This window comes from Lepus europaeus, chromosome 6, assembly GCF_033115175.1.
Source record: "Lepus europaeus isolate LE1 chromosome 6, mLepTim1.pri, whole genome shotgun sequence".
Taxonomy (NCBI): Eukaryota; Metazoa; Chordata; class Mammalia; order Lagomorpha; family Leporidae; genus Lepus; species Lepus europaeus.
In genome coordinates, this window is record NC_084832.1 from 102,140,765 (window position 1) to 102,282,369 (window position 141,605).

Consider the following 141,605-nt stretch of genomic DNA (forward strand, 5'->3'; position numbering starts at 1 on the left):
ACCCTCCACCTAACCCTAGCGCCTGCCCACTTCCTGCCCGGCACTTGCCACAACCTGCAAGTGTCTCATTCGCTGGCACACTCCCCCAAGGCCCAGTCTGTCCTGCTGGCGAACATACTCCCAGCTCTAACTCAAAGCAGAAGTTGGACAAAATATTGACTAAGTGAACGAGCAGACGTGTTCACCAGCCGGGAAAGTGAGCAGACCTCTCTGCACATCTCTAAAACAGGGCTGGCGGGGGACCTGTGTGTTGAGGCCCCTGGAACGCGGCTGACACACAGCTGGGCATGCCTAACCATTCTGCACTCCTCATTGGCTCTGGAAGAACACGTCACAGATAGCCCAGCCCACAGGAGAGGTGGGGGAGTTCACTCCCGCCCAGGGATCCTGCAGGGAGGAGGTGCCAGAGGCAGAGGGTCACGACAGGAGGGAGGGGCTGGGGCTCAGCTCCCAAGGCCCCAAGGCTCAGGTCCACACTGTCCTACTGTGGCTGACCTCTTGCGGGGTCAGGCTGCTGAGGTGGGCTCTTCATTCACAGCCAACACCTGTGCTGCCCTCCGCCCACGCAGAGAACCAAAGGGACATCTGCTCACTGGGTGCACCTGTCCCTGGCCAACAGGCTCCCTGGAGATCAGGGTGCTGACTGCTGCTGCCAGTCAAGGGTGAGGGGGTGGGTGCTGTGGGTTTCCCTACTCCAAACAGCCCACAGGAATAGGCGTGCACATCTCATTAGAGATGTGCAGAGAGGCCAGGGAGGGGTGGGGATCCTTACGCAAACACCAGCCCACCTGTGGACGTGAGAGAACTTGTTGCTTGCCCAGACACTCAGCCCAGGCTCCCTGGGGCCCATGGCCCATCTTTAAAAAATACTTTTATTTATTAATTTTTTATTATTTATTTAAAAGGCAGATAGGCAAGGAAGATCTCCCATCCACTGGTTCATTTTGCAAAAACCCTGAACAGCAGGGCTGGGCCTGGCCAAAGCCAGGAGGCTGGAACTCCATCTGGGTCTCCCATGTAGGTGTCAGGGATCCGGGTACTTGAGCCATCCTCCGCTGCTTTTACCATGAGCAGGGAGCTGGGCGGGGAGTGGAGCAGCTGCCTCCCAGGGTGCACGTTAGCAAGGAGCTGGATCGGGAGCAGAGCTTGGACTGGCCCCAGGCACCCTGACACAGGATGTGAGCATTCCATGCCCCCCTCAGCCTGTTTGGACAGAAGCTGGGCCTCCATCTACCGTGCACTGGTGCTGTCTGCCACGGGGCTGAACGGCAGTGCTGGGCTGTGAGGCTTCTTTCCCCATCCGGGAGGCCGACGGCCTGCCTTCCTCCCGCCTCCATGCCCCCACCTCTCCCATCTCTGCACACGAGCTGCTTCGAGGATCGGCTCACCCTACTCAATGGTTTTCCACTCTGACTCCTTAGTTAGACTGCAAGCTCCCACTAGCCAGAACAAGGCACATGTTATGCATCGAACACGAATATGTGCTCGGTGTTTTGCTAGGCACTGAACACACACGAGGTAGGTTATTGTGATGATGCCCATTTTACAGATGGGGAAACTGAGGCAGAAAGAAAGTAAGTTAGCTTGTCCCAAGATCACACACAGGTTTAGTCAGTGGCTGTTCTGATCTCAAGAGCCCTTACTCCTAATCACCACTCAGGAATACCTCCCCAGTGCTGTCTTATTTAAAAAAAAAAAAAAAAACAAAAAACTCTAATTTTCATATTCCCGTTGAACATCCGGAGCGCCAGACACCCTTGTAGGTCTGTTGTTTCAAACCTCTGCCCTTGACCCAGCAGAGGATACCAGCGTCAGCAGGTGGCAGCAGCGAGCTGAGGGCGGGGAGGGTGCCCATCAGACCAGCTCTCAGCCTGTGTGCACCGGGCAGGTCTCAGCCTCTCTCTCCCCTCCTTCCACTTTACAGGGAAGAAAAGGCACCAAGGCTAGCAGGAGCCCCCAGGCCATGGCGGCCTAACCTAAGGCCCCACCGGCTCTCCCAGCAGCAGCCAACCAAGTGAGGCCCAGGCGGGGTGCACTCCCTGCTCCTCATGCCCAGGCAGCAGAGAAACTGCCCGGTGTGCAGGCGCCAGATGGCCTAGGGCCGGCTCCAAGCAGGGCCCCAGGTGCACCACCCTGTGGGCCGACCTCCTGATCCTCTCTGCCTTCAGATTGCCTGGGCTGCCTCTGCAGAGCCTGCTGGGGCTCCTGGGGATCTGGAACCATGACCCCCAGCTGTGGCCATGGAGACGGCGATGGTGGAGACGGACGAGAACTCCTGGGAGAGCTCTGAGCTTGTCCCCTTCCAACACCTGTCACCTCCACACCTAAAACCCTAGGCCTGGTGGTGTGGGCTGGCCAGAGGGGAGCAGCAGGGTGGCCAGGTAGCACAAATGCAGTCACGCACACGAGGCCATGGGCGCCAGGGTCCACGCATGGATCTATCCTCAGGCCTCCCGGTGCGGCCGGCACCACAGCGCAGGGGCCATCCCAGCGGAGCTTCGGCGTTGGGCCAGGTTCCTGGCTGAGTCCGCCTGGAGCGCTGGCTTCAGACCTGCCCAGGGCCAGGGCGTCTCTGGGCACCACTTCCGGTCTGCCCACAGGCGGCCCTCAGCCCCTCCCGAGGCTCACACAGCCAGACCAGGTCCTCCGAAAATACACAACACCGTGGGTTTATTGGGGGTTGGGCACTGCAGGCTCAGGCACAGTCTGTTGCTGGGTAGGAAGAAGAGTCACGGCCACACGGCATGGCTCCCCCGTGGCACCTCCGGAGGCTGCCCCTGCAGGCCCCCTCCCCGCTCCCTGCTCCCCGCGTCTCACTCCTTCACCAGCCGGTAGATGTGGTGCTGAGCCCCGTGCTCACTGGCCGACACCTCGAAGACGTAGGCGATACACAGCAAGGTCTCCTGTGTGTCCCTGTTGGTGACCACCTGCAGGTGAGACAGAGGTGAGGCACGCCATCGCGGACGACCCCGCCGGGCCCCGTGGCACCCACGCACCTGCAGGATGGTGAAGTTCTCCAGCACGCTGTTCATCATGTGTTTCTCGGGCAGGTGCTTCAGCTTGTGGATGAAGTTGATCATGTACTCGCAGAGCGGCGAGCGGTGGATGCGGTACGAGTAGTGGCCGTTCTCATAGCGAGCATACTCTGTCTGCAGGGGCCAGGGCGACAGCAGGGCCTCAGGACCCCTTCCCCTCCCACCCAGCTCTGCTGGCAAGCTCCACAACCTGGTCACTGCTGAGTGGGAAGAAAGGGCAGGAGGCCTGGAGGCCCTCGAGCGCACAGCCGCCTCCTCAGGTTGGCGTGCGCTAACCCAGGCTCCTCTCCTCTGCAGTGACAGGCAGACACCTGGGCCTGGAGGAGGCCTGAGAGGGACCCGGACTGGCAGCGGTAGACCGGATGGGACAGACGCCTTGCAGTCCTGGCTGCACGCTAGGGTAACACGTGGGATTCTCGTGGCCTCTGGTGGGAATCACACAAAGCCACACACACACACGTGCACTGGTGACATCTGAGCCTGACTGGAGGACCGTATGACTGTCAACTTCCTGGCTGCCAATATTAGACTCCAGTGACAGGAGCTGGGTCAAGAGGACGCACAAGGATCTCAAAGATTTGGGGGCCGGCATTGTGGTATAGCAGGCTGCTGTCTGCAACAAGGGCATCCCATGTGGGTGCCAGGTAGAGTCCTAGCAGTTCCTCTTCTGATCCAGCTCCCTGCTAATGCTTCTGGGAAAGCAATGGAAGATGGTCCAACTGCTTGGGCCACTGCACCTACATGGGAGACCTGGATGAAGCTTCTGGCTTTGGATCAGCCCAGCCCCGGCTGATGTAGCCATTTGGGGAGTGAACCAGCAGATCGAAGAACTCTCTAGCCTACCCTCTCTCTCTGTAACTCTGCTTTTCAAATAAAGAAAAGAAATCTTAAATAAAAATGTAAAAGTTTAAGGGAACTTCAAAACATGTGTGAAAAAAATGAATTAATAGTTTATGTTGTGGGGTCAGCATTGTGGTGTAGCAGGTTAAGCTGCTGGCTACAGTGCTGACACCAGCATCCTATACTGGCACTGGTGCATGTCCTGGCTACTCCTGACTCCGTGTCCTGCTAATGGCTTGGGGAAAGCAAAGGAAGATGGACCAAGTATTTGGGCTCCTGGCTTCGGCCTGGCCCAGCACCAGCTGTTGCAGCCATCTGGGGAGTGAACCAGTGAATGGAAGATCAATCTCTCTCTGCCTCTCTGTAACTCTTTCAAAATAAGTAAGAAAATTATTATTTTAATGTTCATATTGTAATATATACATAGGTTTTTCAAAATATGCAATTTCCATGAATTTTTTGAAGTGTTCTTCTAAGTTGAGGTTTTTTAAAATTGCTATTGTCGGGGCCGGCGCTGTGGCATAGCAGGTAAAGCTGCCACCTGCAGTGCCGGCATATCATATGGGCACTGGCTTGAATCCCCGCTGCTCCACTTCCGATCCAGCTCTCTGCTATGGTGTGGGAAAGCAGTAGAAGATGGCCTAAGTCTTTGGGCCCCTGCACCCACATGGGAGACCTGGAGGAAACTCCTGGCTCCTGACTTCGGATTGGCCCAGTTCCAGGTGTTGCGGTCAACTGGGGAGTGAACCAACAGATGGAAGACCTCTCTCTCTCTCTCTCTCTTTCAAATAAATAAAATCTTAAAAAAATTGCTATCATCAGCTTCTACCGACAATATGGAGAAGCCGTATAGAATGGAGGTAAGTGGGGTTTGGGCACTGGTGGGGAGACTAAGGCATGGCCAGGGTCAGGTCCTTGAGGAAAGGGGGTATTTCTTTCTAGAACCCATCCCAGAACTAGGCTCGCATCTGGTTGTGTCTGACGGAGGGCAGGTTAACAGTAACTGACAGTCTATACCAGCAAGAAAGCTTCCCTCCACTCAGCGGAGAAGCAGGGGCCAAGGTGAAGAGCGGCATGAAACAGGGACAAGGTAGGGTGCGCAGGGTCCCAGGTGACACAGGAGGCCTGTGCCAGCAAGTGTCAGCAAGGATGACCTGCCCCTAGCTTAGAGCTAGAAGGAGGATTTAATCCCGCCTCTCCCCACCCCAGCCCCCAATGTAAACCAGGAAGCAAGGGCTGGGATTCAAACCCAGGGCCACCTGAGCTCACACATTTACCACTCCCCTGCACTGCCCGAGGTCAGGGGACGGGGGAGAGAGGGAACCATTGGCCTGAATCTCCCATCACTTTACTGGAACAGTGGCAACTCATAGATCTGGGATGTGAACGGTTCCCAGCATCCACGGGGTAAAAAGTGAGCCGGGAAAAGATGCCCTGGAGACCCCCTCCACGCCTGACTCTCCCCGGCTAGCAGTGACAGTGGGGAAGGCCTCTCTTCTTTCGGGGTGTACAACCCCAGTGCAACAAGGAACCTGTGAGATGCTCCTGAACCCACAGAGGGATGCCACAGCGGGGTCACCTGGGGTGGGGCCATTCCAAGGAGGGCTCCAGCCAAGGTGGCCGCAGGGGCCTGCTGCACTGCCCACCCCCGCCCCTCCCCCCAGGCTGGGCGGGCGGTCTCCTACCTCAACCTTCTCCACCACCTGCTTGCCGAAGGAGCAGACCTTGGTGGAGCAGGTAATGATCATGTTCTCGGGACTCTCGTATTGGCTGGAGACTCCATAGAAGGAGCTGCCTTCATCCTCGATGTTGGTGTTGAGGTCTGCCTGGAAGACGACACGGGGAAGCCAAGGAAGAGGTCAGACAGGACAGCAGGGACCCTGGCAAGAGGGACTGGGGTCTGGGAGACCTCTGGGTGCAAGTTCTTGGGCTGTGAAGAAATCAGGAGTGCTTTGAAAGGACCTAGAAAACCAGTAGGGGCCAGCTCTGTGGCATACTGGGTAAAGCAGCTGCCTGCAGTGCCGGCATCCCACATAGGCGCTGGTTCTAGTTCCGGCTGCTTCACTTCCAATCCAGCTCTCTGCTATGGCCTGGGAAAGCAGTGGAAGATGGCCCAAGTCCTTGGGCTCCTGCACCCACATGGGAGACCCAGAAGAAGCTCCTGGTTCCTGGTTTCAGATTGGTGCAGCTCTAGCCATTGCGGCCATCTGGGGAGTGAATCAGTGAATTGAAGACCTCTCTTTCTCTCTCTGCAACTCTGCCTTTCAAGTAAATAAATAAGTAGATCTTAAAAAAAAAAAAAAAAAAAAGCAAAGCAGTAGGCATTAGAAAGTATCTTCCCTAAATCAACAACAGGAGTCACTGTGCACTTACTCCCCATGGAGGATCTCTGTCCTTAATGTGTTGTACTATGAGAATAAACGGTAAAACTAGTCTTCAAACACTACTTTAAACTTTGTGTGTGTTAGGTGCAAACTGTTGAAATCTTTACTTAATATAGAGATGCTCTTCTGTATATAAAGTCAATTAAAAACAAATCTTAATGAAGAATGGGATGGGAGAGGGAGTAGAAGGTGGGACGGGAATGGGGGTGGGAGGGCAGGTATGAGGGGAAGAACAGCTATATTCCAAAAGCTGTACCTATGAAATTTATATTTATTAAATAAAAACTTTCTAAAAATTAAAAAAAAAGAGAAAGCATCCTCTCTTCCCCACATGGAGGCCTGGCATAAAACCATATGGATGGGCCGGCACTGCAGCTCACTTGGCTAATCCTCTGCCTGCAGTGCCAGCACCCCGGGTTCTAGTCCCGGTTGAGGCGCTGGATTCTGTTCCGGTTGCTCCTCTTCCAGTCCAGCTCTCTGCTGTGGCCCAGGAAGGCAGTGGAGGATGGCCCAAGTGCTTGGGCCCTTGCACCCACATGGGAGACCAGAAGGAGGCACCTGGCTCCTGGCTTTGGATCAGCGCAGTGCGTGGCAGCCATTTGGGGAGTGAACCAATGGAAAAAGGAAGATCTTTCTCTCTGTCTCTCTCTCTCTCACTGTCTAACTCTACCTGTCAAAAAAAACAAACAACATGTGGAGGCTTGGTAGTGTTGCCTAAACCACACAAAAAGGGAACCCTGCTGGGCTGGCGCTCTGGTGTAGCGGGTAAAGCTGCTGCCTGCAGTGCCAGCATCCCATATGGGTGCCGGTTCAAGTCCCAGCTGCTCCACTTCCAATCCAGCTCTCTGCTATGGCCTGGGAAAGCAGTAGAAGATGGCCCAAGTCCTTGGGCCCCTGCACCCGCATGACAGACCCGGAAGAAGCTCGTGGCTCCTGGCTTTGGATCGGCGCAGCTCCAGCCATTGCGGTCATCTGGAGAATGAACTAGCAGATGGAAGACCTCTCTCTCTCTCTGCCTCTCCTTCACTCTATGTGTAACTCTTGATTTTCAAATAAAATAAATCTAAAAAAAAAAAAAAAAGAGAGAGAATCCTGCTGCCTGCTCAGACACCAACCCACCAGCAGGTGGGATACTCTGTCTTTAGGATTTCATGTTTTACATTCCATGAGTCTCTTGTTAAACTGGGAGTATTTAAGTCTAGGTCAGTCATTTCTATTTTAGTATGAATGAGTTTCAGAATCACTTTTGGTGGTAAAGAAAAAAGCCAGAACAGGGGACTGGCACTCTCCAGAAGTTAAGGACATGGAGAAGCGGTATTCTCTGGTCAGCCGGTCACAGACCCTGCCAATGCTCCGTCAGAAATGGCTCTGGGCTGCCTCTCACCATTCTCTATGGCAGTACCAACTCTAGCCACCCTTGATCTCTTAAAAAAAAAAAAAAAGATTTATTTATTTATTCAAAAGGCAGAACGAACAAGCAAGTGATAGAGAGCTTCCACCTGCTGGTTTGCTCCCCAAGTGGCCACAGCAGTCAGGACTGGGTCAGACAGAATCAGGAGCCAGGAACTCTATCTGGGTCCCTCCTATGTGGGCAGCAGGGACCCTAGACTTGGGCCATCATCCGCTGCTTTCCCAGCACATTAGCTAGAAGGCCGTTTGGAAGTGGAGCACCTGGGACTCAAGCTAACAGTCGTAACCCAAGCAGCTGTTAACCTGCTGTGCAGCAATGCTGGCACCTTGGGAATATTTTTTACAGTAATTTATTTGAGAGAAACACAGAGAGCCCCCATCCACTGGTTCACTCTCCAAATGCCTGTGAGGGAGGGCTGAGAACTGAATCCAAGTCTCTCAGGTAGGCAGCAGGGACCCAAGTACTTGAGCCATCACCACTGCCTCCCAGAGTCCACACGGGCAAGACATCTAAGTCAGCGGCTGGAGATGGAAATCAAAACCAGGCACTCCAGTGTGGGGTGCGGGTGTGGTAACTGCCAGGCTAGCCCGCTCTCACCCTGATCTTTTATTTCTGTCTCAGCCCCTAGATCGATAGCTCCCACTGCAGCTTTCACGCTAACTGCCGACCAGCCACATACTCCAAGTCCGCGGCTCCAACCCCGACGTCTGTCTCAACCCAGCAGAGGGAAGATGAGCCAGCCTGGTGCCCTGGGAACTCGGAGGCGGAGGTTGTATTCCTGAAGCCCCAGGTCACTTAGGGATCCCCAGAAGTCAGGCCCCACATGGAATCATCCCTTCTGAGCCAGGAAAACGCCCCGGCCTGTTACAAAAAGGCTTATTCTTAGGAGAAGGAGGCCTCTCCCCAGCACAGACAAGTGCAGCCCACACCCAGGATCTCCAGCCCCTGAGACTGGTTCTGACACCACACTTGTGCTCAGAGATACTGCGATCCCAGAACTCCAGGACAGACAGGCACCGGGCAGTTCTAGTACTGGGCACAAGGGGGCGCTCAGCTTCTTTCTCTGTAGGAAAGCTTTCCAAGAGCCGGACCTGTGTTTACTACTGTGGATGACTAGACATACCGGGTTTGTCACTACAGCAAGTTACGCCACAGAATGGCTTATGGCGCGGTGAGCTCTGCTCTGGCTTTGAGGTGGCCGCCAGGGAGACAGAAGGAAAAGAATGACAGCTGCATTCACAGCATCGCTCAGCCTCTGATATATGCAGCGTTGTGTATGAAACACCCTCTGCTCCCCCCTCCTCCGCGCAGGCCCCAGGGCCCCGACTCTAACCCCACTTGTGACAGGGCGCCCCTGGGGCCCGGCTGAGTGGGTCAGAACCAACCGTAGCTGCGACTGGCCCCAGGCCTTACAGACCCTTCAGAAAGTCTGCGGGGGCTGGGCATTTGGCTTGGTGGCCAAGATGCTGGTTAGGATGCTCATGTCCCTGGGTCCGACTCCCACATCCTGATGCCAGCTTCCTCCTAACTCTGGGAGGCAGAGCAGATGGCTCAGCTACGTGGGTCCCGGCCATCCGTGTGGGAGACCTGGACTGCGTCCCCAGTGCCACGCTTTGGCCTGGCTCAGCCCTAGTTGTTGCTGGGTAGAACCCGCAGATGGGAATTCTCTAATGAATTTTAAAATTTCTCTAAAGAAATTTTTAAAAGATTTATTTATTTACAAGGCCGAGTGTGACAGGGAGAGATCTTCCATCTGCTTGACCACTCTCCAAATGGCCGCAACTGCTAGGGCTGGGCCAGGCTGCAGCCAGGAGCCTGGAACACGGTCGTGGTCTCAGGTGGGTGGCAGGAGCCCAAGCACTGGGCCCATCCTTCACTGCCTTCCCAGACGTATGAGCAGGGAGCTGGATGGGAGGCAGAGCAGCCGGGACTTGAACTGGCACTCCGATACAGGAAGCCGGTGTCACAAGCATGGCAGCTTGTGGCACCAAGTCACAACACCATCCCTTAATAAATTTTTAAAAAATTTAAAGTTTCTGGAGTGGCCAGCGTTGTGGTATAATGGGTTATGGCAGCACCTGCAACATCTACATCCCATATGGGCACGGATTCGAGTTCTAACTACTTCCAATCCAGCTCCCTGCTAATGACCTGGGAAAAGCAGCAGAAGAAGATGCCCCAAGTGCATGGGTCCCTGCACCCATGTGAGACCGGGAAGAAGCACCTGGCTCCTGGCTTCGGATCGGTGCAGCTCCAGCTGTTGTGGCCATCTGGGGAGTGAACCAGTGGATGGAAGTCCTCTCTCTCTGTCTCTACCTCTCCCTGTAACTCTGTCTTTCAAATAAATAAAATAAATCTTTTTTTAAAAAAAAAGACAAATACTACTGAAAAAAAGAATAAAAACAAGAATTAAGCTCTCGGCACTGCCACATACTGGGACCACGTAACATTCAATAAATGCTACATGAGGCTTTTCAACCTCTTGCCTCTGGGTGGCGCCAGGTGAGCGGAGCAAGCACCCTTGGTCACAACAGAGGAACCTACTCACCCAGGCAGTCTTCACATCTCAGCTCCGCCCCCAGCTCCAATAACACTCAGGGACTTCGTCATCACCTCCCAGTCACTGGGCCCTTCCAGTCACTGAGTCTCTGTTTATCCAACCCCAGCCCAGCCCTGCTAGGGGCAGTGGGGGCCCAAAGAGGTTGAGGCTGACACTGTTTCTGCTCTCAAGGAATTTATAAATGGGAGCGCAAGTACCAAGGAGCTGGTGGCCCAGTGGGGAAGCGGGGGAGGGGGAGGCAGGAAATGGGGAATGAGAGAGGGAGAGGGAGGAGAGAGGGTCAAAGCGGGCCCCAGAACCTACCCCAGGCAGTGCTCCATCTATCTAGGCGTGGCTGGCCTGACACCCACCCAGAGCACCTCACCCTGGGGCTGGACCCTACTTACAACCCCATCACGTCTCTGGTGCCACCCTTCAGGCCTCTCCTGTCCACCCTGTGTCCCCCGCCCCCTCCAAGCACCTCCTCCAAACAGGCTTAGCTCTGACTTTCCCAGCCCAGGGAAAGAGGAAGCCCATGCCCCCCACTGCCTGCCCTCTGAATGCCCCTTGCTCCCCCCTCCACCCTATTCATAGCTGTGCATGCGGGTGGGCAGCTCACAGGCTGTGCCTAGAACAGGTGTGGGGGATCTGGTGACTGACAGCTGAGCCGAGACAGCCGCAGCCCGGCTGTGGGGACCCGGAGGGGCTCAGATTCATTGTCATGTGCTGGTATGTGCCTGGGAGAAATGTCAGGGCCCAAAAGGGAATAGCAGGCCGGGATGGGAGGAGGGCCTGGGCACGACCCCGCCCGGCGGCTCAGCTCAGGCTCTGCTCGGCGTGGTCAGCACGCAGGCTGGGGCTGGTGTCCGACGGTTCCCTTCCCACGGGGACAGAGGTGGCCTCTGCCTCGCAGGCCAAGGCACTTGTCCAGGCAGGGCCCTTCCTGCCTGGAGTCGTCATTCCCAGCGGAAAACTTGTCGCGGCAGCCCTGAGTCAACCCCCCCCCCCCCCAGCAAGAAGAGTAGGAGGGAGGCACGGAGGGTGGGCCGGTGACAACGACAACGTCACCATCGTCACCATCATCGTCCTCCTCCTCTGCCCTCGGATCAGCCCTCCAGCGCCGGGGGAGGTGGGGGGGGGGCTGGGGCTGAGAAAACAGCCAGGCAGGAAAAGCACCATTTCCTGGCCCAAACAGTTTTCCTTCCTAGTTGTGTGTGGCCAAGTTCACACCAGCTAATGGCAGGGAAAGGAGGGACCGGCCTGGGAGCAGATGCCTGCTGAGCCACCCAGTCTCACGGCTGGCACAGGTGCATATTTGATCCCGTCACATCTGTCCGCCTCAGGAGCCTCTGCTCTTCCTCCAGATGCAGGAGGATGGACGGGATGGCTGCCAACACGTCCTGGGCTCTGATCTTCACCTGTCCTCAGCCTGCCCAAATTGCCGGCTCTCAGGGCTCACGCAAGGGGCGGAGTTTCCCCTGCACTGCCAGGCCAGAGCCACGGCCCCTTGCTCGCTCGCAAGACCAAGCTGCTGACGTTTCAGACAGAAACAGAGACGCCGAGCAGGTGTTCGTGCTCGAGACCAGCTCTCAGGGGGCAGAACCGAGACCGGAGCTTGCACGTCCTGGCTGCGACAGCGCAGGCTGACTGCGGCCCGCCTCGCCCTGCCTTGCCGCACTTGCTGATGGCTGGCCATACTCCCCTGCAGATGGCCATACTCCCCTGTGGACGGTTCTCGCTCCAGGATCCTGAGATCTGCTGTGGATTCTGACCTCAAGATGCAAGCTCTGGGGAGGGCCAGGTGGGCTGTGTGCACAGGTACACGGCTGAACACAAAGTCCATTCGTGGAAGCTGGCCCCACACGCCTGTTCCTTCTCTTCCCCCTTTCCTCCTCTCTTCCAGGCTCCCCTAAGCATCAGAGGGGAGAGGACTGGAGGAGAAGACCAAGCCCCTTCCTCCTTTCCACCTGCCAACCTCATCCCAAGGTTGGACAATGCCCCCATTTTCTAGAAGGAAACGCTGGGGTCCAGGAAATGCAAGAAGCCCAGCTATGCCATCTGACTCATCTGAGCTGTTCACACACATGAGCCCACACAGAGCTTCCTCCAACAGGACCCAGGAGCCCGCAGGGCGGCACCCAGGCCCTCTGTGAGGAGGAGCGGTTCTGAGCACACGCTCTGGGCCCAGGTGCTGGCTCTGGTACTGCTCACCTTCGGCAGTGTTGTTCAATCTGCCTGTGCCTTGGCTTCCCCTCTGCAGATGCCCTGATCCAACCCCCAGCAGGCACCTTACAGGGATGACCGCAGGAAAGAGGCTCACGCAAGCCAGGTCCTTGCTTACGCCACGCCTCAGAGGGCCGGAGGCTAGGCTGGTTCTTATTTGGAAGGTGTCTAAGAGAATACAGAATTTTCCTAACAACCAAAATAAGGCAGGAGCACTGAAAAGAGCCCCAGATATGTCAGCTCCCCCTCCAGGGTGTTCTTACACAAACACTGCCTGCCTCTGCCAACTGGTCCTCCTTCTGACCAAGGTGGCTGGGCCAGAGCTAGGAACAGCTGCCAATCACCTCTCCCAGGTGCTTGTGCTGAGTGCAGGTAAAGGCTGGGCAGGTGGGGGAGGGATACTCCAAAGAGGCACGGCCTTCTCCAAAGGAGAGCTCCAGAGCCTCCATAGATGCAGAACAGGAACGGGGAGCTGCCACTGCCACTGTCACTGTCCCCAGCAGAACCTTGGTTCCAGCCCCCATGTCCAGGGCGGGTAGGGAGAGGGGAGAAGAAAAGCGGAAGTCAGACAGCTTAAGTGCTTCCTGGAAAAACGCAGGCCAGCATCCTGTCTCATCCATCGCATCCTGACGCCGAGCGCCTGGCTGGGGTCCGAAGGAGGCCACCCTCTCTGCTGGCCTGGTCCCCAGTACAGGGGGCTTCCCTTGTGTCCAGGCTGGAAGCCTGATGCACCCAGCCCAGCACAACGCTGGCCAAGCCGGCCCTGCCCGAAACCCTCCAGTGACTTCTCATCACCTAAAGGGAAGGTCTGACAGATGTGGCATAAATGCGCTAGCTACTCCACAGCAGACGCTACCAGAAAATCTAGATCCTTCCATAAACCCAATATGCCCAACAATGAATTCCAATCCATTGGAGGGGACTCAAGTTAAGCATGTTTTTCCTGGACTTTGGGTTAAAGATGAGGGGTAGTGTGAACCATACAAGTTTATGTTTTCCCCTTGCAGAGATCCAAAAGAGTAACAGCCAAGAACTTTTTAAAATGTGCAGCTCCATGGGGCTGGCGCCGTGGCACACTAGGTTAATCCTCCACCTGTGGTGCCAGCATGCCATATGGGCGCCGGTTCTAGTCCCAGCTGCTCCTCTTCCAATCCAGCTCTCTGCTATGGCCTGGGAAAGCAGTGGAAGATGGCCCAAGTCCTAGGACCCTTGTACCCGCATGGGAGACCTGGAAGAAGCTCCTGGCTCCTGGCTCTGGATCAGCGCAGCTCCGATCTTTGTAGCCATCTGGAGAGTGAACCAACGGAAGGAAGACCTCTCTCTCTCTCTCTCTCTCTCTCTCTCTCTCAAGTAAATGAATAAAAATCTTTAAAAAAAAAAAAAAAAAAAAGACATGGTAGAAGACTGAAGGCAAATTAAGCCTAGGACGGATTCTGCAGGGCAAAAGAGGCAAAGAAATGACAGCTAAAGGTGCCTGGAGGACATTTCTGGGAAGAGAGGCTGGGGGCACAGGAGGGACCACCACAGCGGGCAGCAAAGATGTGGGCTCTGACACAGGGAACAGCAGAAGTCCATGCATGGGACGGTCAGGCCACCAGCGCTGCCTCCACACCCCAGGAGCTCTGGATGTGCTAGGCAGAGGGGTGAGGACAGAGGGTTAGGGAGAACCACCATCAGAGACCATCAGGCGTGGGGCACTGCTGTGGAGCAGCAGGCAAAGCTGCCACTTGGGACGCCCGCACCCACATCAGAGCACGGGTGCAAGTCCCAACTACACAATGCTCCCACACCAGGTCCCTGCCAATGAGCCTGGGAGGCAGTGGATGACGGCCAAAGTACTTGGGTTCTTGACACCTACGTGGGAGACACCGAAGGTTCCTTCCTGGCTTTGGTCTGGCCCAACTCTGGCTGGTGCAGACATTTTAGGGAGCAAGCCAGGGGATGGAAAATCTCTGTCTCTCTACCTTTCAGACAAGTAAATACATATATATACAAATCTACTTTAAAAAATGGAGGACATGGTCAGACTCCCAAGCCCTTCCCCCATCCCATTCCCAGAATGCTGGTGGCCAAGTATACTCCTGTCAGGGAATTTAACGGAGTATCTTCAGAAACTCTGGACCTCCAAAGGGCTAGGAAACAGACTGACAGTGGGTGCTTCCCCAGTAGCACAGCGGGGTCCGCATCCCCAGCGCTGCTGGACAGAGCCCGACGAGATGAGAAGTCCCACCTGGCACCCAGAGCTCTCAGCCAACATCACACAAGGACAATGGCACAAAGAACAGGAGACAAGGATTCATCAAAATGAGGGGCTGGTGGGGCATACCACCGCCTGTGATGCCAGCATCCCATATGAGAGCCATTTTCAGTACCATCTGGGAAGGCAGTGGAAGATAGTCCAAGTGCTTGGGCCCCTGCTGCCCATGTGGGAGACCTGGATGGAGTTCCAGGCTCCTGGCTTCCACTTGCCCCAGCCCTGGCTGTAGCAGTGACTGAGGAGTGAGCCAGTGGATGGAAGATCTCTCTCTCTCTCTCCCCTCCCCCCTCTTTCTGTAACTCTGTCTTCCAAATGAAAACTCTCCAACTTAGAAGAGACCAAAACACAAGAAAAATGATTACAAGGAAACAGGCCAGTGTTATGGCACAGTGGGTTAAGCCCCCACTGGAGATGCCAGCATCCCATATTGAAATGCCAGTTGGAGTCTAGGCTACTCTGTTTCCAATCCAGCTTCCTGCTAATGCACTGGGAAGGTGGTGATGGCCTAAGTGCTTAGGACCCTGCTACCCAAGTGAGAGACCCAGATGGAATTCCTGGCTCTTGGCTTTGGCCTGGCCCAGACCTGGTTATTGTGTCTATTTGTGGAGTGAACCAGCAGATCAAAGATCTTTTTCTCTCTCTCTCTGCCTCTGCCTTTCTGTAACTCTGGATTTCAAATAAATAAATATATATATATATCTTTTAAAAAATCAAATACAAAAAAAAAAAGGGAAAAAAAATCCTTATCAAAATTAAATTTTCAACAGAAGGTAAGCCAGAGATGCTGCCATACTCCATTAATCTAACCACTTATTTATTTAATTACTCATCTGAAAGGCATAGCAACATAGAGAGAGAGATAAAGAGAAGTCTTCCATCTATTAGTTCAACTCCCCAGATAGCTATAATAACCAATTCTGGGCCTGATTGAAGTCATGAGCCAGGAACCCCAGTTGGGTCTGCCATCTGGATGGTTGGGACCCAAATAGCCAAGTCATCATCTGCTGCCTCCTAGGGTGCAAATTAGTAGGAAGCTGCATTAGAAGCAGGCTCGGGGCCGGCGCCGTGGCTTAACAGGCTAATCCTCCGCCTTGCGGCGCCAGCACACCGGGTTCTAGTCCCAGTTGGGGGCGCCGGATTCTATCCCGGTTGCCCCTCTTCCAGGCCAGCTCTCTGTTGTGGCCCGGGAAGGCAGTGGAGGATAGCCCAGGTCCTTGGGCCCTGCACCCGCATGGGAGACCAGGAGAAGCACCTGGCTCCTGGCTTCGGATCAGTGCGATGCGCTGGCCGCAGCAGCCATTGGAGGGTGAACCAATGGCAAAAAGGAAGACCTTTCTCTCTGTCTCTCTCACTATCCACTCTGCCTGTCAAAAATAAATAAATAAATAAATAAATAAAATAAAATAAAATAAAATCTTAAAAAAAGAAGAAGAAGAAGAAGCAGGCTCGGATCCAGACACTCTGATAGAGGATATGAGCATCCCATGTGGTGGCTTCACCTACTGCAACACAATGCCCACCCCTTTAATCTAATCTTAGTTAAATATGAGAAGCACCATTTTACTGTTAAGAAAGAAAAAACATGCCATTAACTGGACTGATGTGCTTACAGTAGAAAGACTCATCCAGTTTCTTCTACAGTATTAGAACCCTGACTTTATTCAGTGATAACGTCATTTCCCAGGCTCCTTTGCTAAATGCAACCATACAACAGGTCAAGTGTTCGGTGGGTCCTTCCACAGCCCCGTGGAGGAGAGTTAAGCTGGTTCTTTTTTTGGGTTTTTTTGTTTGTTTGTTTGTTTGTTTTTTTGATGTTTGCAATATGGACGTGGTGGCTGCCATGCCAGTAGCCCCAGCCTAAGGACAGAAACCATACACTAGGATGGCAGGTGGAGGAGTCAGGTCCCTGGTGATTTCGTGGAGACACTGGCCCAGCCCATTCTACCTCCAGACCTCCTTTACACTGACTGGCAACTTGGGTTTTATGTTAACAGGCACTCAGATACCTTAGCTAATCCAGAAGGGTTAGAAGATACAGTTAAGGAAATCTCTAAGACAATAGGTCATGCAAATGAACTGGAAAATAAAGGCAGGTGGCAGGAACCTAAGCATTTGGGCCATTATCTGCTGCCTCCCAGGCACATTAACAGGAAGTTGGATGGGAAGTAGAGTAGTCAGGATTCCAATATGAGATGCAGAGGTCTGGCAGCTTAACCTGCTGTGCCCCAGTGACTGCCCAATCACGGTGATTCCTTTTTTTTTCAATTTATCTGACAGGCAGGCAAAGAGAGAGAGAGAGAAACTGCTCTAGTTCCCTGGGTCACTACCCAAATGGCACCTGATGGGGTGTCAAAAGCTGGGAGCCAGGAAGTCAGCCCAGTTTTCCCACGTGGGAGGCAAGAATCCAGCTACCTGAGCCATCACCGCTGCCTCCCAGGGTCTGCATTAGCAGGGAGCTGGAGTCAGTAGTGCAGTCGGGAATGAAACATGGGGTAGAGGCACCTTAACCAACTCAACTGCTGAGCTAAACCCTGCCTTCCACATGGTGATACTGATGGAGAAAATCTGTACGTTTTAAAGAATAGGTGTGTTTTTTCTAGAAGTTTAAGAATAGCTTTTTATTCAAACACCAGCAAGGTAAAACAGCCTTTATTTGCAGGAAAAAAAAAAGCTGTACAAGTAACGACATGGAATCATCAAAACTTCCTGGGTTTTTGGTGATCAAACTACATTAGCAGGGCTGGTGCTGTGGCACAGCAGGCTAAGCCTCCACCTGCAGTGCCAGCATCCCACATGGGCTCCAGTTCATGTCCAGGTTGCTTCTTTTCCAATCCAGCTCTCTGCTTACAGCCTGGGAAAGCAGTGGGGAACGGCTCAAGTGCTTGGGCTCCTGTACCCATGTGGGAAACCCAGAAGAAGCTCTGGATTCCTGGCTTTGGGTCAGCCCAGCTCCAGCTGTGTGGCTATTAAGGGATTGAACCAGCACTCTCTGTCTGTGACTCCACCTCTCAAATAAATAAATAAAATCTTTAAAAAAAAACACAAACCTACATTGACAAAAAAGGCAAACAGGGGTGGGTGCCCAGAGCAGCAGTTAGGACACCAGTATCCTACACTGGAGTGTTTGGAGTTCAAGTCCTGGCTCCACTCCCAATTCTAGCTTCCTCCCAATGCATACCCTGGGAAGCAGCAAATGATGGCTCAAACTGTCGGATGTGCAAGTTCTTTTTTTTATTTTTTGACAGGCAGAGTGGACAGTGAGAGAGAGAGACAGAAAGAAAGGTCTTCCTTTGCCGTTGGTTCACCCTCCAATGGCCGCGGCGGCGGCGCGCTGCGGCCGGCGCACTGCGCTAATCCGAAGACAGGAGCCAGGTGCTTCTCCTGGTCTCCCATGGGGCGCAGGACCCAAGCACTTGGGCCATCCTCACTGCCCTCCTGGGCCACAGCAGAGAGCTGGCCTGGAAGAGGGGCAACCGGGACAGAATCCGGCGCCCAGACCGGGACTAGAACCCAGTGTGCCGGCGCCGCTAGACGGAGGATTAGCCTGTTGAGCCACAGCGCCGGCCTGGAAGTTCTGCATTGAGTTCCCAGCTTCTAGCTTCAGCCTGGCCCACCGCCAGCTGTTAAGGACATCTGGTAAGTAAATCAGGGATTAGAAGACCTCTCTTTCTCTCTGCTTTTCAAATAAATCAATATATAATTTTAAAATTTAGACATTATATTGCTTTTCCTAAACTATACAACTTATTGGCTAGGATTATACTGATAAGTGATGTAACACAGCTTACTTTTTTCTACCATAATGAAATAAAAGTCTTATGTCCCAGTCACGACACCAAGATACAACCAAATAAGCATATTATTTAGAACTAAGCTAACACTTACTGCCTCGGGGCTTGGGGCTGGGGACTTGGGCACGAGGAGGAACAGCACAAGAATCTGATACTTCCCCTTATGAGCCCCTTGGTATTCATTAACAATACAGATATGAGCTTGCATTGATTTAAACGGAAGCTTAAGTAAAAGGAAATATTCCCTACTTTGCATCCCAGCTTAGATTAAAACCCAGGCTGTAACTCACCTTTGCAGCTTTGTTTTCTCCGGTTCCCTCTCCTACACCTTTTCCTACAAGGTTCCCACCCTCCGGAGCCCACTCCCCTCCGCCTTCACCATCACTCACGTTCCCGCAGGCTGTGTAACAGCCTGCCTGACCTCAAGACCCATGAGCATCTTGACCCTGCTCAAACAAGCTGTCTTGCAGAGTGCAAAAACCAAGCACCTTCAAGACGGGGCCCTGGGTCTCAGCCCCAACAGTCGTCTCTTCCCAAGACAGTGACCCTGGGTTTAGCTGCACGAGAGCCGGGCTGGGCTTCCTGGGCAGGGGCCGGCAAGCCGCCTGGAATTAGGTGTCAACTTGTGTGTCAGTATCTTTCTAGAAAAGCCAAGCCTTCAGATTATCCAGGTGGCCTGGGAACAAACAAGGCTAAGAATCTCCTAGCAAGGCGCATTAGAAGGAGTCATTGGCTCCCCTGGGTGTCAACAGAACCAAGAAAGGGAGCAGGAAGAGGAATGTGGGCGGGGCCCCAGCCTGGCTTGAAAGCACTTAGGATATTCAAAGCCTCAATCACACAGCCTGAAGGATTTCCTGCCTTCCTTGCTGCTGGCCTGGTTTGCACTGGTCTGACCCTGTCCCCGGCAGTTACTATGTCTCATGGTCTCAGAGGAGAGTTTATTTTTATTTGATTTTATTTACTTATTTATTTCAGAGGCAGAGACAAAAAAAGAGAGAGCCCATATTGACTGCTTCATTCCCCAACTGCCCGCAACACCTGGGGTTCAGCTAAGACGGAAGCTGGTGGCCTGGAAACTCAAACCAAACGTCTCACGAGGGTAGCAGGGATCTAATTACATCAGCCTTCACTGTCGCCTTCCCGGTCTGCATTAGCAGGAAGCTGGAGCCAGGTGTCCAGCCCTGATGTAAAACTCCAGTGTCTTAACTCAGTTTGTCATGGTGGGGCTCTAACCACATGGCAGCTGTCCAGGGTTCAGATGGGGAGAGCGGCAGAGACCAGGACTACAGGCTAAGCAGGTTGAGAAGCGGCTTGGTGTTTCTTTGGGGATGCCTGGCCCTGCAGTAGTGTTAGCCAGGCAACCTGTCCTAACCTCATACTTCCCTTGTCCAGGTTCTGTCCAGCCCAACATGCCTTGGAGATGAGCTTTCCAGGACCAGCTGCGTAGCTGCAGGCCTTGGAACCAACACAGGGCGGCTCAGCGGCAGGTGCCACAAGTTGTTCTTCACCTATCTGCTTGGTATCTCCTGCAAGTCTTTTCCTTAAGGCTCCACTCCTGCCTACGCTTGATGACATCACTCTCTGGCAGAAAAGGGCCTCCTCCCAGGAGCCCAGCGGTTTCCACCACCGAGGGCCATCGTGTGCTTGTTCCTCCCCCTGCTCCTGCCCTGCCTGCCCTCCTGGTCACGGGTGAAGGAAGGAAGAGGCTATCCAGGGGCTTACCCAGAACTTCACAAGGAAGAAGGCATTGGAGGGTCCCCGTTCAAAGAGCTCCTTGAGGCCTCCCTTCTTCTCTGGGAATTTGTCATAGATCTGGCGGATGTCCACGGCTTCGAGGTAGGGGTCACTGTAGCTCGGGCTTGACTGGCCGATGTGTACGAACAGGTGCTTGTTGTACTGTGGAGAGGAGAGAGGACTAAGGGAGACGAGGGAAGCCGCGGGCGGACACAGAAGGGCCGCTGGCTCTGGTGCTCACCCGCCACACGGCTGCACCAAGTTCCTCTGCCTCCCGGGCCTCGGTTTCCCCACTAATGAAACACAGACAGTAAAGGTCTTGGTTTTGTTTTGCTGAGTCAGAGCCAGTTTAGTGAATGGGCTCCTCAGCTGAAATACACGTTTGAAGATGGGCATTTAGCGTGGGCGTTAAGCTACCACTTGGGACCCCCACATGCCACACTGGACTGCCTGGGCTCACGGCCCAACTCTGCTTCTAATCCAGCTTCCTTCTGAAGCGCACCCTAGAAGACAGCAAGAGATTATGTTCCTGTAACCCATGTGGGGAGATCCAGATCAAGTTCCTGGCTCTTAGCTGCAGTCTGGCCCAGCCTTGGCTGTTGGGGCATTTGGGAAGTGAATCAGCAGGTGGAAGATTTCTCTCTCTCTCTCCCTTTCAAAAAATAAACCAACAGTTCAAAAACAAATTTTTTTTAAGGCCCAAGTGCATTGGTCTCTGCCCACCAGCATCCTCCTGGTGCTACCCTAACCTTGGCGGGTGATGCTGGTCACCCAGGTCAGAAGACACTGAGGGGACACGCTGGGAGACAGGGCTGCCCCCTGCTGCTGGCACAGAAGATGCAGACCAGACGCAGGAGGCTCCTTGGCTTTCTGTCTGCCCCTCAAGAGTAGAGAAAGGACGGGCCAGGCTGCAGGGGCTGAGACGGTGGCCCTGCGCTGAGAGCAGGCTGGGCTGGGAGGGGGGAAGGGCACATGAGCAGAGCAGAGGGAGAGGGAAGTGGAGAAGGAAGGGTCCATAGGTTTGGGACAGAGCAGGGCACCAAAGCCCCGAAGTGGACTGGGGCAGAAGAACAGACGAGAGAGCTGAGGAGGAGGTGCAGGAGCAGGGGTCTCCAGGGATGAGAGGGAGTGGGGACCTACCGTGTCCGGGTCTTGCTGCTGCTCCAGGAAGGCTGAGAATTCCAACATCCACAGCTTGGAGCTGGCCACACTGCGGCCCTGCCATGGGGGTGCTGGAGGCGCTGAGGGCGATGGGGTGGGTCCTGCAGGTGACTCAAACCCTGAATACAGAGGGAGGGGCACATGGTCTCCAGGCACCCTCCCTGCTGTCCTGCTCTGTGCTGACCCAGGTCTCCCCTGCCCCCGGCAGAGCCGTGCTGGCTGGGGGACTTCCTGTCCTGGGCAGGGTGGTAGAAGGGATGCCAGGCAGGGAGGGGCTGGGCGGATGCAACTCAGGCCTCTGCACAGAACCACACTCCAGGGAGACTGGATCTGGGCATGGGGAGAGCAACTTGGTCAGGTCTTGCCCTTCTCAGCTGCTTGTGGTCCAAACAGGGAAAGAACCAGAGGAGCCAGCTATGGAAATAAGGCATCAACCCCAGGACAGTAGCAGGTGTCCTGTATGGTTGACAGCCGTGTCTCCAGCACCAAAACAGACTCTGGCACAGAACAGCCTTTCACACAGGGTTGCGATCAGATGAATGGATGGGTGATGAGTGTGACACAGACCGGTAAGGTATGCACTCAGCACCAAAGGAGCTCCCAGTCCACCGGGAGGGCAGGCGCAGGTGCTCAGGACAGGCTCTCTGAAGGGCTTGTGAGAAGCTGTGACAGGTGGGAAGCATTGGATGAAGACTGGGAAAGGGCACTGCAAGCGGAGGAAAGAGCAGAGGCAAGCTTGTGGGGAACAGCTGGGAACCCAGTACCTCGCAGGGCTGGAGAGAAGGGCAGATTTGGGCCAATGGCAGGAAGCAAGGCTGAAGCGACGGCCATGGGTGGTGGCCAGCGGGGCGGAGAAAGGATCAGCTCTGCACCCAGGTTTAGGCAGCTCAGGAGCGAGGTCCTTGTGGGTTTCCAAAAGTGAAGCAGTGCCGAGGAGTGATAGGAGAGGACGAGGGAAAGACATGAAGGGAAGTGACAGTGGCCTGTGAGAGATCGCAGTTTTCCCCCAGGAGTCGGGTGAACAGCAGTGCCCTGGGCAGAGGCAGAGAGCTCAAGAGCTTGTGGGGGACACAGAGAAGGGCTGGGTAGACGGCCTTGGGTCACAGCAGCTGGTGCTTAGTGCATCTGCTGAGTCATTCAGCCATACATTGGTTCAGCCACTGCTTACCGAGGAATCGCTGTGTACCACGCGTGACAGGTGAGGCACAGAGACAAGCAGCCACATACATGAGCAGAAGAAAGTGATGATGAGAAGCCTGTAGGGGGGTGTGCACAGGGTGCAGCTGGACAGGTGGCAGGCAGCCAACAAGAACTGCAGCCCAGAGGCAGGGCAGGGAGTGGCATACAGATCGGAGGGAGAGAGAGAAAGCTGGTGCAACTGGACAAGTCCTACTGCAGAGTTTAGATTGAACCCTGAAGGTACCACAAAAGCATCCTCAGTAGGGAAGCGACAAGGTGAGACGGACACTTTGGAGAATCACATGATGATGAGAGAATCAGGGAGCCAGGAAGAGGCTGCTGCCACCACCCAGGCAAGAACTAGGAGGGCCTGGTGCAGGAGTGCACAGGAAGAGGTCAAGAGGGACGAGGCAGTGGGGTGGACTGGACCCGACCTAGTGACTTGCTTCCACGAAAGGAAGTGGCAACCAGGGACCTAGGCAACCTAGGGACCTAGAAGGGCTATGGGGGCCAGGGTTGGAATGTCAGCAAATCCAAAAAAGGGCCTGGTCACCCGAGCAACGGGATGAGGGGCCCTGCAACTGTCCAGCTGGTCCACTCTGCAGAGCTCCACTCAGCTCATTGGCCTCAGTCATGCTCCAGCCCCCTCCTCCCACTCCTCCCTGCCAAGGGTTCCCTCAGTTAGGAAGGGGCCCCAGGTCAGGAAGCTGGGCACTCTGGGGGCCACCCATTTCAGAAGAGAGAGTGACAGCATCACTACGAGGGAGGCCACCCCAGGAGCCGAGGTACGTAGGCAGACTACAGGTCAGCAGTCAAGGGGGAGCACTGCCCCAGGACACAGGCACTGCCCACCCCTGAGCACCACCAGGAGGACAGCACTCTGGGGAAGTGTGCATACTAGGGGCAAGGAATGGGGCGTCCTGGAGACTGAAAGATCTGGCCTGAGCACATGACAAGGCGACATCTAAGAGGGACACGCAGGTGTCCAGCTGTTGCAGTCTGGGACTCAGGGACAGGAGCCACAGCGGTACAATTCACGCACTGCCAACCCACCTGGCAGAGGCAGCGGAGGCTGGACAGAGTAGGGCTGTTGAGAGAAAGGTTTCACACTGCAAGAGAGAGGAGGGAGGAAGTGTCAGTCTTGGCCAGCCCGCCACCCAGAGTCTCGGGCAGGCCCTGGTGGTCTGGCCATCAGTGGCCTTGCTGGGCTTTGGCCTCCCACGCCCTCCTGGCCAATGTCCTGATCCGCAGAAGTAGTGCATCTGTTGGGAAAGCCGCCCCTCCTGCTTTCCCTCCCTCTGGGGCCAGCCACAGGCCTGATTCCTGACCTCCTTCCCTGCCTACACCCTGGACAGCCTGAGGTTTTAGCAAATGCCACGCTGGGGTGTGGGCCTTGCAGCTCAGCCACATGGTGCCCAAACGCAGGAGGGCCAGTGTCTGCGCTCTTTGCTCTCTGGAAAGGCTGACCCCAGACAGTGGCCCCACCCCACCCAGGGGGCCCAAGCTCCATTTCACAAGTTCCTGGGTTCAAGTTCAGTTCAGGGAGCAACTGCTAGCAGACAGCAGGCAATACTCACTCATGGGACGTTCCGGCTTGGCCTGGCAAAGCTCCCTGCCAAAACTGGAGGGATAAAAAGCACAGAGTCAGCACAGGCCTGTATGCACACGGGGGCCATGGCAGAGACACAGAGCAGGGACCTGGGCTGGGAGTGAGGCTGTGTATCTGAACCAGCGGGGGTTAGGGAGGGAAGTAGATGCTGTTGGTCTAGCTGGTTAATACTAACAGGCTCGAGCAGACATCCCAAACATGTTTTGGGGGACTCCAGGCTCTGGAAGGCTCCCTGGGAAGAACAGCAGGGCTGGGAACACTGCATGCTATGTCACTAGGTTTACAGTACACAGCAGCACTCAAGGCTGTGTCAACTCCCAGTATCAAGGCTCCCAAACTCACTCATCTGCAGAACCACCGCGCACTCATCCATTTAAATGTGCAGGTGGACTGGTGCTCCCTGGGGAGCACCTGCAGCAGTGTGGGAACAGAAGCCCAAGGAGCACAGGGTCTGCTCCCCACAGACCTGGACCAGTGCCGCTGGCACAGCTCATTTGAAGACCCACTTAGCCCCTGTGGCCAAGGCAGCACTGTGAGGATACAGCCCTGGGAAGGAGGCACGATTCTGGGCCACTCAAAGCATGGCGTCGGGTACCTGCTTCCCATATCAAAGTGCCTGGGCCCCAGCTCTCTACTTCCCTCCTGCTTCCTGCTAATGCACACACTGGAAGGCAGCAGGCAACGGCTCAAGTACTTAGATCCCTGCCACCATGCAGGAGGTCTGGATTGAGTTTCAAGACTCCTGGCTTCAGCCTGGTTCAGCCCTGGCTGTTGTGAGCATCTGGGGAATGAACCAGCAGATGGAAAACCTCTCTGGCCTGTTTCTCTCCTGTTCTGTGCCTTTCGAATAAAATGAAAATTTTTTTAAAAATGCGTTTTTCAGAAAAAGAAAAATAATGCTACTTTAAAAAAAAAAAAAAAAAGAAAGAAAGAAAGTTCAGTTAACATGGTTATGGCAAAGAGGCCAGTCCTTAGACCGAGAAATTTAAAATCTCAGCCAGCCTGGACATTAGCTCTCCACCTCGAAGGAGAGCAGGGTGAGTCCCTGATTGGGGGGGTGGGGACACAGCCATGTGGCAGTATGCTACTCAGGGACGCACTGGCACTATGCTGACTCCTGACTCCAGCCCCTGGACTTCGGCTTTGTCTTCTGTAAATTGGGCTGACTCTCCAGAGCTACTGATTGGTTGGTCAGCTAATGGAGGCGGCTCCTTAGCCCTGCTATGTCACTGCTAAGACCCCAAGAAGACCGTTCCAAGATTGGTGACTCAGGATGGCCCCCTGGGTCCTCGTGCCCTCCTCCTCAGGCTCTCCTGGCCCAAGAGGACTCAATCGAGAGAAATGAGGCGGCCGACACTCCCAGCTCCGCAAAGAAGGAGGAGGGAGAAGGACCGGTCTGGTTTGGCCCCTGGCTCTGAGCAGCACCACTTACCCCTGAGACTGCTGGGTAGCCCGGGCCCCGGGCGAGGGCCACTTTACTGTGGAAGGCCGTGGCCGAGATGATCTGGGCGGATGACATGGCAGCCATGCTCTGCAGGGCCTTGTCCTTAGCTGCCTGATCCTGGGAAGACATTGGAAGGGAGGACCTCAGCAGGGGTCGCTCGTCAGGCCAAGGTGGGGCAGGGCCCGGCCTTGGGGGTCCGGGGCTCAAGTCTGGGCAGTGCCATCCCGTTGCTTTGACACTGAGCAAGTCACTTGGTGTCTCTGATCAGTTTTCTCGTTTGCCAAAGAGGTCTAGTACTTGCCCTGCCTATTTCGCCAGACCTTAAAGAAACTCTGAAGACGAGACCTAATCTTTCATGTAGACCGCTGGGGCCCCCAAGGAACAGGGGTCTTTGCCTGCTCACCCCTGTGCCACAGGTGCCTAGCTCAGCACCCGGCCCATGACAGACGGTGCAGGTGAGGTATCGAGGGTACAAGAGGAACCACCCTGACCACATGGGTGGCCTGGAGGGAAAGAACTTTCTCCTGCAGCCATGCCGGCCCCAGTACTGACCTACAGGTGTCCCCTGCAATGTGGGCAGCATGTGACTTGCTCACCTTTCAAGTGTCAGAATGGAAACATCCACTGTCTGCCTTCCTTGGGTGCCCAGGCCCTGAACTAACAAGGCCCTGGGAAGGTCATTTACATGGCACTGGGTAACAACAGGTGTTTTGTTTCCTGGAGGGAGCCAGGGGTTCCCACCTTGTGCTGGCCAGCCCCAAAAGTCTTCACAACTCAGGAGACAACATTCTCCATTTCAAAAAGCCTAATGGGAATTACAGCTCTATCCAAAATAAAACCACACAGACTGGAACAGCAAGTATGTATGTACAGCTTTAAGGGGACTAAATGGTTTGATTATGTCAACTTAGAAGCTCTGGTTAGAAATCCTCTATGATGAGTTTTTTTTAATGGGGAAAAGAATGAATCATCATTTAATACTTAACAATAGAGGCAAGCATATGGTCCAGTGGTTAAAATGTCACGTCCCATATCAGAGTGCCTGATGCCACTCCCTGCTGGTGCAGACCCTGGAAGGCAGTGGTGATGGGTCAAGTAGATGGGTCTCTTGTCACCCATGTGGGAGACACACATGGAGTTCCTGACTCCTGGCTTTGGCCCTGGCTCAGATGAGGTTTATTTGGGGAATAAACCAGTAGATGAGTGCATATGTTCTCTGTCTTTCTCTATATGACCCTGCCTCTCAAATAATAAAACAGAGGGAGAGGGGTGGGTATTTTATGCAATAGTTAAAACGTGACTTGGGACACCCACAGCATATATCTGAGGGCCCAGGTCCGAGTCCTGGCTCTACTCCTAACTCCAGCTTCCTGCTAATGTGCAGTGTGGGAGGTAGCAGGTGATGGCTCAAGTACTTGAGTCCCTGCCACTCACATGGGAGACATGCATTGAGGTTCCAGCTCCTGTGCATTAGGGAAGTGAGCCAGCATATGGAAGCTCTGTCTCTCTGCCTCTCAAATGAAGTAATAAGTAGTATTTTTAGACACTGTGGCAAAAATGCCCTACATGAGTGAGACCCCAGTGGAAAGAAGGGGCCATCAAAGAAGGATGGAGGAGAGAACTTTCACTTTGCTATGGCCTTCTCAAATACTGACAGAGTTTGTGGTCACAAAAGGCTTCCATAGCCTTGGCAGCTCATGGCAAGAGCCTTGGGTGATCACTGAGGTCATAAATAAGAGTGCTAATTGTTAAATCAACAACAGAAGTCACTGTGCACTTACTCCCCACTAGGACCTCTGTCTTTAATGAGTTGTACTATGAGAATTAACTGCAAAACTTGTTCTCAAACAGTACTTTTTAACATTGTGTTTGTGTGTGTGTATGTGCGTGCACACACTGTTGAAAACTTTACTTAGTATAGAGTTGGTCTTCTGTATATAAAGTTGATTAAAAATGAATCTAAAGAAGAATGGGACAGGAGTGGGAGGACAGTGGGTATGGGGGGGAGGGAATCACTATATTCCCAAAGTCCTACCTATGAAAATTGAATTCATTAAATAAAAGCTTTAAAAAAAAAAATAGGGTGACTCAGTGATGAGGGCCAGCAGTGATGGCCCTGCCAGCCTGTCCAGATATGGGGTTGGAACCTTAACCCCAGCCCTGTGTTGATGGTACTTGGAGGGGGCCTGTGCGGGGGTGGTTAGGGTCAGACAAGGAGGTCACGATGGGACCCCACAGACAAGGAGCTCATGTTGGGACCCCATGATGGCACCAGCAAGCCTGCTCTGTCTCACCATGTGGTGCCCTCCACTATGCTACACAGCAGGAAGATGCTACCAGAAGCCAGGGCCGTTCTCCCAGCCTTCCTAGCCCCAGAACCACCAGGCTAATAAACCCTTTTTTTATAATTTACCCAGTCTCCGGTATTCTGTCATAGTGACAGGCAACAGACGGAGACGTCCAGACTGGCCAGAGGAGCCTCACACACCAAGAGAGGGGGGAGAGGTGAGGGGGTCTGACAGCACCTGCTTACACAACAGGGTCAGCCCCGTTTAGACAAAGCAGGGAAGTAGATGTGGTGTGTCCCTGGCCCCTCCCCACCGCCCCCCGGGCCTGGCTCTGACAGGCAGAGGGAGCTAGTACGGAGGTGCGCTCCTCCCCAGACCAAGGACAGCCTGCCGACCTCTGTGACCAACAACCTCCCCACGAGGCCCAAGAGCTCCATCCGCTCGGTGCCAGCAGCCCGCGGCCCTTCCCGGACTCCCAATCTAAACAAACGACTGTGGCTCAGGAAGCCACGGCCTTGGCGGGTGGGGCCAGAGTCAGGAGGAAGTGGCAGTGACATCAGGGGCAGTGGAGCCAGGGAGTCGCCAAATTCTGGAGCTGGGCTGCCGTGGGGGAGGGGCCACGGACGGGACCTCGCCAAGCCCTGCCACTTTACAGATGAGGAAACCGACCGGAGCTCAAGGAGCGCCCAGGGTCAGTCACCAGGCAGGGCCAGGGCTGGATCCCGGCCGCGGCAGGCAAAGATTTCCACCTGACCTTGCTGAACAGGCCCCAGCTTAGTTATTTTGGGTCCCAGAGCCCTTGCGAGTTGGACACAGTCCTCAGACCAATCAATCTCTCCAGGAAAGCACACATATTCACGACCGTTTGTATTATTTTAAGGTCCCCTGGTGCCTGCTGAACAATCCACTGGGGCTGTCCTGGGGCCCCAGGGAAGAACCTGTGGACAAGAACAGGTGCAACTCCCTGGAGAGAATCCGGGCAGTACAGCCAGGCCCCCAAGGGAATTAAATGTTCCTTTGGCCACAACACTGGGAAGTCTGTTCCGTCACCTGCTGGGGTCCCAGGGAGACAGAAGCACACCAGAGAGGGACATGAGGAGCAAGCTGGGCTCCAGGGGTCCATGTGGCAGCTTGATAGGGAGGGAGCAACAGCTGCGACCCAGCCAGCTGTCGCAGGGACAAAGCAGTGAGGTGTGGGCCACAGCTGTGGTGAGGAAGGGGACAGCTGGGCTGAACGGAACTGAGCGGGCACTGGGTGTGGCTTCCCAGGAGGCTCGAAGGTCTGTTCCCACCCACTCATGCTGAGTGTCAGGATCACAGATTACCAGAGTATCTTAGGGTTCAAATGTCTTGAGGTACAAGAGGCCCCATGAAAGGAGGGAGTCTTAGGTTTGCTTCTTGCCAAGCCAGCTTTGACTAAACTGCTGCCCCCGGAGCAAACTGTGGATTCTGTTTGGGAAAGAAAGCCAAAGGGGCCTCCATCGCTTTAAAAAGAAAGTCCAGGGGCTGGTGCCGGGGCATAACGGGTAAAGCCACCACCTGCGGTGCTGGCTTCCCATATGGGCACCAGTTCTAGCCTGGCTGTTCCACTTCCAATCCCGCTTTCTGCTATGGCGTGGGAAAGCAACAGGAAATGGTCTAAGTCCTTGGGCTCCTGAACTCGCATAGGAAACCCGGAGGAAGCTCTAGGCTCCTGGCTTTGGATCAGCACAGCTCCAGCCGTTGCGGCCATCTGGGGAGTGAATCAGCAGATGGAAGACCTCCCTCTCTCTCTCTCTCTCCCTCTCTCTCTGTAACTCTGCCTTTCAAATAAACGAATAAATCTTTAAAAAAAAAAAAAAAAAAGTCTGCCAGCTACTGGTCTGGGCAGGTCTAAGGCTAGGGGCTGTGCGGGCTCTCTCGTTAACAGCCGGAGATGGATGGAGAGCTCACCCTCTCCTAGTGTTCATCACAAGGGCCCCTGGCTCCAGGTCCTCAAGGCCTGACTGTTGGTGGGAGCAGGGCTGTACTGCAGGGGATCCTGTACAGAGAGAGGCCCCGCGATCCGGGAAGAAGGAACTGCCAATCCCAGGATGGAATTCCACCAGCTCCCTGCCCCAATACATAAAACCCACCCTCTACACTGTGCCTCCTGTCCCTGCCACCCTCGCAGGCTCTGCTCAGTGGCACCTAGAGGCCAGCAAGGCTCCTGAGGTCTTCCAACAACGGGGCTGGGAGGGTGATGTGGCTGATCTGAGCTGTGTGGACCCCCTGGAGCAGGAGCCAGGAGCAGGAAGTTGGGCCTGGAGCTCTGCGGTCACACACATAAAGTCCAGACGTCAAGTGGCAGAGAGCAGCAAGGTCACAGACTGAACACGACCTTCCTCAATAGCAAGCAGCACACTGGCTCAGCACACAAGCAGCCAGCCCCTTCCTGCTGCACAAACAGCACCAACATCAGGGAAGCCGGCCCCACCTGTGCTCAGCGGCCCCTCCCTCCCTCCCACCACTGCAGCGGGCCTTACCTTGAGCTTGGCCTGGATCTCGCGGGCTTTGCGACGAGCTAGCACCTGGATGTGGCTGGAGACCTGTGGCAGGGAGAGAGGGCTCCTATCCCGACCTCCCAGACAGCCTCTGCTTCCACTCTGGCTGCCCTGACGCTCAGCCCTCAAACCACATTTGTGGAAGGACTGAACAAAATCAGTGAACGAACCAATGGGTCCGTCGGTGGGGCTGTCCTGGAGAAGGGGGTCAGCTGATTCCCCAGAGAAGCAAGGGGCTTCTTCCTAGGTGATGGCAGCAGGGACACCTACCAGAGACCACCATCATCGCTGTCCAGCTGAGAGCCCATGCTTGGCCTTGGTACAGGGACAGTGTGGCCCTTTGGGAGCTAGGGATGGGACACTTGTCCCTGGGACCCACGCCTATCTCCCCAGGCCCACCTGCTTCCTGGTGCGGGTCTTCCCTGTCCGAAGCTTGATGTAGCGGGCAATCAGCTCATTCCGACCTGCAGAGACACCACAGCTTCTCAGTGGGAGGGGTGGGACTAGGGAGGTCTTACAAGATGTCCTGTCCTGTCTGGGAGAGGCGGGCATGGGAGCAAAGTACTGAGACAGAGTGTGAGAGGAGGCCTAGGCTAGTAGCAGGAAACCCAGCCAGTCCCCATCTGCAGCCTGGGCTCAGACTCAAACCAGCTGATGGGTAGTACTGAGCGCTCCCCACACCAGCTGATGGGTAGTACTAAACACTCCCTATACCAGCTGACGGGTAGTACTGAGCACTCCCCACACCAGCCGATGGGTAGCACTGAGCACTCCCTACACCAGCTGATAGGTAGTACTGAGTGCTCCTCATACCAGCTGACTGGTAGTACTGAACACTCCCTACACCAGCTGATAGGTAGTACTGAGCACTCCCTACACCAGCTGATGGGTAGTACTGAACACTCCCTACACCAGCTGATAGGTAGTACTGAGTGCTCCTCATACCAGCTGATGGGTAGTACTGAGCACTCCCTACACCAGCTGACGGGTAGTACTGAGCGCTCCCCATACCAGCTGACTGGTAGTACTGAACACTCCCTACACCAGCTGATAGGTAGTACTGAGCACTCCCTATACCAGCTGACAGGTAGTACTGAGCACTCCCTATACCAGCTGATGGGTAGTACTGAGCACTCCCCACACCAGCTGACGGGTAGTACTGAGCACTCCCCACACCAGCTGACCGGTAGAACTGAGCACTCCCCACACCAGCTGACGGGTAGTACTGAGCACTCCCCACACCAGCTGACCGGTAGTACTGAACACTCCCTACACCAGCTGATGGGTAGTACTGAGCACTCCCCACACCAGCTGACAGGCAGTATTAAGCACTCCCCACACCAGCTGACGGGTAGCAGTGAGCGCTCCCCAGGGACCCAGGCTCCTGGAGGCCGATGCTGTGTCTGCAAGACCCTGGAAAACTGCAAGGAGCCGTCCCTATTTTCTGTTATCACAAACCAGACAAGAAGTTCCCAGCGTTCGGATCTAAGTGGCAATGTGTGCCTGCAGGACGGGTCCAGCGCATGCTAGACAGGTTTAAGTCGTCAGTTCAGGTGCAGAGGTGGCGTGGGCATTCACTTAGGCCCTACAGAAGAGCACTGGACAGGGGAGAAGCAGGCCCGGCAGATTTGAATGAGGATTTATCACCCCTGACTCCACCCCTGCAGCCAGAGGGTACAGCAGCCAGCCTGCCCTGTCCCGCTGGGCCTGCAACTGTTATCTACAGAAGGAAGCTGCTGATGCAGGGGGCAGGTGAGACGAGTGGGCTGCTGGCCACCTGGGCAGTAACCAGAGAGCTCGGCGAGGCCAAGCCGGCCCCCCAGCTGACCTTTCTCCACTGCCAAGGCTGAATGAAGAGGCCACGCTGAAGAGGTCCTGCTTGCCAAGAAGACTGCTGGCCTGGAACAGCAACCGAACTGTGTCAGAGGAGGCAGGACGGAGGGAAGGAGCAGACCTGGGGGACACTGCCTGTGAGCTGACTGACACTTAGTACCGTAAGCCCAGCAAGATGTCTCTTCCCAAAGCTTCCCAGGGAGTCTGTTTGTTTTTTGTTTGTTGATTGGTTTTTTTTGTTTTGTTTTGTTTTGTTTTTATTGACAGGCAGAGTGGACAGTGAGAGAGAGAGACAGAGAGAAAGGTCTTCCTTTTGCCGTTGGTTCACCCTCCAATGGCAGCCGCGGCTGGCGCACCACGCTGATCTGAAGCCAGGTGCTGCTCCTGGTCTCCCATGGGGTGCAGGGCCCAAGCACTTGGGCCATCCTCCACTGCCTTCCCGGGCCATAGCAGAGAGCTGGCCTGGAAGAGGGGCAACCGGGACAGAATCCGGCGCCCCGACCGGGACTAGAACCCGGTGTGCCGGCGCCGCAAGGCAGAGGATTAGCCTATTGAGCCGCAGTACTGGCGGGAAAGACTCTGAACAGGCTCCTTCAGCAGCCCAGCGAATGAATGTTCAACAGTTCCACTCCACGTCTAACCAGAGGCACTCAGGCCGCAGCCATGACATGCAAGAGGGCTGAAGGCATCCCCCGCTGCGAATGAGCCATGGGGCCCCAGCCATTTCTTCCCAAATCTGGTTCCTTCAAGGCTTTTCCTCCAGATTTTTCTAACTAAATTGTCACAGACTTAGGAGACAGGTCTTAACTTTGGCTCAGTGAGAACATTTTGTGGCTCAGTTTCCTTATAATCGGAGCAAGTTCTAGGCCCAGGTACACAGTCTAGTTCAGAGACTAGTGTAAGGGCAAGGGTGGAGAGAAGTTCTGCAGTCAGGGAATGCATGTTGAGAGGGAGAGTTGCAGGTCTGGGGTCGTGGGCGGGATGACCGCAGGGAAGGAGAAGGCAGGGAGTGCTGTAGTCCGGGGGAGCTCAGAAACCATGCAGCTCTGACGCAGCTCCTTGGCCACGCCCTGTACACAGGGAGCAGCGTGGTCAGTGATCTGTCCCAGTCAGCTTCTCAACATTCAAGTGTGGACCATTGAGACCTGGATGCCGATGCATTGAATGAATGGGTGAACGGGTCTGCAATGGCTCCACCTTCAGAACCTATCCAAGATCCAGCTGCCTCACCCACCATGGTCAAGCTGCCCTGGATGCGGACATTCCCTCCCACCTACTCCCAGTCCACTCTCAACACAGCAGCTGCAGTGATCCTATTAGAACTCAGAAGCCGTCCAAAGGCTTATGTCTCCCGCAGACCAAAGGGTCCAAGTCCCTGTGATTTCTGGAAGCTGCCGTGGGATCCATTCACCCCTCCACGCTCAGCCACCTCCCTGATCCCTTCCACTCCACCCTCTTCGCCCCCTGGCTGCCCCTGGAACCAGCTGGACCCACTCTCGCTCAGGGCCTTTCTGGATCTGGTTTCTCCACCAGCGGAGCTCTCTGCCCTGGGAGATGCGCGGCCGCATCCCTGACGGTCTCAAGGTTCAGCCGCTGTAGTCGCAGGGAGGCCCACACTGACCACCTCGCTGAGAACTGAAATCACTGCCCGCCCCACCCCGGCCCAGACCGCCCTGGCACTTCGTGCTGCCTGTCTTTTCTTCACAACACCTTTCACATACCATACAGGAAGGCGGGGAGACAGAGACAGACAAATCCTAGAGAGAGCTCTGCTAGATCCTCCATCCGCTGGGTCACTCCTCTAATGCCCGCAACAGTTAGGGCTGGGCTCCAGGTCTCCAACTTCTTGAGCTGTCACTACTGGCCCCCCAGGGTGTGCACAGGAAGGAAGCTGGACTAGGGAGTAGAGCTGCCCACGAGCACAACAAAATGGGGCACAGGTGTCTCAACTGCTTTACTAAATGCTTGCCTGAGCACTGTTGGCTTCCCTGGGCCTCATCAGAAGGAAAGTTCCGGGGCCGGTGCCATGGTGCAGTAGGTTAATCCTCCACCTGCAGTGCCAGCATCCCATATGGGCACCAGTTCTAGTCTCGGCTGCTCCACTTCCGATCCAGCTCTCTGCTGTGGCCTGGGAAAGCAGTGGAAGATGGCCCAAGTCCTTGGACCCCTGCACCTGCATGGGAGACCAGGAAAAAGCTCCTGGCTCTGGAACGGCGCAGCTCTGACCATTGCAGCCATCTGGGGAGTGAACCAGCGGAAGGAAGACCTTGCTCTCTGTCTCCCTCTCACTGTCTGTAATTCTAACTCTCAAATAAAATAAATAAAATAGGCCGGCGCCGTGGCTTAACAGGCTAATCCTCCGCCTTGTGGTGCCGGCACACTGGGTTCTAGTCCCGGTTGGGGCGCCGGATTCTATCCCGCTTGCCCCTCTTCCAGGCCAGCTCTCTGCTATGGCCCGGGAAGGCAGTGGAGGATGGCCCAAGTCCTTGGGCCCTGCACCCGCATGGGAGACCAGGAGAAGCACCTGGCTCCTGGCTTCGGATCAGTACGATGCGCCGGCCGCAGTGGCCATTGGAGGGTGAACCAACGGCAAAAAGGAAGACCTTTCTCTCTGTCTCTCTCTCACTATCCACTCTGCCTGTCATAAAAAAAAAAAAAAAAAAAAAAGTAGAGAAATCTGGGCATGGTTTATTAATTGTGACAAATATACTAATATATATAAAATAAAATAAATAAAATCTTTAAAAAATAAAAATAAAAAAGGAAAGTTCCATGAGAACAGGAACTTCTTTTTGTCTGCTTACTCACTTATTTATACCAAACACCACAGAAACTGCCTGAACATTATAGGCCCTGGATAACTATTAAATGAATGGCAAGATGCCGGTGTGGGGGAGGGGAGCAATGTGACACAGCAAATGACACTGACATCCCATATCAGAGCACTGGTTCAAGTCCTTGCTGTTCCACTTCCGATCCAACTTCTTGCTAATGTGAAGGCAGTGGAAAATGGCCCAGGTGGTTGGGTCCCCGCCACCCACACAGGAAACCCAGATGGAATTGCTGGCTCCTGGCCAAGCCCCAGCCATTCGGAGAATCAACCAGTGGAGGGAGGATCCAAAGCATGCATGTGTGCTCTCTGTCACTCTGCCTTTCAAATAAATCTTTTAAAAAAGATGCTGACCAGAGGTTCCAAAAACTCTTTTAGCTTTCTAAGACAGGTGTGAGTTAAATCAGTGCAAATAACCTTTTACTTCTAATCTTCAAAGTATTTACTTTGAATAACCTTTTACAACCTAATTTTCAAAGTATTTACTTATTCTGGTTCCATTTGAGCCTTTCTGTAGAAGAGCAAATCCAGAATTTTGTGAACCTAGGGTATTTAAAAATGGGGAGGCTCTCTCTGAGAAAAACAAAGATCAGAAAAAAATAAAATAAAATTAGGTTAACAATTTTTGGCAGTGATGGCTTCATTCACTATATCGATGGTGCTTATGTCTTCACCATTATACACATCTGTGAAAATTTACCAAATTGTCCACCTGAAGTATACAGCTTATTGTATGCAAATTGCATTTCAAAAAAGTTGCCTTAAAAATTAATTTTATGTGGGGCCAGCGCTGTGGCACTGGCCTGAAGCACTGGCATCCCATGTGGGCGCCAGTTCAAGACCTGGCTGCTCCACTTCCGATCCAGCTCTCTGCTATGGCCTGGGAAAGCAGTAGAAGATGGCCCAAGTCTTGGGCCCCTGCACCCATGTGGGAGACCTGGAAGAAGCTCCTGGCTCCTGGCTTCAGATCGGCACAGCTCCAGCCGTTGAGGCCAATGGGGAGTGAATCAGTGGATGGAAGATCTCTCTCCCTCCCTCCCTCCTTCCTTCCTTCCCTCTCTCTCTCTCCGTCTCTCCTGTGTAACTCTGACTTTCAAATAAATAAATTTTTTTTTTGACAGGCAGAGTGGACAGTGAGAGAGAGAGACAGAGAGAAAGGTCTTCCTTTTGCCGTTGGTTCACCCTCCAATGGCCACTGCGGCCAGCGCACCGCACTGATCCGAAGCCAGGAGCCAGGTGCTTCTCCTGGTCTCCCATGGGGTGCAGGGCCCAAGCACTTGGGCCATCCTCCACTGCCTTCCCAGGCCATAGCAGAGAGCTGGCCTGGAAGAGGGGCAACCGGGACAGAATCCGGTGCCCCGACCGGGACTAGAACCCGGTGTGCCGGTGCCGCTAGGCGGAGGATTAGCCTATTGAGCCACGGCGCCGGCCTAAATAAATAAATCTTTAAAAAATTAATTTTATGAGAACCCAGGTAAAGAGGCAGAATATTACCAGTTGTGGACCATTGCCCTTCCAAGGGTTGGCATTTGGCCCAGCAGTTAAGATGCCACTGGGGACACCCTCACCCCCTACTAAAGTGCCTGGGTTCAAGTCCTGGCTCCACTTCAGATTCCAGCCTCCTGGGAATGAGCAGCTGATGACCCAAGTACTTGGGTCCCTGCCACCCATGTGGGAGACCCAGATTGAGTGCCAGGCTCCTGACTTCAGCCTGACCCAGCCACAGCTGTTTCAGGCTTTGGGGAGTGAACCAATGGAGGGGAGATCTACGTCTGTCTCTCTGCCTTTCAAAATAAACAAACACAATTCCAGTTGTCTTTGTCCTAGTCAGATCATGTTAGCAGAGGGCTGGGGAAGGCTCTAAAAAAGGGGCTCCCTGTGATCACTGAACCATCAGCACCCGGATTCCAAGTACTGAGTACTCTGTGGGGGAGGGGGAAGCGTGACAGCTCTGTCCAGTCTGGGGCATGTGTAGGACCCAAGTTATATTTATTTAAAGCAAAAATCACGTTTTCCATTTGTACTTCAGCACCAGCTCCTCTTTTTCACAGCCAGATACTTGCAATTATGCTCTTTGGGCTGCAAAACAATAGGACACTGAGGTGGGGCGGGGGATTAGGTTTATCGACTTGGAAGGGGCCCATGTAAGTCGGGGTCCTGATGTGTGAATCTCATTAGCTTCATAGCAAATCCACTTCCCCTTTACAAGAGGCAGTCATTATTTGCCCAACAGGGAAACTGAGGCCATGAAAGTGCACCCAGCTCACTCACCATCAGATCTGGGACAAATTGTCCAGGTTTGGCTCCTGTCCAGGACATTTGCCTGTAGCCCAGGGCCTGGCCCTGAGAGGAGGCTGGGTTAACGGAAACTCGTCTCACAGGCCAGGCAGGTGCACCCTGTGCAGCTCCTGCACACAGCAGCCGGGAAGGCCCTGCTCCCCACCTGGCTCCAGGCAGCACAGGTCCCTCGGCCTCCTGTGCCAAGAGCCCCAGCCCAGCCCACGGCTATCCCTGCCACAGGGCACAGGGGCTCTGATGCCAGACAGGCAATTTTACCCCCCTCAGGGGAGGGGCTTGTGGCGGGGGCAGCACAGAGTCAATCCCAAGGCAGCTAAAGCTGGCTCAGAGCCCTGTGACTTTTGACTTTTTCTTTCTTTAATTGTATGTATTTATGGTTATAAAATCATGCTATTACACAGCATGGAATGATTACACCAAGCTATTAACACATCTGCCACCATTAATACTCTTCATTCTTTATGGCGAGAACATCGAAATTTACTTAGCAATTCTGAAATTGCTCACTTCAGTCAGCACGCTGTGCAACAGGTGCCCCCAAGCCTCACTCCTCCTGTCTGAGAGACACTTGGTGCTCTCTGGCCAACATCTCCCAGTGCTGCCCACGCCAGCCTGGTAAGCACCATGCTTCTGTGGGCTCCAGCATCCCGGAGTCCACCTGTAAGTGAGGCCAGGCTGCCTCTGTCCTTCTGCGCCTGGCTCACTCCACTCATCCTCCTTCCCGGCTCCTCCCACACCACAACTCCGTCCAGTCTCACTCCGCTCACCAGAGGCGGTGCCTGCAGGTGAGATGCCCAAGAGTGGGAGGAAGTGCTGGGTCTCCGTGGGTGTTGCTGAGCCAGCTTCCTTCCTGGCACCAGGGGTCCTCCAGAGGTCAGCCTGGCCATTCCACTGCCTCCAAGACAGCTGGCATCTAATCCAGGCTTCTCCCACGCAGAGGGAACGCAGTAGTCTCCTTCACTCTTGTGCTAACATTAACCACCATGAGCACTCACATGTGCCACACACTGCACACCTCATCTGACAAGGCCCCGTACACACACAGACACGTACACAGTCCCAGCTCTACGTGCATCCCCTTTCACGTCTCTCAACAGCCTCTGCACCTGGTATTCTCACCTCCATGTTCAGACAGGGAAACTAAGGCACAAAGAGGTTTAGAACCTTGTGCAGGGGGGCTGGCATCCAAAACCAGGGTGCTGGATCGAGTCCCAGCTGTTCTTTGCTAACTCACCTGGCAAGGTAGTAGTGGAACCCGGCCATGTGGCCATCTGGGAGTGAACTAGCGAATGCAAGATCTCTCTCTCTCTGCTTTTTTTTTTTCTTTTGACAGGCAGAGTGGACAGTGAGAGAGAGAGAGACAGAGAAAGGTCTTCCTTTTTGCCGTTGGTTCATCCTCCAATGGCCGCTGCGGCTGGCGCACCGTGCTGATCCGAAGCCAGGAGCCAGGTGCTTCTCCTGGTCTCCCATGCGGGTGCAGGGCCCAAGCACTTGGGCCATCCTCCACTGCCTTCCTGGGCCATAGCAGAGAGCTGGCCTGGAAGAGGGGCAACTGGGATAGAATCCGGCGCCCCGACCGGGACTAGAACCCGGTGTGCCAGCGCTGCAAGGCGGAGGATTAGCCTGTTAAGCCACGGCGCCGGCCTCTCTCTGCTTTTCAAATAAATACATAAGTCTTTAAAAAAAACACAGAAACTCGTTGGGGGTCACAGGCCAGCAAGTGGTGGAAATGCAATCCACGCAGTCCAGTCCCAGAGCCTTGCTCTTAATAATTATTTTAAGTATATGACATCAGAGGCCAACACTCAGAAGCAGAGACTGGACCAGGGGACCCCAGAGGTCCCATCTGGCCTGAGGAAGAAGAAGCTTTAGCCCAGAGGAGAGGGAAATAATTTGTTCCCAGTCCCTTGGCTTGTTTGTGCCCTAGGCACCAAGAGAATGTAAGTCTTCTTTCTTTAACAAAAAAGAAAAAAGAAAGAAAAAGAAAAATTGATTGATTGATTTGAAAGGCAGAATAACAGAGAAGGACAGAGAGAGGGGGAGAATATATCTTCCATTTGCTGATTCCCTCTCCAAATGGCCATAATGGCTAAGGCTGGGCCAGGCTGAAGCCAGGAGTCTGAAGCTTCATCTGGGTCCTCCATGTGGATGGCAAGGGCCCAAGCACTTGGGCCTTATTTCAGTGCTTTCCCAGGCACGTTAGCAGGGAGGTGGACTGGAAGTAGAGCAACTGGGACTTGACCAGTGTTGTCACATGGGGCTGCTGGTGTCACTGCGCCACAATGGCCTCAAGAACAGACATTTTCTAAGGCTGTCCCCCATACTTCACCTCTCCCAGGGAAATACCCCGCGGCTGAGCAGTGGGCCACCCTTGCAGAGAGACCATTCAGCTTGTGCTCTTTGGCTCCATCCCCTCGGTTCTCAGGGTCTTTGCGTGAAGAGCCTGGCCGCTCACCCTGACCCGGGTCCTGGAGACAGACTACCTTCTTGGACCTAGTAGACTGCCCACGTTTCTCTCTCCTGGGCAGTGGCACCCAGAGCTGGCAGAAGCCAGAGTGCCCTGGAGGATGCACACACTGGGAGACACAGTGTTAGGGGCAGAAAAGACAGGAACTAGGGGGTATGGGCCCAGAGATAAGAGCCCTGAAGCTATGGTGAAGGCTGGCAAAGAGCCACGGCAGAGAGAAACTTGTAGAAAATCCAGGTGAGTCAGTGGGGAGGAAAGGGACCTGTTCCCAAATCACAGCTCTGCCGATGGACACCTAACCACAGCCTTCTCTGCAGTCACAGGCTGGGAGAGCAGGGGTCTGGCCTGGGCCTTGGGGGAGGCCAACGGGGGCAGCTGGGCATTGCAATGTGGCAGGTGGCCTTGGGCAGCCCCAGAGAGGGCCTGGGGAGAGCTGGGAAGAACACTGGGCCCATCTGTCAGAGGACAAGTGTCCCACCGCCCCTGGCACACAGAGCTCATATCTACGACCCCACCCTGCAGGGGCGAGGCTGCTGAGAGCAGTGCAAGGGGAGTCTTGGCCTGACCACAAGCTGAAGGGGAGCATGGCTGGTGCAGGGCCTATCAGAAGACAGTACCGCTGTCTCCAAACGCCACGGCCAGCCTCACACCCCTGACCAGCCAGCTGGGCCTTTTCTCAGTCACCCATCCCCACAGGAACCAATCCCATCCACTAACTCACCTGAGTACTGATTCTCTCTCCACACAGCCCTCCCTCGGGGCCATGAAGGTATGAAACAGCACCGAGTTAACAAAGCCCCTGCCACTTAGCAGAAGGCCAGTGAAGTCAGCCAGCGCCGTTCCTGTGGTTCACAGAACCTGCTGTAGGCAATGCTGGGTTAGCTCTCGATACTGAAAAGGACTGGGTATGGGGGGCCAGGAGCCTTCCCACCCAAGGAGAGACAGCCTCCCTAGGAGGAAGAGCCCTTTCTGGGAGTCCTGCAGGTTGGGGCCCAAGGATCCATCCTACTCCTGATGGCCTGGGGGCCTCTCTGTGCAGGGAAGTACTGAAGCCACATACACCTGGGGTTGGAGGAGGCTGTTTGTGGAGGAGAAACTTTAGAGGGAAGCCCCAGGAGACAGTCGCTGGGCCTGACACCTGAGCTGTGACGACCGCTGTCCCTGGAGCTCTGAGGCTTCAAGACCACCGCCCCAAGGAGCTTACCCTGGTCCCCTCCAACGTGGAAGTGGGGCACCTGTGCCTTCTCGTGGTTCTTGGCTAGTCAGCTAAGCCTTTGTCACACTGCCTCACCAAATTAGCTCCCGGAGGGCAAGAATGTGAAGCAATTGGAACTCTTGTGTATTGCTGGTGGGAATGGAGAATAAGGCAGCAGGAGCAGGCACTTGGCTCAGCAGTTAAGATGACGTTTCAGGGGCCGGTATCGTGGTTCAATGGATTAAGCCACCACCCATGAGGCCACCATCCACCGAGGGTGCCAGTTTGAGTCCTGACTGCTCCACTTCTGATTCAGCTCCCTGCTAATGTGCCTGGGCAAGCAGCAGAAGATGGTCAATTGATGGGGGGCCTGCCACCCATGTGAGAGACCCAGATGGAGTTCTAGGCTCCTGGCTTTGGCCTGGCCCAGCTCCAGCAGTTGTGGTCATTTAGGGAGTGAACCTACGGATAGAAAATCTCTCTGTCTTCCCTCTCTCTCTGTAACTCTGCTTGCCAAATAAATAAATAAATCTAAAAAATAAATTAAAATGATGATATTTGGGATGCCCACATCCCATATCAGAGTGCCTGGGTTTGAATCCCGGCTCTGCTCCTGATTCTAGCTTTCCGCTGACACACACTTAGGACACAGTGGTGACACACACCCTAGGACGCACCTGCTGACACACACCTTAGGACACAGTCCCTGCCACCATGTGGGAAGGCTGCATAGAGTTCCTGGCTTCTAGTCTCCGGCTGGTACAGCCCTAACTGTTGTGAGACTGAATCAGCCGTTGTATAATCTGTCTCTCTGCCTTTCAAATAAAATGAAAACAAATAAAGAAAGAAAAATTTTAAATGAGGAAAGTGAGGCTGAGAAAGGTTAAAGAACTTGCCCCAGGTCACAGCAGCCACCAGGGCAAAGTGTAGACTGAACCAGGAGCAGGAAGTCAGGTGCAGGCCACAGGGGAGCGTGTAGGGAGCTGGAAACCCATGGCATGGCAAAGCAAAGGGAAGTGGAGAATCCAGGAACAAGGCCTTGCTGAGGACGCAGGGGCGGGAGTCCCAGTGAGCTCACTGACCTCTGTCCCTTCCCCTGAGTGGGAAGAGCCCTACCTGCCTCTAGTCCCTGACACTGCTGGAGTCTCGTCCCAGCTCTGCTCCTTACTTGTGTGCGATTCATTCACAGGACGTCCCTTCACCTTTGGACAATAGACGCTGTGGTTTGGATATCAGTTTCAGTGTCTCCCAAAGAACCATGTGTCAAAGGCTTGGTACCCAAAGTCCCATATTGATGGTGGTAGCAGACTGGAAAAGTAACTGTTTACAGCGTTTAGAGGTGGGGGGGGGGGGGGTTAGATTGGATTAGATTGGCAGGGTGGAGCCTGGTGGCTTTTATTTATTATCAAGGTTAGAGAGAGAGAGAAACTTCCATCTACTGGTTCACTCCCCAGATGGGCCACCAACAAGCTGGGACTGAAGGTAGGAGCCTGGAACTCCATCCAGGTCTCCAATAAGGCTGGCAAGGGCCCAGAACTTGAGCCATCATCTGCTGCTTTTCCCAGGCACACTGGCAGGGAGCTGGATTGGAAGCAGAGCAGCTGGGACTCCAACCAGTGCTCCGACATGAGATCCGGTGTCAATGCCTCCCCACCCCAGTGGCTTCAGAGAGACAGACGTGGCTCCCTCTTGCCACATGATGCTCTCTGCACCACCGGGGGACTCTGCCAGCAGGACCATCCTCACCAGGGGCTCACTGAGTGCCTGGTCTTGGACTATAAACCTTCAAAACCGTGATCTGGAAGAAGCCTGTTTCCTTCACAAGCGGCTCGTTTCAAGTATTTTGCTACAAAGCAACCCTCCACGATGACAGCACTCTGACCCGATCGGCTGCAACGTCTCCAGCCTGAGCTCACACACTGCCTTCCCCCTTGCCAAAGCGCCCACCCTCCTACATCCACTGCAAGCTCTGCCCCCTTCCAGACAGCTCCTGAGACAGCCTGGCCCTCGGGGCAGGGCTGCATTTAACACCACGGCCTGCCCAGCCGCTCCACCTCCCTCCAGCCTGTCCCCTTATTTAGACCATGAAGTTGCACAGAACAGGGACCACATAGCCCTCGGCCTCAGCCTGGCTCAGAGAGGGGGAGCATTTAATAAGAAGTGGCTGTCTGCTAGCAGGACAGCAAGCCTGGGACACAGAGAGGAAGAAAGACTCAAAGTCCCAGAGCAACCCACAGGAAGGTGCTGAGCTGTGGGGAAAGGGGAACGCAAATGGGAAGTGAGGTCACTGGCTGTCACCACCCTACCACCTGCACATGGTGCTGGCTTGAGCTTGGCCCAAGGAAACCAGAGTGACCACTGCTGGCAGTGCCAGGGAGAGGGACACACAGTGACAGGGCAGAAAATGAAGGCAGTTGTGAGCAGAAGGCCAGCACGCTGGGCCCAGAAAAGTGAGACGTGCTGGAGGCGGGGCCATGGCCAACAAGGGCGGGAGACTCGGCTCAGAAATAACAGGTGTTAATCTGCCATGCTGCTCTGCATGTCATCTGCATGTCTGCCTGGCCCTGGTCAGCGTGTCCTACTCTGCTGTGCCGCGGCCTGGGCTGGGAGCAGGCCTAATCCTTGCCCTCAAGGAGCTACAGCCAGGTCCCCAGGTCCGGAAGGCTGCTCTGAGCCCCAGCCTGGGCCCACCAGACTGGCCCACTTGGCCTCTTGGGGCAGTGGGGAGACCTGGGCTCCTGAGGATGCTGGCAGCTGGCTGGATTTCCAGAGAGGCAGGGAAGAAAGGCAGCCAGAAGCAATGAGGACTGAGTCAGCTGGGCAGCCTATCCCTACTGCCTTCCTCTGAGGGCCCAACACATGCTGGGAGTGAGCTCAGAGCTATCTATACCTCCCAGCTGGATGGTCAGCTCTGCAGACAGCCCCTCCATCCACTGCCTGCAAAGCGCGGCCCTGGCTCCCCAGGGCCACTGGTAAGCGGAGACGTGGAGGAGGAGAAGTCAGTCTTGGATCCTGGCAGGGCCTCGCCTCCCACGGGCCAGGGCCAGGTGCTGCCGGGGCCGCGTGAGTCATCAGACACTGCGGTGCAGCCCCCAGTGCCCTGACCCCCCCGGTTGCACTGAGCCTGACTTACCTGAGCCAGGGCCAGGCAGAGGCAGGGGAGAAGAACAAGGCCGTTCAGGGTGGGTAATGTGTGGCACCAGGCTCAGGGGCTGGACAGCTGGGGCCTGGAGCTGCCCACTCCCCATCTCCTGCCCCAGAGACCCAGGGATGAACTCATGGCTTCTCTGAAAGTCTTTTGCTGCATCTGCAAGCACAGATCCTAATTCTTCCCTCCCTGGAAGGGTCTTTTTACAAAAGATTTACTTATCTACTTGAAAGGCAGAATCAAAGGGAAGCAAGCACGGAAACACAGAGGAAGTCTCCTATCTGCTGTTTCATTCTCCACATGGTGGAAACGGCCCGGGCTGGCCAGAGCTGGGCCAGGCTGAAGCCAGGAGTGAGTAACTCCATCCAGGTTTCCCAAGCAGGTAGCAGGGTTCGAAGTGGAGTAGCTGGGACTCCAACTGGTATTCATATAGGATCCTGGCATCGCAGGCAGTGGCTCAACCTGCTATGCCACAACCACAGCCACCACCACCCCGCCCCAAGATCTTTGACAGGACTGAGGAGGAAGGCCAAGGTCAGGAGCCAGGAGCTTCTTCCAGATCTCCCAGGCAGGTGCAGAGGCCCAAGGACTAAGCCATCCTCCACTACTCTCCCAGGCATATTAGCAGGGAGCTGGATCAGAAGTGGAGCAGCTAGGACTTGAATTGGTACCAATATGGGCATCTCAAGAGGCAGCTTAACCCGTTACACTGCAACACCAGGCCCTGCGCTACTTCTGATCCAGCTCCCTGTTAACGCACCTAGGAGAGCAATGGAAGATGGCCCAAGGCCTTGGGCCCCTGACACCCATGTGGGAAACTTGGATGGAGTTCCTGACTCCTAGCTTCAGGCAGGCCCAGCACCAACTGTTGCAGCCAATTGGGGAATGAATCAGCAGATAGAAGATTTCTCTGTGTTCTCCCTCTCAGTAATTCTGCCTTTAAAATAAATAAATAAATCTTAAAAAAAAAAAATATATATATATATATTCACCTACAACAACTAAATGAAATTCAAATGCCCATCAACAGAAGAATGGGTGAACAAAACACAAAACATAGTACACACACACACACACACGATAGAACATCAACCTGAGAAAGGCTGGGAATTCTGACACAACATGGTGTTTCAATCTGGCAGGATGAACATGCCCTGGAGATGGACAGTGGTAATGGCTGGACAACAGTGTGAATGGATGAAGGTACTTTAGAAAGATCACAAGGGGCCTGTAGTGCCAGCATCCCATATGGATGCTGGTTTGAGTCTGGGCTGCTCCACTTCTGATCCAGCTCCCTGCTAATGTGTCTGAGAAAGTAGTGGAGGATGGCCCAAGTGCTTGAACCCCTGTACCCATGTGGGAGACCCAGAAGACGCTCCTCACTCCTGGCTTCAGCCTGGCTCAATCCTGGCAGATCCAGCCATGTGGGGAATTAACCAGTGGATGGAAGATTCTCATTCATTCTCTCTCTCTCTCTCCCCCTCTCTCTCCCTCTCTCTCTTTCCACTTCTCTAACTCTGCTTTTCAAATAAATAAATAAATCTTTTAAAAAAATCATGAGACAATAGGATTAAGAGATAAATCTACTTCAATGCAAAAAATTGGAAATCCATGCATAAGAGGATCTTCAAAAAGTTTGTGAAAAGACTGCCCAGATTTCAAAATTGGGCACCAAAACAAACTTTTTTAAGATTTATTTATCTGAAAGGCAGAGGGACAGAGGGACAAGGAGGAAAAAAGAGATCTTCCATCCATTGACTGACTCCCAAAATGGCCACAATTGCCAGGGCTGGGCCAGGCCAAAGCCAGGAGCCCAGACTCCATCTGGATCTTCTCCGTGGGTGGCAGGGACCCAGGTTCTTGGGCCATCTTCCTGCCTTCCCAGGCACATTAGCAAGGAGCTGGATCAGAGCAGAGTAGCTGGGACATGAATCGGTGCTCTGATATGGGATGCTGGCATCACAGGCAGCGGCTTAACCCAGTGTGCCACAAGCCCAGCCCAATTAACTTATTTTGTATTCCATTTTCAATAAACTTTTTTAAGCAAATACTTAAAGCCATTAAACTGTAAACTTAAAAAAATTACTGGTTAAGGGGCTGGTGCTGTGGCATAGCACGTGAAAGCCACTGCCTGCAGTTCCAGCATCCCACATGGGCACCGGTTTGAGCCTCAGCAGCTCCATTTCCAATCCAGCTCTCTGCTATGTTGGGAAAGCAGCAGAAGATGGCCCAAGTCCTGGGGCCTCTGCATCCATGTGGGAGCCCAGTCAGGAAGAAGTTCCTGGCTCCTGGCTTCGGATTGGCACAGCTCTGGCCATTGCGGCCATCTGGGGAGCGAATCATCAGGTGGAAGACTTCTCTCTGTCTCTCTCCACCTGTGCCTCTTTGTAATTCTGCCTTCCAAGTAAGTAAATAAAATCTTTTTAAAAAAATTATGGTTAAAACAGTACATTTTATGTTCTAGACGTTTTACCCCTCCTCCAAAAAAACCCCAACAAGCAAACAGCCAGAGCCGCCGACTCACAGTGGTGCTCCATCAAATGACACGTGCTGATCCCACCACACTCCGCATTTCCACAAGGCCTTCCACACACCTGCAGCGCCTTCAGTGTGCGGCCTTCCCTGACTGCCTCTTAAACGTGTGTGTTGAGATGATCTGGCCCCTAAGTGTCCAGCAAGCATGTGATAGCTTCCCAACCAGGGACCAGAGACCCCAAGACAGCGGTGCAGCCAAAACACCTGCCTCCCCCGCCACATCTCACTCTCATGCCTCCGCTCACCATCAGTATCCACCCTTTCTCCACCAGAGGACTGGAAAGAGCCTCGAGTTCCGAGGCGGCTTCCTCACCAGCTAAGTGGGGTCGACCACCCGGTCCGGCTTAGTGCAGTCTGCCCCAGCTAACTGTGGGCTCCCCAACCCCTCGCCATGGCACACCTGATACACAGAGGGCTTGATGCAAGAACGAGTGAGTGAGTGAACGAAGGAGGGAATGAGTCCAGTCCAGAAGGAGCCCCCATTTCCTCATCACCTTCCACAACCAAGGTGTGACTCCTGAAGATCAAACCCTTGCCTGCAGGACAGCTCGTGGGATTTTCCCAGCCTGCTCTAGGGAGCTGTTCTACTCCCCTTTCCAAGTTTTCCACCACCACAGCTTCTTACTCCGGGGACCCCACTCACCTAGATGCCCCCGTCCCTGGGAGCCCTGTGGAGTTGGGGGAGGACAAGGCCTACCTGGTGGACGTTCCAAGAGGCCATGCCTCCCCAAGGTTCCCGTGCCCAGCCCACCCTGACCCCGGGCCTCAGCTTTGCTTCCAGGGCTGGAACACCAGGCTCCTTACCGTACATCTTGCCTTCGTCCGACAGGATGATTTTGCGCCGGCCACAGGGCGGGTAGATGGCCAGAGCCTCCTGGAAGCTCTGCTCGATGTCCGGGCTCCACACACCCTCAGCATCGTTGTCGATGGGCTTGTCCAGTGCCTGACTGCCCCCAGAGACGTTGCTCCCCTCAGGGGAGTTAGGAGAGCTCCACTCGTTGGAGGTAATGGTGCCGGCCTTGCCCTCCAAGGCTCCGCTTGGAGGAGCGCCCGTTGGACCTGCTGGGACAGGAAGCATTGGTGAGGGGTCAGAGCCATGTGGACCTGGGACACCCACAGCCCCAACCGGTTGCTGTGAGGATCAGGAGGCCTGGGCTCGCACAGTCATTTCCCTTCTGCGGGCCTCGGCGTCCCTCCTGTCCACCAATTACAATATCTGAGGTTCTCTCCTAACGTGGCTCCAGGAACTCACACCAATAGCTCCAATTGTTGCTGCCAACTGGGGTGTGAACCAGTGGATGGAAGACCTCTCTCTCTCTCTCTCTCTCTCTCTCTCTGCCTCTCCTTCTCTCTCTGGTAACTCTGACTTTCAAATAAATAAGTAAATCTTTTTTTAAAAGATTTTATTTATTTATTTATTTATTTGAGAGAAAGAGTTACAGACAGCAAGAGGGAAAGACAGAGAAAAAGGTCTTCCATCTGCTGGTTCACTCCCCAAATGGCTGCAATGGCCAGAACTGCGCTGACCCGAAGCCAGGAGCCAGGAGCTTCTTCTGGGTCTCCCACATGGGTACAGGGGCCCAAGGACTTGGGTTATCTTCTACTGCTTTCCTGGGCCACAGCAGAGAGCTGGATTGAAGAGGAGCAGCCAGGACTAGAACCGGCACCCTTATGGGATGCCGGTGCTGCAGGCAGAGAATTAACCTACTGCACCACAGCACCAGCTCCAATCTTTTAAAAAAAAAAAAAAAGGGTAAATCTAGGGGTCGTGCCGTGTTTGCAGCACTGGCATACCATTTGGGCAGCAGTTTGGGTTCTGGCTGCTCTACTTCCAATCCAGCTGTCTGCTAATGTACCTGGGAAAGCAGCAAAAGATGGCCCCAAAGTCCTTGGGCCCTGCATCCATGTGGGTGACCTGGATGAAGCTCCTGGCTCTTGGGTTCAGCCTGGCCCAGCACCAGCTGCTGCAGCCACTGGGGAGTGAACAAGCGGATGGAAGATCTCTTCTCTCTCTCTGTAACTCTGCCTTTCAAATAAATAAATAAAAGCACACGAGAGAGAGCAAAACTAAACAACGCTAACTATTAACAACAGACATACTTTTGGGCGATGTGGCACAGTGGTTAAGCCACCGGATGACCACGTCCTGTACCAGAGTGTCTAAGTTTGAGTCCTGCCTCCACTTCTGACTCAGCTTCCTGCCAATGTGCAACCTGGAAGGCAACAAGTGGTGATGCAAGTACTTGGGTCCCTGTCATCTCTGTGGGAGACCAGGATGGAGCTCCTGGCTCCTGGGTTCAGCTCAGCCCAGTCCCAGCTGTTGCAAGCATTTGGGGAGTAAACCAGCGGATGGAAGAACTCTCTGCAACTTGACCTTCAAATAAATAAAAAAAAAAAAGCTTTAAAAAAGTGACACTAGTGACTAATTTAATTTGGCAAAGTGAATCTTTCACACACACATGAAGAGAGAATGTGTTTCTGAACCATAAACTCAGAAGGTACATTTCATAAAACTCAAGGCCTACTCATAACAAAAACTCTTAGAAAACTGCTAGAAACAAAAGGATATTTCCTTAACCTAAGGAAAGATACCTCCCCAAAACCTGCACAAGTATCACACTAGATGAAACACTAGAAGCATTATATTAAATTCAAGAATAAGATAAAGAATGCTCACTCTTTAAAAAAAAAAAAAAAAAGATTTATCTGTTTACTTGAGAGGCAGAGTTACAGAGAGGGAGAGACAAAAAGAAAGGTCTTCCATCAGCTGGTTCTCTCCCCAAATGACCTCAATGGCCAGAACTAGGCTGATCCAAAGCCAGGAGCCAGGAACTTCTTCCTGGTCTCTCATGTGGGTGCAGAGGCCCAAGCACTTGGGCCACCTTCTACAGCTTTCCCAGGCCATTAGCAGGGAGCTAGATTGGATATGGGATACTAGCACTGTAGGCAGAGGCTTAACATATTATGCCACAGCACTGGACCCAAGAATCCTTTATTTCTTTTTAAAGATTACTATTTACTTAATTGAGAGGGAGAAGAAGAGATAGAAAGGTCTTCCATCCACTGGTTCACTCCCCAAATGGCCACAACAGCCAGATCCAAATGGATCCAAAGTCAGGAGCCAAGAGCTTCCCCAGGTCTCCCTCACGGGTGCAGGGGCCAAAGCACTTGGGCCATCCTCCACTGCTTTCCCAGGCCATACACAGAGAGCCGGATAGAAAGAGGAGGAGGAGGAGAAGGAGGAGGAGGAGGAGCTGGGCCACGAACCAGTGCCTCTGCAGGCAGAGGCTTAGCCTACTACATCACAGCACTGGCTTCAAGAATGCTCATTTTCAACACGTAAACTCAAGATATAACAGAAATCCTGGCCAACACAATATGACAATAAAAAAGGTGGGGCGCCGGATTCTATCCCTGTTGCCCCTCTTCCAGGCCAGCTCTCTGCTGTGGCCCGGGAGTGCAACAGAAGATGGCTCAAGTCCTTGGGCCCTGCACCCGCATGGGAGACCAGAAGAAGCACCTGGCTCCTGGCTTCGGATCAGCACGGTGCGCCGGCTGCAGCGGCCATTGGAGGGTGAACCAATGGCAAAAAGGAAGACCTTTCTCTCTGTCTCTCTCTCTCTCACTGTCCACTCTGCCTGTCATAAAAAAAAAAAAAAAAAAAACTAAAGGAGGAAAAGTAGTAAAACTCAAAAATCATTATTTGCAGAAAAGAAGACAGAAGCTAGAAAAGATACTCAAATCAGGAAAGCTTCTAAAGGACTTTCTAGCAATATCACCGTCAAAATACCAATTACATACTTTAGATCAGAAATAAGGTATTAGATAATACACTTCTAAAAAACATTTCACTAAGGAACCAAAGTATCCATCTAACAAAGCCTAAAGATCTTTGCAGAGAACACTGAAACTGCCTGCAAAGACATGAAACACCTAAATAAACATGGGGCAACTGTGGACAGGAAAACAGTATCACAGTATTCAACAGATGCTGAATGTGAATTTCTTCAGAGAAGTCTCCAATTCAATGCCTGTGTGATAGACATCTCACAAGGTTTTCCACAACACGTAAGCTGATTCTAAAAACAAATGGAACACCTAACGACTGCAAGTTCCCTCTCCTTCCTGTCTTCCTATTTTATCCAAACTCCCACCAAGGCACTCCTGGGCCACTGTAGGAGTGCTGCTCAGATTCCCATAATCTCTATTCACTGCAGCCAGAGGGATTCCTCCAAAATAAAAATCTGACCACATGATTCCTCTACTTACACTCTTCCCATGGCCGTTCCATGCTCATTAAGATAAATCACACAAGGGCTAGCGCTATGGCCCAGTGGGCTAAGCCACCTGCCAGTTTTGAGTCCCAGCTCTTCTGCTTCCCATCCAGCTCCCTAATATCGCACCAAGGAAAGCAACAGAACATGGCCCAAGCACTTGGGGCCCCGTCTTACATGCAGGAGACCCAGATAGAATTCCAGGCTCCTGGCTTCAGCCTGGTCCAGCCCCAGACATTGCAGCCACTTGGGGAGTGAACTAGCAGATAGAATATCTCTCTCTGCCTACCAAATAATAAATAATTATCCCACAACGGGATTTTTTTTTAAAGATTTACTTATTTGAAAGGCGGAGTTACAGAGAGGCAGGTGCAGGGAGGCTGGGTCATTCCCCAAATGGCTGCAACTGTCAGGGCTGTGCTGATTGAAAGCCAGGAGCTAGGAGCTTCTTTTGGCTCTCCCACGCAGGTGCAGGGGCCCAGGCACTTGGGCCATCTTCTACTGCTTTCTCAGGCCATAGTAAAGAGCTGGATCAGAAGTGGTGCAGCCAGGACTCGAACCAGCGCCCATATGGGATGCGGGCACTGCAGGCGGCTTTACCTGCTACACCACAGTGTCAGCTCACAGTAGAATTTGATAGGGCCCTTCATTAGCTGACTGCTGCTGTCCTGCCATACCTTCTACCCATCTGCCCCACTCTCTATCTCCCAAACCATTCCACCAACATACCAAGCTCTCTCTCCAATCCTGGCAGAAGTGCTCGCTGGCTGTAACGCCCCCCCCCCCCCCCCCCGCCATACCTTTTTCACCTGACCAACTCCTAAATCCTAAGGTTGAGGCACTTGCTCTGGGACACACCCTATTCCTACCTCTGCATTAGGAGCCCTCTTGTGAGTTAACAGAATCATGCCTTTCCTTATTCCAGCCCATCTCCCAGGCATCAAGTCTCCTCCACACTTCAGATACCACGAGGCCAGGGATGGTTCTTCCTCTAAGTCCTTGGCACCCAGCAAGGTGCAGGTAAACAAAGCAATGGATATTTGGTAAATGTTCTCTGTGGAATGATGATCTCTCTGCTCAGAGCTCAGTTTTCATAAATATTTAGATTGTGGCACACCAGAGACAGAGCTTAAGTTATATGTAAATCCTTTGGGAATTTTACTTTGGGAGCTTATAAAATAAAAGTGGGATGTATGGTAATCATACAGTAGAACCGGTATTGGTTCCAGTTCTACCATCTACCACGTGGCCACAGACAAATCACTTTGCTTCCCTAAGCCTCCCTTTGCTCATCTGTAGAACTAAGGGGCTATTCTCATTGGCATCTACGGTCCTCCCTATGCCAGCAGCATCAGCACTCAAACTTCCTACCTGGCCCCTCCATTTCTCCAGTGGCCTCTAAACACCCTATGGTGTGGTCTTGGTCCACAGAAGGCTGGGGAACTGATCCGACAGAGATATGTCCCCCATGGTCACTGAGACCAGATGTTACCTAGTACAGGATCTGACAGCTCACTGAGAGCTGTCTATTTATACTAATTTTTACTTTATTTGAAAGTTAGAGACATGGAGAGGCAGGTCTGCCATACATTGTTTCACTCCCTAAATGGCTGCAATGGCTGGGGCTGGGCCAGGCTCAAGCCAGGAGCCAAGAACTCCATTTGTTCTCCCACGTTGGTGGCAGGGGTTCAGGTACTTGGGCCATAACCTCCCAGGGTGTGCATCAGCAGGAGGCTGAAATCGGAAGCAGAGGCAGGATTTGAACCTGAGCCGGCACTCCAACATGGAATGCAGGTGTTCCAAGTGGTACCTTCACTGCTGCACCCAATGTCCGCCCCACTAACAGCTGTTTATTGTCCTCATCATAATTATTAAGCTACAAATAATGCCTCAAATAGAAGTTGTAAAGTCCCCAACAGACCTGAGAGATACACACACCTGAAGCCCTAATACCTAATATTAACTAACACTGACATCAGTCTCTCTGGCCTCCTGGGACTTGACACTAAGCACAGGCACAGGGTGATGGAGGCCAGGGTGTTAGCAGAGACACAGAGGAGGGCAGCCCAACCTCCCTGAGCCCACCAGCTGCCCCTGAGCACAGCTAGACCGGCCTGGTAAGATGAGCCTAGCCAGTCCCTACAGAAGTCAGGCCCAGGGCTGCCCAGCAGATCACTGGACCTGGGGAGAAGCAGAGGCTCCTCATGCCAGTCTCCCCGCGAGTGAGGTTTTCTGAGGACCTGCACTCCATGTCCCCAAGATTGGGTCTGTCCCAGGGAAAGCAGGGCAGCAGGTCACCCAAGGCCCTGGGCCACGGGTTTCGTTACTGAAATGGAGCTGCCCTGAGTGGCCCGGCTGATCTCATCCACGGTGAGTGGAATGGGGAATGCCAACGTGGCCTAGAGCAGGACCCCACTCCTCCTCCCCCAAGTGCAGAGTGCTCCCCAGGGACCCCTGAGGGCCAGCTGAGGGGCGTACTGGAAGGGGCGGGCACAGATGGCCTCGGTGAGCTCAGGCCATGTGCCCTAAGCAGAGGGACAAAAATAATCCTGACTTGGCTCTCAGGGCCTGGCCCAGATACCTCCAGCTCTGTCCCAAGTCCTACCCAAAAGCCATCAGATGGCCTCTGCAGGGCAACCCTGGGCAGGACACCACACAGACCCATCCCAAGCCCACGGTCTGGTTACTGGGCATTTTCAGAAGAATCAGGAATTCAGAAGCATTTAGTTAGGCCATTCTGGCAACATCAGCTTATCCAAAACACTTTCAGGGCAAGAAGGTGATCCCAGCCCCCGGGGTACAGATGGAGGAGCCACGGCTCAGGGAGTGAAAGCAGCCTGCCCTGAGAAGGTGGCAAAACCACACCTCACACCCCAAAGTCCTCTCCCTGACCCGGGCAACCTCACACTCACCAAGCCCTCCTGTGGGAGGCCTTCCACGACCCTGGGTGGTCTGTGCCTGGCCTTGAAGCTCACAACAACTGAGTCACATGTCCCCAGCTGTGCTCACCTGTCTGTCTTCTCAACCAGAGCACAAGGTTATGAGCCAGTCCCCATCACTCCTGACCCCATGTTGGGATTCACGGAGCAGACAGTATCCCTGCAGAGTCACCTCCTCCGCAGATTCCCTTTCCTTAGCGGAGGACAATCTATTTTATTTATTTGAAAGGCAGAGTCAGAGAGAGACATCTTCCATCTGCCGGTTCACTCCTCAAATGGCCCCAACAGCCAGGACTGCACCAGGCCAAAGCCAGGAACGAGGAACTTTCTCCAGGTCTCCCATGTGGGTTCAGGGGCCCGAGCACTTGCACCATCTTTCGCTGTTGTCCCAGGCGCATTAGCAGGGAGCTGGATCAGAAGTGGAGCAGCCAGGATGCAAACAGCAGGCTGCGGCTTCACCCACGGGGCCACAGCACCAGCCCCACACTCGTTTCCTTTCACCACAGCATCTCCAATGTAACCCACTCCCCAGGCTCCACGACCCCAAAGTGGAAGTGATGGATACAGGCTCACCGAGTCTGTGAGGCTCGCCTGGTGTCACCAGAGCTGGGTAACCAGGAGAGGGCCAGGGCCTCCCGATGGCAAGGAGAAAAACTGTTCCTTCTGCTCTTGTTCTCCTCCCACCTCCAACCCCAGGAGTGCCAGGGGCTTAGGATGAAGGGGCCATAACCTTTGGGCTCGGACAAGCTCTCCACCAGTGCCTCCCTGGGACCCTCGGGAACAGCAACCTCCTGCATTCCAGTGACTGGCCAGTAACTGAGAAGCCTGCAGGAAGAGGAAAACCAGAGTTTCCTTCCAAAAGGCCCATCCTCATGTTCCAGATACTTGAGTCCCAGGGGTGTAAAGATACAGGAGGCAGGGTGGGAGAGGGTTAAAAACAGAAACCCTGGGGTGGGCACTGTGGCAAAGGGGGGCTGCTCAGGACACCTGCATCCCATATCAAAGTGCCTGCTAATGTGCCTCCCAGGCAGCAGATGATGTCCCAAGCACTTGGGTCCCTGCCACCCAGGTGGGAGAGCTGGTGATCGAAGGTCCTGGCTCCTGGCTTCACCCTGGACCTGTGGTGGGTATCTGGGGAATAAACCAGCAGATGAAAGATCTCTCTCTCGGTCTCTCCCTCTGTCACTCTGCCTTTCAAATAAATTGTATGCATGCATAAGTAAATCTTTAAAAAAAAAAAAAAAGTAGAAACCCGGTCCCCTCTGCCTCCATCCCAGACAGGAATTGCCTACTTCAGGCTGGTGGATGTATGTGTGAGGCTGTTACCAAGGCCTGGAGTCCCATCTCTGAATCCCAGATGCTTGGTCCCAGTCTAGCATGGTTGAGGCTACAGAACACCTACACTGGGGGGAATGTGGATCTGCGCCATCCAACACACTCCAGAGCAGAGAAACGGCTCCACCACCACTATCTCTGGCCACTCCCACTGGATGAGACTGGAGACTGGACCCAACTGTGCAAGAGACAAGAAGCAGAATTCAGTACGAAGAGGCCTCTGCAGCCACCCTCATTACGGGAGGCGGGGATGACAGTGGGGGTGGAGGTGTGTCTCTGAACCCTCGATGCCCTGACCTCATTTCCTAAAATAAGAGAAGGGAGGGACCAGCATTGTGGTGCAGCAGGTTGGGCAGCCACCTGAATCTGATATGGGTGCTGCTTCCAGTGTCGGCTGCTCCACTTCAGTTCCAGCTCCCCGCTAATGCCCTGGGAAAGCAGAGGAAGATGGTTCCAAAGTGCTTGGGTCCCTGCCACCCACATGGGAGACCCAGATGGAATTCCAGGCTCCTAGCTTTGGCCTAGCCCAGCCCTGGCCGTTATAACCATTTGGGGAATAAACCAGCGGACAGAAAAGATTGATTGATCTCTCTCCCTCACTCTCTCTAACTGCCTTTCAAATAAATAAAATAAGTCTTTTGTGTAGACCCTGCCTTCTTCCAGACTCATCTCCATCTGCCCTGGTCTTCTTATCACCTTGTGATTCCCCAAGTTTATTCTTTTTTTTTTTTTTTTTTTTTTGACAGGCAGAATGGATAGTGAGAGAGAGAGAGAGAGACAGAGAAAGGTCTTCCTTTTTTTTGCCGTTGGTTCACCCTCCAATGGCAGCTGCGGCCAGCGCATCGCGCTGATATGAAGCCAGGAGCCAGGTGCTTCTCCTGGTCTCCCACGCGGGTGCAGGGCCCAAGCACTTGGGCCATCCTCCACTGCCTTCCCGGGCCACAGCAGAGAGCTGGCCTGGAAGAGGGGCAACTGGGATAGAATCCGGCACCCCAACCGGGACTAGAACCTGGTGTGCCGGCGCCGCAAGGCGGAGGATTAGCCTGTTGAGCCACGGTACCAGCCTCCAAGTTTATTCACAGTGTCTCCCTACTCAAGGTGGTCTCTGTCATCATTTCATTCTGCAGAGTCCACAGACAAACCCCCCCCCCCCCCCCCGAGCACTGATCTGTTCTTGGATAAACTCCAGAGAAACCAGTCCAACCCCCAAGGGGCTTAGCCTTGACAGGGGAGCAGGAGGCAGGCAGAGATGTATAAATCCATCAGTGCTACAAAGTGTTCCAGGCTCGGGTGAAGGAAGGTAGAGGGCACACCGCGGGGCACAAAGGCTCCACTTGGGGGTTCCCGGGCCCCTGTAGCACCCAGGCCTCTTTACCCTGTGACACTTCTTCCTGAACTCACGCAGCGCTGCAAGTGCCGCTTCAACCTGTCGCTTGGTTTTGGTCTTCCATGCTTAGCTCTAACTCTGTTGCTGGGAGGGAAGGAGAGAAGGACCTGCCCTTCAGGCACAGCCAGGTACAGTGGGAAGTGCACCTGCCTGGCACACAGTGCTGCCTCCTCCCCTGGTGAACACCCCTGTGTGCTGGGCAGGTAGGGTCCGGGCAGCCCAACACTCATGGGATGCTAGAGGTTGGCGAGGTCCCCAGGACACTGAGGATAAGGCCATGAGCGACTGTGATGCTAATGCTGCAAGGTTCCAGCTTGGAACACAAACTCTGTGCCCAGCACTGGGCCAGACGTTTGGCTATGTCTTCTGTGAGGAAGCTATTTCCACACCATTTTACAGGTAAAGACACAGCGGCTCCTCAGGGCAAAGTGTGTGCTGAAGCCCCAAAGCTAGTAAACGATAAGGCTCAATGTGTGGGCTCTGAAGTCTCTAAGACCCCAGCAAGCTGCCTCTTGCCCACCACAATGCTCCCTTTTGCAAACGAGGAAGGGCAGTGCTCTGACTCCAGCAGAAGGGATATAAATTAGACATGCAGAGGAATGGGTGGGGTACCAGACTCTGGCTTGGTCAGCTAAGGGAAGCTGCAGAAGCTTCTCTGTGGATGCAGGAGAAATCCTCTGGTCTCTTTCTCAGCAGGGGCTCTCCACTGCTCCTCAGCCTCTGGAGAGGAACCCAGAGGGCGATGCAGGGTACCAGGTCTGTGTGAACCACAGATGGGAAAGCTGCCCTCCTATCTGGGGGAAGAGATCAGGACTGGGAGAGATGCTGTGATGTACCCAAATGTCACACAGCTGGCTACGGCTGAGGCTGGAACTGAATCTCAACCCTGTGCTTTTCTTTGCTTTTCTCTTTTAAATTTGTTTATTTGAGAGACAGAGAGCTCCCATATGTTGGTTCACTCCCCAAACGCCCTTAATGGCCAGGGTTATGCTGGTGCTGAAGCCAGGGGCTTGGAGCTTAATCTGGGTCTCCCAGGTAGGTGGCAGGAATCCAGTACCTTGGCCATCACTGCTGCCTCCCAATGTCTGGATGAGCAGGCAGCCAGAGTCAGGAACTAGAGGCAGATATCAAACCCAAGCACCCCAGTGTGGGACGTAGGCATCTTACCACTCGGCTTAACATCAGCCCCAGTCCTGGGCTTTTCTGCTACACACTCACAGCTGGTAGGATCATCACCTGATGCCCCACACAGAGGGGAAGAGGGTTTGCTCTCAGGAAGCAGAGGAGCAGGTGACCCACACGTGTCGGGGATCAGGTTCTCAGCCCAACAGATCTTCTCCCTGCTAGTGCTCATGCCTAGCTCCTCCCCATTAGTGCTGCAGCCCTGTGATCTTCATTCATCCCAAAACTGTGTACTGAGCCCACACCATACATACCAGGCACTGGATACAAAGTCAAATGAGCCATAGTCCTGCCCTCACTGTGTGTGTGTGTATGTGTGTGTGTTGGGGGGTGGTGTTCAGAGTTGCATATGGTGATGCAAGTACAGTCAGTCAATTCTCATCACAGATTCTATACCCACAAATTCACCTAACTGCTAAAATGTGTAACCTCAAAACCAGCACCATCATCCCTCAGTATCCAGGGAGATCGGTACTAGGATGCCTGCTGAGTACCACAATGTGCAATGGTCAAGTCCCTTACATAAAATGGCACAGTTCTTGTGTATGGCCAATTGCAGGGTCTTAGTTCACCCGTACAGGAAATGTGCACCTTATGTCTCTAGACTCGTGATCCCTAATACAAAGGCTACCTAATTAGGTGTTGTGCTGTGTTGTTTAGGTATCAGGACCCCAAAAGGTCTGTACATGTTCAATAGAGAGCAACATTTTTTTTCTAGATGTTTTCTACCCACCACTGTTGAGTCTGTGGACACAGAACTCGCACAGAGGCTGACTGTACTCTCAGTCTCATTGTTCTCTGCAGATGCACACACGCATGTGAGTAGCCAAAAGAAAATCAACTTGCCCAGACGCACCCCTTCCCAGCCAAGGTTGAACAAGGCTGCATTCTGCCTTCCTGTTTGGACTCTAGTGCTATAAGCAACTCTCCTTTCTGTGGTCTATGTAAGTGCCACATTTTTCAAATGTATGCTTTCCATTGGTGATTGTACCATTCATAATGGCCCCCAAGTGCAAGAAGATGGTGATGTGCCTTAGGTAGAAAATATGCCTGTTGGGACACACGTTGTGGCATAGCAAGTAAAGCCACCGTCTGCAGCACCAGTATCCCATATGGGCACTAGTTCAAGTCCCAGCTGGTCCATTTCCCTTCCAGCTCCCTGCTAAGGGCCTGGGAAACCAGCGGAAAATGGCCCAAGTGCTTGGGCCCTGCACCCACATAAGAGACCCAGAAGAAGCTCCCGTCTGCTGGCTTCAGCCTGGCCATTGTGGCCATTTTGGGAGTGAACCAGCAGATGGAAGCTCTCTCTCTGCGTTTCCCTCTCTCTTTGTGATTCTGCCTTTTGAATGAATACATAAATCTTTAAAAAAGAAAATATGCCATTTAGGGAAGCTTCCTCCAGGTGTGAGTTAGGGGTCCAGTGCTAACACATCAGCAATATGTACTAAATAATGTGTCTCTGAACAGAAGCACATATAAAACAAGGTCATAAATGAATCATTTAACAAAAATCTTGAGAGCAGGTATTTGCAGGAACCTAACCCTGTATTTCTCCTAGGAGCAATGGTTTCCTATTTGCTAAATTAGTGTTCACATCAACTTTATAAGGCTTAACGACCTCGAAAAACAAGAAATCAACTGCACCTCGGGAGGATCATATGTCAGACCATTATAGGTACCCATCCTGGAGTGAGGGGGTGGAGTTCAAGTCCATGGGAAGACCACACTTGGTGGAGAGAAGTATCAGAAGGCACCAGTGTGCATCGACAGGTGAGCAGACAGCCAACACATGGTCTTTACCTACCTACCTACCATGAAATGTCATTCAGCCTTACAAACGGAAGGAAATTCTGCCACATGCTACCCTGTGGATGAACCTTGAGGATAGGATTTTTTTTTTTTTTTTTTTTTTTGACAGGCAGAGTGGACAGTGAGAGAGAGACAGAGAGAAAGGTCTTCCTTTTGCCGTTGGTTCACCCTCCAATGGCCGCCGCGGTAGCGCACTGCGGCTGGCGCACCGCGCTGATCCGATGGCAGGAGCCAGGTGCTTCTCCTGGTCTCCCATGGGGTGCAGGGCCCAAGGACTTGGGCCATCCTCCACTGCACTCCCTGGCCACAGCAGAGAGCTGGCCTGGAAGAGGGGCAACCGGGACAGGATCGGTGCCCCGACCGGGACTAGAACCCGGTGTGCCGGCGCCGCAAGGCGGAGGATTAGCCTAGTGAGCCGCGGCGCCAGCTTGAGGATAGGATTTTAAGTGAAAGAAGCCAGACACTCACACCAAGCACCTAGGAGAGGCAGACTCACAGAACGCAGAATAATGCTTCCTGGGAAGAAGGCAGCTGGGGAGTTACTGTTTGATGAGCCGTTTGGGATGATGAAAAGACGGAGGGCAGTGAGGCTTTACAACATGGTAAATGTACACGATTACTTCAAAAAATTCGGAGGGGCTGGCATTGTAGGTTAAGCTGCCAATTGTGTCTGCATTCCATATGAAGAGTGTTAGTTCAAGTCCCAGCTGCTCTGCTTCTAATTCAGCTCCCTGCTAATGTACCTGGGAAGGCAGCAGAACGTGGCCCCAGTACTTGGGCCCCTGCTCCTAGGTGGGAGACCTGGAAGTTCCTGTCTCCTAGCTTCAGCCTGGCCCAGACTGGGCTGTTGCAGCCATCTGGGGAATGAACCAGCAGATGGAAGACCTCTCTCTCTTTCCACATCTCTCCCTCCCTCTTATCTGTTGCTCTGCCTTTCAAATAAATAAATAAATCTTTTTAAAATTCCATGGGTAAGTGGAACTAAGAGATAAGTTTATTTTAGAGCAAAAATGTTTTTTTTAGAGATAAGTTTATTTTAGAGCAAAAATAGTTTTTTTGTAAATTGTATTTTCTATGAATGTTGAGGACCTCTTGAATGCATGGATTTCAAAATATTTTTTTTAAAGATTTAGTTAGGGGCCGGTGCTGTAGTATAATGGGTAAAGCCGCTGTCTGCAGTGCCGGCATCCCATATGGGTACCGGTTCGAGTCCCAGATGGTCCACTTCCAATCCAGCTCTCTGCTATGGCCTGGGAAAGCAATAGAAGATGGCCCAAGTCCTTAAGGCCCCTGCATTCATGTGGGAGACCCAAAAGAAGCTCTTGGCTCCTGGCTTTGGATTGGCGCAGCTCCGGCTGTTGCGACCAGTCGGGGAGTGAACCCGCAGATGGAAGACCTCTCTCTCTCTCTCTCTCTGCCTCTCCTTCTTTCTCTGTGTAACTCTTTTTTTTTTTTTTTTTTTTTTTTTTGACAGGCAGAGTGGATAGTGAGAGAGACAGAGACAGAAAGAAAGGTCTTCCTTTTTGCCGTTGGTTCACCCTCCAATGACCGCTGCGGCCGGCGCATCGCACTGATCCTAAGCCAGGAGCCAGGTGCTTCTCCTGGTCTCCCATGCGGGTGCAGGGCCCAAGCACTTGGGCCATCCTCCACTGCCTTCCCGGGCCATAGCAGAGAGCTGGCCTGGAAGAGGGGCAACCGGGATAGAATCCGGCACCCCAACCGGGACTAGAACCCGGTGTGCCGGTGCCGCAAGGTGGAGGATTAGCCTGTTGAGCCACGGCGCCGGCCTAACTCTGACTTTCAATAAGTAAATCTTTAAAAACACACACACACAAAAATGTGCTATGTTCAAGCACATAAAAGACTGTAATTTAAAAAAATAAATAAATAAAGATTTATTTATTTACTTGAGAGGCAGAGTTACAGAGAGGGAGAGATGGAGAGGTCTTCCATCTGCTGGCTCACGCCCCAGACAGCCGCAACGGGCGGAGCTGGACCAGTACCGCAGTGCCCAGGTGCAAGGCCCAGTTCTGTTCTGGAGTCCAGCTTCCTGTTCATGAATACCCTGGGAGGCAGCAGGTGACGGCTCAAGTGGTTGGGCCCCCACCTACATGGGAGACTTGGATTGGGTTTCTGGTTCCTGGTTTCAGTCAAGTCCAGCCCAGGCTGTGGAGGGCATTTGGAGAGCAAGGAACAGATGGGAGCACCCTCTGTCTCTCTCTACATTTCAAAATAAGTAAACAAAAACAAAATCCACTAACAATAACAAAACCAAGAAAAACCTAGTGTCCCAATGGCAGGGTCACTCCCGTCCTGGCGCCCTCCCTCTCCAGGGAGGCACAGCATCACCCACGGTATACTTCAGAGAAGCTCCCAAGTTGGAGCACCTGAGAGCCACGTGAAGCTACGTGGCTTCAGCAACTTGAACTGCCCCAGAGCTTCTGCTCCCTCGCCTCTCGAACAGTGGGGAGACCTGTCCCACAGTGCCCTTGCTCAGCTTCAGTGGGAAGACATCCTTCTCCCTGTGCTTGACGGGAGAAGGGGGAGCAGGGGGGTGGGGAGGGCAGTGAGAGGGAGACGGTAAGGGGATGGAAGATCCTTCTCGATCCTCCCCAGGGTAAGGATATGCTGGAACAAAAGTCAGCGGGGCCAGCTCTGGCATAGCAGATAAAGCCTCTGCCTGTAGTGCCGGCATCCCATATGGACACCGGTTTGAGTCCTGGCTGCTCCATTTCCAATCCAGCTCTCTACTATGGCCTGGGAAAGCAGTAGAAGATGGTCCAAGTCCTTGGGCCCCTGCACTGACATGAGAGACCCGGGGGAAACTCCTGGCTCCTGGCTACAGTTCAGCCCAGCTCCGGCCATTGTGGCCATTTGGGGAGTGGACCAGCAGATGGAAGACCTCTCTCTGCTTCTGCCTCTCTGTAATGCTGCCTTTCAAATAAATAAATAAATATAAAAGAGAGAGAGAGCGAGCGCCAGAATCTTTCAGCATTGCTTGCTCAAAAGAAACAGGGAAGGAAGGGGAGAGGTGCCATGTCATAGCGACTCAGTCGTTGGCCCTGCAGTCAGGGCCTGGGCCTCTCTAAGCCTCAGGGTTCTCCCAGATAAATCCAAGCGGAGAAAGATTATCTCCTTGTGGAGTGAGGATCTGACTCAGTCCTAAGTCGTGGGCTGGGCTGGCACGCACAAGGGCTCCTTGCACACTCAGATCCTTGCTGTGTGGGGACAATGGCTGGCAAGCAACTAGGGCTGCAGGAGGCAATGGAAAACAGTGGGGCAGGAGGAACAAAAGGCAACAGAGGGCAGAGGAGCAAACAGTGGAGAGCCCACTGCGGGCGGCCAGGCGGGCAGTCAAGTGGGCAAGGCAGCTGGAGAAGAGACCGGAAGGGAGGTAAGATTCCTAAGGGGCTACAGGCCCCAGGCTCCAGCGTGCCAGCGTCGGGGAGGGCATTCCCAGGTTCCAGCAGCAGGGGTGTGGGTGTCTGCAGGCCCAGCCCCACACATCCAGGAAGCAGGTCACAGCAAGCGGGTGTCAGTGCCCCTCCATCCCCTGCTGCCCCTCAGCTGCCTGTCCTGGGGCCCAGAAAGGGAGTGACAAAGCTGTGATGGAACAGGCACTAGGCCTCAGCCTGGCACACAGGCCCCTCGGAACAGAGCTGCAGAAGGCAGGCAAACCAGGTTTCCAGCTCAGCCTTACCATAGACTCACAACATCCCTCGAGCCAGTTACTTACAATCTCTGGACCTCAGTGCTCACATTTGCAAAACAGAGAAGGTGGGGGCGGGTACCGTGCCGTGCTGTGGTAGGTTAAGCTTCTGCCTGCGGTGCCCACATCCCTTATGGCCGCTATGAGTCCCGACTGGTCCACTTCCAATCCAACACTCTGCTTATGACCTGGGAAAGCAGTGGAAGATGGCCCAAGTGCTTGAGCTCCTGCCACCCATGTGGGAGACTAGGAAGAAGTTCCTGGCTCCTGGCTTAGGATTGGCCCAGCTCAGGCTGTTGCAGCCATTTGGGGAACAAACCAGTAAATGGAAGACCTCTCTCTGTGTGTCTCTCCCTCTCTGTCTGTAACTCTGCCTCTCAAATAAATAAGTCTTTAAAAAAGCTGAGCATACATGATATTCTGGAAAAGGCAAAACTATAGAGAAGGGGGCCAGCGTTGTGGTGCCGCAGGGTAAGCTGCCTCAAAAAGAAATAAAGGGCAGGTGTTTGGCTTAGTGGTTAAGACACCCACATCCCACATCAAAGTGCCTGGGTCCGACAACACCCAACTCTGGCTCCAGACTCCAGCATTTTTATAAATGCAGACCCTGGGAGGAAGTGCTGATGCCTAAACTGAGTTCCTGCCACCACGAGGAGACCTGGATTGAATTCCTGGCTCCCAGCATTGGTCCCAGTGCAGTCTTGGCCATTACAGGCATTTGGGCAGTGAACCAGACGATGGCAGTTCTCTCTCTCTCTCTGTCTCTTGAATATATAAACAGAAATTAAATAAAGCCTTCCCTCTGGCCCAATGTAGGGAGAATAAGTCTTCTATTCTTTTCCTCTTGGGGTTTTCCTTCAGGGTTGTAAAATAAAGCAAAATTCACGAAAGCACTTTGACAGCAGAAGAACTGAACCAAACCAGCTGGCTTCACTTTAAGTAGGCCTGTCCCAGGACAAGTCATATCTCAAAGCAGATGATTTACCTAAGGAGTCTTTGCCATGGAATCCCATCAAGTGGCAACCCCCTCCCCCGCCGCCCCAGGGCACTGACAGAACACACCTGCCTGGGGCACCCATCAGACGCTCAGCCAGGGGGAGGGGCTTGCCCTGAACCACCAGAGGTAAAGCTCAAACCAGGTGCCCCCCCGCAGCTAAGGCACCAGGGGACTGGCTCAGATGCACCTTTTGCTCAGGAAAAAGGAGATGGTGAGGGGCACTGAGCACTGGGGAACGACCCTATGGGAGCACACAGGGCTCAGCTATAGCTCCAGGGAACCAGGACTCTTTGGCTCGGCCCCACTCTCCAGCTCCGGGCCATCACCACCTCCCTGGGAAGAACCAAGACTCCAGCATCTGGACAAGACCCCAGCTCTCGGCACACAGGAGTGGGCCAGGCTGCACTGAGCTTGGACACGAGGCAGAGGGCCCAGCCTGCCTGGACAGGGATCGGGATGAGAACTGAAATGCTCAAAGTTCTGCTCATGCCCCCAAAGCTCTTAGGCCCTAGGCTGAGGTCACCATCACAGAGGACCCACCCTGACCCAGAAGACTCACCCCCATGGACTTCTTGCACCAGCCACACACCCAGTGGCCTACCCCTGCAGGTCCAACAACCACTCCACTCCCATTCCAGAACGCGTGGTCATCCAGTTTGAAAACAAGGCCATGTAAATGGCTGAAACCCAGGCTGCAGCACCAGCATTTGTTTTCCAGGTTGGGCTGGCCCAGCCTGGCCCAGGAGACCTTGAGGAGTGGGCCAGTGTAGCTGATCAGTAGGGGAAGATGTCCAGCTCTGCCTCTAATTCTGAACTGTGATCTAGGGCAAGTGCCAAGCCGGGAACTGAACTTCACAGCTCCTCCCCTTTTTCATAGCCCCTTCCATTCCTCCCCATAGCCCTTTCTCCAGGTCTACCCACTCCCCATCACTCATCCCACCTTTGCCCTTGAAGGCAGGCCAAGGCTCAAACACAAAACTCCTTCCTTGCTCTCCGAATCCCTCCCACCCATCTTCTTCTTTGGCAGGTCTCCTCCTTCAGTGAATGCTCTCCCCAGATTTGTGCATCACACATCCAACACAGGACTTCTACCCAGAATATTAAAGAACTCTCCAAACAATCAAAAGGGAAAACAAAAATGGGTAAAAACCTTGGACAGGCGTTTCTCTAAAGAAGTTAGCCAACATGAGCTTACGAGAGCATACTTAACATCACTAGTCATTAGGGAAATGCAAATTAAAAATCACAATGAGATTCCACTGCACACCTATTAGTTAGGCAGGAAAATAACCCTGACAACATCACCAGGCACTGGTGAGGATGTGGGAGTGGGGGAACCTCATACTTTGCTCATGGGAATGCAAAATAGTACCTTTTAGAAATCAGGCAAACAATTTGGCCATTTCTTAAGACACTAAACACGCAGGTATCATATGAGCTGGCAGTCCCACTCCTAGGTATTTACGCAAGAGAAAGACTATGTTCACACAAAACCCTGTACGTGGAGGTTTGTGCAGCTTTATTCATCACTGGGAGGCTAGAAGCAGCCCCAGTGGCCTCTAACCTGTGCAGGAGAAGCCCACTGGGGGACCTGCAGGCAGTGGGACACGGCTCAGCAAGCAAAAGGGACAAGCTAAGGGCAGAGAGATCAAGGATGATGCACGACTCAAAAGCTACGCCACGTACGGTTCCACTGACAGGGCATGCTGGGAAAGGCACAGCTACAGGACAGGAGAACACAGCAATGTCTCCAGGGGCTAAGCATGCTGGGGGACAGTCTGCAAGTGGCAGCAGTAGGCAGGAAGTGTTGGGGAAGACGCAACGGCTCGTCCCTTGGCTGTGGTGGTGAACACATGACTCCACACGTTTGTCAGACCCCACGAGAGGACATTTTGCTATTCGGAAATTAAAACTAATTAAAAATAAGTCCGTATCCTGCCCTTAGAACCCAACTCAAACCCACCTCAGACATAAAACCAGGTTATCTCCCCTCATTAAGTTGCCTCATCTTCTCTTCTTAGATTTTTTTAAAAGCTGTATGTACTGGGGCTAGTGTTGTGGCACAGCCGGTCAGTCCCTGCCTGTGATGCCCACATCCTGTACCAGAGCGCCGGTTCAAGTCCCAGCTGCTCTAATTCCAATCCTGCTCCCTGTGAACACCCCTGGAAGAGTGCTGGGACATGTCCCAGGTGCTTGGGCCCCTGCCACGTACACAGGAGACCTGGATGGAGTTCCTGGCTACTTGCTTCAGCCAGGGCCACTGTGGCCATTTGGAGACTGACCCAGAGGATGGAAGAGCTCTCTCTCTCTTTTATTTGAAAGGCAGAATGACAGAGACAGAGAGATCCTCCATCCATGAGTTCTCTTTCCAAATGGCAACTCTGATACGGTGTGCAGGCACACTGCCTTCAGCCACTGTACTGTGTGTATGTGTCTTTTCAGATATTTCTCTGTCTGTCTCTATGTCCCTCTCTGTTACATACACACCTCCTGCTATCAAAATCCTGACTACCAGGAGGCCAGTGCAGTGGCACAAAGGGTTAAGCCACTGTCCGCAGTGCCAGCATGAGTCTCAGCTGCTCCACTTCTGATTCAGCTCTCTGCTAATGCACGTGGGAAAGCAACAAAAAATGGCCCAAGTTTTTGGGGCCCTGCACCCACATGGGAGACCCAGAAGAAGCTCCTGGCTCTGGCCTGGTCTAGCCCTGGCTGCTGTGGCCATTTAGGGAGTGTACCAGCAGAGGGAAGATCCCTCTGTCTCTCCCTCTCTGTAACTCTGCCTTTCAAATAAATAAAATAAATTTTAAAATATATATATTATCCATCCTCAAACCCAGTTCCAGTGCCTCCTCCTCCTCCTTAAAGCCTTCCCTGACCACCCCCATTAGAAGGAATCACCGGTTACCAGGGACCTCACAGCACTCTGCGCCACCAATGAGTCCTTGCCTCCCAGGTTACTGTTAGCTGTTCAGTGCGCCTTGCCCACTGAAAAGCAAGCTCCTTGAGGGCGGCAACCATGCCTTCCATCCATACCCCCCCACATACACACTGTACCTAGCACAGTGCTAGGCACCCAGTGTGCACTGAGATTGCTGTGGGCTGGCAGAGGCCAGCTGCAAGCAGAGGGGCCGGATGCCGAGAGAGACCTGGGCAGTGTCCTGAGCAGGGAATGGCAGCTTCGCTTTTCCTCTTGTAAAAGCAGCACACCTATTGCTCAAACTTCTAAGAGCTGGAAGCGACCCCACCACCCATCCCAACATGATGTCACACAGTTTACGATGCACATTTCTGAGGGTGCAGTACAGTTCCAAGCCCCAGGCAGATGCTCAGGACACACCTGCTTCAGGAGCGGAGCCACTGTCCCGATCAGGGTGTTGTCATCTCACTTCCAGAGGGCAAACCCTCTCGGCAGCAATAAGACTATCAGGAGTTAATTCATGATGCAGAACCACTGTCGTATAGGCACAGCCTACCGCTACCTTTACAGGGCCACTCCATGATGGCGTTTTCCTAGCACATCGCGAGCCCCTCCTGCTTACAAATTCCAGCTTGTCCACTGTGAAGAACCACCTGTAGAGCCGGAGTTGTGGCTTCACAGGGAAAGCCTCCACCTGAGATGCCAACATCCCATATGGGTGCCAGTTTTGAGTCCTGGCTGCTCCACTTCCATTCCAACTCCCTGCTAATGCTCCTGGGAAAGCAACACAAGATGGCCCAAGTGCTTGGTCCCCTGCACCCAAGTGGGAGACTCAGAAGCTCCTGGCTCCTGGCTTCAGATCGGCCCAGCTTCAGCTGCTACGGCCATTTAGAGAGTGAACCAGCAGATGGAAGACCTCACTCTGTCTCTCCCTCTATCTGAACTTTACCTCTCTAATAAATAAATAAATCTTAAAAAAAAAAAAAAAAAGACGTTTATTTTGGTGCAAGAAATTTTGAAGCCCAGGAATACAAAAGCTCTTCAAACAGTTCACAGAGGGGCTGGCATTGTGGTATAGGAAGCTAAGCCACTGCCTGGGACACTGGCATCCTATACCAGAGTGCTGGTTCGAGTCCCTTCTGCTCCACTTCGGACCCAGCTTCCTGCTAATACACTTGGGAAAGCAGCAGCAGACAGTCCAAGTACTTGGGTCCCTGCATAGAGTTCTGGGCTCCTGGCTTCAGCCTGGCTCAATCCTGGTAGTTGTGGCTGTCTGAGAGAAAAACCAGCAGATGGGAGATCTATCTGTCTCTGTTTCTCCCTCTCTCTCTAATGCTGCCTTTCAAACAAATAAAAATAAATGTATACTATGGAGAATGCTGGGGCCGATGCTGTGGCATAGCAGGTAAAGCTGCCACCTGCAGTGCCGGCATCCCATACGGGCGCCAGTTCGATTCCCAGCTGTTCCTCTTCTGATCCAGCTCTCTGCTATGGCCTGGGAAAGCAGTAGAAGATGGCCCAAGTCCTTGGTCCCCTGCACCCTCATGGGAGACCTGAAAGATGCTCCTGGCCCCTGGTTTTGGATCAGCCCAGCTCTGGCCATTGCAGCCATTTGAGGAATAAACCAGCGATAAAAAACCTCTCTCTCTGCCTCTCCTTCTCTCTCTGTGTAACTCTGACTTTCAAATAAATAAATAAAGCCTTAAAAAAAGAATGCATAGATTTTTATTTGGGGGGGGGGGGCACCAAAACAAACTTATCTCTTATTTATTTACTTTTAAAGATTTAATTTATTTATTTGAGAAGCAGAGCTACAGACAGTGAGAGGGAGAGAGAGAAAGGTCTTCTATCCGCTGGTTCACTCCCCAAATGGCTGCAACAGCCGGAGTTGAGCCAGTCCGAAGCCAGGAGCCAGGAGCTTCTTCTGCATCTCCCACATGGATGCAGAGGTCCAAGCACTTGGGCCATCTTCTACTGCTTTCCCAGGCCATAGCAAAGAGCTGGATAGGAAGAGAAACAACTGGGACTAGAACCAATGCCCATATGGGATGCCAGCACTGCAGGCAGAGGATTAACAGCTTATCTCTTAATTTCATTTTCCACAAACTTTTTGAAGCATCCTCATATTATTATGCCCACTTTGCGGAGAGAGAAACTGAGACACTCTGTAGGTAGATAACTCACTCAAGGTTACCCAGCCGGTCAGTGGCAGGACAGGGACTCAAACCCAGGCAGGCACTGTCCACACAAGATCAGTAGCCCCACACGAGCACTGGAAATGTGGCTAGTCTGAACTGAAATTTCTGTCATGTGTGAAATATAAACTGGATTTCAACACTCTGCAGGGGGAAAGGTAAACTCCCTCATCAATAGTTTTCACTATTGATTACATGCTAAAATATTATAGGCATGATAGGTTCAGTAAAGTGTGAATAATACGATTCATCTTAGCAGTTTCTTTTTACTTTGTGGCTCCTGGGTAACTGAACAGTCCCCCTTCCTGGCTCACATTACGCTTCTGCTGCACAGCACCCCTCCACTAGCGCCTGTGGTCATAGCTTCTGCTCCCCGCTGGGCTCACTCTCCTCATCCCCCGGCCTCAGGGCAGAACCAGGGTGCAGCCTGTCCCTCACACCTGCCCATTCATTCTGATGTGAGTCACACGTCCCCTTCTCCTCCAGCTCCCGGGACACTGGCCCTCTCCCTGCCTTGCCGTCAGCTTCAGGGACAGCTTAGCTCTTTACCTCCCCCCAGGAGCAAGCCCAGAAGGTTAAGGCAGGAAAAGACCTTGCACACCATCTAGTGCAAATCCCACATGCTAACGTGTGAGGACCCTGACACCCAGGATCACAGACCCTGTGAGGAAGCAGAGAGGCCCCAGAGCTCACCTTGTCCAATTTCCTACCCCACGCAGGGAGACCTCCTCCAAAGCACTCCTAAGGAGTCCTACACAATGAAATCCTGCAGTTCGGTGCAGCGCTCCATAATGAGACAGATCAGATCAGACTAGTCTGCCATTGCTGCAGAGGGCCTGGTCTGCCTTCTGGACATGAGAGTCAGCTCCCCTTCACAGGCAGGGACACTTCCTCCTCCAGCCACTACTGACATACTCACAGCAATGGTAAGGCATGACGCGTCTGCTCCCTTTCAAAACCAGCGCCACAGAGTATTGTGGACTAAGGTTTTTCTTTTCCCCTTTTTTTTGAAAAAACACTGAGCTTTTTTTTTTTTTTTTTTTTTTTTTTTAAGAGAAAAGAGAGGCCGGCGCCGTGGCTCAACAGGCTAATTCTCTGCCTTGCGGCGCCGGCACACCGGGTTCTAGTCCCGGTCGGGGCACCGGATTCTGTCTCAGTTGCCCCTCTTCCAGGCTAGCTTTCTGCTATGGTCCGGGAATGCAGGAGGATGGCCCAAGTGCTTGGGCCCTGCACCCCATGGGAGACCAGGAGAAGCACCTGGCTGCTGCCTTGGGATCAGCGCGGTGTGCTGGCCGCGGTGCGCCGGCCGCGGCGGCCATTGGAGGGTGAACCAACAGCAAAGAAGACCTTTCTCTCTGTCTCTCTCTCTCTCTCTCACTGTCCACTCTGCCTGTCAAAAATTAAAAAAAAAGAGAAAAGAGAGATCTTCCATCTGTTGGTTCACTCTGAATGCTGGCGACAGCCAGAGCTAGACCAGGTGGAAGCCAGCAGCCAAAAACTCCACCTGAGTCTCCCACTTGGGTGGCAGGGTGCTGGCATCCCACTAGAGCAGTTTCAGTCCCTGCTGCTCCACTTCTGATCCAGCTCCCTGCTAATGCGCTTGGCAAAGCAGCGAGAGATGACCCAAGTGCTTAGGCCCCTGCCACCCATGTTGGAGACCAAGATGGAGCTCCGGGCTCCTGGCTTGAGCCTGGCCTAGATTTTGGCTGTTGTGGCCATTTGGAGAGTGAACTAGCAGATGGAAGTGCTCTCTCTCTCTCTCTCTCTCTCTCTAACTCTGTCTTTCAAATAATAATAATAAAAAAAAAAATCTTTGGAAAGCAAACAAAAATCACCTAGAACTGGGCAAGGGGGTCCTAAGAGGCTTCTGTCTGCCATTTCTAGGACCTCACCCTCTTGTCCCTGGAAGAAAGGACAAATCAGCAGTGCACTGCTCATTGTCACCCCCACACTCCTCCCAGGTCCTGGCTGTGAGAACCTGGCAATCTGAACGCAGGAAGAGGACTCCTGAGGTCTGACACTCACTTCCCCCAAAAGTCTGCTGTGCTCCTGACCAAGAAGAAGGTAGGGTGAGTCCTCCCACCCAGAACATTCTACCACCTGCTGTCTCGCCCTGACCATGGCTGAAGACATGAGAAATCCCTTCACCTTGTCCTGCCAACCCAGACTTGCTGCCTCCCCACCTAGAGCTCTGCCTGCTGAACTATACTGCCTCCCCAGCACTAACACTCAGGGCTCCCTGCCCGGATGGAAGTCAGGCCTTTTTCCCTGGTCAGGGCCATTCACGGAGGCATCTCAGGGGCTCAAAGGGAAGGGGAAGACAGTTCTGGCAGGGGTGAGCCCGGTGGAAGTGAGGCTGGCAGCCACAGTCCTCTACTCCAGAGACACAAAGCACAACAGAGGGCTTTCAAACGGTAGGCTCAGGTTTCACTGTGAGTCAACAGCCCCCTTAGGAGGAGAGCCCCACCCCAGAGGCCCACCCTGTGTGTCACCAGCCCCTCCCCGTGCCCTTTGCACTGCCCACAACTCTCGACCGGATATGCAATCCCATCCCCCAGGAGGGTCACCCCGGCCTTAGCACAGCTCCCATTTCCTGTGCCTGGTGACTCCTCTGAAGTCCATTGTTCCCGCGAAGTTTGGGTCAAAGGAAGCCAAGTCCCCACCCATGGGGGCCCGCCTGTCCTGCCAAGGCACTAGCCCACACTCCAGGGAGCCTGGCCCAACCTCCAGCCTCTTCCCGGAGCCTGCGTGGGAGAAACGCAGGGAGACCCAGCCGCACACAGGAGAAGCTGCAGTTGCAGCGGACATTCTCCCACCCGAAGATCCAGTGCCCAGCAGGGCCATGGGGCCACAGCACACAGGTGTGGTTAGACTCTCCCCAAGCCAAAAGCAAGCGAAGGGTCATTTCAGCAGAGGTCAAGGTGGGACTGGAGTTAGAACCTGGGAGCTGGAGCTCCTGTGCTCCCAGCCCTGCCCGCCCTGCCCCCACTTCCACCTGGGCCCCTGGGCTGGCCGCCCAGCCTGGGGGTGCGGGTGGGGGGCAGTGCTGGAGAGCAGCTGTTCAGCTCCAATTTCAGAGCTGTGTCGTCCCAACCCCGGGCCAACAAAGGCCATGGGGGCAGAGGAAGCAGCAAGGGAAAGCCGCCCTTCCAGGCCTGACTCTCCAGCAGCCCCAAGACTGGCCTCAGGCAAGGACCACCGCGGGGGGGGGGGGGGGGGGGGGACCAGCATCCTCCACCTCCCCTGGGGAGGAGGAACGGGACCCACAGGCCTGGCAATAGACACTGCTTTGTGATGGTGAACACTCCAGAACAGAGGCCAGAGGCGGCTTCGACCTTTGCACGCCCAGGAGATCTGCAAAGACAGGGAGACCCCCTCGGCCACCCAGAGTGGGAGAGCGAGGGTGTGCTTTATGTGCTTTACAGAGCTCACGGGGACCCCTGCACCCCTGCATGCTCGGATTCTACAGGAAAACGGCTCCTTCCCAGCAGCCCTGTGACCGGGGAGGGCACTTCCACCTCCTAACAACCTGCTCTGAGCCACAGGATGGTGGACTCCGCCCAAGGCAGACTGCTCCAGCCTCCACCTTGGATGAAGGGGGCTGGGGAGGTGTGGGAGGGTGTCTGAGAGCCGGGGTCCACGGTGCAGCAATGCAAATGTCAGAATGCAAAGTGAAAAGCAGAGGCTCCAGCCAGCCCCCAGTGCCCCTGTAGGGGGCCTTGCCTTCCCCTTTAAAATGAGGGAGTTGGATGCACTTTCTCCCCAATCAGAATTCGAACCCAGGAGCTGGGGATTCTGTTTCCAGTGACCAAGCGACAGACAGACAGACACACACACACACACACGCACGCACCCCAGCACCAGCTCCCTTCAGGATAAAGAAAGAACACACAGGTGCAGGGCCCGGCTCATACTAAATGCTCCATTCAGGCCGGTCAAGGAACAGAATAAAGAACAGGGCAAATAACAGGGCAGTTTCTCAAGCAGTGTTCAGAGAACCGCTAATCGGAAAAACACTAATCCCTAGGAAAATAAAGAGGCTCCTCGCTGAACCAGCTGAGGAAGCCCAGGAAGCAGGGCGGGGTTCGGGGTTCAGGGGCACTCCGCTGGTGGGTGCCCTGCGAACACTGGATTCACAGCCAGCCTTCCACACGGGTATCTGAGCTCTCCTGCCGCCACTCTATGCACCAGGAAACAGCCTGAGTGCCTCAGAGGCACCGAGTGACTGTCATGATTTGCACCCAGGTCTGTCTGACCCTGTACCCACGCAGCATCATCAAAGCTGCTTTTAGACCAGCCACCTGGGCAGGTGTGACAGGTGTGTGGCGTTTCCCTGCTTCTACGTCCTCAGGACAGAGGCAGGAGCCCTTACAGGAGCTTCACCCGGCTTGCTGTGGGAATGAGCTGCGATGTTGGGTCTGCCCGTGCCAATGCCTGTGCCAGTCTCCCGGACACCAGGGGCAAACCCAAGACGGTCCATGCGCTCCCAGGCTGGCCCCGGATTCCCTAAGCAAAGTGTGGCGGCCTCTGGGAAGTTCTAACAAGCCATTCTCCCACTCGATTGCCGGGTCAGCTCCAAGGAGCTGGGACACATCTGTACATACTTGTCCACGGACCAAACTGAAAGCACCATCCAGGAGTCAGGGAACTCCTGGCGCCCACCGCCACAAATACCCCCAAGCTCACCCTAGGCCCATCACCTACAGGCACAGTTAAGCCTTTTCCCGGCTTGTTCTTCCAACAGGCAGAAACAAAACAACCAAACAGGGTCCACCCACCGGCAGGACAACTGCCTGCAGGGGACAGGTGTCGCCAGCTCTCCTCCTACCTCTGGCCAGTCCCCCAGGGAGAAGAAGGCAGCCTGGAGGTCCACACACTCTAACACCACACTCAAAAGATCCTTGTGCTTCAAAAAGCTTATGGGGGAAAAAAGAATTTTTAAAAAGTAAGTTTATTTCAGTACAGAAAAAAAAAAAAAGTTGGAATTCCAGCAATCTTTTCATAATATGCATTTTTCCACGAACCTTTAAAAGAGCCCTTAATATGCATGAATTTCAGGGGGGAAAATGTTTTGCACCGAAATAAACTTTTCTCTTGGTTTCATTTCCCATGCACTTGAAGCACGCCAGGACAACCAGAGACGTGGTCTCCGCCCAGGCTGTGCAGGCAAGTAGGAGCGGAGACACACACCTAATCCACCGGCCCCCTGGCTCAGACACACCGCACCACAGTCCAGCAGGGACAGACACACGCTGTGGCTCAGGTTCAACACACGCGCACACCTGGGAGGCACGCTGAGTTACCCGCACCCCCGAAGGGCAGCCCACGAACTCGCTCGCCAGTGAACCCCAGTCTGCCAGGGGACCCCCCTTCTCCCCACTCATGCAAGCGCACAGAGGCGCGCGTTTGGGTCACAGTTCTCCTTTGGTCTGCTAGCAGCCCCCATCACCGAACTTCACAGTTTCTCACCCCGTGGAACAGTCACTACACCTTCCGCCAGCGCTGTCTTCCAGGCCCAAAAAGGGCCCAGCAGAAAGGGGTCAACGCGCTCTGGGGTCTTTTCTGGAGCCGCGTTCTCGGTGCGCCCTCTCTCTCCGGTCCTTTCGGCAACTTGGACCCCCGCCCCCTGCGAATCCCTGGCGTCTGCCCCACTGCCCAGACACGTGCGCGCGGCTTTTCCAGTCTCGCTCCGGAGAGAGTCGCTCCCGCCCCGCCGGCCGCCCTCCGGCAAACTCCTGCACAGTCCCGGGCCGCCGTGCTCCCCGGCCTCACCGGGTGCGGGGGAAGCCGGGGTGCGTGCGCCACGCCAGCTCCCACGCGGTCGCGCTCGGCGGAGCCCGGGACGGCCCGGCCCCGCGCCGGCCGGCGGGCAGGGGCAGGCGGCGGCGGCCCGGGGCGCCGAGCGGCGCGCGCTGAGGGAGGAGCCTTCCCAGAACGGGACTGACGGGAAGGCACGGGGATCCCGATCCCTGGCGGAGTGAGTCCAGCGGGAGCGGCCAGGAAGCCCGCGATCCGCGGCGGGGCCGGCGGGGGCGCGCGGCCGGGAGGGCGGCCGCGCCACTCACCTGACGGGGACGCGGCGGCGGCGGCGGCGGCGGAGCCGGGAGCTGCGGGCCCTCCCACCGCTGGCCGGGAGTTCGCGGGGAGGACGCCTGGAATGCGCGGAATGAGGGCTGGAATGAGATGCGCGCGGCTGAGGGAGGCAGCCGGAGGGAGTGGCGGCCCCACCACCGGCCCTGCGGGGAGGAGACTGGGCCGCCCGCGAGGGGGCGGCGGGGCGGGGCCGGCGGGCGGGGGAGGGGGCCGGCCCGACCCCTCGCCCACGCCGCGCCCTCCGCCTCCGCGCTGGAGCGGCGGGGCTCGACCCCGCGTCCCAGGCAGGGGACACCGTCCCCTCCGCCGGGGTCGCGGGGGCGGGGGCCCGCCGCGCAGGAAGGGCTGCTCCCTTCCCCGCGGCTCCCATCGAAGGACACTCGCGCCGCGAGCCCGCTCCGCCGCCGCCGCCGGGGCTCCCCGCTGGCCGCTGGGGGTGGGAGAGGAGGGGTCCGCAAACCTGCCGCTACCCTGAGCGTGCAAGTCGGAGAGGGGGCGCCCTGTGAGGTCCGAGTGGCGGGGCGCGAGCCGCCCGGTGGGTTCAGTTAGTGAATAAATACTCAGCGCATCTGCGAGTCTGGGGGGCTGCTCCCAGACGCCGGCTCAGCCAGAGGGGGGAATCCGCGTCCCGGGGTGGGGAGCGGCACCCTGAAGCGCGACTCTGCCTTTTAAACAAACTGCGGGAGAAATCGCGCGCTCCTGGGCGCACATCCCCAGAGCAAACTCCAGCCCGCTCATGTCACGTAGCCACTCTGCCGGGAGACCGGAGGCCCATGGGCTTTTGGTCCCTACCCCCCACTCCAAAATCAAATCTAACCCTTTCTGGAGCAATAATCCCCTAACCTTGTTTTTGCAGTGCTGGTCAGATCTTATCTCCTTTCCCAAACAGAAACTTCCTTGAAGACGGGGCAAATGTCTGATTTATCTTATCTTTCACCCGGCACCAGCATGGTGTCTGGGATGGAAAAGTGCATAGTGAATGCTGAAGACGGGGAGGCAGGGAATGCTCCCCGGGCGGGCTGGAAGTGTGCAGGTGGTTTACCCCAGAGGTATTCCGAAAGACGGGATTGCGGCACTGGACCCAGTATCCAGTCTTGCCGGGGGAAGGCTTTGAAGCCGGCAGCCCGCATGTGGAGGGAGGGATTCTGGTATGTTTGTTAAATGGTGAGTCACCTTGCCGCTCAGTCACACGCAAAGGCTGCGATAGAGACAGGGTCTCGGCAGCGCCCCCGCCCCACCACCACCACGGAGCACAGACCACTAGCGCTATTTCTGTGGAGCGTCTGCAGGTTTTGATACCACAGTCTAGGTGAGAAGGGGGGTAACTATGTAAAGCTGCCTGCGAGTCCCAGAGAAGGAATAATGAAATCCACATCCCACGGATGACAGTCCATCCAGCTCTTTATATGTGTGTATAAAGGCTCAGAGAGAGATCTTCCTGAGCTAGGCGGAAACCGGGAGCCAGACGCTGCATCCTGGTCTCCCACAAGTACTTGGGCCATCTTCTGCTGCCTTCTCAGGCATGCTATCAGGAAGCTGGATCTCTGGAAGCAGAGCAGCAGGGACTCTGATATGGCAGTAGCTTAATCTGGCTGCCCGCTGTTCCCCAGTCTAGCTCCTAAAAGATAAATGAGGGGGCAGCATTGTTGTACCCAATGCAGGATCCAGTCCTGCCTGCTCCACTTCCAATCCAGGTCCCTGCGGTGTGCCTGGAGCAGCAGCAAACTGAGGCTAGAAACCCCGCTGAAGTCATACAGAGTGGTACCTACACAGGTCAGGTGGCCTGTGCACGAGGGCTGTTTAGGAAAGGTTTCTAAACTGGTGTGGCTGGAGAACAAGGGATGTAAAAATAAAATTAATAGGAGTGGGTGCCAGGTTGTGAAAATCGTTATATGCCACGCTGAAGATTTTATGGACATCGTAAAGCCACTGAGATGCAGGTGTGCCGTATCCAGCAACACCACCAATAGAAAGACCTGGCAACAGTCTTGGCCTTGGATCGGACACTCTCGGTGGTCCTGAGGTGGAAAAAGCAGGAAAGGGCCCAGGAAGGAGTCTAGAGGCAAAATCAGCTAGAATTATGGATGAGTTTGGCTGTGAAGGGTGGGAGTGGGGAGGGTGGAGAGAGAATACAAAAATCACTAAACTTTAATAGCACAACAATTGATGGTGGCCTCCAAAAGATAAGAATTCAAAGAAGGGAGGGAGGGAGGTGAAAAGTAAGTAACAGGGTGGTGCTGTGGCACAGCAGGTTAAAGCCCTGGCCTGAGGCACCAGTTCTAGTCCTGGCTGCTCCTCTTCAGATCCAGCTCTCTGCTATGGCCTGGGATAGCAGTGGAAGATGCACCTTCGTGGGGGACCCGAAAGAAGCTCCTGGCTTCAGATAGGCACAGCTCCGGCCGTTGCAGCCATCTGGGGAGTGAACCAGTGGATGGAAGACCTTTCTCTCTGTCTCTGCCTCTCTCTGTAACTCTTTCAAATCAATAAAATAAATCTTTAAAAAAAAAAAAAAAAGGAAGTAGGGCTGGTGCTGTTGCACAATGGGTTAACGCCCTGGCCTGAAGCACCGGCATCCCATACAGGCACCAGTTCAAGACCAGGCTGCTCCACTTCCTGTCCAGCTCTCTGCTATGGCCTGGGAAAGCAGTAGAAGATGGCTCAAGTGCTTGGGCCCCTGCACCCGTGTGGGAGACCCGGAAGAAGCTCCTGGCTTTGGATTGGCACAGCTCCTGCTGTTGCGGCCATCTGGGGAGTGAACCATTGGATGGAAGACACCTCTCTCTCTGCCTTTCCTCTCTCTGTGTAACTCTTTCAAATAAATAAATCTTTAAAAAAAAAGAAAAAAGAAAAAAGGAAGTAACCACTTTCAGACGGTCCAGGGAAAGGCACAGGAGAGCGGCCCCTGGCTGTCACTCAGCAGACTGCTAGAAGGGGAACTTGGGGGTCAGACCACATGAGGGAAGGTGTGTGTGCACCCGGCTCTTGGAGATCACAGAACCCTGGAGGAAAGGAAAGCGATCAGATACACAGAGCTTTACACACACCTCCTACCCTTCCCAGGGTTAAGGGTGGGCTCCTCAGGGACCACTCTGTTGGTGGAAATACCACAGCATCTGACTGCAGCAGGTGCTCCTGGATCCCCTCACTTCTGTGACCCAAACCACACCCCCCTAGTCCGGCAAGTGGATCCTGGCTCACGGGGATGCGTGAGGAAGGGCGACAGAGGTAGGGTGGGGGTGTGGTCAGAGCTGGTTTGATGTGGGAAAGGTATTTATTTGTGTTGGCTCCATGCTGAAGTCAACGTTGAAACTCTATTAATTACTTTTACCATATGTCATTTGGTATTATTTTCATGCTTGTAATAAACTTTGTTTTTACAAACCACATGATCACAGTCAAACACATTATCCAGCTGACACTTCGTTAAACAAAACCAGCCACATCTATGTGATAGAATTCTTTGCAGCTATTAATAACAAGATGTTTTTATGTCTCCTAAAACAGAAAAACATCCAGAATATAATTGGAAAGTTAGATTTTTAAAAGGCTTTATAGAATGAGTCTGTTTCTAAAATTATTTATTTATTTACTTTTTAACTTGAAAGGCAAAGAAACAAAAAGAGATCTTCCATCCAAATGTCCACAGCAGCCAAAGCTGAGCCAGGAACTCTATCCAGGTTTTCCACTTGAGTGGCAAGAACCCAAATATTTGGGCCATGATCTGCTGCCTTCAAGGGGACACATAGCAGGAAGCTGGAATCAGAAGCAGAATTCAAACCCAGGCACTCCAATATGGGACGTTGGTATCCCAAGAAGCTTTTTTTTTTTTTTTTTTTTTAAGATTTATTTACTTAAAAGTCAGAGTTACACAGAGACAGAAGGAGAGGCAGAGAGAGAGAGGTCTTCCATTCGCTGCTTCACTCCCCAATTGACTGCAACGGCCGGAGCTGAGCCGATCCGAAGGCAGGAGCCAGGAGCTTCTTCTGGGTCTCCCGTGCAGGTGCAGGGGCTCAGGCACTAGGGCCATCTTCTACTGCTTTCCCAGGCCACAGCAGAGAGCTGGATCGGAAGTGGAGCAGCTGGGACTCAAACCCGCACCCATATGGGATGCTGGTACAGCAGGCAGTAGCTTTACCCGCTACACCACAGCACCTACCCCCCCAAGAAACTTCTCAAAAGTATTTGAGGCCGGTGCTGTGGTGCACCAGTGTGGGAGACCCGAAGAAGCTCCTGGCTCCTGCCTTCAGGGCAGCTCTGGCCATTGTGGCCATCTGAGGAGTGAACCATCAGATGGAAGACCTCTCTCCCTCTCCCTCTCCTCTCTCTGTGTAACTCTTTCAAATAAATAAAATGTTAAAAATAAATAAAAGTATTTGAGTGATTATCCCAGAAAGTGTAAAGATTAAGGAGGTTTCTTTATTTTCTTATTTTTATTCATGATTTTCCATAACAAACTTTTACTTCTTTTATAATCAGGAAAAATGTGATTATAACTGTATATCTAAACCTTTCCTAATTTCTCATCTTTAAGCAATAAAACCCTATAGATATGAGTATTTCAAAGTTTGTGGAAAATGGAATTAAAAGATAAGCTTATTTTGGTGGAAAAATATTTTTTTTAAAGATCTATTGATGGGGCCAGTGCTCTAGCGCAGCAGGTAGCCACCGCCACCTGCAGTGCTGGCATCCCATATGGCTGCCGGTTCGAGTCCTGGCTGCTGCACTTCTATTTCAGTTCTCTGCTATAGTCTGGGAAAGCTGTAGAAGATGGCCCTAGTGCCTGGCCCCTGTACCTGCATGGGAGACCCAGAAGAAGCTCCTGGCTTTGGATGGGCACAGCTATGGCTGTTGTAGCCAACTGGGTAGTGAACCAGCAGATGGAAGACCTCTCTTTCTGCCTCTCCTTCTCTCTCTTTCAAATAAGTGAATAAATGCTAAAAAAACAAAAACAAAAACAAAAACAAACAAACAAAAAAAAACACTACTCATTTGAAAGGCAGAGTTACAGGGAGAGATCTATCCACTGGTTCACTCCCCAAATGGCTGCAATGGCTGGAACTGGGCCAATCCAAAGCCAGGATCTTCTTCCGGGTCTCCCACACGAGTGCAGGGGCCCAAGCACTTAGGCTATCTTTCGCTGCTTTCCCAGGCACATTAGTAGGGAGCTGGGTCAGAAGTGGAGCAGCCAGAAATCTCTAGGATGAACTGGCGCCCATATGTGATGCTGGCTCTGCAGGTGAGCTTTACCTGCTGTGTCACAGCACCAGCATGGTGCAAAAATATTTTGAGTTTATATGGGGCCAGCATTTTGGCAAAGCAGGTTAAGCCACCTCCTGCAACACTGGAATTCCATATGGGCTCCAGTTCCTGCCCCAACTTCTCTACTTCCCATCTAGCTCCCTCCTCATGGCCTGGGAAAAGCAGAAAAAGATGGCCCAACTGTTTAGGCCCCTGGCACCCACGTGGGATACCTAAATGAAACTCCTAGCTCCTGGCTTTGGTCTGGCATCTGGGAGCCATCGGGGAGTAAACCTGTGGATAGAAGCTCTCTTTCAAAATAAATAAATATAAAAATAATGTGTATTATGAAAAAAAGCATATATTTCAAAAAATAAAACATCTGCACTAAAACACTTTTTTAAAAATTGTATTTATTTAAAAGAGTGACAGGGAGAGAGAAATCGTCCATGTGCTGGTTCACTCCCCAAATGCCTACAACAGCAGGAGTAGGTCAGGCTGAAGCCAGGAATCCATTCAGGTTCCCACAAGTGACATTCGGGGACTCAAGTCCTTCAGACATCATTTGCTGCATCCAGGGTGTGCACCAGTAGGAAACTGAATCAGGAGGAAGAGTAGCCAGGACTTGAATCACTCACTTTTACATGGGCTTAACCTGCTGTGCAATACCCACCCTATCAACTTTTCATTTTTCTATTTTTAAAAAAATATTTCTTCCTTTATTTGAAAGGCAGAATTAGAGAGAAGAGATAGAGACAGAGCATCCATCCACTGATTCACTCCCCAAATGGCTGCAACAGCTGGAGCTGGGCCAATCCAAAGCCAGGAATTTCTTCTGGGTCTCCCACATGGTTGGCAGGGGCCCAAGCACTTGGGCCATCTTCTATCGCTTTCCCAGGCTGTAAGCAGAGAGCTGGATGGGAAGAAGAGCAGCCAGAACATGAACTGGCACCCATATGGGATGCCAGCATCGCAGGTGGAGACCTTACCCGTGGAGGCTTACCTGCTATGCCACAGCGCCGGCCCCACAAACTTATCTTTTAATTCCATTTCTCCACAAACATTTTGGAGTGCCCTCATGTATCCAAACATCATGTTGTGTTAATATACAGTTTGTATGTGTATGTAATATACAGTTTGTATGTGTCAGCTATACCTTAATAATGCCACAGGAATAAAAAGAGGTTATATGGAGAACTCTGAGGAAACCAACATCTAAGTCTCTCAGCGTTTCCATTGACTCACTCATTATCTTATATATTTATTTCAACTACTGCTGAGTTCCAGTTTGAAACTCTATAGAAAATTTTATTCCAAATAAAGCATTTCCCCAAATCAAAACAAACAAGCTGAAGTTTAGCCTGGCAGTTAAGGTGCCAATGTCCCACCCACATCGGAGTAGCTGGATTTGACAGCTGGCTCCAGCTGCTGACGGCAGCTTCTCGCTAATCAGACCCTGGGGTGGCTCAAGTTCTCGGTTCCTGACACCCATGTGGGAGACCTGGGTGGAGTCCCTGGCTTCCAACTCTGGCCTCAGCCAAGCCTCAGCCATTGAGGACATTTGGGAGGCAAACCAGTGTATGGGAGCTCTATCTCCCTACCTTTCAAATAAAAAAATACAAATTTATAAACTGACAACTGGATTTAGTGCCCTAATAACTTGAAAGAGTAGAGTACAGAGACTGCTTCCTGGGGCTGGCACTGTGGTGTAGCAGGTAAAGCTGCTGCCTGCAGTATCGGCATCCTATATGGGTGCCGGTTCAAGTCTTGGCTGCTCCATTTCCAATCCAGTTCTCTGTTATGACCTGGGAGAGCAGCAGAAGATGGCCCAAGTCCTTGGGCCCCCACACCCACATGGAAGACCTGGAAGAAGCTCCTGGCTCCTGATCGGCACAGCTCCAGCTCCGGCTGTTGCAGCCATCTGGCGAGTGAACGAACACATGGAAGACCTCTCTCTCTGCCTCTCTGTAACTCTGCCTTTCTAATAAAATATAAATAAATCTTAAAAAAAAAAAAAAAACTGCTTCCTAGCTTTTAGGTGTGAAACTAAACTGTGTGGTTTTTGAGATATCTCTGAAGCTGCTGCTTCCCCACCACCAGCAGTACTGCATGAACAACTCCTGCTGCACCTGAGGTCAATTGTGATTCCGGCTCCTTTTCTTTTTCAGCCTCTCCATCCTGTATTTCTTTCTTTTTTTTTTTTTTACAGGCAGAGTGGATAGTGAGAGAGAGAGACAGAGAGAAAGGTCTTCTTTTGCTGTTGGTTAACCCTCCAATGGCCGCTGCGGCCGGCGCACCACACTGATCCGAAGCCAGGAGCCAGATGCTTCTCCTGGTCTCCCATGCGGGTGCAGGGCCCAAGCACTTGGGCCATCCTCCACTGCCCTCCCGGGCCATAGCAGAGAGCTGGCCTGGAAGAGGGGCAACCAGGATAGAATCCGGCGCCCCAACCGGGACTAGAACCCAGTGTGCCGGCGCCGCAAGGTGGAGGATTAGCCTGTTAAGCCACAGCGCCGGCCTCCATCCTGTATTTCTATTTACTTTCTCCTTTAAAAGACTCTCTAGGGGCTGGCATTGTGGTGCAACCAGTTAAGCTGCCACTTGTGATGCCCACATTCCATATCTGAGCACTGGTTCAAGTCTCGGTTGTTCTGCTTCTGATCCAGCTTCTTGCTAATGCACCTGGGAGAACCGTGGAAGATAGCCCAAGTACGTGAGTTCCTGTTACCCATGTGGGAAACCCCGATTGAGTTCCTGGCTCCTGGCTTTGGCTTGGCCCAGGTCCTGCTATTGTGGCCATTTGGTGAGTGAATCAGCAAATTAAAGATTGCTCCTCTCCCCACCTCCATCATCCTTTCAACTAAATCAATAAACCTTTAAAAACTGAAGTTGTTTGGAGTCTTTTCCCCTATCTACAGAATAAAAGCAGTAATTTGATAAATATCATATTAGTTATTTTTTTTTAAGATCTATTTTTATTTATTTGAAAGGCAGAATTACAGAGAGAAAAGGAGACAACAAAAGGTCTTCCATCTGCTAGCTCATTCCTCAAATGGCCATAATGGCCAGGGCTGGGCCAGACTGAAGCCAGGAGCCAGGAGCTTCTTCCGGGTCTCCCATGTGGGTACAGGAGCCCAAGCACCTGGGCCATCCTCCACTGCTCTCCTAGGTCCATCAGCAAGGAGCTGGATCAGAAGCAGAGCCCTGGGACTCGAACCAGCACCCACTGGGGATGCCGGCATCACAGGCAGTGGCTTCACCTGCTATGTCACAATGCTGGCCCCAGCTCTGTTATCTCTTTAACAAAGAGAAGTGTGAGAGCGAGCAGGCTCTGGACCCACTATCAAGACAACAGTATATGCTATGGGCTGAACTGTCTCCCCAAATCAAATGTTGAATCCCTAACCCTATCCTGTAGCTCAGCACATGACAGTATTTGGAGATAAGTTCCCTAAAGAGCGGATTACATTAGCATGAAGTCATTAGGGTGGGCTCTAATTCAACCTGATCAATGTCCTTATAAAGAAGCACACAGACTGGAGGGACCACCCTGTGAGGACACAGGGAGAAGGCACCCTCTGCAAGACAGAGAAGTCTCACAAGAAATCCTGGACTTCTGGCCTCCAGTACTGTAAGTTTGAGTCCTGGTGCTCCACTTCCAATCCAGCTCCCTGCTAACGTGCCTGGGAAAGCATCGGAAGATGGCCCGAGTACCTGGGCTCCTCCGCCCACGTGGGAGACCTAAATGGAGTTCCTGGCTCCTGGTGGATGGAAGAGCTCTGTGTGTCTCCCCTTTTCTCTCCGTAACTCTTTCAAATCAATAAATAAATCTCATTAAAAAAGAAAAAGAAAAAAGAGAAGCAGATGTCTATTGCTGGAGTCCCCAGCTGGTGGGTTTTGTTACAGATGACAGCCCGAGCTCTATCAGTACATTTTCAGGTGGAAATGAACAGCTGGTTTCTGGGTTCCCACGGGGTCTTCGGGGTCAGCCATCCAGGATCGTCCTGAGAAAACCGAAGTGGGGAAGGCTTCCCCAGTCCTTGTCCAGCTGAAATTCTCACTTCAGCAGCCCTGTGATTTGTTTCGAAAGGCAGAGAGGAGGCCGGCGCCGCGGCTCACTAGGCTAATCCTCCGCCTGTGGCGCCGGCACCCCGGGTTCTAGTCCCAGTCGGGGCGCCGGATTCTGTCCTGGTTGCTCCTCTTCCAGGCCAGCTCTCTGCTGTGGCCAGGGAGTGCAGTGGAGGATGGCCCAAGTGCTTGGGCCCTGCACCCGCATGGGAGACCAGGAGAGGTGCCTGGCTCTTGGCTTCGGATCAGTGCAGTGCACTGGCCGCAACGACCATTGGGGGGTGAACTAACAAAAAAGGGAAGACTTTACTTTCTGTCTCTTTCACTGTCCACTCTGCCTGTCAAAAAAAAAAAAAAAAGAAAGAAAGAGAGGGAGAGAGGGAGAGATCGATCAATCTTCCAACCACTGGGTTCACTCACCAAAGGCCTCCAACAGCCAGAGCAGGACCAGGTCAAAGCTCGGAGTGCAATCTGGCAGGGACCCAAGTACTGAGCCATCACTGCTGCCTCCCAGGGTGCACGTTAGCAGGAAGCTTGATGGGAAGGAGAGAGACCTGGAACTAAACACTCCAGGATGGCATGTGGGCAGGCCATGGGGTGATGTAACGGCTGTGTCAAACACCCACAACATCAATAAGGACTTTTTTTTTTTTTTTGGCAGGGAGGTAAGTAGGTTTATTTGGGTGGCCTCCTGGAGGAAGGGGGACTCTACGGTCCTAAATATGCTCTTTCTCCAAGTAACCATGTTTTGTCCTGAGCCCATTAGTGCCTTAGAACTTGAATCTAGATCCCCCCTTTAAAATCTCGATCTAATTTCTAGCCCTCCTCTTTCACTCTTTCTTCGAAGATTGTTCTTCTTTGCTAATGTTTCTACGCTCAAATACAGAAGAAAGAGAATTGCTGGATAATTATTCTTGAAATACCTGAGAACCTTAACAAGGGACACAATCCAGGTAGACCGTACATAGCTAGAAGTTAAAGACTGATTTTTTTTTTTTTTTTTTTTTTTTTTTTTTTTTGACAGGCAGAGTGGATAGTGAGAGAGAGATAGAGAGAAAGGTCTTCCTTTGCTGTTGGTTCACCCTCCAATGGCCGCCGCGCTGAGGCCGGCGCACCGCGCTGATCTGAAGCTAGGGCCAGGTGCTTCTCCTGGTCTCCCATGGGGTGCAGGACCCAAGCACTTGGGCCATCCTCCACTGCACTCCTGGGCCACAGCAGAGAGCTGGCCTGGAAGAGGAGCAACCGGGATAGAATCCGGCGCCCCAACCGGGACTAGAACCCAGTGTGCCGGTGCCGCAAGGCGGAGGATTATCCTGTTGAGCCACAGCGCCGGCCAAAGACTGATGTTTGAGCAGGGGTGGCGTTGTGGCCTAGCAAGTAAAGCCACTGCCTGCAACACTGGCATCCCATATGGGTGGCAGTTCATGTCCCAGCTGTTCCACTTCCAATCCAGCTCCCTGCTGATGGTCTGGGAAAAGCATCAGAAGTGGGAGACCTGGATGGAGCTTCTGGCTTTGGCCTGGCCTAGCACCGGCAGTCTGAAGAAGTGAGCCATCAGATGGAAGAGCTCTATTGCTTTCTCTGTCTCTCCCTCCCTGTAATTCTTTTTTTTTTTTTTTTTTTTTTTTGACGGGTAGAGATATTGACAGTGAGAGGGAGAGACAGAGAAAGGTCTTCCTGCCGGCGCCGCGGCTCAGTAGGCTAATCCTCCACCTTGCGGCGCCGGCACACCGGGTTCTAGTCCCGGTCGGGGCACCGATTCTGTCCCGGTTGCCCCTCTTCCAGGCCAGCTCTCTGCTGTGGCCAGGGAGTGCAGTGGAGGATGGCCCAAGTCCTTGGGCCCTGCACCCCATGGGAGACCAGGAGAAGCACCTGGCTCCTGCCATTGGAACAGCGCGGTGCGCCGGCCGCAGTGCGCCTACCGCGGTGGCCATTGGAGGGTGACCAATGGCAAAAAGGAAGACCTTTCTCTCTGTCTCCCTCTACTGTCCACTCTGCCTGTCAAAAATAAAATAAAAAATAAAAAAATTCTTTAAAAAAAAAAAGAAAGAAAGAAAGGTCTTCCTTCCCTTGGTTCACTCCCCAAATGGCTGCTACAACCAATGCTGCACCGATCCGAAGCCAGGAGCCAGGCGCTTTTTCCTGGTCTCCCATGGGGTGCAGGGCCCAAGCACTTGGGCCATCCTCCACTGCCTTCCTGGGCCACAGCAGAGAGCTGGACTGGAAGAGGAACAACAGGGCCTAGAACTGGCACCCATATGGGATGCCAGCGCCGCAAGGTGGAGGATTAACCAAGTGAGCCACGGTGCCGGTCCCTCTCTGTAATTCTTTCAAAATAAATAAATAAAATCTTAAAAATACTGAAGCTTAAGGGGCCAGTGTTGTGGTACAGCAGGCTGTTCCACTTCACACCCAGCTCCCTGCTAATGTGCCTAGGAAAGCAACGAAGATGGCCTGGCCGTGAAACTTGATCCCCTGCCACCTATGTGGGAAGCCCTTCCAGGCTCCTGGCTTTGCCCTGACCCAGCCTTGGCCATTGTGCCCATTTAGGGAGTGACCCAGAAGATGGAAGATCTCTGTGTCTAACTCTGCCTTTCAAATAAATAAATCTTTTTTTTTTTTTTTTTTAAGTTGGAGCTCTAGAACCATTATATTAAACCAAAGATGTATCACATGCGAGATGAAGGTTGAGTTCTGGCCTCCTGGCTTTGACCCAGCCCAGGCCTGACTGTTGTGGGCACCTGGGGGCATGAACCAATAAACACAAAATCTTTCTGCATCTATCGCTTTCAAATAAAAGTGACAGAAAGTGTGGACAGGCCAGGAAAATTCACACCTGCCCTTCTTGGTTCCCTCTGGCATGCTTTCATGGCTTGCTCTTCTCTTGTCTTCCACTCCTAGGCCATAGCTGTGGTGGAAGGCAGCACACCAAGGAGCCTGGGCCTGGCCTGGTGGGCCAAAACACTCAGCAGAGGCGCCACCATTACGGCACAGCAGGTTGGTTAAGCTACCACCTGCAATACTGCATCCTATATGAATATGAATTAGAATCTTTATATTTTTAATGATTTATTTATTTGAAAGGCAGAGTTAGAGAAAGATTCTCCATCTGCTGGTTCACTCCCCAAATGGCCCCAACAGCCAGAGCTGGGCAGATCCGAAGCTGGGAGCCAGGAGCTTTTTGTAGGCGTCTCATGTGGATGCAGGAGCCCAAGCATTTGGGCCATCTTCTCCTGCTTGCCCAGGCATATTAGCAGGGAGCTGGATTGGAAGTAGAGCAGCTGGGGCTCAAACTGGTGCCACTCAGGTCCCCGTCACCCACATGGGAGACCTAGATTGAATTCCAGGCTTCGGTCTGGCCCAGCCCTGGTTGCTGTGGATGTGTAGGGAGTGAACCAATGGATGGAAGATCCCTCTCTGTCTCTGCCTTTCAAATGAAAAGAGAAAAGGAAAGAAAAGGAATAGAAATTTAAACTAGGGACCTGTGCTGTGCCGCAGCGGGTTAATGTCCTGACCTGAAGTGTCAGCATCCCATATGGGCACCAGTTCGAGCCCCAGCTGCTCTACTTCCCACCCAGCTCTCTGCTGTGGCCTGGGAAAGCAGTAGAAGATGGCCCAAGTCCTTGGGCCCCTGTACCCACGTGGGAGACCCGGAAGAAGCTCCTGGCTTTGGTTCCGCACAGCTCCGGCTGTTGCAGCCAATTAGGGAATGAACCAGAGGATGGAAGACACCCCCCCCTCCCATTCTCTCTTTCTCTGCCTCTCTGTAACTCTGCCTTTTGAATAAATAAATAAATCTTGAAATTAAAAAAATATTAAAAACAAAAATAAATGTAAACTAAATGCCTACTGTTTGTCAGCCAGACCCTGGGTGTTTACTTGGAGGACCTCAGCTGGCTTCTAAACTCCAGGCTTTCTGTGCTCAGGCCTTGTGAAGAGTCCTGCTGTGTCACCAGTGGCCCAGGTGTGGAAGTCAGGGCTGAACCCCTGTGGCTTTCTCACCAGGATTACACACTGATTACACTGGGATTACCGCACTGGTGCGGTTCTTAATTTCATGCATCTGTGATGTACATCCTTGGTCAGTAGGTGGTGCCATGACACCAGCCAAAGCTCTCCACAGGGCACCGACAGCAGTTCCTGCCTTCGGCTGTGCCAACCCCCAGGTTTTTGTGGATGAAAGGAGAGTCTATTGGTTGATAAAGAAGCCTGAGACTTTTAAGGAATATACACTAACTATGATAACAAGGAGACCACAGGAAGAAGGAAGGCAAAATAAAACAAGACGGGGCCGGGCCTTTGGCGCAGGGACACTGGGACACCAGCATCCCACAACAGAGTGCCTGGCTAGATACCCAGCTCTCCTGCCTCTGGCCACTCTTCCTGCTGATGGACACCTTGCGAGGCAGCAAATGATGGCTCAAGTACTTAGGTCCCTGCTACCCTCATGGGAGACCTACGTTGATTTCTGCACTCCTGGCTTCAGTCTGACCCAGCCTTGTTTGTTGTGCATGTTTGGGAAGTAAACCAGTGGAGGAAGGCATCTCTTTCAAATGAAGTGAAAATAAATTTTTTTAAATGATTCAATATGGAAGTAGTTGAGGAACTGTCTAAAAGGTGGGACAGGACCTGGCCAGTCCCTGGCAAGCCCCTGGCTGGGGCGCACGTGAGGACCACGGACGCAGAGTAGCCTGTCTGAGACACATGGCCTGAGTCCGTGACAGAAGCTATCCAGAGGAGCAGGAGGCCAAGGAAAAGGGCAGCCTGCAGCATCCCAAGGTTCTGTGGAGGAAGAGACACTGTGGTTACTGTGACTCAAGTGACCAATGTCAACTGACACATTATACTTGGTAAAATAAAGAGGGTATTTATTTTTTTAAAAAAATCTCAACAGTGCTTGGGGAAAAGCAGCTTTGGGGTCCTGCACTTCCTCATCACAAGATCCGATTTCTTCCACAGTGTGGAAAGTTCTCCACCTTTCCAGAATGTCCCCCCAACCGTTCCTCAGCTTAAGTGATTTCGGTGGCCTTTTCCTGAGGTCTCTGTCGCTTCTTCCAGCAGGTCTTTCCTTCGTGGATTATCTGTGGCTACTTCTGGCACCACAAATGCAGAGTTGGGCAGCTGAGTTGGTTCTGTACAGAAAAGTGTGCAGACTCCTGCCCTGGAGACTAAAGGCAACTTAAGGAGCTCGCCCTCTCTGAAAAGCTCTTCAAAGAGAGACGCACGTACTTCGCCATTAGGATCGGACTGCTGCAACCTTCCAGGCGTGGGAGATCTCATGCTGCAGGCAGTAACTGCAGGACTCACCCACGTACTGCAGACGAGAGCCTCTCTCTGCTTTCAACAATCTCTTGCCCGGGATCCCTGACACATCTATGAAATCCAGCAGAGTAGTGTGTGTACATGCATACATGTGTGCACGTATGTTCAGATGTACCCACACACACGTGTGCATACACATTCAGATGCTTCTACACACACATGTGGATACACACGTGCACTCAGGAACGGTTCTGAAAGGAGAGACCTTCAATCTTCATGTCCTGGGGCAAGGGCAGCAGCGGTGTGTTCCCGGTCGGCTCTGTGCCCCTGTACGTGCCTTCCTCTCATTCACAAGCAAGCTTGCTGTCGAAGCTAGAGAGCCCGATGGCAAAGGCCTGAAGTGCACACAGCGGGTAGCTGTAGTCCAGGGTGAACACGTCGTCCTCCACACGGCCAAACTGCATGACTATGTAGTCGGCTAGAAACCAGAAGAAACGCGAATGTCAGAGATAATGTGGCTGCAGTGAGGAACAACTGAGAAAGACAGACAACACATCCAAACAGCCCCGGGTCTTTTTTTTTTTTTTTTTTTTTAAGATTTATTTATTTGTCTGAAAGGCATAGTTACAGAGAGGCAGAGACAGGGAGCGAGGCCTTCCATCTGCTGGTTCACTTCCCAGATGGCAGCAATGGCCGGAGCTGTGCCTATCCAAAGTCAGGAGCCAGGAGCTTCTTCCAGGTCTCCCACATGAGTGCAGGGGCTCAAGGACATGGGCCATCCTCTACTGCTTTCTCAGGCCACAGCTGAGATCCGGATCGGAAGTGGAGCAGCTGGGACTTGAACCGGCGCCCATATGGGATGCCGGCACTGCAGGCGACAGCTTTACCTGCTATGCCACGGTGCCAGCCCCCAAGTCTTCTTAAAGTGGGAAACTTCTAAAGGCTGGAAGGAAGCATTGACAACTAAGTGTCTGGGGTGGATGTTCAGCCTGCAATGAAGACAGCAGGCTAAGATGCCCACATCCTATACTGCAGGGCCTGGGTTTGACTCCTGCCTCTAGCTTCCCACCAGTGCAGAGCCTGGGAGCAGCAGTGATGGCCCAAATAACCCCTGTGGGAGACCTGCACTGTGTTCCCAGCTCCTGGCTCTGACTCAGTCCCAGCTGTTGGGGCCATCTGGGAAGTGAACAGAGGATGGGGGAGTGATCTCTCTTAAATAAATTAGAAACAAAAAGCTGGCACGGGTGTTGTGGTGCAGCAGGTTAACTCACCCCTTGGGATGCCCACATCCCGTATCAGAGCCCCTATTCCGGTCCCAGCCGCTCCACGTCTGACTCAGCTCCCTGCTAATGCACCTGGCAAGGCAGCAGGTGATGGCTCAAGTACTTGAGTCCCTGTCACCCATGTAGGAGACCTGGATGGAGCTGTTGGCTCCTGACTTAGGCTTGGCCCAGCCCCAGCTCTTGTGGCCATTTGGGGAACGAACAAGCAGATGAAAGGTCTTTTTCTCTCTTTCCCTCTTTTCTGTGTCATTTCTGCCTTTCAAACAAATCAGTACATCTTTAAAAACAACAAAAAAAGCAACGGTGTCTGCTAAGCACGAGCGAAGTTTCTATGATATTCCTCTCGCCTACAGAGAACGGCAGACCAACCCTGGTAGCAAGAAAGGGCAGCGGAGCCGGCGCCACGGCTCACTAGGCTAATCCTCCACCTTGCGGCGCCGGCACACCGGGTTCTAGTCCCGGTTGGGGCACCGATCCTGTCCCGGTTGCTCCTCTTCCAGGCCAGCTCTCTGCTGTGGCCAGGGAGTGCAGTGGAGGATGGCCCAAGTGCTTGGGCCCTGCACCCCATGGGAGACCAGGAGAAGCACCTGGCTCCTGCCATCGGATCGGCGCGGTGCGCCGGCCGCAGCGCGTCTACCGCGGCGGCCATTGGAGGGTGAACCAACGGCAAAAAGGAAGACCTTTCCTCTCTGTCTCTCTCTCACTGTCCACTCTGCCTGTCAAAAAAAAAAAAAAAAAAAAAAAAAAAAAAAGAAAGGGCAGCGGGACGGAAGATCAAGAGTATTCCCTGGGAAAAGCACAAGCTCTGTGGGCTGGAGTTACCACGGGGCCTTTATTAAGGATTATGTGAGTTTGCTTCCCAAACGGCCTGACGAAGACTCCTCTGCCTTGCCCTGGGAAGGCTCTCACACGTCTCTCCCTGCCTCAACACGGTGGTTTTGTTTTCCTCCAAAAATATTTCTCAGATTGCTCATGCATCTCGTGAGAACAGCCCCTCCGCCGCCGCCCCCAGCCCTGTGGGCTTACGGTCATTCGCATGCACTATCTGGAAGTTCTTCACAGAGGCCTGCGTGACCCGGCCGTGGAAGTTCAGGACATAGGAGTGAGTGTCGTCATTCCAGACGGGGGCCTTGTTGTGCAGCTCGATCAGGTTCTCCATGCTCTTGTTTTGCCATCTTGAAAGCAAGCTCTCATGATCCTGTTAGAAGGAAAAGTCATCACCTGGTGCTGAGAACCCTAAGACTTCATTCTCTTTCAACGTGGTGAGGAGGTAGGGGGTGCAGCAGGGAAGTACCTTCTCCATTTCAGAAAGGGTAAAACAGACACGAGGAGTGAAAGTCGAACATTAAGCCAGAGGGGCTAGCACTGTGGGGCAGCAGGTTAAGCCACCACTTCCCTATCAGAATGCCAGCCTGAGTCCCAGGTACTCCTGCGTCTAATCCAGCTTCCTGCTAATGAACCTAAAAAGGCAGCAGGAAATGTCCCAAGTAGCTGGGCCCCTGCCATCCATGTGGGAGACCCGGATGGAGTTCTAGACTCCTGGCTCTGGCCTAGACCAGACCTGCTGTTGTGGCCATCTGGGGAGTGAACCAGCAGATCCCTCCCTCTTCTTCTCTCACTGTCACCCTGCCTTTCAAAACAATCAACCAATCTTGGGGCTGACGTTGCTGCGTAGTGGGTTAAGCCATTGTCTGAGATGCTGGCAGTGCTGCCCACTTGGGCACCAGATTAAGTCCCAGCTGCTTCACATCCAATCCAGCTCCCTGCTAATGCGCCTGGGAAAGCAGCAGCAGATGGCCCAAATTCTTGGGCCCCTGCACCCATGAGGGAGACCTGGAAGAAGCTCTGGGTTCCTGGCTTTGGCCTGGCCCAGTCCTGGCTGTTGCAGCCATTTAGGGAGTGAACCATGGAAGGTCCCTCTCTCTCTTTCTCTAACTCTACTTTTCAAAGAAATAAAAAATACTTAAAAAAAAAAAAAAAGCTACCACCTGCAGTCATCCCATATGGATCCTGGTTAATGTCCCAGCTACTCCACTTCCGATCCAGCTGCCTGCTAATGCACCTGGGAAAGCAGTGGAAAATGACCCAAGTGCTTGGGCCCCTGCACCCACATGGGAGACCCAGAAGAAGCTCCTGGTTCCTGGCTTTGGCCAGGCCACTGCGGTCATCTGGAAAGCGAACCAGCGGATAGAAGATTTCTCTGTCACTCTGCACTCTTTCAAATAAATAAATGAATCTTTAATAAATAAATAAATCTTTAAAAAATTACGCTTTTTAAAAAATTCTTATACATGAAGCAGCAACTTGTTTTTTGCAGACAGAATGTTTTCAAGCCAACACCTTTGGCAATGATTCTGCACCTGCACCCCTAAAGTTTCAGAGCCGGGCCTGTCTCACAGGACCCTCCCCAGCTTGGGCTCTGGAAGATTCAGTGATTTGTCTGTGTTCACCTCTCCCGTGTTGTACCATCATCCCTTAGAGTCCTTGATGATTACATAAGTTCTGTTCTTACATTTCGTGGCTGAAACGGGATTCGCTCATGATTCATATTCATCCCTGGAATGATCACAGACATTTTCCTGGGACCTTTAAATCCGAGTACGTTTGTCTCCTGGAAGACAGGAAAACAAGGCAGAACTTGGAAACAGGTAGAAAAAGGAGACCCCGTTCTGTAGTAGCACAAGTCTTTGCTGGGTGTGTGGAATGTGGACAATGCCAAGAGCCCCCAAAATGATTTCATTACTTTGCTGTAGTTAAACTAAGAGACACAGAACGGAACACAGGAGCTTGATGCTGTGCCTCGTTCTGAAGTGCGAGCACCTGCATTTGAAAGCCATCCCAGGGCTTGATGCTTTTCAAGATTCCACTTCCGTCTTAGGTGGAACTTGAGACAACTGAGAACTACCCAACTTTGTCATTGTCAATAAGTAGTTATTTCCCAATGAGGGCATGGGACACTATGATACAGTAAGAATCACAGTTTAAATGGGGTCTGTACCAGCAGTTAAAAATTCAAATGCTGGGGGCCAGTGTTGTGGCTCGGTGGGTTATACTACCACTTGTGACACTGGCAGCCCATACTGGAGTCCTGGTGTGAGTCCCAGATGCTCTGCTTCGAATCCAGCTCCCTGCTAATGTACCCGGGAAAGCAAGAGAAGATGGCTCAAGTACTTGGGCCCCTACATGCACGTTAGAGATTAGGATGAAGTTTCTGGTTCCTGGCTTCAGCCTGTCCCAGACCTGGCTGTTGTGGCTATTTGGGGCATGAACCAACAGATGGAAAAGATCTCTCTCTCGCAAATAAATAATACATTCTTTTAAAACATTCTAATTCAAGCCATGCAGTTTATATAAATATATACCAGCATATTAAATAGATATGTGTGTCAGTACTCATATTTTACATATATGAAAGTTACCCAGGAAAATGCTTTATTCACATCCAATCCAGACTTATTTGACATTAAGTCAAATAGTTCTCAGGCACTTTGGAAAAAAAAAAAAAAAACTCCTAGGAATCAAATAATGAGATTAATTTCAAATTCAGGAAAGCTGGGACTCTGGGATGGCAATAACTGAGTTAGGTCCATCCCTTTCGGCTCGGTTTTGCCCAACAGCTCTTCGAATGCTAGCTGTGCCCAGGTCCTGTGCTCGTGTGGATACAGCGGTGAGTGATCTGCAGCGATTACTAACTGGCATGGAGGGTTCGCGCTGACAAGGAACTGCGAGTGTGCTGTGCGGGTTACAGAAGTCACGGGGACACGGGGGAGTGTCATCCACTCTCTGATGATGTCAGCAGCAGCCGATTAACCGGGGGGAGGGGAAAAGGGTTGGGAAGGGTCTCAGGTGAGGGAAGATGGTGGACAAAGGGACTTTGGGGGTGGGGGGTGGCCCTCGTGGCTGGAACAAGAACGGGACGGGGTTGCTGGCAGGAGTCTGGAAGGAAAGCCTCATGTATTATTCTGCACGTAATGGGCAGTCATTAAAAAGCTGTGAAACAGGAGAGCAGGAGCCCTGTTTTAGGGAGCTTTGTCTGACAGCAATATAGAGTGATCCACAGAGGTGAAAGACAGCAAGAGATCAATTTTAGTGTCTTGCAAACTCCGGCCAAGGGACAGGAGGGAAGGAAGGTCTGAACTAAGCGGCACTAGGAAAAGAGAAGAGCAGATACAACAAGAAATATTACAAGAGTGAAAAACAACGGAAGCTGGTTATTCGTAAGTCAAACTTGGGTGAATGCAGAAAATGACGCCAGCAACAGAAAGGGGGAAGTCACAGAAAGAACAGGGCTCCCAGCCGAGCTCTGGTGACATCCCGTGCACAGCGGCAGCAGGACCCGCAGGTGGCTGAGGGGACCGACCGGGATGGAGCGGCAGGACCAACAAGAGGCTAAGGGGACCGACCGGGACGGAGCAGCAGGACCGACAGGAGGCTAAGGGGACCGACCAGGACGGAGCAGCAGGACCGGCAGGAGGCTAAGGGGACCGACCGGGATGGAGCGGCAGGACCAGCAGGAGGCTAAGGGGACTGACCGGGACAGAGCGGCAGGACCGGCAGGCAGCTAAGGGGACCGACTGGGACGGGAGCGGCACTTACGTAACAGACGGCCGCCAGCTCCTGCCGGGTATGCACCTTCTCCACCAGACCCTGGGCCTTCACTGGGTTCACACCGTGATCGTACACGGTAAACTTGGTCCCCATGAGGTTGGATCTGCAGTCGGGAGACAAAGCCCCCATGAGGAGGACACACACACACACACTCCAGCAGAGGTGAGAAACAGACCGGAAGCCTGAATGCTCATCACCGCTTTTCCAAAGAGCTTTCATGAAGACAAGGAAGGGACTTGGATCTGTCTTTACTTTTCTTTAAGATTATAACATCAATAAATGCTACCTGCAAACGAGACATGAACGGTTCTGAAGCTAGGAAGAAAACTCTCTGAGGAACCGGGGTAGTCACACATGGCCGCTCACCTGAGTTTGCCGATGTAACTTTCTCCTTCACGAGAGAGATTTGTTGGGTCGGTGGAGATAAGGTAGTTGGATGTTTTGCTCTTTTTCCGCTTTCTACCTGCAAGAAGAAACATCTGGAAAAAAAGAGAAAATGTTCAAAAATGAGCCCCACGCTGTCCTATTCATTCAGCAGGTATTTACAGCAAGTGCCCAATGTGTGCCAAGCCATCTTTGGGTCTTTCTCCCAAACGCTCCTCGGAATTCACCATGATTTCTTTCCTGCGTACTTCTTCTACATTCACTAGCTTGCTTCTCCCTATAATTAACTGCAATTTTAACCCCCAAACTCTCAACAACTTTTCCAAAATGTTCACCCAATGCCATGAATGCGTCTTCCCAACATTAGGAGAGACCGGATGCTGAGGGCCTTCCCACTCTCCGCCGTGACAGCTTTACCAGCCTCCTTGCTTTTGTATTTTGTTGCTGTTTTACACCTGTGACTGCAAGGGAATGAACGCTCTCCTGCTGCCACACCCGTCCTGAACTCTACTAGACCCTGGACGGTGGCAGCAGGAGCTCAGCAGGAGCTGAGCAGGCGCCTCTGGGCTCCGAGAGCAATGGGTTTGATTCTCACGCCACCCACTCAATGATTTGTAACTCCTAAATTACTCCCAAGCGCCAGTTGCCTCATCCACACGGCAAAGACAAGAAATCCTGCCCAGCGAGCTTGTTTCAAGGATTCCAGGTGATGATACATAAACACCTCCAGGGCAGGCCTGCACAACACCTGACATCATCTCTCTTCGAGGCTCTTAAAACCATCTACACAGATATAAAACACGTTGTTTATTAGCAAATATTAAATTGCCTCAGACTTGTAATTTCCAGGGTGAGAAAACAAGACTTTTAACTTGCATGTATTTCTACATTTCCAATTCTTCCTGTTCTCTAAAACCTTCTTCTTCTACAACATCATGTTTTACCATAACAAAAAAAAAAAAAAAAAGGAAGAAGAAAAAAAAAAAAAACAGTAACTAGCAAAAACTAATGGGAGGGAGATAAAAATAATTTGATGAAAATAGTCTTGGGGGCTGGCGTTGTGGCATATGGGTGCCAGGTTGAGTCCTAGTTGCTCCACTTCTGATCCAGCTCTCTGCTGTGGCCTGGGAAAGCAATGAAAGATGATGACCCAAGTCCTTGGCCCCTGCACCCGTGTGGGAGAGCCAGAAGAAGCTTGTGGCTCCTGGCTTCTGCTCCTGCGCAGCTCTGGCCGTTGCAGCCAATTGGGGAGTGAACCAGTGGATGGAAGACTTTTCTCTCTGTCTCTGCCTCTCCTCTCTATATAACTCTGATTTTCAAATAAAAAATATAAATATTCTTTTATATTCCCAAATGATGGACAAAACCTTTTTGGGGGGCTGGGGGTGTGGACGGTAGATCTTGCCTATTGGACTAGGAGCTTGTTGAAGATGACAAGAGCACAGCATCTGGAGAGGAGGAAATACAATCTACTTCTGGCTGGCCTGGTCCAACATCAGCGTTACTTCCATCGCGAGGCCCACCAGCAATCTCTTCCCCAGCATTCTTCTCCCCTCTCAAGTCATCTTAGCAATCGATTTGCGTACCTTCTGACTTTCGTCTTTTTCCAAGAACATGTAGTAGGTGGGGAAGAGACCCTGGTCCATTCCTCGCTTGTACCTCGTTATCCGGCACTTCACTGTGATGCCCCGCGGGGCGGGACTGTACGCGAAGTCCTCCAGGTTCTCCACCTCTCCCAGCTGGTTGTCCGGCCATGGGGCGGCAGTTCCGGAGGCCCCTGTATCCTGAAAGGACGGGCACCCGTGAGCAAAGGGAGGCCGGGCCAGAGGACCTCACGGCCGCGGCGGCCAACACCGAACGGCCAAAAACACCGACTGGTTCGCTCCATGTCTTCACGCTTCTCACAAAATAAGGAGGAATTCTAAAAAGCTCAACCAAGACTGGGCCGCTGGGAATAATGAAGGAGCTAAGTAAGAAGAAACGTATACAGCCTCGGAAAAACTGACCTGAGACAGGATTAGGTCATACACTTGAAGTCTACATTTGAGCGTAAATGTTTTGAAGTTATGAAAGTTATGAATTACTGAAGTGGTGAGCTACTCAATCACCTCATTTAGCAACGGTATTAAAACAGTGAAGATACATCTGGGAGCCAGATTAGTTCCAAAGAAGGAAGTCTCAGAACTACATACTGTGGTCGATTTCTGGCTAGATGCAGAATTGGGTCTTCCTGTTTCGGAATGTGGGGAATGGGAACTTAATTTTTTCCCATCTTCTTCCTCACCATCCGTCTCTTCCTCATCAAAGTTCAAACTGCTCGAGATGCCTGGCAGGAGGAAGGAGGCAGGAAAAAAGGTCAGCAATGGTCAATATTAGTTGGAAAAGGAAAGCCGTTGGGAGGGCTGCAGGTGGCAGCCCAAGTGTTTGGGCCCCTGGTACCCATTTGGGAGACCCGGATGAAGGCCCTGGCTCCTGGCTTCAGCCTGGCCCAGCCCTGACCGTTGCAGGCATTTGAGCAGTGATCGTCACCAGTCCTCACCATGTTTTTGGAGAATCTCCTGAAGACCGGGCTTGGAAACGGTATCCAAAGTGCCCTCCCCTCCAGCACTGCCTTCAGTCTCCTCTTCTGTGGCGGCAGAGCCTACGGAGAGAACATGAACTTTGGTTTCCCGATCTTGAGCATCTGGCTTCAGGGAGGCGGCTGGACCGTCAATGCCTAAGGGCCAGAAGGAAAGAGAAGCAGCAAGGGTTACCCACTCGCGAGCTGCAGGGTTTCAGCGTGTGCGCCCAGAACTCACTGCTACCTTAAAATCTGCAGGTGCGTTTGTCAAGAGAGCAGCCCAGCGCTGGTGTGCGTTTTATTAACAAGCACGCTCTGGGAGTGAAGGAACCCAGACTTGATGCTGTCTGAGCCAACAGCTCGGGGGGCTGTGAGTTAGAGGCGGTGAATGCCCTTCCTTCTCCCCCTATTTCACAGGATCCTCAGAGCCCTCCGCTGGGAGCAGGGAGGCTCCCGCCCTACTCCTGCCACGAGGTGACAATCAAGCTGCAAGCTGCTCCAGTAGGCCTTTCTAGACTAGTTCATTCGGCATCTAAAAACAACTATTCTAGGATGGACGAGAACTCTTAAAGCATCTTCCACTGATCAGGCCATGGCTTTTGTTTTCTGCTCAAGGACCCAGAACGCAATTACACAGAGGAAGGTGCTGAGGAGCAACGCTAATGCGGTTCCTCCGGTCCTCCCGAGAACCCTCTCACCTTCTCCTATGGTTTACCAAAGCTGCACCCCAGCAGGAAGTGATGCTGCCTCAATACACACCGTGCAGGATGACATCGCTGTGAGGGGTACAAGGTTCCACCAAAGGAGTTTGATCCTCACTACCCCTTGGCTTGGACCAACGCAGCCTGGCTTCTGGGTTTGGCTGCACCATGAGTGGCTCAAGGCGCTTTTTTCTCTGCTTCTTCTCCAGCAGCGCTCTCTAGAAAACAATGTGATGAGACAGCCAGGAGACCCGGCTGCGTTGAATATGCAGTTTGTTTCTCACTGGTCCTCCCAAGAACTCTTACACATGATCTTCTCTTACTGCAGAGGTGGGAAAGCTGAGGCACAGAGAACAAGGCTCATTCATTTCATCTGTAAAGCTCTGCTTAAAGCCACACAATGCACTTTCTAGCCGAGCCGAGGTCACGAGGCGCGCCTACTGAAGAGCTATACGGCAATCACCCTGCTATGACCACAGCAGGAGCGCAGGTTCCAAACGTAAACACATACGCATAGGGAAAGACGTGGAGGAGCACCACCAGGCTCATTCCTCTGGCTGGCAGAAGGTGGATGGCGTGTTTTTCCAGTTTTCTGGTTTTCCAATTTTTTTTTTTTTTTTGACAGGCAGAGTGGACAGTAGAGGGAGACAGAGAGAAAGGTCTTCCTTTTGCCGTTGGTTCACCCCCAATGGCCGCCGCAGTAGGCGCGCTGCGGCTGGTGCACCGCGCTGTTCCGATGGCAGGAGCCAGGTGCTTCTCCTGGTCTCCCATGCGGGTGCAGGGCCCAAGCACTTGGGCCATCCTCCACTGCACTCCCTGGCCACAGCAGAGAGCTGGCCTGGAAGAGGGGCAACCAGGACAGGATCGGTGCCCTGACCGGGACTAGAACCCGGTGTGCCGGCGCCGCAAGGCGGAGGATTAGCCTGTTAAGCCACAGCGCCGGCCAATTTTCTTAGTTTTATAATCAGTAGAAAAAATTTATTAGCCTCTAAACCTCAGATGACTTTCAGGTTTTGATCAGCCAAAGAGCAGTAAGTTTTGCTTTCCTGCTCCTCTGACATAATTAGAAATCAGAAGTGGGCAGGTTAGGATGCTTGTGTCCCGTATCAGAGAGCCTGGGTTCGAGCTCCACCTCCAGCTCCCTGCTAATGCAGACTTGGGGATGGCTCAAGTGATTGGGCTCCTGCCACCCACGTGAAAGACCTGGCTGAGTCCCCAGTACTCCTGGCTTCAGCCCCACCAAGCCATTCTGGGCTTTTGGGGAGATAACCAGTGGACGGGAGCCCTCCCTTCCTCCTTTCCCTTCTCGGTTCCTCACCACCAAATAAATGAAAAGGGCACAAGAGACAACGACGATGACGATGATGATGATGATGAAATGAACTGGATGGAGAGGAAGGTACTAGCCCATATACCAGTTTTAAACTTTGGCAAATAAGAACTAATGACACAGATAAGTTATTATAGATCTGAGATATCTCAGAATAGGCAAAATGTCAGGTCCCAAGCTAAAAATTAGAGCTATGATTAGAAACCAAAAGATACATTTTATTAACTAATCCATTATTAATCCATTTATTAACTAATCCATTATTAACTAATCCATTTTATTAACATATGTAAAGAAAAAGTGTTTTACAGAAAAGGAGTGATCTGCTCATGGTCTAGAAAAGGGAGGCCACAGCGCCGCGGCTCAGTAGGCTAATCCTCCACCTGTGGCGCCGGCACACCGGGTTCTAGTCCCGGTTGGGGCGCCGGATTCTATCCCAGTTGCCCCTCTTCCAGGCCAGCTCTCTGCTGTGGCCAGGGAGTGCAGTGGAGGATGGCCCAAGTGCTTGGGTCCTGCACCCCATGGGAGACCAGGAGAAGCACCTGGCTACTGGCTTCGGAACAGCGCGGTGCGCCGGCCACAGCACACTGGCCTCAGTGGCCAGTGGGGGGTGAACCAACAGAAAAAAGGAAGACCTTTCTCTCTCTGTCTCTCTCTCACTGTCCACTCTGCCTGTCAAAAAAAAAAAAAAAGAAAGAAAGAAAGAAAGGGAGGCCAAAGAGAATTTGCTGGAGTCGATCAATCCAAGGAAAAGAAACACTGAACGTGGCAGACGAGAATACTGGATTCACTAGGAGAGCTAGCTTACTTTATGAATGGGGAACTACATGAAGCTTCTTCATGACTCTGATGAAGAAACTTAATTCCTTGCTCATTAGTCAGCCTTCTAATTTTCAACTTGACTGTTTAGGTGTCAAGAACAATAGAGATGGGGGCCAGCGCTGTGGCGCAGCAGGTTAATGCCCTGGCTTGAAGTGCTGGCATCCCATATGGGCACCGGTTCGAGGCCCGGCTGCTCCACTTCCAATCCAGCTCTCTGCTATGGCCTGGGAAAGCAGTAGAAGATGGCCCAAGTCCTTGGGTCCCTGCACCCACATGGGAGACCCAGAAGAAGCTCCTGGCTTCAGATCAGCGCAGCTCCAGCCATTGCGGTCAATTGGGATGGAAGACCTCTCTCTCTTTTTCTCTGCCTCTGCTCTCTCTGTATAACTCTGACTTTCAAATAAATAAATCTTAAAAAAAAAAAATAGAGATGAATACACACTGAAAAAGTAGCGCTCCCATTCTTAAACTAAGAAATTGCTCTTCTGTTTCATAACTTAACTGTTGCGAGTTGAACGAGTTTGAGTTTGTACCAAAGGAGTTGGTTAATGATGAAGCCAAGCTCTCGGGCAGACTGGACTCTTGAGCACAGTGCTCGTACCAAGGTCTCTGATTAAGCCTTTGTCAACTTCAACACCCATCAAATTCATTTAGATCAACAATCTACAGGGGAAGAAAACAACTGTGGGCTAAAACCATAAACTTTGGGGCCACTGCTACTGCACTACAGCATTGAACCCATCCTGCTATCATCTGGGATTAGAAACAAGAAAAAAATAATAATAAATCATAACATATGAGCAAATTGCCATATTGGTGAAAACTCTCACCTGATTTAATATTTTAATGGCACAGTTTGAGTAGGAGAGGAGCACTAATAAAGTTTAAATTTAACAATGTCAACTTGTATTTCACTTCTGTTTTATCTCCCTGAAAAACTAAAGAGGGTGCATAAACAAAGGACTCCTGAGGCTGGTGTGGCGCAGTGGGTAAAGCCACTACCCATGACACCAGCATCCCATATGGGCACTGGTTCGAGTCCAGACTGTTCCACCTCTGATCCAGCTCCCTGCCAATGACCTAGAAAAAGCAATAGAAGATGGCCCAAATGTTCGGGCCCCTGCCATCTGCCTGGGAGACCTGGATGAAGCTCCTGGTTACTGGCTTCAGCCTAACTCAGCCCTGGCTGTTGCAGCCATCTGGGGACTGAACCAGAAGTTGGAAGACATCTCTCGCTCTGTGACTTTCAAAATAAATAAATCTAAATCAAAACAAAACAAAGGGCTCCTTACCAGGCAAAGGAAAGGCCTTGGGAGTCAGGAACAAAGTCATAACTGATAGTTTGACACATTAAATATAATTAAAATCTATTACTTTCAAGACTTTAACTGAGGGGGGCTGGCGCTGTGGCGTAGTGGGTAAAGCCACCACCTGCAGTGCCAGCATCCTATATGGGCACCAGTTCGAGTCCCAGCTGCTCCACTTCTGATCCAGCTCTCTGCTATGGCCTGGGAAAGCAGGAGAAGATGGCCCAAGTCCTTGGGCCCCTGCACCCATCTGGGAGACCAAGAAGCAGCTTCTGGCTCCTGGCTTCGGATCAGCCCAGCTCCGGCCACTGCAGCCAGCTGGGGAGTGAACCAGCAGGTAGAAGACAACTCTCTCTCTCGCTCTCCCTCTCCCTCCCTCCGTGTCTGTCTTTCTCTGTAACTCTGCCTTTCAAACAAATAAATAAATCTTGAAAAAAAGTGCCAGGGTGCTGTCTTACCATTGCCTGGGGGAGAAACAGTGACCAGTGATGTCAGAATCAACAGCCAGGAAACAAAAGAAATTAAGTAGAGCAATTTCCATCAGAGCAATGTGTCCAATAAAATAAAGCTGAGACAACCGAGAGCTAATGATAGCTTGATAGAGCTGAGTCTCATTTTGCAAGAGGAGGAAGTTACTTTCTGGCACGCTTAGACCAGAGTACAAAACTAGCAACACCAGAACGCTGCCCAGGGTCTGTTGGTTTGGTTAAATATAACTAACTTCCCTGCACACAAAGTGAGATCACCGGAAGACAAGATAGAAAGTGTTAAGTCAGAATTCTTAAACTACCAACTTAGTGGGCTGATGGTCTCCTTTCTCAGAAGGGTGAATGCAGGGGCCGGCGCTGTGGTGCAGCAGGTTAACGCCCTGGCCTGAAGCGCCGGCATCCCACATGGGTGCTGGTTCGAGACCCAGCTGCTCCACTTACGATCAAGCTCTCTGCTATGGCCTGGGAAAGCAGAAGATGGCCCAACCAGCACCATAACGCACTAAGTTAATCCTCCGCCTGCGGCGCCAGCATCCCATATGGGTGCTGGTTCTAGTCCCGGCTGCTCCTCTTCCATTACAGCTCTCTGCTGTGCCCTGGGAAAGTAGTGGAGGATGGCCCAAGTGCTTGGCCCCCTGCAACTGCATGGGAGACCGGGAGGAGGCACCTGGCTCTGGATCGGCGCAGAACAGCACAGCTCCAGCCATTGCAGCCACATGGGGAGTGCACCAACGGAAGGAAGTCCTCTCTCTGTGTGTGTCTCTCTCTCTGTCTGTGACTCTACCTGTCAAATAAATAAATAAATCTTTAAGGCCGGCGCCGTGGCTTAACAGGCAGCGGCACACCGGGTTCTAGTCCCAGTTGGGGCACCGGATTCTATCCTGATTGCCCCCCTTCCAGGCCAGCTCTCTGCTATGGCCCAGGAAGGCAGTGGAGGATGGCCCAAGTCCTTGGGCCCTGCACCCGCATGGGAAACCTGGAGAAGTACCTGGCTCCTGGCTTCGGATCAGCGCGATATGCCGGCCGCAGCAGCCATTGGAGGGTGAACCAACGGCAAAAAGGAAGACCTTTCTCTCTGTCTCTCTCTCTCACTGTCCACTCTGTCAGGAAAAAAAAAAAATCTTTAAAAAAAAAAAAAAAGAAGATAGCCCAAGTCCTTGGGCTCCATCACCCGCTTGGGAGACCCGGAAGAAGCTCCTGGATCCTGGCTTTGGATCGGCAAGCTCTGGCGTTGCAGCCAACTGGGGAGTGAACCATTGGATGGAAGACCTCTCTCTCTCTCTGCCTCTCTTCTCTCTGTATAACTCTTTCAAATAAATAAATAAATCGTTAAAAAAAAAAAAAAAAAGAAGGGTAAATACAGAGATAAGGGTAACCACACCCACAGGGACTCTGCCACCACATGGCATAAACGTTCTGTGTCCTGTACATCCATGACTCAGCAGTACCATGGCAGGACTCTGGAAAATCTTTGTATTTTTTAGCCAGCTACACTATCCACATACCCTGAAAATAAGAGTATCCAAGTGAAACCAGTAAAAATGGAAGGAAAGTATACTCAATGGGAAAGTATTTCAAGAAATGGTGTTGGGACAACTGGGTATCCACATGCAAAGGAATGAGGCTTTTACCCTTGTCTCATACCAAACACAGAAATGAACTAAAAACGGAACACAGAATGTCTAAGAACTAAAACTACAAAACTCTTAGAAGAAACCAAAAGGATCAGGTCTTTGTAACCTTGGGTTAGGCAATGTTTTGTAAAGAACACATCAGGAGTGCAAATGACCAAAGGAAAAAAACCAGATATTTAAAATTCTTATGCTGAAAATAATACCATTGAGAAAATAAAAAGCCCACAGAAAGGGAGAAAATATCCACAAATTATATTTCAGACAAGGAACTTGGATCCAGAATATGTAAAGTACTCTCAGAACTTAACAAAAACATAAATAATTCCAAAAATGGACGAAAGATCTGGATACACAATCCTCAAAAGAGGATATATTAATGTCTAGTAAGCACAAAAAGAACTCAACATCATTAGTGGTCAGGGAAATGCAAATCACAACTGCAACAGGATACCATTCTCATACCCACTACAATGGGTATAAATCAAAGACAGACAAAACAAGTGTTGGAACAAAAACAAGTGGAAAAGCTGGAAACCATACATTGTGGTAGGAATGGAAAATGGTGCAGCCTTTTGGAAAACAGTCTGGTAGTTTCTTAAAATGTTAAACAGATTTCTCACATAATCTACTCCTAGGTGTACACCCAAGAGAAATGAGAACTTGTAGACAGATAGGCAGGGCAGCCTTATTTATAGTAACCACAAGTGGAAACAAACCAAATGTCCATCAACTGATAAATGGAATGCTATTTGACAATAACAAGGAAAGAAGTTCAGACATTCTACAGCAAAGATGAATAAAAGACCACATGGTGCAAGGTTCTATTTATATAAGATCCAAAAATTATTTGTATACTTTCCTTGGGTATATATTTATAATATGTGAATTATATCTCAATAAAGCTGTTTAAAAGGCTATACAGGACAAAAATACCTCTGTGTAAACTCTCTGAAAATGAAGGACATTTTAAAACAGTTTTACGTACCTATTTGGGAAGTGGGGAGAACAGATAAAGAGCTCCTATCCACTGGTTCATTCCCCAAATGCCTGCAACAGCCAGGGCTGGGCTGGTGCTGAAGCCAGGAGCCAGGAACTCAACCTAGATCCCCCTCGTAGATGGCAGAGACTCATATGAGCCATCACTGCTGCCCGCCCCGGGTCTGCATTAGCAGGAAACTGGAGTCAAGAGCCAGATACAGGAGTTAAACCAAGCTACGCTGATAGGGCATGTGGGCAAGTTAACCACTAAGCTCCCCAAATGCAGGATTTTTTTTTTTTTTTTTTTTTTTGACAGGCAGGGTGGATAGTGAGAGAGAGAGACAGAGAAAAAGGTCTTCCTTTTTGCCGTTGGTTCACCCTCCAATGGCTGCTGCGGCCGGCGCATCTCGCTGATCCGAAGCCAGGAGCCAAGTGCTTCTCCTGGTCTCCCATGGGGTGCAGGACCTAAGGACTTGGGCCATCCTCCACTGCCTTCCCGGGCCATAGCAGAGAGCAGGCCTGGAAGAGGGGCAACCGGGATAGAATCCGGCACCCCAACCCGGACTAGAACCCGGTGTGCCGGCGCTGCAAGGCAGAGGATTAGCCTGTTAAGCCACGGCGCCAGCCAGGATTTTTAAACATTAAGTTCTCAGACTGTAATATCAGGAAATCATGACAGATATGAAACAAGCTTTGATCTCATCAACAGTCCTGTAACCTGGATGATGGAAGAACGAGTTAATGGCCGTCGCCGAGGCTCCACAGGCTAATCCTCCCCCTGCGGTGCCGGCACACCGGATTCTAGTCCCGGTCGGGGCACCGGATTCTGTCCCGGTTGCCCCTCTTCCAGGCCAGCTCTCTGCTGTGGCCAGGGAGTGCAGTGGAGGATGGCCCAAGTCCTTGGGCCCTGCGCCTCATGGGAGACCAGGAGAAGCACCTGGCTCCTGCCTTCAGATCAGCGTGGTGCGCCGGCCTCAGCGCGGTGGCCATTGGAGGGTGAACCAACGGCAAAGGAAGACCTTTCTCTCTCTCTCTCTGTCTACTCTGCCTGTCAAAAACAAAACAAAACAAAACAAAACAAAACAAAACAAAACAAAAAAAAAAAGAAAACCAAAAAACAAACAAAAAAAACCAATGAGTTAAGAGAAGGCAAGTGGTTTGTATGGAAATAAGGTAAAGTGGAAGCAAAGAGCAAGCTTCACCCCGTGTCTCTAGGGCCACCCTGAGCAAGCACAGTGACCTGGCTGGACGCTCATATCTCATTCCTTTGGTAGGTATATCCCTTCAGTAGAGGTAAACTAATGACACCATCAAACATCATGTTCCCTCTGAAGATCATTTTTCCAACTCTACTTGCTCTGGTTTCAAGCGTACCAGGCTGCTTTCTGGCGGCAAACTTCGCCTAGACTTTTCTGTTGGGAACATGATGACCGTCTGATTCTGGTGTACTGTTCACAAGAAACTAATTCTCTCACTTAGATTCAGCACTTGGGAGCCTGACTAGCAAGAACCAGTTGTCATGAGACCGATGATCCTACGACGCTCAGTACCAGTGGCTTTCAACCAAGAGACTGCTTTCACAGCAGAATTCCTGAGCTCGACCTCGGAACAGCCAGCGTCCGCTTCTCCAGTCTCTCTCACCTGCCCGAGCGCATCACTGTCACCGAGGGCAGTGCCCGTGACCCTCAGGCAGGCAGTCTGGCACGCTCTGCACGGCGAGGCTCCGGACCGAGCTGCAGTCTAGCCCATGCTCTAAAATCCTTTCTGACATCCTATTGTTTGATGCAGGCTCATCACAGGAATGGAGACCCCTGGAGTTTAAGGACTTTACCTAAAATCACACAGCTGACCAGTGGCAGAGCTGAAGCTCGCAGCGTGGTGTTCCACGCACCATGTGGTGCAGTCTTTGTTGACTGGCACCATTCGAAGGCCCAGCCTGCACGTGGTGGAACCTCCCCTCCCGTCTGCTGAGTACCTCCTTCTGATACATCAGGCAGCACTCAGGGCCCTGACAGTGTTCTCATACACATGAAAACACCGACAGTTATACAACAGCTCCAGAGATTTTTCTTTTGAAGTTTTAAAAATTCCTATAAAATATTATGTCTCAGTATCTCTGCAGGATACATTAGAAGTCAGTGACAGCCCCTGGCAAAGAACTGAGCCTATCAAGGCAGACAGATCTTTTATCAAACATCTCTTTTGCATTACTGGAATTGTTACCATATGCTTTTATTACCTATATAAAATCACATTTAAAAAATTTTATTTGAAAGGCAGGATTAGAGAGAGAGAGGGGAAGACATGGAGAAAGACCTTCCATCCACTGGTTCACTCCCCAAATGGCTGCCATCAGCCAGGACTGGGCCAGGCTAAAACCAGGAGCCAGGAACTTCTTCCAGGTCTCCCACATGGGTGCAGGGGCCCAAGCACTTGGACCATCTTCCCCTGCTTTTCCCAGGCCATTAGCAGGGAGCTGGATCGGAAGTGAAACAGCTGAGACTCGAACTGGTGCCCGTAAGGGATGCCAGTGCTGCAGGCAGTGGCTTAACCCACTATGCCACAATACTGACCCCTAAAAATCACAGTTTAAAGAGATCTGTGTGGGGGCTGGTACTGTGCAGCAGGCTAAGCCACAGCTTGCAACACTGGCTTCCTCCGTTGGAGTGCCGGTTTGAGTCCAGAAGACAAAGGGTTTAAGACAATTACTCTGACCTTTGCTGAGGAGGGTAAGTATTCATGTCTTTATGTATCAGAATCATTGCCACAGCCACAACAAATAGTTTCTTCCCTAGGTTTAGCTGATTCCACCTTTAAAGTCATTTATTGGGCTAGAATTCCCATTTTTAATTCTACCAACAACGTAAAGATGACAAAAGTTCAGAGATACTTTTGGTCACCCATGGAATCTTAGACATCTTGGCTGTCAGTGATCCTAGTAGCCTATGGCTACAGAATGTCCTCAATTAGAAAACATTCATAAAGGGGCGGTCATTTGACACAATAGTTAAGACACCCCTTGGGAAATTCACATCCCAAATGAAGAGTACCTGAGTCCACATCCCAGCTCCATTCCCAATCCCAGCTTTCTGCTAATGGCACCCTGGGAGGCAACATACGATGGCTCAAGTGCTGAGTCCCGTCTGCCCATATGGGAGACCCAGACTGAAAGAGTTCCAGAGAGAGGGGGGAAAACAGAGAGAGAGAGAGAGAGAGAGCGCGAGCAAGCTTCCATCCACTGGTTCACTTCCCAAATGGTCATAATGGCTGGAGCTGGGCCAGGCTGAAGCCAGGAGCCTGGAGCTTCTTCCAGGCTCCCACATAAGTGCAGGGGCCCAAACACTTGGGCCATCTTCTCCTGCTTTTCCCAGGCATATTAGCAGGGACCTGGATCGGAAGTGGAGCGGCTAGGACTCATGTGGGATGCAGGTGCTGCAGGCTGCAGCTTTACCCACTATGCCACCTTCCCTAAAATACTTTTTTTCATGATCTTTTAAAATAATCTTTGTAGGGGCCGGTGCCCTGGCTCACTTGGCTAATCCTCTGCCTGCAGCGCCGGCATCCCATATGGGCGCCAGGTTCTAGTACCGGTTGCTCCTCTTCCAGTCCAGCTCTCTGCTGTGGCCCAGGAAGGCAGAGGAGGTTAGCCCAAGTGCTTGGGCCCCTGCACCCGCATGGGAGACATGGAAGAAGCACCTGGCTCCTGGCTTCAGGCTGGCACAGAACCAGCTGTAGCGGTCATTTGGGGAGTGAACCAATGGAAGGAAGACCTTTCTCTCTCTCTCTCTACCTGTCAAAATTTAAAAATAATAATAATAATAATCTTTGTATGCATGGACTTCAAAAAAATTTTTGTACCAAATAAACTTACCTTTTAATTACATTTTCTACAAATGGTTTGAAGTACCTGTGTATGAAAGCAATGGAAGTCGGGTCTCGGTTCCAAGCTGCCCAGTCATCATCACAGTGTGTACACCCAAGGCTGTTCATTCATTCCTTCCTCCGTGCAAACATTTATTTATTTTAAGATGTACTTAGTTGAAAGGGAGAGTGTCAGACGGAGAGACCTATAGTCTACTTGTTCACTCCCCAAACGCCCACAGCAGCCAGGGCTGGGCCAGGCCACAGTCAGGAGCCAGGGACTCCATCCAGGTCTTCCAGGTGGGTGGCAGGATCCCAAGTCCTTGGGCCATCACCTGCTGCTTCCCAAGCACATTAGCCAGAAGTCAGATTGGAAGCATGGACTCAGACCAAGCACAGTGACCAATGTGGGCTGTAGGGGTCCCAAAGGGTGGCTGCACCCACTGTACCACAATGCCTACCCCCATTCAAATATTTAATGAAGGATTATTACATGCCCAGTACCAGGAGCTTCTGATGTAATGGCCAGCAAAAACATACTTGGTTCATGTTCTTATGGGGCTTAGTCTACTGGAAGAGATAAATATGTTACTGTAAAAAAAATTTTTTAAATAAATAAATGTGTGACTAAATCCTAGGAGCAGCACTGAGAAGAAATTTATTCTGCAGGCAATAGAAGTTTCTAAGCAGCAAGTTCAGATCTGCATTTTAGGATAAGAGAAAAATCTTGTAGCTAAATAAAACTACAATGTAGGGAAGTACTTAAAGAAGCAGAACCAAGTCACTACATAGAAATACAACGCTAACATTCTTCTACTACTTAGGCAAGCCACGGCCAGTTTCATTGCTGGCAGCCTCAGAGCATTTTGGTCTCGCCAGGACCCAGAGCCTTGGTTCAGCAACTACTAACTCCTGACAATGCTTCCTGAGTGACCATCAGTCTTTTCCTTGCCAAGCCACTGCCCAGATTTGAGAGCAAAGACCCTTGGCACAGCAGCCGATGTTGCTGTCCACCTACCTCTCAAGAAGAGACTCACCTGATTGTCCAGTTTCAGCTGTCGGAGCCGCATAGTCTCGTCTTCAAAGGCACTGTTTAAAGACAAGAGAAAACAACAACGAAGTCGGTAAAGAGAAAGTCCCTTTAAAACCACGTCTGTTTCCTCGTTTCACATATGCACTGCCTTGGGCTGTTCATGACCCATCAGCTGTGCCTCAAAGTCTCAGTTCTGGAGGCTGCCCCACGGACTGCGGCAGCACCTGCCACCCCTCACGCCACACTCTCTCCACACGGGCCCCTCAGGGTCTGAAATAGCCGAGCTAAGAAAAGGCCAAGGAGCAGGGACTCCATGTGTGTCAAGGTTTCTACCTGCTTTGTATCACAGACTAAGTCCTTGTTATGTTCCAACTGCAGAGTGAAGAATCCCACGTGCATCTATTCCTCAAGACAACCCTATGTGTTAGGAACCATTACTTTCACACTTAGAACACAAAGAAATTGAGACTTGGAAAGTTGTGTGTAAAGACCAGAGGGGCTGGTGCTGTGGTGTAGCAGGCTAAGCCTCTGCTTGTGGTACTAGCATCCCATATGGGTGCCTGTTCATGTCCTAGCTGCTCCTCTTCCAATCCAGCTCTCTGCTTTTGGCCTGTGGAGGATGGTCCAACCGCTTGGGCCCCTGCATCTATGTGGGATGCCTGGAAGACACTCCTGGCTCCAGATCGGCCCAGCTCTGGCTGTTGAGGCCATTTGGGGAGTGAACCAGCAGATGGAAGATCTTTTTCTCTGTCTCTCCCTTGTCTGTTCGTAGCTCTATCTCTCTAATTAAAAAAAAAAAAAAAAAAAAAGTATTTAAAAAAGACTGAATGCAAGAAATGGACCCTAAACTCTCAGGGAAGACATACTTCTGGCCTCGACTTTGTGGTGCCTGCGTTTCTCCCAGGTATGTTCCTAAGGTTCCTACATTTTCTATCTGCCCGCACATATTTATTATTATATTACCGATATTACTGCTCTCCCTCTAGGGTACATCACACCTAAACATCAAATGTAATTTCCTCTTTTTCTAGTTCTAGGTAAGGGAAAGTTAAGACTGTAGAGCATCTTACTGACATCCTTAAAATCTGGGCAAGTTGGGGCTGGCGCTGTGACATAGCAGGTGGAGCTGCTGCCTGCAGGGCCAGCATCCCATGTGGATGCTGGTTCAAGACCCGGCTGCTCCGCTTCTGATTCAGCTCTCTGCTATGGCCTGGGAAAGCAGTGGAAGATGGCCCAAGTCCTTGGACCTCTGTAACCGCGTGGGAGACCCAGAAGAAGCTCCTGGCTTTGGCTTTGGATCAGCACAGCTCCGGCCGTTGTGGCCAGTTGGGAAGTGAACCAGCGGATGGAGTACCTCTCTGTCTGTCTGTCTCTCTCTCTCTCCTTCTCTGTAACTCTTTCAAATAAATAAATATTAAAAAAAAAATCTGGGCAAGTCGCCAAACTTGCTTTTCCAGTTTGCCATGAAAAACACTTACAATGCCCCTCACCAAAGAAGGCCATGGGATCAACCGACAAGATTCAGCATTGCTGGGAGCAGATTCGCTTGACGGAAACGGAATCAAACTGCTGCCTTCAGTTGGTAAAACAAACCCTTTTGAACATTCTTTCACTGTCTGAAGCCATTTCTATCCTCACATATTCCTGCTGGAGGAGTTTGTGCTCTGACTCGGCATTCTTGGAGGGAGCGAGGTATGAGGCCAGGCAGAAGTGGCTCTCCAATAAGAAGACAAAGCCCATGACCACAAAGCACGCTGGTGCTCATCTGGGGCAAACTCGCCAAGGCATTCCCCGGTGACTTGATGGTTTAACCACTGCGTGGCTGCGCTGTGGACGGCTGCACAGCAACTTGGAATTTGCATACTAGTGGCCAAGACTCCTCCTGCCACAGAAGCAGCCAACAGGTCTAACAATGCCTTAGCTATTCAAATGTGGAGGCCCCTTCGGATATGGCCAATCCCCTCCATCAATTCCCCCACAACCTTTAAGTTTCAAGAACAAAACAAAACAGCATACTTAAGTTATCTCGGGCCAGCGCTGTGGCAAAGCAGGTAAAGCCACTGCCTGCAGTGCCGACATCCCATATGGGTACCAGTTTGAGTTCCAGCTGCTCCTCTTTTGATCCAGCTCTCTGCTATGGCCTGGGAAAGCAGGAGAGGATGGCCCAAGTCCATGGGGCCCTGCATCCACAAGGGAAGACCCGGAGGAAGCTCCTGACTACCGGCTTCAGATCGGTGCAGCTCCAGTCATTGTGGCCAATTGGGGAGTGAACGAGTGGATGGAGGGCTCTCTCGCTCGCTCGCTCTCGCTCTCTCCTTATCTATGTAAAACTCTTTCAAATAAATACATACATCTTAAAAAAAAAAAAAGTTATCTCTTTCTCCCAGTTCAAGAGAGGAGCAAACAGAAAAAATTCCCAGGGGAAATGTACCTTTGGCCTCACCTCTGTGGCCCCTACATTTCTCCTGGATATGTTCCTACATTTCCTCCATGTCTTATCCACAGTCATGTATTTAGCATTGTACTTTTGGTATTGAGTGGATAATCAGCACACATTTGAAAAAATTCTATACAAAATGATTTAAGACAGGGGCTGGCATTGTGGCATAGCACATAAAGCCATCACCTGCAACACCAGCATCCCTTGTGTATTGGATTGAGTCCCAGTTGCTCCACTTATGATCCAGCTCCCTGCTACTGGCCTGGGAACACATAGGAAGATGGCCCAAGTGTTTGGGTCCCTGCCACTCATGTGGGAGACCCAAATGACAGTCCTGGCTAGGGTGAGGCCCAGCGCTGGCTGTTCTGGCTGTCTAGAGAATGGATCAGCATACGGAAGATGTCTGTATCTTGCTCTCTCTATGTAACTCTGACTTTCAAATAAATATACAAATCCTTTAAAAATGACTTAAGACAAAGAAATTATGAACATTATATAAAGGAAGGGGAACTTGGACGAAAAAAAAATCACCAGGCCAGCGGCACCAGCACACCGGGTTCTGGTACCCGTCGGGGGGCCGGATTCTGTCCCGGTTGCTCCTCTTCCAGTCCAGTTCTCTGCTGTGACCAGGGAGTGCAGTGGAGGATGGCCCTGGCCCAAGTGCTTGGGCCCTGCATCCCATGGGAGACCAGGAGAAGCACCTGGCTCCTGGCTTCGGATCAGCGCAGTGCGCCGGCCACAGGGCAGCAGCCACGGTGGCCACTGGAGGTTGAACCAAAGGCAAAAGGAAGACCTTTCTCTCTGTCTCTCTCTCTCTCACTGTCCACTCTGCCTGTCCAAAAAAAAAAAAATCACCATTACAGTCTAGGATTTCCAAACAGCTGCTGCTTTTCCCCCAACTCACTCTGTTCTCAACACTAAGTTACGATGCCTTTTGGCACAAAACACACATCACCCCCCGCCCAAAGTTCTAAAAACCTGACATACCACCACTAACATTCTCAAGCACTTCCCTTCAGGCCTCTCCCAGTGGGGAAAACAGCTGTGACTTCAGCGCCTTCCAGACACCACTTAGCTCCTTTCATCAAGCCTGGACAAGCTGAACAGACAATCCAAATGAGCAGGGTACAATCACAGCTTCTTGACTTGAATGGAAGGGACACTAAGCAGGTGTTACACCTTTGTAACAGTCAGATACCTCCTATCCTCTGAAGGCCAGACCTCCCCGAATTTTAGGTTGAAATTCTAATTTGGGAGAAATACGTTTTATGTACTTATATTTTATCTAAATTAATACTTCTAATCTAACCCGGAATATGATCTTATTAAATTTGTATTTTTCCCCTTCAATTGTCTGTTTTCCTTCATTTCAAGCTAAGATAGTATAGGAAGCTTAGTTAGATTTACTAACCAAGACTACAAAGTAAATCAACATAAAAGGGAAAAATTTCTACAGAATACAATGAACGGAACTGCTATTTTTCTTTCAATTTTTCTTTGGGAAAGTTCCTATTTGCTTGGTACACACATCTTGGAGGAACACAAGTTTCTAACAAGTACAGCAGAACGCCATTCATCTGAGTTGTTATTCAGTTACAACCAAAGTCTAAATTGAAGAAACGAAGGAAGCCTTTTTAGCAAAGCACAGATCACACGGACACAATGTTTTGAGAATGTGTCCCATCCCAACCAACTTTGTTTCTGGACACCAAAATGTTGTCTGAATCCCCCTGCACTATTTAATTATTCATCTAAAAACTGCTGGGTAAAAGTCTGCCCAAAGGATGACCCCGTTCACCACCTCATTACCTACACTTTCAAGAATCACTCAAGCCCCTTGACTGGATTAAAAAAAACAAAAACAAAAACAAAAAACTGGGGGTAGGTATGGGCATTTCCGGACAGTGGGCCAAACTACTGCTTGGGATGCTTGTATCCCATATTTGAGTGCTTGGTTAAGTCCTGGCTCCTTTACTTCCAATCCAACTTCCTGCTAAAGCATTTGGAAAGCTGTAAAGGATGGCCCAGAGGCCTGAGCCCCTGTATCCATGTGGGAGATCCAGATAGAGTTCCTTGCTCTTGGTTCCAGCCTGGACAGTCCTGACTACTGCAGCCATCTGGGGAGTAAACCAGCGGAAAAGGTAACTTGACAAAGAAGAAACTGGGCAGACACAGCCTTAACCACACGATGGGATACATTAACTGTGATAGGACAGACACCAAGAGCATCGCAACACCACGTTTGCAACACTCCTGCCAAACATGTTTAACGTGAATATCTTTAGGAAGAAACAAGCCCAAATGGCAGGAAACTGTACCAACAATGGTCAGGACTCTAAATGTCAATACCAAGAAATACCAAAAGCAAAAACACTGGGGCCAGCACTGTGGTGCAGTGAGTAAAAGCAGCCTCGGGCAAGTCCAGCATCCCACATGGGCACTGGTTTGAGTCCCAGCTGCTTCACATGCCTGAACCAGAGGATGGAAGATCTCTCTTTCTCTCTCTGTAACTGTGCCTTTTAAATAAAGAAAGAACTCTTCAACAACAACAACAACAAAAAAGACTGAGGAATTAACTAAACATAATACAAAATCCTTGAATTCTAGACCAAAAGATCTATGTAGTATTGAAATTTAGACAAGAGCATTATATTAATGTTAAGTCACCATGTGTGACTAATCACATTGTGGTTATGAAAGAGAATGCCCTGGGGCAGGCGTCTGGGATCAGTAGGTTAAGCCACGGCCTGTCTGTGATGCTGGCGTCCCACATCACGGCACCAGTTCAAGTTCAATCCAGCTCCCTGCTAATGCACCTGGGAAGGCAACAGAAGATGGCCCAAATGCCTCGACCCCTTCCACCCACGTGGGAGACCCAGATGGATTTCCAGGCTCCTGGCTTCAGCCTGGCCCAGCCCAACCATCACAGCAATTTGGGGAGTGAACCAGCAGATGGAAGATCTCTGTCTGTCTCTCCCTCTCCGTCACTCTGCCTTTCAGATAAATGAAATAAATCATTAAAAGAAAGAGCATGCCCTTCTGAGTAGAAATGAGGTAAAAATAAGGGAGTGGAAACAGAGTAAGAAGGGTGGGGGCTGGGAAGCTACCCTTCTCTATGTCTACAAGTCCATAATGATATGAATAAATAAAAAGGAACAACGGAAATAGAAAATTACCATTAGGCGGGCCGCTGCCGTGGCTTAACAGGCTAATCCTCCGCCTTGCGGCACCGGCACACCGGGTTCTAGTCCCGGTCGGGGCACCGGATTCTGTCCCGGTTGCCCCTCTTCCATGCCAGCTCTCTGCTGTGGCCAGGGAGTGTAGTGGAGGATGGCCCAAGTGCTTGGGCCCTGCACCCCATGGGAGACCAGGAGAAGCACCTGGCTCCTGGCTTCGGATCAGCGCGGTGCGCCGGCCGCAGTGCACTGACCGCAGCGGCCATTAGAGGGTGAACCAACGGCAAAAAGGAAGACCTTTCTCTCTGTCTGTCTCTCTCTCACTATCCACTCTGCCTGTCAAAAAAAAAAAAAAAAAAAATTACCATTAGGCAAACATCACAGCAGCAACAGGTACAGGCAGTGCCCATCAATGGATGGTGACATCAGTGGATGGAAGTATGATGAGAAACAGGACCTATAAAAACTTGTGCTATTTCAATGCTTCCCCCTACCTCCCATGGTCTGAGTCCTTTAGGCTGATATCACAAAAATCCCACAGACGGGCACCAGCATTGTGGCAAAACAGGCAAAGCTGCAGCCTGAAGTGCTGGCATCCCATATGGGCGCCGGTTCGAGTCCCAGCTGGTCCACTTCTGATCCAGCTCCCTGCTAATGTGCCTGTGAAAGCAGCTGAGGATGGCCCACATGCTTAGGCTCCTGTACCTACATGGGAGACCTGGATGAAGCTTCTGCCTCCTGGCTTCAGCCTGGCCCAGCCCCAGCTGCTGCGGCCATCTGGGGAGTGAACTAGTGGATGGAAAATCTCTCTTTCTCTCTCTCCTTCTAACTCTGCCTTTCAAATTAAAAAAGAAGAATAATAAGAAAAAAAAAGTCCAAGAGGAAGGCGCCAGCAGACTTGCTATCTGGTAAGCGATCCCTCCCCATCAACATCACCTTCTCTGCATCCTCACTTGGTAGAAGCAGCAAAGGAGCCTTCTGGGGTCTCTCTCAAAAGGGCACTAATCTCATCCACGAAGGCTCCACCCTCAGGACCTTGTCACCGCCCAAAGGCTGCACCAATGCCATCACCTCGGTGATTAGGTGCAACACAGGAACCTGGGGATAGACACACATGCAGACGGCACTTCTCCAAAGATAACCAGAGATCACAATGGGGAAGACGGGGAACCACCACCTTAACTGTTCAACATCTCCAGTAACAAGAATGGCAATATCACTTTCCTAATGTGATGTGCCGAGAAGGGCAGAGTTCTACCGCACCTGTGGTGTTCTTGCCAAAAATACATAATCTTAATTTGTTCAAGAGGAAACACCAGACAAACCCAAAAGAGAGACATCCTACAAAATAACTGGTCAGACTCTTCAAAAGTGTTATGAGGGGACCTGTGTCATGGTGCAGCAGGTTGGGCCACTGCCTGCAACACACGCATCCTATACGAGCACCAGCTCCAGTCCTGGCTGCTCCACTGCCAATTCAGCTACCTGCTAACACGCCTGGGAAAGCAGTGGAAGACGGTCCAAGTACCTGAGCCCCTGCCACCCATGGGGAGACCCATGGAGTTTGAGGCTCCTGGCTTTCACCTGGCCTAGCCCTGGCTGTTGTGGCCATCCAGGGAGTAAACCCGAGGATGGAAGATCTCGCCCTCTCTGTGTCTCCCTCTCTCTCTCTCTGTTGCTCTGCCTTCTGCATAAATAAATGAATCTTAAAAAAAAAAAAAAAAGTGTCAAGGTCATTCAGGCAAAGAGAGATGCAGACTGGAAGAGACCAAGGAGACTAAATACAGTAGAGGATCCTGGACTAGAAAAGGGACCTAGCAGAAAACTTACAAATCCAAATAAGGCATGTAGACTAGCTAAGTGTACCAAATCAATATTAAGTTCCTGGGTTTTGGGTTTTTTTGTTTTTTGTTTTTTTTTTTCTTTTTATTAACATGCAGGTCCTGACTGGGATGGGCATGAGGTTCTGCATCTTTTTCTTTTTAAAATTTAATCTCTCAACTCTTGGTTTTCTCCTCAAATGCCTGCAACAGCCATGGCTGAGCAAGATCAAAGCTGGGAACCAGGAACTTGACCCGGGTCCCCCATATGTGTGGCAGGGACTCAGCTATCCGAGGCCTCAGCTGCTGCCTCCCAGGACGTGCATTAGCAGGAAACGGGGATCAGGAATCAGGAGTGGAGCAAGGACTCAAACCCAGGTACTCCCCCATGAGATGTAGGTCTTCCAAGTGACCTCCTAACCACTACACCAAAAGCCCAACCCTAACCTCCTGGTTTTGATGACTGCACTAAGATTATATAAGATGTCAACACTGGGGGAAATGTGGGAATTCTCTTACACTTTTATAATTTTTCTGTAAGCTTAATAAAAAGATCAACATTATAGTAAGGGACACAGGCTATGGTCTTACTCCATTTTCTGCTCCTGTAACACAACACCTGACACTGAGGCTACTTGGCTCTTGATTCAGGAGGCTGGGGAGTCCAACAGTATGGCAGCAGCACCTGCTTAGGTTCTGGTGAGGGCCTTGTGCTGCTTATCACAGCAGAAAGAGAACAGGCAAGTACATGCAAGTGAGAGAACCAGGCTGGACTCCCACAACAGAAGCCTGCGTGTGAAGCCAGCATCCCACATCAGAGTGCTACTTTGAGTCTAGCTGCTCCACTTCCCAATGGCGCTTCCTGCTGACGCACCTGAGAGGGCAGAGGAAGAGGGCCCACAGACTTGCGCCCCTGACACCCATGCAGGGGGATGAGGACAGAGTTCCTGGCTCCTGGCTTAGGCCTGGCTCAGACCTGCGATGGAAGCAAGGACAAAAAGCAACCCTTCGCGTTCCCTCTCGGCCAGCTCAACCCTACCCCTGCATTCCTGAGACATCTCCCTGCTATCTCCTCTACCAGCTCATCCTGCCTACCTGAGAACAGAACCCCAGCTTTGTTGAGACACTTCCCCCTGCATCCCTCCTCAACCAGCCAGCCGCAGAAAGGCCTGACAAGTGGGGAAACCAGGGCCCTCGTGGGAAACCCGGCGGAAGCTCCTGGCTCCTGGCTTTGGTCTTGCCCGGCCTTAACCATTGCAGCCATTTGGGAGTGAACCAGTGGATGAAAGATATCTCTCTCTCTGCACCTCTTCCTCCCCCTCTCAAATAAAAAATAAAAATAAATCTTAAAAAAAAATCCTAGCACATTATTCTTTTTTTTTTTTAAGATTTACTTATTTATTTGAAAGTCAGAATTACACAGAGAGAGGAGAGGCAGAGAGCGAAAGAGAGGTCTTCCATCTGCTGCTTCACTCTCCAGTTGGCTGCAACAGCCGGAGCTGTACTGATCCGAAGCCAGTAGCTTCTTCCAGGTCTCCCACGTGGGTGCAGGGACCCAAGGACTTGGGCCATCTTCTACTGCTTTCCCAGGCCATAGCAGAGAGCTGGATCGGAAGTGGAGCAGCTGGGACTCGAACCAGTGCTCACATGGGATGCCGGCACTGTAGGCGGAAGCTTCACTGGCTACACCACAGTGCCAGCCCCACTCATTACTTTTTTTTTTTTTTTTCCAGTGGAAAGCAAAACAGCAAGGTTTATTAGGGTAGGGACATCCGTAAGAATGGATGGGCCCCTCTCCAGGCAGAACCTGAGGGAGAGTGCATGGTTCACATTTAGGCTGGGGCTTTTAAGGGGATGGGTCTTGCCTTCCCGCCTTTTCTCTCCCCTTCATTACCCTTACTTTCTGCCTTTTACAATGCTGTAAGCCACAGGGATGGGGAACATCTGGCCTGCATGCTGTGTAAGGCCCTTAAAACTCCTTGGTCTGGCCCTGCCAAAGCAATTGCAGGCAGAACACAAATCAATAAACCGACAGTAGGCTCATTTTTAAGTTGATAATTTTGTATATCCCTGTAAATAACCAAATGGCCCTGGGTAGAAAAAAGGTTCCCCACCCCTGCCCTAGGGTATAAATGCAATGCAGCCAAGTTTCGTGCAACCACATAACAAGGATGGCCTTCATTTCTTATTTTCCCATGAGGCCTCACCAGCGTAGGCTTCACTGTCTACAAGGTCCCTCAACCGTCTGTCTCTAAGAAATTCCCGGCTGTCCCTGGTCTTGTCTTCTGGGCCCTCACCAGGAAAACCCTCTACACTGCATACACAGCAACACGGGCTTTTTCTAGCCCACTCCTCCAAACTATTGTAACCTCTGCACGAGACCCAGGTCTGAAGCCGCGGCCACACTTTCAGGTGTCTTTATATCTACATATCCTGTTGGTATAAAAGAACACCTGAGACTGGGTGACCAGTAAAGAAAGCAGATTTATTTGGTCCACAGTTCTAGAGGCGTGGAACTTCAAGAGCATGGCACCAGTATCTGCTCGGCTACAGGTGAGGGTCTCATGGCTGCTTCAACTCACAGCAGAAAGCAGAAGGGCAAGTGGGTGCTGGTGGAAGAGAAAAAAGGAATGGACTCCCGTGTCAGCCAACCCATTCTTCTGGGAAAGGCATTAATCCCTTCACTGCAGGGCTCTGCCTCCAGGACCCAAACACTTCCCGTAGGCCCCACGGTGCTGCACCGAGGGATTCACACGGGAACCTTTGGAAGCATGTGCACATTACAGCAGTTGTTAACTGTACTGTCATTGCAACTTTTCAGCAAATGGAAATTTTTTTCAAAATAAAAAAATTAGAAAAAATTGTTTAAAAACCCACATTTTTGTTAAATATTTACTTCATGGTTATTAACTTAGTATGCTTAAAAATCCCTCTGGGCCTTTAATTGAACACCTAAATTATACTCCCTCTATTTCTAAGACTAGAGATGGCATAACCATGAAGAAATAAGCACAAGCTCAAATAACAGAAAATTCAAGCCTACTTTTTTTTTTTTTTTAAAGATTTATTTACATATTTGAAAGGCAGAGTGACAGAAAGTCTACTGGTCTACTTCCCAAATGGCTCCAACAGCCAGGTCAGGGCCAAGCAAAAGCCAAGAGCCAGGAATTCCCATCCAGGTCTCCCATGTGGATGGCAGGGGCCCGAGCACTAGGACCATCTGCTGCCTTCCCAGGTGCAGGGGCCGGAAGCTGGACTGGAAGCACAACAGGCAGGACTAGAACCAGCACTGATATAGGATGCTGCCTGGCATTGCCAGCAACAGAGTAACCTGCTGAGCACAGCGCCGGCCCCTCAAGCCTACTTTAAAATATTACTTATTTGGGTAGGCACTGAGGCACAGTGGGCAAAGCTGCTGCTATGGTATCTGCTGGTGTCTCAGCTGCTCCACTTCCAATCCAGCTCCCTGCTAATGTGCCTGGGAAACCAGTGGAAGATGGCCCAAATGCTTGCTCCCCTGCACTCACGTGGGAGACTTGAAGAAGCTCCTGGCTCAGTCCTGGCCCAGTCCTGGCCATCGTGGCCATTTCAAGAGTGAACAAGTGAACAGAGGATTGATCACACACTCTCTCTCTCTCCCTCCCTCCCTCCCTCACTGGAACTCTGCCTTTTGAATAAACAAATCTTTAAAAAATAAAATATTACTTATTCCCTTGCTAGTCTAAGCTATATCCAACACACCATGCTGTCGAACAGTTCCAAGCATTTACTAATGTGTCAAGGACCACTCGATTCTGTGATTACGCTGCTGCCTCAACACGCCTGTCAAGTTCCTTCAGCCTGCAAAAACACCGCACATTTTTCAAGTTGCCGAAAATGCAAAATCCGTGGCTGCGAAACCACCAGGGAGTGTTTCTTGCTGCCTCCTACTCGGGGCCAGATACTCAGGACGCTGTAGTCAGCACTTAACTGCGACTTGGCCAGAGAGCAGCGGCTGAACAGGCTCCTTCTGGGCACTGGCGAGAGCAAACCCTCTCCTCGCCAGGAAGGCAGCAGGATGGGACTTGCAGAACAGGCGGAGAGCAGCTGCTGGCCTTTCTAACATCGCTTGAGTGAACGCTTCCTTTAACAACCTCAGTGCTGCTTGTAACATCACCAATGAGCAGTTGGCAGTCTTAGGGATTCGTTACAGCTGAGAAGGGGAGCCGGCACTAGCACCCCACGTGGGCGCCTCTTCGAGTCCCGGCTGCTCCACTTCCGATCCGGCTCTCTGCTGTGGTCTGGGAAAGCAGTAGAAGATGGCCCAAGTCCTTGGGTCCCTGCACCCGCAGGGGAGACCTGGAAGAGGTTCCTGGCTCCTGGCTTCGGATCGGCTCAGCTCCAGCCGTTGCAGCCATCTGGGGAGTGAACCAGTGGATGGAAGGCCTTTGCCTCTCTATAACTCTGCTTTTCAAATAAACAAATAAATCTTTAAAAAAAAAAAAAAAGAAAAGAAAGAAAGAAGTAGAGAAGTGTTGGCTTATCCTTATCCTGATTAAATAAATGCAATAAATGTCCACGAGGATTGATGAAGGAGACTACATAGAAGGAAAATTATTCATTTTTCTAAAATTTTTTAATTATCGTTTGCATTTATTTAAAACAGAGACAGAGAGAAAGATCTTGCATCTGCTGGTTCACTCCCCAAATGGCCACAATGGCTGGAGCTAGGCCAGCCAAAGCCAGGAGCCAGGAACTCCATCCTGGTCTCCCACATGGGTGACAGAGGCCTAACCATTTGGACCATACTCTGCTGCTTTCCCAGCTGCACTAGCAGGGAGCTGCATTGGAAGTGGAGCAGCCAGGATACAAGCCAGCACCTATATGGATGTTGGCATTACAGGCAATGGCTTAATCTGCTGAGCTACAGTGGAGGCCCATAATTAATTCATTTTCATTTTTTAAGACTTTATTTAGGGGCCGGCACTGTGGCACAGCAAGTTAATGCCCTGGCCTGAAGCACCAGCATCCCATATGGGCACCAGGTCGAAACCCAGCTGCTCCACTTCCGACCCAGCTCTCTGCTATGGCCTAGGAAAGCACTAGAAGATGGCCCAGGTCCTTGGGCCGATGCACCCGCATGGGAGACCTGGAAGAAGCTCCTGGCTCCTGGCTTTGGATTGGCACAGCTCCAGCCGTTGTGGCCAACTGGGAAGTGAGCCAGTGGATGGAAGACCTCTCTCTTTTTCTCTGCCTCTCCTCTCTGTAACTCTTTCACATAAATAATAAATTTAAAAAAAAAAAAAAACTTTTAAATTTATTTGAAAGGCTAAGTTAGAGAGAGAGAGAGAGAGATCGATCTTCCATTTGCTGGTTCACTCCCCAAATGGTCATAACAGCCAGTGCTGGATCAGTTGGAAGCCAGGAGCCCAGGATTCAGTGTGGGCTTCCCATTAGTATGGCATGGACCCAACTTCCTGTGCCGAAACCGCTGCCTCCCAGGGTCTGTACTGGCAGGAAGGTGGCGCCAGAACCTGCAGCTGGCACTGAATGCAGGTGCTCCAGGATGAGACTTAGAAGACTAAACCTTCAGCCTAAATGGCCACCCCCAATTTTAAAAAAATTAATTTATCTGAAAGGCAGAGTGGCAGAGAGAAGGGAAGAGACACAGAGAAAGAGCTATCTTCCATCTGCTGGTTCACTCCCCAGATGTCCACAAATTTCAGCCGGGCCAAGCAGAAGTCAGGAGCCAAGACTTCTATGTGAGTCTCCAGGTGGTTGACAGGAACCCAGGTACTTGGCCCATCACTCACTGCCTCCCAGGCGCATTAGCAGGGAGCTAGATAGGAAGCGGGGACCAGACAGGACTCAAACCAGGCCCTCGGATATGGGATGCGGGGTCCCAAGTGGGGGGCTGAGCCCTTTGTGCTGCAGGGCTTGCCTTCACCCCTAATTTTTAACTAGGTTGTTTGTCTTAATATATCAGTAAGATTTCTTAGAGTCAAAATGTAAGGTTTTTGATGGATAGATGTTTTACAAATATTTTCTCTCCAGTAAATAAAAAATAAAACAAAAATTGGGTAAAAGATTCACTTGCTTCACAAAAATAAAAATAAAATAAAAAACACATGGAAAAACAATCAACATTCCTAGTCATTAGGAATATGTACATTAAAACCAGCCCCAGCTGTTGCAGTCATTTGGGGAGTGAACCAGGACAGAAGACCTTTCTCTCTGTCTCTCCTTCTCCTTGTCTGTAACTCTAGCTCTCAAATAAATAAAGTCTTTTTAAAAAGCCACACAATTGGTACACGTGTACTAGAGTGATTAAAACTAAACAGACTGAGCTGGCGCCGCTGCTCACTAGGCTAGTCCTCCACCTGCGGCGCTGGCACACCGGGTTCTAGTCCCAGTTGGGGCGCCGGATTCTGTCCCAGTTGCTCCTCTTCCAGGCCAGCTCTCTGCTGTGGCCTGGGAGGACAGTGGAGGATGGCCCAAGTGCTTGGGCACTGTACCCCATGGGAGACCAGGAGAAGCACCTGGGTCCTGACTTCGGATCAGCGCGGTGCACCGGCCGCGGCGGCCATTGGAGGGTGAACCAACGGCAAAAAGGAAGACCTTTCTGTCTCTCTCTCACTGTCCACTGTCAAAAAAAACAAAACAAAACAAAACAAACCTAAACAGACTGGCCACATCAAGTACTGATGAGGGTGTAAAACAGCTGGAATTCTCTCTCTCTCATACCACTGGTCAATCAGCAATTTTACGAAAATGTACAACCACTTTGGAAACCAGCATAGCAGTTCCTTTAAAGAGAAACAGGGGGCCAGTGCTTTGGCTTAGTGGGTTGAGCCACTGCTACCTGTAATGCCGGCAACCCACATGGGTGCTAGTTCAAGTCCTGGCTGCTCCACTTCTGATCCAGCTCCCTGCTATGGCCCGGGAAAGCAGCAGAAGATGGCCCAAGTGCTTGGGGCCCCTACAGCCATGTGGGAGAGCCCAGTGAAGCTGCTGGCTCCTGGCTTCAACCTGGCCCAGCCCTGGCTGTTGCAGCCATTTGGGGAGTAAACCAGAGGATGGAAGATTTCTCTCTGTTGCTCTACCTTTCAAATAAATAAAGCTTTTTTAAAAGGGTAGAAGGAATCTCACATATCTTAGTAACACTATTTTTTAAAATTTATTTATTTATCTGAAAGGCAGAGTTACAGAGAGAGGAGAGACAGAGATGTTCTAGTTCCTGGTTCACCCCCCAAACGACAACAACAAGAGCTGTGTCAATCCAAAGCCAGGAGCCAGGAGCTTCTGCCAGGTCTCCCATCTGGGTGCAGGGGTCCAAGTACTTGGGCCATCCTCTGCTGCCCTCCTGGGCACATTAGCAGGGAGCTGGATTGGAAGTGGAGCAGCTGGGACACAAACCAGTGCCCATACGGGAAGCCAGTGTTGCAGGTGGCAGCTTTACCCACTGTGCCAAAATGCCAGCCCCATTAACACTATTTTCAGAATCAAAACCCAAGGAAATTAAACAAGTGAATAATTCACAATCCAAATTTTACTACATTACAGGTGTCAATTTAATGGTAAATGTTTGCAAACTATATATTTTACACTTTTATAAACTATAACAATGAAAATCTCCAACAGAAAAATACATTAAATGTGCCTCCATGCATATTTTTAGGATCTTTTTTTTTTTTTGAAAGATTTATTTATTTATTTGCAAGCAGAGACAGAGAGAGAGAGAGAGAGAGAGAGAGAGAGAAAGAGAGAGATCTTCCATCTGCTGTTTCATTTCCCAAATGGCTGCAATGGCTCGAAGGCAGGTGGAAGCCAGGAGCTCCATCTAGGTCTCCCATAAGGGTGCAAGGGCCCAAGCATTTGGACCATCTTCCACTGCTTTCCCAGGCCATTAGCAAGGAGCTGGATCGCGAGTGGAACAGCCAGGACTCAAACCAGCACTCATGTGGGATGTCAGCATGCAGGCAGCAGCTTAACTCACTGTGCTGCAATGCTGGCCCCATTAGACCTTTTATATAAATAGTTGGAGACAAAGATGATTCAAGATTTGGCTTGCCACAAAAACATGCAAAATAAATAAGCACTGTGTGTAGAATGGAGAATGAAACATCCTGCGAAATAGCCTTGAGCCTCAGGACACAAAGCTGCTCTCTAAGAGGTAAGGCAATATATACGATACAAATTCTCACCTTCCTCTCCAACCTTACCCATAAAAATACACACCCCGAGCAAGCCGGTTAAGATGTCCACAACCCACGTGAGAGTAACTAGCCACCAATCCACCCACCACATAAGAGTAACCAGCTTCCACACCTACCACCACATGAGTTACTAGCCTCCACACCCACCCCCCACCACATGAGAGTAACTAGCTTCCACACCCACCACCACGTGAGAATAACTAGCCTCCACACCCACCCACAGCCCACGTGAGAGTAACTAGCCTCCACACCCAGCTTCCGCTCCCAACTCCAGCTTCCTGCTACTGTGCACCCTGAGAAGCAGCAGGTGATGGTTCAAGCTGTCGGGTCCCTGCCACCCACGTGGGTGACCTGGATGGAGATCCTTGCTCCCTGGCTGCAGCCCCCACCCCCACCCCGTCCAGCCCCCAACCAATGCCAGGGTGTTTGGTGAAGTGATACAGTGAATGGGAGCTCATTCTGTTTCCCAAATAAAAAAATTAAAAATACATACTTTCCCCTCCCTATCCCCTCCTATCCTAGGAATAAAAAAAAGGCATCCTGACCACTGCGGAGGACTTTGTCAGCAGCCCTGACCCAGCCCCAGCCCCAGCACCACCGTAATCACCGTGGCTCTCCAGCCCCTGCAGCTCCAACAGCTTCTCCCTCAGCCCCAGTCTGAGCCTTCCTGCACCCCACCTGTCTGCCATGCCATGACCCCAGCTCCACCTCCCCTCCCTGGCAAACAAGGCTAACCAACAGAGCTCACGGTCAGCAAGGGGACGCCGATTCACGTCTCAATCCCTGCCACCTGGCTAATTCCCTTCTCATCTGCGGGAAATCAAAGACTCTAACTGCCAAGAGTAACAGCTGGTTTTCATTCTTCATTCCCGCTGGGCTTCTCCGAAGTATGCGACAAGAACCACCACCAGTTCCTTAACAGAACTCTCTCCCCTGTTTTCCGGAAAACTTCCTGGTTCTACTCTTACCTACAGGGCACGCCATCTCCCTTGATTAAATTCCCTGGACAAATAGGAAGTGTGTATCGCACAAGCCTGGCACTGAGTTAGGCACGAACAGGAATGCTCCATGCATTCCTTTGATTTTCCTCCTCCTCCACTCCTCCTTACTGTAGTCAGTTGCACCTGCCTCCTCCAGGCCCCCTTCTATCATCTAATCTGTGCCCACGCTGCTAACCCCTAAGTCTCTCTCTCTAGCATTTGGACCAGAAACCTGCAAAGAGAAGGAAAGGACATGTTTTGCACGCAGTTAAGAAGCCGCTTGGGACACTCGCACTGCAGTGCCTGGGTTTCAGCCCCAGTGCCACTCCCAATTACAGCTTGCTGCTAATGAGCACCCTAGGAGGCAGCGGGTGATGGCTCAGGTACTGGGTCCCTTGCCACCCACGCAAGGATGGAGTTCCTGCCTCCTGGCTTCAGGCTGACCCAGCCCTAGCTGATGCAGGCATGTGGGGAGTGAACCACTGATTGGAAGATCACTCTCTTTCTCTCCCCCTCTTTGTCTCATTTTCAGATAAAATGAAAATAATAATAATAAAGAGTACAGAAGAGAATCAATAGGGGCTAGTGTTGTGGTGTAGTAGGCTAAGCCTCCACGTGCGGCACGTCCCAGCTGCTCCTCTTCCGATCCAGCTCTCTGCTATGGCCTGGGAAGACAGTAGAAAATAACCCAAGTGCTGGGGTCCCAGAATCCATGTTAGAGACCTGGAAGAAGTTCCTGGCTTCTGATCCAAGGGAATCACTGTTTACCTGTTGCTACCCATCAAGGACCCCCCAAGTCTTCAGCAAAGGTCTGTATTACCAGGCTAGCAGACCACTTCTAACAAAGGAGAGACTGCTTCTCCCCACAGCCATATTTCCTGGTCTTTGTTTCTTAGGGCTGCCTTTTGTTCTTTGCTAATTCTTCCATTTACCAATATCTCTCTGCGTTTCACACTTTCCTATGGGAAGTCATCAAAGAGAAAGGGCTCGGGTCAAGTCTCCGGGATATGGAGATAGTCCTGCAGCTGAATTAGATAAACCAATGAGGGCCAACAACTGAGGCAGCACCCAGTGCTTACGACTGGAGGTAAGTTTCTTCTGGAGTTGACATAGAAACACAAACACAAACAGCTCCTTTCCACCCAGCAGAGGGAATAAATGGCCACTCTTGCTTCCTGCTCCCAGCTCAATCATATTTTAAATAATGCGTCCTTCCTTGTCAACTGTTTTGTTACTCTTGTAAAAAACAAAACAGAAAAAGCCACTAAGTTGACAGATGAAGAGAAAGGGTAAGAACAGCCAGCGCTGTGGCGCAGCATTAACACTCTGGCCTACAGTGCCGGCATCCCATATGGGTGCTGGTTCGAGACCCAGCTGCTCCACTTCCAATCCAGCTCTCTGCCATGGCCTGGGAAGGCAGTAGAAGATGGCCCAAGTCTTTGGGCCCCTGCACCCGCGTGGGAGACCAGGAGGAGGCTCCTGGCTCCTGGCTTCGGATCGGCGCAGCTCTGGACATTGCGGCCAATTGGGGAGTGAACTAATGGAGGGAAGACCTCTCTGCCGCTCCTTTCTCTGTGTAACTCTGACTTTCAAATAAATAAATAAATCTTAAAAAAAAAAAAAAGGGTAGGAACAATCTAGTTAAACATATAATTTGCCTTAACCGCAGCTAAAGCAGCCACTGCTCAATAACCACAATGTTCAAGGTCCAGGCTGGCCTCTTCACCCTGGGGCCGTCATCTACCAACACTCTTAAACCAAAACCCCATCTTTAAGCCTTCCTAAACGCATTCTAAAAGGCATGCTGATATCACAGGCAAGCAATTTTACTTTTTTGCATCTTCCTCTCCTAATAACAAGGATGATAATAATGATTTCATAAGGGGCTGGCACTGCGCAGCAGGCTAAGCCACCACCTGCGACGCCAGCATCCCACAGGGACGCCAGTTCGAGTTTTGGTTGCTCTGTTTCTGATCCAGCTTCCTGCTAATGCTTCTGGGAAGGAGTGGAAGGGATCCAAGTGCCTAGCCTCCTGCCATTCATTCACAGGGGAGACCAGGATGGAGCTCCTGGCTCCTGGCTTCGGCTTGGCCTAGCCCAGCTGTTGTGCCCATTTGGGAAGTGAACCAGTAGATGGAAGATCTCTTTCTCTGTCTCCCTCTCTCTTTCTCTTTTTTTTTTGTTTTAACTTTGATTCTGAAAAATCATTTCTTGCTGTTTCATATATTTTTTATTTTAAATTAGTTTTTAAGATTCAATGTAGTTCATATGTATAATTCTAAGAATATGATATCCCCTTCCTTCCTGTAACTCTGCCTTTCAAATAAATAATAATAATAATGATCTCATAAAACATTTAAGAGTAACTGGAGAGCTACATACACAAACACACAAGTGCAGGCTTTGAGTCAGCTGCTTCTGATCACGGAGCAGTTAACGTGACCTTGGCTGTCCCTCAATCTCACGCATAACCTAAGCATAATGCTAATACTCATCTCAGACAGCCACGTAAAATGTACGCTCCCTAAAATCTGACTACTTCTCAACTGCCTGCTACGAGTATAAATCAGGTTTTATGTGACTCTGCAGTCCAGTTTGAAAGCAAGGACAGTGGACCCTGATGTCACTACTGGGGGACTGGCTAGAGAGTAGTACATCCACACAAAGGAACATCACGCAGCTACTTGAAAAAAAAAAAAAGCAATTACCTGAACAAAATCCAGAAATACAGAGGTACTCACTTGGAAAGATGCCCAAATTGTTTTATTGATCATTAAAAGCCAAGGTATGGAATATTGGGGTGTAGCATTTGCTATCATTTATGGAAGAAAAAAACCATGTATTTACATGTGCCATGCAGGAAAGGACACTAGCATCAGTGTTGCCTTCAGAAAGGAAAATCAGACTGTGAATGGGCAGGGGAAAAGTCTCACTTTTCATTACATACTCTTAGGGATCTCTTGAATTTTATGACATGTGAATGCATTTTAAAAAATATATTAAAGGGGAGTCAGTTAGCCTAATGGTTAAGACACCCATGACCACACCAGAACGCCTGGGTTCAATACCTGGCTCTGGCTGCTGATTCCAGCTTCCTGCTAAAGCAGACCCTAGGAGGCAGCAGTGACAGATCAACTAATTGGTTCCTGCCACCCACACTGGAGGCCTGGATTAAATTCCCAGCTCCCAGCTTCAGCCCCAGCCTCACCCTAGTCCCACCCATGACAAGCATCTGGGGAGTGAACCAGTGGATGAGAGTCTCTCTCTCTGCCTTAAAAACATAGAAATAATAATTTTCAATTCAAATATCCATAGTAAGGGGGCAGGCATTTGGCCTACCAGTTAAGCAGCAGCTGGGGTACCAGCATCCCATATCGCAGGGCCTGAGTGTGAGTCCTGGTGCCGTTCCCAATTCCAGCTTCCAGCTTCCTGCTACCGTGCACCCTGGGAGGCAACAAGTGCTAGTTCAAACAGTTGGCTCCCTGCCTGGATTGAGTTTTGGGCTCTCGGCTTCGATCAGGCTATTGTAGGGAGAGAAGCAGAGGATGAGAACTCTCTATTTCTCTTTCTGCCTCTCAACTTTTTTAAATAAATAAAACTATATATATATACATACACATACATATACATATAATACCTGCTTTTAAGCATATTAAATGTGACAAAGAATAGCAACAATTTAAAACTATAAATGGTTGACATCAATACAGGCGGTAGCAATGTCCTGTTAATATTATCAATCCCATGTCTGAATCACAAGCAGACTCACCGCATCTCCACTAACTGCTTCACAAGCTTACTTGAAATACAGTAGGAGTTGGGGGCAGCCGTGTGGCACAGCGGGGAAGATGAAAACTGGACACACTCACATCTCATAGAAGTGCTTGGGTTCAAGCTCCGACTCTAGTATTTCCAAATCCAGCTTTCCTGCTCCTGTCTACCCTGGGAGGAAGCAGCTGATGGTTCAAATACTTGGGTCCCTGCCACCCACATGGCACCCATGTGGATTAAGTTCTGGGCTCTTGGCTTCCACTGGGCCCAGTCCTTGCTGTTGCATGCATTTGGGGTATCTAGCGGGTAAAGCCACTGCCTGCAGTGCCAGCATCCCATATGGGCACCGGATCAAGTCCCAGCTACTCCACTTCTGATCCAGCTCTCTGCTATGGCCTGGGAAAGCAGTGGAAGATGGCCCAAGGCCTTGGGTCTATGCACGCGCGTGGGAGACCTGGAAGAAGCTCCGGGCTCCTGGCTTCATATCGGCACAGCTCCGGCTGTTGCGGCCAATTGGGAGAGTGAACCAGCAGATGGAAGACCTCTCTCCCTCTTTGCCTCGCCTTCTCTCTGGGTGTAACTCTGCCTTTCAAATCAATAAATATTTTTTAAAAATAATAAAATGGAAAAAGAGGAAGCTGCTTGACACAGTGGTTAAGACAGCATTGAGGGCCGGCGCCGTGGCTCACTTGGTTAATCCTCCACCTGCAGTGCTGGCATCCCATATGGGTGCCAGGTTCTAGTCCCGGTTGCTCCTCTTCCAGTCCAGCTCTCTGCTGTGGCCAGGGAAGGCAGTGGAGGATGGCCCAAGTGCTTGGGCCCCTGCACCCGCATGGGAGACCAGAAGGAAGCACCTGGGTTCTGGCTTCGGATCGGTGTAGTTCTGGCCATTGCGGCCATTTGGGGGGTAAACCAACGGGAGAAAGACCTTTCTGTCTCTCTCTCTCACTGTCTAACTCTGTCAAATAAATTTTTTTAAAAAAGTGTTCTTTTTTTAAAAAAAGGACAACATTGAGGGGCTGGCCTGTGGCGTAGTAGACTAACCTCCACCTGCGGCGCCAGCATCCCATATGGACACCAGTTCGTGCTGCGGCTGCTCCTCTTCCAATCCAGCTCCCTGCTATGCCCTGGGAAAGCAGTGAGAGATGGCCCATTGCTTGGGCCCCTGCACCCACGTGGGAGACCCGGAAGAAGCTCCTGGCTCCTGACTTCAGATCGGCCCAGTTCCAATCTTTCCCTGTCTGTAACTCTGCCTCTCAAATAAATAAATAAAATCTTAAAAAAAAAAAAAAAAAAAAAAAAAAAAAAAAAAAAAAAAAAAGACAACACTGAAACATCCACTTCCCACATCTGAGTGCCTGGGTTCAAGTTTCTGGCTCTGCTCTGGATTCTGTCTTTCTGCCATTTCAGACCGTGGGAGGCAGCAGGTGATGGCTAAAGTAGTTGGGGACCTTGTCACCCACATGAGAGACCAGGACTATGTTCCAGGCGCCTAGCTTCAGGCTGTCTCAGCCATTCTCTCTCTCTGCCTTTTGAATTTAAAATAACAATTTTTGTTTTTAAAAAATAAGGGAGCCAGTGCTGTGTAGCAGTAGGTAGAGTTGCCACCCATAGCGCCACCATCCTATATGGGCACTGGTTGCTCCACAGTCCTGGCTGCTGCACTTCCGATCCAGCTCCCTGCTTATGTGCCTGGGAAAGCAGCACAAGATGGTCCAAGTCCTTGGGCCCCTGCACCCATGTAAGAGATCCGGAAAAAGCTCCTGGCTCTGGTTTGGCCTAGCTCTGGCTGTTGTGGCCATTTGGGGAGTAAACCAGCAGATGGAAGATCTTTCTCTCTCTCTGTAACTCTGCCTTTCGGATAAATAAATAAATCTTTAAAAAAAAAAAAAAAACAACTACAACTTAGTATCATGCCTAGAAATCTGATAAGGATATATTAAAGAAAAAAAAAAAGGTTGGGGCCAGCACTGTGGCACAGTGGGTGGGCTGCTTCCTGGGAAGCAGGCATCCTACAGGCGTGCTGGTTCCACCCAGCCAAAGACTCGGCTTTCATCCTGTTCAAACTGATACTGGTTTCAGATAACAGCAGCAATGGCCGTATCAAAGGGGCTTTTTAAGTCAGCTGAGGAATAGGTTTACCTTGTCCAGATCCTAAATGTCAACACTGGGAGGCCAAACTGTCTCAATGGGACATGGAGAACCATGTGGCTGGAACAGAACAGATGGGGGTGGGGGAGGAATCAAATCAGAAAAACATCTTTGGGACCCTCCTTCTCCAGCCACTGTGGTCTAGGCGCCGCTCGCTTCTTCTTGCAGGCAGAGAATGAAAATCCAGGGGCCCATTTAGCAGAGCCATCAGGCAGCAGAGAGGAGGCAATGAGAGGAAAAGTTGGCCGCTGACTGCAGCGTTCCTATAGTTCCAGGGGATGCAGTGAGCACTGTTTTAAATTGAAATCCTCTTGCTTTTGTTTGTCCCACATGGCAAAAGCAAACAGCATTCTTTTGAGTAAACCAAACTGCAAAGTTATTTAAAATGTATGATCTGGGGCCCGCTGCTGTGGCACAGCTGGTTAACTGGTTAACTGAAGTGCCAGCATCCCATATGGGCGCCGGTTCAAGACCTGGCTGCTCCACTTCCCATGGCTTCGGATCGGCACAGGTCCAGCCATTGCAGACAATCGGGGAGTGAAGCAGCTCATCGAAGACCTCTCTCTCTCTGCCTCTCCTCTGTCTGTGTAACTCTGACTTTTAAATAAATAAATAAATCTTAAAAAAATAAAATAAAATGTATGATCTGATCCAAAAGTTAAAGAATGAACTTATTTATTTCTTATAGATTAAAAAATTAGGGGGTTTACATTGTAGTGTAGTGGGTTAAGCCACTGCCTGTGGTACCAGATCCTATATGGGCACCGGCTTGTGTTTCAGCTGCTCCACTTCCAATCCAGCTCCCTGCTAATGGCCTGGGAAATCAGTGGAGGAGGACCCAAGTCCCTGGGCCTCTGTACTCATGTGGGAAGAAGCTCCTGGCTCCTGGCTTCAGCCTGGCCCAGTGCTGGCTGTTGCAGCCATCTGGGTTCTTCAGGAATGTTATTTATTTTCCTTCTTTCTTACGTAAAGACGAAAGTGCATTCCTTAGCTTAATAAAACAAAATAAAGACTTCAATATTCACTTGTACACTGCTGAAATTTCTAATATCTTCAACTGCTCACTCTAAAAATAATTAAAATGTAATCAGTATCATTTATCATTTATAACCACAAATGGCATTCAGAACACCTGGAATAGATATTCTGATAATACACGAGGAAAATTAGAAAGATGGCTGGAAGTTGAAAGCCTGAATTTTACTCTGGACTTAATTAAGGACGAAAGAGAGATAAGAGAGTGCTCCATCTGCTGGTGTCCATCCAAAGGCCCACAATGGCCATGGGCCCCAGGCAGAAGTCAAGAACGCAATCCAGGTGCCCCATGTGGATATAACAGGAACCCAACTACTTCACAGAGAGGGAGAGAGAGAGAAATCTTCCATCTTCTGATTCACTCCCCAAATACCCTCAACAGCCATAGCTGGGCCAGGCTGGCCCCATCCTGGTCTCCTTCATGGATAGCAGGGACCCAAGTACCCGGGCCACCTTCTGCTCTCTTCCCAGGTGCATCAGCAGGGAGCTGGATGAGAAGCGGAGCAGCCAGGACTCGAACCTGCACTCCGGTACGGGACGCAGGTGTCCCAGGTGGTAGCTTAACCCGCTGGGCCATGACGCCTGCCCCTGGATTTTACTTTCAACTGCAACACTGACTCTCAGGTAACCTTAGGTGTCTGACAACCTTCCTGAGCCGCACTGTCACCATCTACGAAGACAGTGAAAGCTGCTGACGTATGCGAGAGCACCCCCAAGTCTGTGCAGGACACAAATATGTAAGCCGTTATTATCCATCATTGTACCATGACAGGTACTCCTTCTTTTAAAACACAGCCAAAAAACCTCCACTCAGCCAGATCGCTCCTCTCTACTTTGGCCCCAAGCTTACCTGACAAACTGCCATAACAGAATCAGAGCATCAAAATCAGATAGGGAAACAGCCAATCCTCAACCTGACTTGCTCCTTTCTGAACAAAGGCAAACTATAGATTTATTGAAGTTTCTTCCTGCACAGCTTAATACTGATGGTTTATTTTCCCAGAAGACTGTCTGAAAAAAATCATCCTTGTTTTGTATTGTCACAGGAAAAAAATTTAAGCCTGCAACTACAGTCGATATTCTACAAATATGTCTTGAGGCAGATGTTTGGCCCAATGGTTAAAAGGCAATTAGGTGGTGACAGAACCCAGAGAGTTTCGAGTGGAGAAGCCCAGGAGTCCTGCAGAGACTGAGCAGGTCCACGCAGAGGGAGCAAAGAGTCACGGGGACATGGCAGAGGGTGGTGGAGAAGCCAAATGGCGTGACTAATGCCACGCCACCCCCATTCCCCGGGCACACCAGCACCCAAGAACAACAACAACAAAAAAAATCAAAAGAACAATAAATTTCAAAATCCATTAAAAAAAAAAAAAAAAGGCCAATTAGGGTGCCTACATACCAGACTGAAGTACCTAGGGCTCAATATCCACCTCTGGCTCTGGTTCCTGACCCCAGCTTTCTGCAAATGCGAACCCTGGGAGGCACTGGTAATAGCTCAAGTAGTTTGGTACCTGCCACCCACGTAGGGGATCTGGCTTGAGTTCCAGGCTCTTGGCATCGGCCTGACCTAGGCCTTGTTGTTACAGGAATTTGGGGGGTGGATAAGAGGATAGAAGATGGGTAAAGCCTCAGCGTCCAGTGCCAGAATCCCATATGGGTGCCAGTTCAAGTCCTGGCTGCTCCACTTGCAATCCAGCTCTCTGCTATGGCCTGGGAAAGCCGTGGAAGATAACCCAAGTCATTGGGTCCCTGCACCTGCATAGGAGACCCGAAAGAAGTTCCTGGTTCCTGGCTTCGGATCGGCCCAGCTCAGGCCATTGAGGCCATCTGGGGAGTGACCAGATGGACAACTTTCTCTCTGTTTCTGTCTCTCTCTAACTCTACCTCTCAAATAAATAAATAAAATCTTTTTCTTAAAGATTTATTCATTTATTTGAAAGGCAGAGTTACAGAGAGGCAGGGGCAAAGGCAGACAGAGGTCTCCCATCTGCTGGTTCACTCCCCAGATGGCTGCAACGGCCAGAGCTGGGCACAACCAAAGCAAGGACCAGGGGTTTCTTGCAGGTCTCCCACACAGATGCAGGGGCTCAAGCACTCGGGCCACCTTCCGCCGTCTTCCCAGGCACATCAGCAGAGAGCTGGATTGGAAATGCAGCAGCCAGGACTTGAACAAATGCCTATATGGGATGCCGGCACTACATGTGGTGGCCTTACCTGCTATGCCACAGCACCAGTAAATAACATCTTAAAAAAAAAAAAGAAAAGGGCCAGCACTGTGGCGTGGTAGGTAAGGCTGCCACCTGCAGTGCCAGCATCCCATATAGACGCTGGTTCGAGTCCCAGCTGCTCTATTGCCGAACCAGCTCTCTGCTATGGCTTGGGAAAGCAGAAGATGGCCCAAGTCCTTGGACCCCTGCACCCGTGCAGGAGACCTGGAGGAAGCTCCTGGCTTCAGATCAAGGCAACTCTGCCCATCGCAGCCATCTGGGGGAATGAACCAGCGAATGGAGCACCTGTCTCTCTGCCTCTGCCTCTCTGTAACTCTGCCTTTCAAATAAATAAATAAATCTTTAAAAAGAAGGAAAAAAAAAAAAAAAAGGAAGGCAGGAAGGAAGAAATCTGAGCCACGTGCAGTTGAAATCTGTGTGTCACTTTATTAAGTCATGATCAATCACTGAGGGAGCCCAAAGAAGCCCTCATTTCCAGAGGAGACAACCGAGGCCAAGGAAGCAGCACACTGCTGGCCTGCGCAGAGGCTGGGACAGAAGTCAGGAGCCCTGCGAGAGCTCGCGGGAATGCCAAAGGGTCAAAGAGCAGGAGGCGCCTTACAGACAACACAGGCCCTGCTGTGATCCTCTTGGGAACCCTGGTCTCCCAGAGGTGCACGCAGGGGTGGGGGGGGGTGGGTCACGGGAAACCCCAATGAAGGCAAAGGGACAGATTTGGCATTTCATCCCACCTCAGTGTACTGGACGCCGGGCCTCTTCCCGGACCTAGGTGGATTCCAGCTTCCCCCAGGCCAGGAGAAGTGTGCAGCCTGCGTGGTTACTAACGATGATGGAAAGACTCAGTGGTCCTAAGAGCTTGTTCCTAGCGAACTCACCCCGGGGCCAGAAAGCAAAGGCAGCAGACAGGAAGTTCTCTGCAGAAAAGACTTCCTTCTGCTACAGAGTTGCTCTCCAGTGGGACTGAGGAATTCTCCAGGCCCTTCTAGTCCTCAAACCCTCAAATTCCAGGAAACCAGGCGGCTTCCACTGCTCCTCTGAATAACTCACGCATTCCTTTCCTCTTAGTAAGAACAAATACTAGGTTTTTCTTTGGCCAGGCACAGACGCAGGGAAAACAGCAGAGTTTCCATAGACAAGAATAAGAGAAGCCACACATTGACGCTATTCCCAGACACGCCTAAATCTGCCTGCTTGGAACAGAAGGACCTCGAAAGACAAGAAGTGCATTACATGGATCATTCTTTGCTTTCCAGGCCTCTGGGTGGCCTTGTCACGGGAAGAAATGCATGCATGTTAGCCAGCACGAGGAGCGAGACTGGCCAGGACCCAGCTTCCAACCATCACCCCGATCGCAGGTCTCAGCAGCACTGTTCAGCAATCACACCGCACGGACATAAACCAGAGGCCAGGGCGTTTCTTACACAACTCCAGGTCACGAGGTCACCGCACACCTTCAGTTCTGTGTCGCCAACAAAAGGCAGAAAGAGCTCAGGTTCCAATGCTCGCCAAACCCTGTGGTCTGCGGGTAATCTGTGCCCGTAAAACACACACAGCACCCGGCTTCACACAAATCTGGAGTGTTGCTCCCAGCTCGGTCTCCAAGCCTCACGAAATACGTTAGAGGAGGGAAATGGTTGAAGCATACTTGTTAATAACTCTTCCACTCTGTTTTTCCATGAGGCGGATTTCTTTTCAACCGTCACAGAGTTCAGAGAAAAATAAAATCACCGCAAAACTAAAAGATGCTATCCTCACATAAAATATTAATACTGAAAACTTATCAATGTATTTCCCCAAAAGGACATGGAACACACAACCGGAAGCCGAACAACAAAAGACACGCACTCCCTTTGGGCAAGAGTGGATACAGCAGCGAATGCTACAGCGGCAGAAGCTGCACTAACATTACCCAGCCCAGCAAACACACTTAGGGACTCACACGTTCCCCTTTGATGTCAGTTTGAAAAATTAAGCAGCTGAAAAAAAAAAAATTAAGCAGCTGGTTTCTCTGGAAAGAAAAGGGGGGGGGGACTTTAAAATTACACCTTTAAAATTCAGGTACAATAAATTTAAAAAAAAAATTTGCCTCCTGGCTCTAATTTCCAAGTCCACCTCATTTTCTTTTTCTTGTTCAAACATGGTGAGTCATATCAAACATCTGGTGCTCACGAAATTTACTGCTTTAAATTCAACTGAAAATCGACCGTCCACAACTGAACAAGTGCCATCTCAATTCAGAGAAACTGAGTGCTGTCTTCACCTCTACACAGCATCTCCATACCTGTATTTGAAAATGCAGATTTTTTTTCTCTTCCTCTTGACTTGGAGGGGAAAAAAGCAGCAACGAATGCAGCCATCACAAACAGGACTCGTCCGGGGAGGAAAACGGGGGCTCTCTCCCTGAGCGCCTCTGTGACAGCTTTTAAAAATCATCTAAACGTCTACTTACTTAAGCACCAGACTAAACCCTCAAATGCCAAGTGTTCGTTTGCCGTGGTAATGGAATAAAAGGCCGGGAACAGGGAGGGCTGGCCAGCAGGATCTGGATAATCAGACGGGAGGGCCAAAGCTTTAAGCCGCAGGCTGAGGTTCGGATTCCTTCCTTTCCCGGGCTTTCCCTCCGGCGGGGGCAGGCAGGAGGGAGGGCACAAAGTCTAGAGTACATCAGAAAACAAGGCAGAACATCCCGCTGGAGAGGCAGCCACAGGAGAGCAGGGGGAAGAAAATCCAGTGTCCCATTTTCAGCCTGGCGACTCCCTTCCAGAACTCAGCACCGCCTGCCAAAAGCAACGGCAGCGGAGCAGATGACTAACCATCACCCTCAACCTCCGCCTGGCCTCCTCGCGGGAAGTCCTGGTGGCTGAGACACGGCGGGGCAGAGCAGCCAGAGACCGGGGCCCGGCGGAGCAGGGATGCAACCACGCTGAAGCCGCCTTTCTCGTCCCGGTCGTATTCTGAAGATCACAAGCCACCTGCTGAGCTCGGGACTAACTACACTGCGCATCTGCTCTCACACACACATCGCACTCGCTTGTGAATCCCAGAAACCGGCCTTGGCGAAGACAGCTGAAGTTGGAAAGCAATGCATCCCTCCCGGCCAACACAACCAGACAAACTCACTGAGCTGATTTCACCCTAACAGAATGCAAAGGGGTTACTGGGAGCACAGCCCAGCAGCCGCCCTTTGCCGAATGGGCTTCACCTGGGCGAAGGAGCCAGGCAGAAATCTCTTGACACGGTACCTGGCCTCCTTCTCAGCTGTGCAGAGCACCTGCCACGCCCTCCTGATTAACGCAAACCATCAACTTCGGAGACTGATAAAATACCCTTGGGCGCCCTGTGCTCCTGACCGGCCAGCGGCCACGTCCTCCCTAAGACCCCAGACCCAGGACGGCTGTTCTTGAACCCACGGTCTGCTACCCTCCTCATCCACCGGTGCATTAAACTTCTCCCCTTCATCCCCAAAACTTGTCCCCCCCGCGGCGTGGACGCGGACCCCGCACTGGGTAAACGAGGCCAGCTCCTCAAGAAACTCCAGCAGCCCGAGCGGCGACCTGCACAAAAAGCCCCCTCTGGGCACCGTGGGGCTGCGAGACCGCGCTCCCCGACGCCCGCCTGCCCGAATCCGGGGGTCCCAGGTTGGAAGCGGGGAGGGGGCGCGCAGCCCCCGCCCGACGCCCCGCCCTCTCCCCCCCCCAGCCTCCGCCTCCGCCCTCGTCCCTCTGCCCGCTCCACGGGAGACCAGCCTCGTGCGTGCCTTTCCGACCTGTACCCGTGGGAGGCCAGTCCACAGCGCGACGCCTCCATGGCCGGCTCTCCGGAACGACAAGCAGGGGCAGACCCCCAGACGCCGCTGCTGGGGTGGCAAGTCTGGCCGGCGGCCGGGCCCCGCCCCCTGGCAACCACACCCCGCACTGTCGCCGGCGCCCATTGGCCCTCGCGCCGGCCGCCCCTCTCTCATTGGACTCCTAAGGGGCGGGGAGGAGCCCGGGAGTTAAAGGCGCCTGCGCCAGGGCGGGGACGCGGCGCCGGGGCTGGATCCCCTGGAGCGCTGGGCTGGGCAGGCACTGAGCGCCGGATGTGTGGGCGTCCGCCGGGCGCCAGGGCTCCCTGCAGCCCACGGGGGCGTCCGCCCGAGGAGCCGCCCACCCCCACCTTGCGCCACCCAGAGCGGCTTCGGCAGCGCAGCCGCGTGCATTTGCGAACCCTTGCGCCGCCCTCGCCTCCGTAAACCACACAGAGCTGCTCCAGCTCTTCCCTGGTGCACAGAGGACGGAGAGGATGTTTCCGTCCACCCCCTCTATTTTCTGGGGACCAACTACTCTCTACCAGGGCTGGGAAACTATCACTTGGTCCGGCCCTGCCATGGCAGCTGCAGGCGGGACTCGTGGAGCAGGCTAACTTTTAAGTTGGTAATGCTCCATGGCCCACGGAGATGTTACAAATTTCCAAATGGCGCTTGGCAGAAAAAAGTTCCCAACCCCTGAAGTTCTCTAAGAGGGGAGGCCCCCAACCATCAGCTGCTTTCCTGCCATCCACATTGCATCACAGCGCCTACGGAACGTACTGACAAGTTACTGCACCTTGACCGTGGCATTTCCCAACGTCAGAGTTGTTTCCACATGGGTTACATCTTTAGGAGGGGCTGGCACCGTGGAGCAGCAGGTTAAGCTGCCACTTGCAAGGCTGGCG

At 51.8% G+C, this 141,605-nt stretch overlaps 2 protein-coding genes across 8 annotated transcripts; both read right to left on the reverse strand.

The window, feature by feature from the left end:
* Positions 1-1,691: 1,691 nt before the first annotated feature.
* TEAD4 (TEA domain transcription factor 4) lies at positions 1,692-76,298 on the reverse strand. The gene is made up of 13 exons (XM_062195205.1): positions 76,239-76,298; positions 75,533-76,031; positions 47,528-47,782; positions 30,817-30,881; positions 30,400-30,462; positions 25,596-25,724; positions 24,132-24,175; positions 23,608-23,663; positions 21,355-21,494; positions 20,203-20,376; positions 5,561-5,701; positions 2,997-3,149; positions 1,692-2,927 (listed from the first exon to the last, which is right to left on the reverse strand). The coding sequence occupies exons 1-13, from the start codon at positions 76,296-76,298 to the stop codon at positions 2,814-2,816; spliced, it is 1,893 nt and encodes a 630-aa protein (XP_062051189.1). The 3' UTR covers positions 1,692-2,813.
* Positions 76,299-89,718: 13,420 nt separating this feature from the next.
* Positions 89,719-140,779, reverse strand: TULP3 (TUB like protein 3). 7 transcript variants are annotated; one of them, XM_062194808.1, is made up of 12 exons: positions 139,195-139,692; positions 111,122-111,173; positions 104,600-104,711; positions 99,723-99,882; positions 98,943-99,119; positions 98,596-98,729; positions 97,990-98,187; positions 96,386-96,498; positions 96,008-96,122; positions 93,924-94,022; positions 92,438-92,609; positions 89,719-90,606 (listed from the first exon to the last, which is right to left on the reverse strand). In XM_062194808.1, the coding sequence occupies exons 4-12, from the start codon at positions 99,832-99,834 to the stop codon at positions 90,473-90,475; spliced, it is 1,254 nt and encodes a 417-aa protein (XP_062050792.1). In that variant the 5' UTR covers positions 99,835-99,882; positions 104,600-104,711; positions 111,122-111,173; positions 139,195-139,692; the 3' UTR covers positions 89,719-90,472. The 7 variants fall into 7 exon arrangements, with proteins under 7 accessions (XP_062050792.1, XP_062050791.1, XP_062050790.1 ...); XM_062194807.1 differs by lacking the exons at positions 104,600-104,711; positions 139,195-139,692 and adding an exon at positions 140,686-140,779; XM_062194806.1 differs by lacking the exons at positions 104,600-104,711; positions 139,195-139,692 and adding an exon at positions 140,680-140,779.
* Positions 140,780-141,605: the final 826 nt, after the last annotated feature.

Excerpts from the sequence above, each read along its gene's own strand:
- TULP3 (XM_062194803.1), bottom strand. The coding sequence starts at position 139,346 with ATGATTTTTAAAAGCTGTCACAGAGGCGCTCAGGGAGAGAGCCCCCGT. Across the intron at positions 96,123-96,385 it reads AGTTACATCGGCAAACTCAG|ATCCAACCTCATGGGGACCA; the intron begins GTGAGCGGCCAT and ends TCCCGACTGCAG. Across the intron at positions 94,023-96,007 it reads AGCTGGCGGCCGTCTGTTAC|GAGACAAACGTACTCGGATT; the intron begins GTAAGTGCCGCT and ends CCTGTCTTCCAG.
- TEAD4 (XM_062195205.1), bottom strand. The coding sequence starts at position 76,298 with ATGAGCGGGCTGGAGTTTGCTCTGGGGATGTGCGCCCAGGAGCGCGCG. Across the intron at positions 30,882-47,527 it reads GGACGAAGGCAAGATGTACG|GTCGGAATGAGCTGATTGCC; the intron begins GTAAGGAGCCTG and ends GTGTCTCTGCAG. Across the intron at positions 3,150-5,560 it reads AGGTGGTGGAGAAGGTTGAG|ACAGAGTATGCTCGCTATGA; the intron begins GTAGGAGACCGC and ends TGGCCCCTGCAG.